Source organism: Halichoerus grypus, chromosome 2, assembly GCF_964656455.1.
Source record: "Halichoerus grypus chromosome 2, mHalGry1.hap1.1, whole genome shotgun sequence".
Taxonomy (NCBI): domain Eukaryota; kingdom Metazoa; phylum Chordata; class Mammalia; order Carnivora; family Phocidae; genus Halichoerus; species Halichoerus grypus.
In genome coordinates this window covers 192103101-192244583 of record NC_135713.1, presented here as the reverse complement: position 1 = coordinate 192244583, position 141483 = coordinate 192103101, and the positions used below count along the sequence as shown (strand labels likewise).

Sequence of the window (141483 nt, the reverse complement as noted above, 5' to 3'; positions counted from 1 at the left end):
GTGAAGTCTCTCTCTGGGGCCTGAACATTGTTAGTCAAGAGCGTGGATGTTTAGGGTTAGATCTAGCTGTGTCAATGCTGATCATTTAAAAGGAAACATGCCTTCCTGATGGTCAGCCCTGTGAGAAATAAATCTTTCCACTGAGCTGAAATCTGCCTGTGTCCACCCTTTCCACCCACTCTCAGCCCCCATGCATCAGGCCACTCAGCAGTTTACCCTCGGAGTGGCCAACCCCTGGGCTTTGGAGCAAAGTGGGTTCATGTTGTAACTGTATGTATAGGTGAAGTATCTGACTACATCTTTATGTTCCAGTGTGATCATGCCTGAGCATTTACACAGAACTTACCCATTATTTTATTACTTTCCTTCAGTTTCTCTTCTATTTAGGGCATTATTATTGATGTTTAAATTTACCACCTTTCTGAATGGATAAACACATTGTGGTACACTCGTATAATGGAATACTACTCAGCAACAAAAAGGAATGACCTACTGGTACACACAACGACATGGGTAAATTTCAAAATAATGCTGAAAGAAGCCAGACCAAAAAGAAAGAGGCATATACTGCATGGTTCCATTTATGAGAAACTCCAGAAAATGTAAACTAATCTAGAATGACAGAAAGCAGATCAGTGTTGCTTGGGGATGGGGGAACAGGAAGGGGCAGAGGGAGGACTAACTGAGGGGCACAAGGAAACTTTTGGGAGTGAGGAGATGTTCACTATCTTGATTACGATGGTGGATTCAGGGGTATATACATATGTCAAAAATTATCAAATCGTACACTATAAATATGTCTTTTAGTATATGTCAATACCTGGGTCGGTATATTACAGTTACACACAATATGATTTTATGAAAAGGGAGTTGTAGGTCTGTCATGGTTGAGAACCCCCAAGTCAGGCCGATGCCGAAGTGGGGAAAAACTCTTGTCATTGTTCTCAGGCCAACTCGCTGTGCAATCTATCCAGTGGCCACTAGAGGCCAGCAGCGGCCCGTATACAGGAAGTGTGGGTTGCTGGGCACCAACAGTTTTAATTTTAATGCTGGGAGGTTAAGTAACTCATCCAAGGTCACAGAACTAGTGGGAGGTAGAGCAAGGATTTGAACCCAGGTTTGACACCAACATGGTGGGTTTAGTTGTTACTCTGTACTGCTCATTTTAACAGCATTGTCTTTCTTTCTCTTTGGGGCTGGGGTCTTATTCAGTTTATGTGTTAAACTGGTTGGTGTTGCTAGCAGGTGGTGGGTATTTCAGCTGAACCTTCTGAAGATAAAGCTCCTGGTGTTTCAAGAGAATTTTCAGCATTGCTGAAGGTCCAGGAAGGAAGGCTTCCCTCTTTTTTTGCTGAGCATTTACACTGTGTGAGGCTCCGTGTTAGGACTGACACTCTCATAGTGATGGTACTTGAAGGGCAAGTGGGCAGAGGCCAGCACCAAGGAATCAAGGGCTAAGTGACCTATCACCATTCAGTGCATGGTCCATTTGTGCCCATGGGACTGTGTCAAGAGGCAGCAGCACCCCACCTCCACTGGAGTCCTCAGCAGATATCCAGACTTAAGAGAACTCACCAGAACGCCCAGTTATCAGAACAAGGTCAAAGCAGCCAGTGAGCAGATAACTCATGCCCATGGTTCATGGGTAAGTGAAGTCCTCCAGAGGTTTCTCTCCTGGAGAAAACATCCCACCTGGGATCACGCAGCTTGATCCTCCGAGGGAGATGGCCTCTTCTGTTCTAGGTTCTGCAGGGGCCAACATCTCTGGGCTTCTGCCCATCCTGCTGATTTTATGCTCCTATGGCCACATGGTGGGGTGGATACGGGTACCAAGGAAAGGCTCCTGGGGCTGCCCATGTGAAGACAAAGCAAAAGGAGGTCAAAGCTAACACTGGGTCCATCGGCTTCATTTCATAGATGGGGAAACTGAGGCCTGGGGAAGTGAAGGGACTCGAATGAGCTAATGGCCGAGCTGGGGCTAAGACTCCCAGCAGTCTCTTCTCCCCACTCCCAGTTGTATTTCATAATAGGTCCCTGCTGCTGGGTGCTTCTCTGTACTTTGTCAATTGTTATTCACATATTATCTCTCTGTGTCTTTCTTAAAACAATGATCCTTTAATATCATAACATATTCATTATTCAAATTTCCAATGTTGTCATGTCAAAAAGCATTTTTTTTATTATTATGTTGTTAATCACCATACATTACATCATTAGTTTTTGATGTACTGTTCCATGATTCATTATTTGTCAAAAAGCATTTTCAACAGTCTGATACAATCAAGATGGAAATAGATGCACTCAGTTGTGATTGGTTGATGTCTCTTAAATCTCTTTTAATCCATAGGTTCCTCTTTCATCTTTCTCTCTTCCCCTGCAACTTATCATTGAAGAAGGCGTCATGTATCCTCTAGATTGTCCCGAGTCTGGATTTTGACAGTTGCAAAGCCATAATGTAGCTTAGTGTATTGCTCTGTTTTCTATATTTCCTGTATTTGAGTCTAGAGGTTTGATCAGATGAAGGTTTGGGTTTTGTTTTGGGTTTTTGTTTTGTTTTGTTTTTCGGGGTTTTTTTTTGGCAAGACTACTTCATAGTAGGTGTTGTGTTCTCCCACAGGAAGGACATAATGTCTAGTTGGCCTCCTTCTTATGACATTGGCAGCTCTTGATGCTCAATGCCTAGACCCGGTAATTCCCTGGGGGTTAAACATGGTGACATTTCATCATCTCTTCTTCATTTATTAGCTGGATTATTTCTATAAAGAGAAACTTCCCTCATTTACTCTCAGTTACCCAGGGGATTATCTCATGAATTCTGCGAGGATTCTGGGTACATGTGATTATCCCCACGGCGATGCGAGCACACTGAAGTCAGACTGGTTAAGGGTGCTGTCACTGGAACTCTCCAGATGAGCTCCGGTCAACTCATGGAATCATAATAAATAAACGGGAGTTGCTTTATGGCCCCAAGTCAGGCAGTAGCCCGTGAGCAGCGAAGCCAGGCTGAAGAGCTCCGGGGCCCTTTCTCCCTTCATAGGAGGACAGACCTGCCCAGAATCTTAAACATCATCCAGTTCAGCCTTGTCACGTTTAGATGGGAAGCTGAGGACCAGAGAAGTGCAGGCTTGCACAGGTAGCCAAGGTCATGGGCATATTCTTAAAGGAAACCCCTGAAAATTCTTGTGATGGGGTCCAGTGCTGCGTCTGATATTCTCATTCTATAGCCTGTGCTTGTACCCGCTGCACCAGGATGGCCTCTCCCCCTCATCTTACTTACTGTTGGGTCCCCAGTGAGTATCTGTTGAATGAATAAATGAAGGTACCATTGTCTTTATATCTCAGGAACTGGCTGCTCCTGGACCTGTCCCCTGGGGAAGGTATTATAGGCATTGGCCCTGCCGTAGCTGTCCAGAGAGTGGCCAGGCTGTCAGGCACAGGGCAGGAGCCAAGGGTCAGGGGATGAGAGGGAAGCAGGGCTCACTCCAAGAAAGCAACTGGAGTGATAGGCTGTCCTCCATCCTGGCAAGAGACAAACCCAGCAACACAAAATCCTGCCGGCAGCATGGATGGGGTGCACCAGCAGGTGGCAGGGTTCAGCCCCTGAGATGGGGTGGGGGGCAGAGCCCCAGTCTGTAGGAGGAGCAAGCCAGGACCCTCATTCTCTCACTGGATGGGAACTCAGGCCAAAGATCAAGTCCGAAGCCCTGAGTGTTAGGACTCAGTTGGGTTGACAGGAATGGAGAGCCCCAAATGTTACTGGTTCAGATAGGGTAGAAGCTCATTTCTCCCTCATGTTAAAGGCCCTGAGGGAGTCCGTTCACAGCCAACAGGGTGCTCCATGGGGCAAAGAAGATGACAGAGAGAGAGAGAGGACCCCAGCTCCCGTCATGTTGCTCTCTTATCCTCAAGCATGTCTTTTGCTCCATGGCACAATATGGCTGCTGGAACTCATCCTCTCCATGTCATATTCCAAGTAGCGGGAAAGAACAGAGGGAAAAGAAGAGCGCTCCTCGTCTTAGGGCAATTCCCAGAATTGCGCAGACTACTTCACTTACATTCTATTGGCCAGAACTGAGTCACGTGATGACATCTAGCTGCAGAGGACAATGGGAAATAATAGTCTTCATCTCACACATCCGTGGGCCCGGCTGAAAACCGGAGAGTCTGTAAGTGAAGACCAGAGAACCCGTGTCCAGTGACTCGGATTATGCTACAAGGCAGAAGTGAGCAGAGGACTCACGGCTTGGGCCCAGGAGGTGCTGGGCTGTAGCTGCTGACCTCCCTGCTGCCCTAGGTCCTGGGACTTGGGCTGTGTGGGGTTGTATAAATCCAGCTGTGGGGAGGGGGCAGCTGTAGCCCCTCGCCATGGGGCCTGATGAGTACCTCCGCCACAGCAAGAGTGGGCATTCTGGAGCTCAGCATGGCACCAGCCCAACGAGACTCAGCAGCAGCAAGAAAACAGATGCGCTCATTGCCAAAGACAGGCGCACACTCAAAGGCCAACCACTGCTTGAGGCTATGAAAAGCATCCTCAAGATGATGAGTCCAGAGCCCCAGACTGCACCTTTCCCCAGGGGACAGGGAAGTAGCTGATGACAATTGCTTTTTTTTATTTCCTTAATTAAATTTCTTTTTTACTATAGAATAACATATGCATAGAAAAAGACGCAAATCATAAACGTACAACGCAACAATTTTCACAGAAGTGACCACACCCAAGTCTTCAGCACCCAGATTAAAAAGTTGAACATTACCACCACCCCAGAAGTCCTAAGTATCCCCTTCCGGTCACGACCTACTTCCCCTGCCCCCAAATCCACCCTTCCCTCCCCACTGCTGACATTTAGAAAATCTTTCCAGGCAATTCCATAGTCAATGCTGAGAATCACTGCTTTTATAACAACATGCTCTGTGGGAAGTATGGTTCTCCCTATCCCTTTGCCCCTCTCCTCGCTTGTGCTCTCTCCCTCTCTCTCCCAAATAAATAAAATTTTATTTATTTGGGAGAGAGAGAGAGAGAAAGAGAGAGAGCATGAGCAGCGGGGAGGAGCAGAGGGAGAGGGAGAAGCAGGCTCCCCGCCGAGCAGGGAGCCCGATGCAGGGCTCAACCCCAGGACCCGGGGGTCATGACCTGAGCCGAAGGCAGACGCTTAACCAACTGAGCCACTCAGGCGCCCTCAAACAAATAAAATCTTTTGAAAATACACAATGGTTATCCAACTTGGCTGCACATTAGAGTCACGTGGGAGAATGTCTGCCTTTTGAAGTAGAAGCCGGGATGGAGACAGCTAACTAAGCAGGCAGTGTGGTACGGGGGAGAAACTTGGGAGCCAGACAGGGCTGCCACTCACCAGCTGTGTGACCTGGCAGGGGTTCCTTCACCTCTCTGAGCTTCACCTGTGGAATGGGAACACTACCACACGCCCTGCAGAGCTGCGGCTGAGAGAGAGAGGATGTAAGCCCAGGCCCATGCAGGGTCAATAAATGGCAGACACTACTGTCATTTTTATTAAAAGTGAGCAACCCCAGGAAGACTGAAAGCCCTTCTTTATGCAGAAGGGACCCAATCTGGGGAGAGGGGACGCAGGTTATATGGAGAAGAGGGTCAAGAGGTAGTGTTGATGAGAAGCCAGGGTCTTTCTGGGGAGCACGGGAAAATTCCAGGGGCGGCAGCGATTCCAAGCCAGAGCTGGTTAAGTGGCGGCTGCCAACAGCACCAGGGACCAGCAGCTGTGGATGGACCTGGATGGGCCCAGTTTGGGCAAAGCCAATCCTTTTCCTTCAGCAGGCATGAGGAAGCTGACCAGCTGCAGGCTCTGACTCTGGGAGCCGCTTATGGAGAAAGAAGCAGACTTGGTTGAGCACCTACCTTGTGCCAGAAATTGCACCTCCATGCCTTTGATCCTGTGAGGTGGGCACACCCTCATCCCATTTCACACTCAAGGGGGCTTAACTCCGGCTGCCTGACTCACAGAGCCCTGGGGTCGCCACAACCCTGGGACCTGCAGTGGCAGCGCCCCCCCCACCCCCCGCCAGGGCGTACTGTATACACACATGACCCAGGAACGCCTCACTTGATGAAGTGCTCATCTCCGTAGTGTTAGTTGTTTTTTTTTTTTCAAAACAAGAAGTAGGGGCGCCTGGGGGGCTCAGTCATTAAGCGTCTGCCTTCGGCTCAGGTCATGATTCCAGGGTCCTGGGATCGAGCCCCGCATCAGGCTCCCTGCTCTGCAGGAAGCCAGCTTCTCCCTCTCCCACTCCCCCTGCTTGTGTTCCCTCTCTCGCTGTGTCTCTCTGTCAAATAAATAAATAAGATCTTTAAAAAAAAAATTAGTCACCATACAATACATGATTGGTTTTTGATGTGGTGATCCACGATCCATTGTTTTCGTATTGTATGGTGACTAACATAACATAATAAAATTTAAAAAAAATTAAAAAAAAAACCAAGACGTATACTTTTTAAGCTGATTATCTTTTTTCATACTTGGTACAAGATACAATGTTCATTGTAAAACACATAGAAAATACAGATAACCAAAAAGAAAAAAAATTAAAATGTCGCATAGCCACATCGTCCTGAGACGAGCACTGTCGATGTTTCGGCATCTCTTGTTCCTCTAGGCGAGGCTGGGATGTGAGCGCGTGGAGAAATGACCAATAAAAATGACCAAAAAGGGGTCATAGGGTAGACTGTTAGATTATGTGCTTTTCTTCCCTCAACGATACAGAGTGGTCATATTTCCATGTCAGTGAATATTCCTCTACAACAGTGGCTCCGCGTTAGAACCCCCTGGAAAAGCTTAACAAATACTGATGTCTGCACTCTGCCCAGACATCAGGGATGCGGCTGGACTAGGGAGGGGACTTGTAGACTCCCCGGGGGTTCCAGTGTGCGGCCAAGTTTGAGAGTCACTGTGCCACAGCATCATTTTTCAACAGGGGCCTGGCATTCTCTTTGCTGAAGGGATGCACTCTAGTAATTTGATCAATCCCCTTTTCTTGGACCTTTAGGTTGCTTCCAATTTTTCATCATTAAGAACCAGGAGGTCACAAGCGTTTCCTGTTAAGGGCCAGATAATGCATGTTCTAGTTTTTGTGGCACCTGAGGTCTCTGTTGCAATGATTTAATCCTTCCATTGTAGTGCAGAAGCAGCCAGGATGCATAAAAGAATTTATTTTTTGTTTGTTTGTTTGTTTAAATAAAACTTTATTACAAAAACAGGGGCCGGCCAAATGTAGCACATGGGCCATAGATGGCTGAGCCCTGGTACAAACAGAGCTGCAGTGAGTCTCCTTGAAGCTAACCCTTCCAGTATGAAATGATCATTTTCTTGGGACAGTGATTTTATACTGTTTATTTTCAGAAGTTGGACCCTTTTTCAAACGAAATTTTAACTAGAACTCATACATATAACAGGTCAGAGAAGCATTTTGTTAGCCAAACATATTTTACAAATGCAAATGTACGTTGCACGTTTAGGAAGTCAAGTGGGGGTTGTAGATGATGGTTACAAATTCTTTTTTTCTAATCAGCCTCAGCACCTGTGGCGTTCAAAGTTTTGCAGAACCAACATAACATCTCTATGGAACCCTGGTGTTCCACAACGGACACAATTTGAAAACCACTGCAATAAGATAAATTCCTGGTGCAAGCGACCAAAAGTCAGCTCGAGGGAGCTTAACTCATAGCTAAGGATTTAATGGCTTATATTACCAAACTGTGGGGAGAGCTCAGGGTCCGACCTGCTGGGACTTTCTCTCATACCCGTGAAGCAGCTGCTCCCTGTTTTCCTTCTGCGAGCCCCTGGCAACCATCAGTCTCACATTCTGTCTCGGTGGGCTTACCTATTCCGGGTATTTCATGTAAACAGAATCGTACAAGGTGTGACTTTTTGTGTCTGGCTTCTTGCACTTAGCGTAACACTTTCGAAGTTCATCCATGTCGTAGCGGGCACCAGTACCTCATTCCTCTGTATGAGTAAGACCCGACTGTATGGAGAGACCACATTCTGCTTGCGCATCCAACTGTTGGTGGATCTTTGGGCTGTTTCCTCCTTGTGGCCATTGTAGACGGTGCTGCTATTAGCATGCGCATACATGTATTTGCATCCGTTTTCCATCCTTTTGGGGAGATGTCTGTGAGTGGAGTGGCTCATCATTACCATTTACCTGGTCAGTTGCAGGCCTCCAAACTGGCCTCCACATGGTTGTAAGGGTGATCATTTTCTTTTCTTTTTCAAAAGCATTATTTTCCTTCGTATACGTGAACATGCTTCATATCAAAGGTATACATGTTCACGGTCAAATTTTGAAAACTACAGAAAACAGTGAGAGTGAGTGTGTGTGTGTGTAATACAGGGGAGTGTAATTGACGTGTATGGCTGACTTTAATAAAGTCTCTGGGGTCCAGGTGCCCGCCCCCTCTTTAGCCTTCTCTCCCGACGGCCCTCTATACTACCACCCCACCCCTGGGTCCCCGCCACCACAGCCCTGCGCTCCTGCGGGCTTCTGAGCCATAGCAGATGCTCTTTCTCTGCGGATTGCCTTTCCTTGCCTGAATTCTCCTATTTACCTTTTCTGACTCAGCTCTCCCTTTCACTACTCCCCCAGCATGTGACACATACCGGAAAGTGGTCGGGATCACTGTGCCCAGGACAGTGGGAAAGGGAAGCTGATCCATGCGGGGGATGCTGTTGGGTCCTCGTGTTTGAGTCTAAAGGGGCACTGATCCCACCTCTCCCCAGTCTGCCTCTGAAATATGCTCCACAGCATCTGAGCTCAGCAGAGAACCCCAGACTCCCCCAAGCCTTGTCGTTAGGGGTTGGCATCTCGCTATGTTCCCCTGTTGTGACAACTGGCAGTGAGGCTGGTGCCCAAATGGACGATCCAGAAGGATCTTTCTCTTCCTTTTTCCTTCCTCCGGGCTTGTTCTTTCAACTCGGGAAGCCAGATGCTTTGGAGTTTAATTACATGCTGCAGTTGGAAACCCAGAATGTCAGCGCTGGAAAGGGAGAATCTTATTATAAATAATAGCTGCCAGCATTTATTGAACATCTACTCTGTGCCAGGCCCGTTTCCAGGCATTACCCCATTCAGCCTTCCCGACAGTTCAGGGGGCAGGTGCTATGGTCACCCCTGTTTTCCAGGGAAGGAAATGAGACTTCAGGGAGCTCACAGGGCATTTCCCAAGCCGTGCTGAGTGGTACATAGTGCAAAAAATATTACTTTGTGTTGGTTAAACCCTGCATCCTGCATCCGCCCCTAGGAAATTCACAATGCACACCAACGTATTAAAGGCCCCGAGAAGTCCTGTATTGATCAGACCTCTTTAGCTCAGTGTCACCTCTGCTGAGCGGTTTGCAGAATCCAGGTATTAATGTGCTCCTTATTTTATGGATGGGATCATGGAGGCCCAGACAGGGCTTTAGGTGCAGACCAGGCACAGATCTTGGGCCCCAGGCTCTCTGAACCCCACAGGAAATGTAAAGCAAAGGTAGACTATGGCCCATCTGGTCCACCACCTGTTTTTGTAAATGTAGATTTATTGAAGAATATCTGATCCAGGTCCCTTGATTTACAGATGAGCCAGTCAAGGCCTAGGGAGGATGGCGACTTGCTCACGGTCACAGTAGCCAATTAGGGGCAGAGGCAGAAACAGATCCTAGATCTCCAAAATCCAGGTTTTCTCTAAAACACAAATCAGACAGGTGGTGGGAGGTGAGGTGGCGGGAGGCGGGCCATGAAGCTCCATGATCCCTGTGATACCTGTCGCGGTTACCTGTTTCGAGGTGCGTACACAGGAACTGCCCCTTTCTACTCCTGCGCAGACACCTCTGTGGAGTCTCTCCTGCTGCTGTGGGTCAAGCTCCCACGGCCTGAGCTGCCTGGGGGCCCTCCACTGCTCTCCACTTGGTGTGCGGGACAAAGGCTGAACCGGGCAACCGTGTTTATTTTAATTCTGTGAGAGATGCAGTAAATCATTATTAACTTCCCCTCTGCCAGTGTGAAACATGAGATCATTCGGATAGGAACCTGGCGGAAGGCAACCTTTGCCCGCTCCAGGGAGAGTTTGCCAAACAAATGAATAGTGTAAACAGGATCCTAGGGGGTTGTTTGAGACCACTTCAGGAAATAAATTACGTCCAAAGGTTCTTAGACTTCTCCCTGAAGTATGTTATACAATGGCCATCCATTTACATTTTTCATCTGTGTGTGTGTGTGTGTGTGTGTGTGTGTGTGTGTGTGTAGTTTGAAGATGCAAAATACAATCATTCTTATCTCATCATTAAAATGGCTCATGCAGGGGGCACCTGGGTGGCTCAGTAGTTTAAGCGTCTGTCTGCCTTCGGCTCAGTTCATGATCTCGGGGGCCCTGGGATCAAGCCCCACGTCAGGCTCCCTGCTCAGTGGGGAGTCTGCTTCTCCCTCTCCTCCCCTCCCCCCCCCCATACTGTCTCTCTCAAATAAACAAAATCCTTAAAAAAAATGGCTCATGCACAGGACACTTTTAAACATTGTTTGAAATGTGAACAATTTAAAATATCTGCAGATTTAAACGTTTTAGTTCAGAAAGGTCCAACTAGTAAGTGATACTAATTAAGGAGGTTTTATTAACCCTTGAATCCAGGCGAGGGAGGCACCTGACTGACCCTGGGCAGCCATGACGTGCCAGAAAGCTAAAGGTTCATCTAGAAACAGCTGCAGGGGACAGCAGGGCATAAACGGTGGCCTCAGGGTAGAGGCTCTTCCTGGGACAGCCAGACTGCCCAGATGGCCTTTCCAGAGCTGGAAGATGCAGACTTGTCACTGAGGTGGAGGGTAAAAATAGTCCTGTGTGGGTGGCAGCTGGGCCCAGAGGCCCTGGCTTCCTTGTCTCTGGAGCAGAGAAGGCAGCTCAGTTGACAGACAACTTCTTAGGCTCCCGAGGCCTCCCCCAAGCTCTGGGGGCTGGGGGGGGTCTTTCCCTAACAATGAAGCCCCCCCAGACCCGTCCACACACCAAGTGCTGCAAAAAGCCGGGGTCAGGTTTTAAGGTAGCAAAGGGCTTACATTCTGGTTGTGTCAGTCACCAACCAGCTCTGTGCCCTCCGGCAAAATCTCTTTCCTTCCTGAGCCTCCATTTTCTCCTCCGTCAAATGGGGCTAATGGTTTCTCTCCCTAAGGTGGCTGTGAAACTTAAATAACAAAGAGAACCAACACATTTTACACTGCAGCCTCACTCTTCTGCCCCTCTCCCTCCTACCAGTTGCTCACCATCCCGGCGCATTCTTCAAGAGTGGCTCCGAGGCAAGCCAACTGCATGTCAGCCCCGTGGAAAGGTCTACATGGACGGGAACTGAGGCCTTGAGACAAGAGCCGTGTCAGGAGCCTTCTCGGGAGCCAATCCTCTACCCCCAGGCAAGCTCTCAGGCGACCGTGGCGCCGGCCACCACCCTGGCTGCAACCTCATGAGACACTCTGAGCTGGAAGTTCCCAGCTAAGCTGCGTCCGGTTTCCTGGCCCCCCCGAAAGCTGTGTGAAGTCATAGATGTTTGCTACATTTGGGGATAAGCTCTGATGCAGCAGTAATAACTAAGATGCTTACCTTTCGGGGCTGTTATAAGAATTAAGAGATGGGGCACCTGGGTGGCACAGTCAGTTAAACGGCTGCCTTTGGCTCAGGTCATGATCTCGGGGTCCTGGGATCGAGCCCTGCATCGGGCTCCCTGCTCAGCGGGGAGTCTGCTTCTCCCTCCCCCACTCCCCCTGCTTGTGTTCCCTCTCTCGCTGTGTCTCTCTCTGTCAAACAAAAAAAAAAGAATTAAGAGTTAATGCACATCAAATAGCAACCAGACGTACCGGGACCGGTGGCTCCAGAAAGGGCAGAAGGGAGAAGCAGAAGGAAGGAGCACGAGATAAGAAGCCTCGGTCCAGGTCCGAGCCAGGAAGGCCCCTTCCAGAACTCTGGCGAGCAGTCTGAGAGACTCAATATAGCCACAGACAATGGCTGCACCATCTGACCCGCTCCCTGCAGCAACAGCTAAGGAGGCGACCCCCTCTCGGGGCAGCCACGAGGCAACCCTTGTAGCCCTCGGCCCAAACACAGCCAAGACTGGACCACTAGCTGACAGCCTCCCTAATTTTGGCCCCATGTCCAATGTAGGACAAACTGGGAAAAGTCCAATATGCTCCCCTAACCAATCACATAGGGTACCCCCCTTCTAGTTAGCACACCTACAGCTTCCCCACGCCGAGAGAGCCTCTGATCAGAACCTGAAGCCTTCCCTTTGTCCCACTATAAAGCTTTCCTAGTCTTCTGCCGGCCTTCAATTCTCTGCCGAACTCAAGTGATTGGTAGCTGACTCCCTTGGGGTAGGGGGCTCGGAAAACAGCCTTTGCGTCTTCTCATTTGGGTGGTCTTTGTTTATTTCCACAAGCCCATGTTCTCTCTCTGCCTTCCCGGCCCCAGGTCAAAGACAACATCTTCCTCTTCCCCCAGGTAGCTACAGAAACCAGCTCAGGGATGATGGAAGGGGGAGGGTAGGAAGAGTTAAGAGCATAGCTTTGGAACAAGACAGATCTGGGCTCAAATTCCGGTTCTGATACTTAACTAGCTGTGTGATCTTGAGTAAGCCAATTAACAACTCTGAGTTTCTTCATCTCAAGAGGACAATCCAGTGGAACCCAAGGGCTGGTGTAAGAATTTAGTGAGGTACAGGGGCACCTGGGTGGCTCAGTCGGTTAAGCGGCTGCCTTCGGCTCGGGTCATGATCCTGGGGTCCTGGGATGGAGCCCGATGTGGGGCTCTCTGGTCCCCACCATTCCTCCTCCCACCCCTGCTTTCTGTACAGCAGGCAGCCCGCCCTGAGCGACATTGAGTCAAGAGCACAGACTCCATGCCCAGGGCATATCAAAGCTCAGGGGCTGGTCTCGGGAGAACGCTGGGCAAAGGACATAACCAAGCACTTCTCTAAAGAAATCCACTGGTCAAAAGCAGAGGACAAAATATCTGGCCAGAAACCTGTTGTCTCCCTGTTCTATCCCGGCTCTCAGGGGTGGTCAGGGCAGGGAGACCCTTGTGCCAGGCGGCTCTCCCAGGACCCGGGAGGGTGAGACAGGTCTTCTTCCCCCAATCTCTCCTGTGTCTGTGTGTGTGTGTGTCAGTTTCTTTGTCTCTAAAATGAGAAATGTAAGAGCTTCCCAGGAGGCACACACACGTGAATTAGTTCTCATCTACCCTGGGGATAGTGGCACTGTTCTCTAAATGAGCAAAGTGGCAGATCACTGTCTTAGCCAACGTTACCTGGCCAAGACAAGACCCAGACTAGGAGCCCCCTGGCCTATGTGCTTGGGTGCTTTCATGGCACGTCCTAAACTGACTCAAAGTCCAGATCCCATGTTTTAGGAGTTTTCCTCACCTCGCTGGACTCCTGCCCTTTCTGTTCACTCTGGACTTCTGTGCTCTCATTGATGTAGTTCTCAGTCTTCCATTGGTCCGTATCCCACTCTGCCTTGGACTCCTTTACTTCTTGCTGCTCACTGAGAAGCTTCATCAGGAGGCCTGTTCTGGAGATGAGCTTGGCACAGGCCAGTTGCACGTGGGTCTCAGAGCAGTCCATTTTCAAAGTCCGGATAACGTGAGAAATGAGCCTTCTCACGTCGTTGTTCGGGATGAGGGACCGTAGCTGCTGGTTTAGCTGGATTTCAAATAGGTCACCTGGGGCTGAGAGCTTCGACACAGTGAAGCCTGTGGCCTTCGGGGGCAATTCAGTGCCCACGTTGTGGTTTATCCCTTGTGATTCATTGATTCATTTAACAGTTGGCATAAAGTTGTCTGTAGTGACCACAGAATAGTCCTTTGAAAGATTTTTATGGTTCCTGAATGCAGGGAGGGTTTGTTCTGGCACAGTCATGTTTCTTGTAGAAATAGGTTTCTCAAAAACATTCTGTGCACTAGTGTTTTCTCCAGTAGTGTTTTCTTTAAAAGGTTCTGAAAGAGGGCGCCTGGGTGGCTCAGTTGGTTAAGCGACTGCCTTCGGCTCAGGTCATGATCCTGGAGTCCCTGAATCGAGTCCCGCATCGGGCTCCCTGCTCGGCAGGGAGCCTGCTTCTCCCTCTGACCCTCCCCCATCTCATGTGCTCTCTCTCTCTCATTCTCTCTGTCTCAAATAAATAAATAAAATCTTTAAAAAAAAAAAAAGGTTCTGAAAGAGTAAATAATTCTGGAAAAGGATTTTCCTGAGAACTCAGTTCTCCTGAAGATGAAAAAGGCTCCCGTGAAGGGGAATTTATGAGGCTCCTGATGGCGGAGAACGGAGGCCTCTTTGCAAGCATCAGCGTATTACTGATAGGACTTTCCTTTCTGAATTTTCGACTCAGCTTGGCCTTGGGTGCTCTGTGGACCACACGCGAGCGAGTTTTATGAAAGAGGTACTTTTTTCTGGAATGTGAGACTGGTTTAGAAGCCTTCATATTCCTAACTCTAGCATTTGCATCCTCTAAAACAAAAATGGTGTCGGTTAAGTCTTTTGGTTTGTTTTTCACCTCAGGTAGGGATTTTGGAGCAGTGGAGGCAGAAGGCCTGCCCAAGATGTACCCTCTCAGGAAAGAAGAGACTGCTGCCTTGTGCTCCTTTGTGAATGACTGCCCCTACTGGGCCTCTGTGCCATGTGAAGCTTCTCCAGCTCCCTTGGGGACGGTGTACTGAGCCTTCTTTCTTTGGCCATATTCTCCACAAATGGCTGGGCATTCTGTTTCCCCCGGTTTCTCTGATGGCGCATTTTTTTGAGGTACCTTTTCCGTAGGCCCTTTGGGCCCTTGATAACCTTCTTTACTCTCAGAAACTTTTTCCCTACACTCTCAGCCTTGGTGAGGCTCTTTTCCTGTGCTTGGGCAGTTTCCAATTTCTTTGGAAAGATTTGGCGTCTGAATTTGGGACCGAAAAAGCCGGAATGTATAAGGATGGCAGTTTTTTCTTTCTTTTCCACCTCATCAATTTTTTCTTGAATTTCTGCATCTAACAAATTTTCTAGAAAATGGAGTTTCCTCAGTTTATTTTTGTAAGTTGACTGGTTGGGTCCAGGTTTAAGAAAAGGGTTCCCTGTGTTGTTTGTCAAGGGACCCATGGGCTTTTCTCCGTCTTGCACATGTGAAAACAGAAGTTTAATGAATGGTAATAACGTTGATTCTACATCTTCTAGATTTCCCTCTGAGAAATAAGGCAATATGTAATTCAGCGCACTAATAACATCACTTTCATCATTTAGTCTAGCTGCTCATTCATAAAGGCTAAACTGAAGCGATTTTTGTCTGAGGATGGCTTCTCTGGCTCAATTATCAGCTCAGTACTGGTGCTCTTCTTCCGGGATTTCAATACCTTCATGAATGATCCTTCTGCATTCCTTATAGATACTTCATCTGTCAACAAAAAAGACACTAGTTTTGATAATGAAAGACTGATAGTACAGCTTTTTGTCAGTCCACAGTCATACATCCCAAATAAAGTAAGAATCAACAAATATTTGAGTACCATTTAGAGAGGAGACAAACTCAAACTTGAATCTATGATTGGCAACAACAAAAGGAGAAAAGGGTATTTTTTGAAAAAGCAGCTATTTACTCAGAACCTTCCATAGTGTGAATAACTGTATTTGGGATTATTCCATGGGTTCCCCAAGGCTCGATTGTGCAGTACTCAAAAAAAGTCAAGGCTGGAAGACACTCAGCTAAACTGTGTGCAGATCTAATGTGACTCCTGGCATTCATATACCCCACCCTGTCCTGCTTCAGATGCTTCCTCCTTCCACTCTTCAGCATGCTTGTGTTCTTGCTGCCATCACAGATGCCCATGACAACACCCACTGTTAGCAGGTCCTCATCTGGACATGCCCTCTCTACCCACCCACCAATTCCTTTGCTTGGTCCCTGCTCCCATATATTGCAGCTCACATAACATATGCTCTATGTTTTGGAGCAGTGGAGGCAGAAGGCCTGCCCAAGATGTACCGTCTCAGGAAAGAATTGTGCTCCTTTATGAATGAAGGCTCCGTACTGGGCCTCTGCGCCATGTGAAGCTGCTCCAGCTCCCTTGGGGACGGTCTACTGAGCCTTCTTTCTTTGGCCATATTCTCCACAAATGGCTGGGCATTCTGTTTCCCCCGGTTTCTCTGATTGCGCATTTGTTGAGTTCAATTACAAAGAGCCCTGTCCCAGGACCCTGAGCCCCAGTCAAGAGTTGGATGTTTAACCAACTGAGCCACCCAGGCACCCCTAATTTCCTCTCTTTTTAAATGCAGTTTTACCTACCATATGGCAGCTGTAAACAACATAAGTTAGTTTTGCCTCTTCTTGAACTCTAAACAGAGCTCTGGGTAACGATTTCTTATCAGTACTTGAAATTATAACTATTTATTATATTTACATATTTGTTTTTATATTATATATTTGTAAACCCCTCAAGAACTGGGATATTTGGTCAATTTTATTCTTGAGCCTCTATCCCAGGCATGTAAAAACAGTTCCTGGTATATAGTAGATGCTCCATAAATATTTGTTGAATGAATTCAAAAAGTGACAGGTATCAATATGCAAACATACTGCCTTTATTTAAAACAAATTATCCATTTATTATCACTGGTGAGGATAAGTACAACTTAATAAACAATAATAATGTCTTTATAATAATAATGATAAATTATAATAATTTATAATCATAATAAATAAATAATAATAAATGTCTTTCTCCACCCCCACCCCTTAATTTGTGACTCAATCTCAATCTTTTGAGACAAGAACCTTTTGAGAATTTCATAAAAGCTATGGACCTTTTCCCTAGAAAACTGCACTTTCTTGAATATGTGCAAAGGTGTGCACGTGATTTCAATTTATGAATCATCCCTTTTGGGCATAGGTCTGTGAGGAGAATGGATTGAATTCGGAGGAGGGCCAAACTTGGGTGGATAATAAAATGATATGTCACATATTTGTTGTAGATATCTCAAAGTATCATTTATTCTCATCACTACCTTGAATTGTTATTATACCTACCACTATATCTTGTTATTTAATGTGTGAACAGAAGCAGGTTTATTGCTATATCGCTAATCTTTTTTAAAAAAATATTTTGAAAACTGTATTTCAATATAATTTCCTTTTACTATATATTTTAAATTATTATACATTTATAAACATTATCCCAAGAACAGTCTTCTGCAGATCATCAAATAGATATATAGAAGAAAAGGTTAAAAATCCTGCCCCAGGGGACCAGTGATCCATAGTTAGGAACCTCTGCCTCAAGCTGAATTAGAAATCTGCAAATCTTACTAGATTCATGTTCTAGTATATAAACTCCCAAACACATGCTTTTTAAAAATTAATTTTTAATTTCTATTTATTTTCTAAAGTATGTTTTATATATATGTATTCACATGGCTCAAAATTCCAAAGGTATATAGTACACAATTCAAAGTTTTTCTGCTACTCCTGTCCCTCAGCCTACCCATCCCCCTCCACTCCCTAAAGAAAAGTAACGTGCCAAATGACTTTCAGTTTTCTTACAAGTGTGGGAAACAAAATCTCCAAGTCAGACACTATCATGGGGAAATACAAACTATAAATAGTATTTAAGAAATTCATAAAATAAAAAAATTTTGCTTGGTTCTAGCATTTCTCCAATAAGAAAACAAACTAAGGGTGGGGGAATCTCCTTTAGTGGGATCATAACCCCTATTTTTAGATTACTATGACTACTATGTCTTTTATTACTAACTCAGAAGTCATTTATGACTTATCTACTCAAGTTGAACTAATGATATGATACACAAGCTGTCATGAAAAATGCCAGTTAGTTGCTTTGAGTGTAATATTTTTTCCAAAATCATTTGTATCTACGTTGACTTTTTCTACAAATCAATTAAAAAAAAGATAACAAAAGGTTGGCAAAGGACAGAAAATTCAGATAAGAAATACAAATGTTCAGTAAACAAAGAGAGACATTTAAATTTACAAGTAATCAGAAAACTTCAAATTCAGATGAGACCCCTTTTATTCACCCATCAGATCAGCCAAGAAATGGAGAATATCCAGTGGTGGAGGGGTGTGAGGAGGTGAATGCTGTCATGGTCTATGGGTTGGGGTGTAAGTCGGCACAACTTTTTTGAGGGCAATTAAAATTGTACATCTACATAGTCTTCATCCCAACAATTCCATTTCTAGATCTCTATTCTACAGAAATCCCTGCCCGTGTACACAAAGATGCATGGATGAGGTGGTTCACTGCAGCAATGCATGTGACAAGAAAACCGGACACAGTCTAAACATCCATCAATAGGGGAATTATTAAATTATAATACATTCATACTACGGAATATTACACAGGAGTTTATGTGAATGGGGTAACCCCCTATGTACTAGAAGAAAAGAAACCTAAGACCTACCATGAAGCAAAAGAATGGAGTTGTAGGATGTTACCATTTATGTAAAAGAAAAAAAAAAAGAAAGAAAATCACACAACAAACCTGTTTTGTTGTCTATAAATATGTATGTAGACAAATGCATGGATAAAGGTCTGGAAGGATATATATGAAATCCAGAGTAGTGGCTATCTCAGCGGTGGGGGATCAGAACACAAGGAGGATGTTCACTATATCACTATATTCTTTCATTTTTATATATTGAGAATATAATCATGTATTCCTTGTATAATAGAATATAAGTTCAGATTGACTCTAATTTTAAAGAGAGCCTGCCAAATTTAATTTTTAAAATAAACACTGAACTGCAATCAATAGAGGTTGAATTGGGATATGGAGGGGGAAATACCTTTCCTCAGAGCTACTGACTTCAAAATTCTGCACCAAGAAGGATCTTAGAATGCAGTTCAGTTTTTTGTATTTGTATTTGGAGAGAATATACTCACAGTTTCTCAGTCCAACGGTATGGCTTCCATGTATTTCCATCAATGTAAGAAATAGAATTTCCTTTGAAATTTCTGTGAAGAAACACAGTTCAGATCCTTGAATAGGTAGGAAAAGAATGAACAGAATAAGTAAAAGAAGCATTGGCAACCTTGTGGGGAATATTCCAATGCAGAAAATACCAGCGTTCTAATTTCCACAGCTATCAGCATCCCAGTTTGCACAATTAATGAAGAGATGATGTGGGACTGCTGTGCGCAAACAAGGCATCTCCCTAGAACCTGAACTTCCTATCTTGGACAGATATTGCCAGTTAATTACTTTGACTATGAGTGTTTTCTCCAAAATCACTTATGTGTCCAAAATGGCTCCTTCGTAAATCAGTGAGAAAATAATAATTCAACAGAAACATGGCCAAAATGTATCACTTATCAGCAAACAAAGGTAAAGAAATCCTAAGCCAGGCAACACCAAAGCTTTGGCTCAGTGCCCTCTGTTGAAACCTCTTCAGCTGTTCGGATAAAGGAAGTTAGAAATTAGAGGAACTAATATGGAGAGATTTCTTAGACGTACTGCACAAGGAAAAGCAACAAATCACTGAGCAAGGAATAGAAAGTATTACCTCATTAGGGGAAAAATTGCAAAGGAAAGCGATGGGAAGGAAGGACACACACCGAAATGGTAACAGGAGTTATCTTACAGGTGGTAGGGAGGGTGGGGTGGGATTTTTACATTTTATCCTATATGCTTGTGCCATTTAAAAACAAACAAACAAAACAAACAAAAAAACCCCCAGTGAGAATGTATCCACGAATTGCATGTGTTTAAAAGAAGCCGCGAAATGCCTGAGACTCCGTTTCATCCACTAACTCTATGTATTTTTACCTTTAGCTTTCCTCAGCAACAACTTACCTATTCAGTTTATATACACATTTTTTCTAGGGGAGTCAGAAACAAGGCAAAACAGGTACCCATCTGCCCATCTGCCTAGTGGCCATTTCCAGGAACCAGAAGCCTTTTGGTTGCTTTATGTTCCCTGAGAAAAGATGCCTAAAACTGAACTTATCTCCCTCAAACTGGCTCTCCTTCCCAACTGCTGTGTTTCCACCTGTTCTTCCGCCATTGTACTGCTCATACAGGACAGAAACTTCAAGAGTCAGGTTTCATTTTTCTCTTTCCTGGACACACCCTACCCGCTACTCTCATCAGTTACTCAGTCTTGCCGCTTCTTCCTTTGTGGTGCTCTCAGGATTTTCTTTCTACTCCTATCACAGCCACTCTGATCCGGCCCCTTGTCATTTTACTGCCAGCTTTTGCTAGAGCGTTCTATCTGGTCTCCCTAGATCAAGCTTTCCTCTCTAGATCGCTCTACATAGGGAATCAAAAACAATCCTCTTGTTTTAATGATATTTATCTCTTGCGGGAAACCTTTCAGTGACTCTCTATATCTCAGAGTGTAACTTTCAAAGCCCTCTAGCTGATAGTTAAGGGTTTTCATAATCATATCTTTCACAGCGTCCTAACCTAATTCTTAATTCCTCATCAGTCTTGCAGCAGTGACTTTGCCTAGACTATACTCCCTAGTTTTGCTCTATTTAACCAATCATAGCCACTCTTGAAGTCTCAGCTAAAGTTTTAGCTTATCCATGCAGCTCTCCCTCACCTCCACACTCTACTGATTACAGATTCTGGTGAATTACAGCACCTATGGTCTGTACTTAATCATAGGTCACCTCCCTTTCTATGCCTGTTTCCTTTCTTCCCACCTATCATTTCATGTTCTAAAGACAATGTCATACTCTCATGGATCCCACAGTACTGAGTCCTGGGCTGGGCACAAAATAGGTGCTATATATAGAAGGCCAGGGAACAAAGATGAGTTCTGAACAGAACTGAGGAGTCAAATAATAATACATAACACTCATATATATGCTAGGCACCAGTGTAAGTGCTTTATATGTATTAACTCATCTAAATCTCACAATAAGCCCACGAGATGGTAACTATCATAATCCCCATTTTACGGAAAAGGAAAAGGAATCAAAAGCTAGTAAGTGACAGACCTCGGTTCAAAGCCAGGCGGTCTAGTTCCAGAATCTCTACTCTTAACCCCTTTGTTGGATCACCACCAACGAGATGGAGAGAAGGGCATGTTGCTATAAAGAGGATGGAGCAAAAGTGGGAGAGTAGAGGTTAAGGAATGAAATGATGGGGATAAAAAACTGGATAAGAAAAAGGAATAAGGACAATTGCAAGTAAAAGATTGGAGAAGGGGGAACAATAGCAAAGAGCAAAACAAAGATAAGGGACAGTTGACGAAGAAAAGGTAAAAACAGAAAGTCAACATGGGTTGGGGAGATGAGGAAGGCCCAGGAAGACCTGGAAGAAAAGGCTGCCGTGGCAAGCAGGAGGCAGAGAACAAATGAGGAAAGGCAATTCTTACAAGGTGGTGAAGGTGCCGTTGTAGGGGTCGGGCTCTGGCACCGGCACTCTGTGGAGCCTCTGCTTTGCGCTGAAACCAGTACACGACAGCGTCTCATCTTTGCAGATACACAGCTCACATAGGTTGATGTTCGCGGTAGCGTTCTCTTCTGGTTGCTCAGTTAAAGTTGCGTAGGCCTTTTCTGGGGTATATTTTACAAGAGGCAGCCCTGAATGCACAGTGGGTCGTTGGGGGAAAAACTGTCTCAGACGACTCTGGTTGCGGACGTACAGTAATTTTCAGGTCCACGGGTGGAACTGTGACTTTAGTCAGCTTTGGATGTTGACTCTGAACCTGTTCTGGATGGGCAAGTGTCACCTCAAGGTCCTTTGGAGGAGGAGCTATAGTCTTCTTCATGGTTGTAGAATGTGTAGGCTCTGTAATAGGTTCTGGAGTAATGCTAAGCCCCAAGCCCACATGATGAAATGTGGTGCTCGGTGATGCCGGATGCTGACCTTGATCCTTACTTGGAGTTGGAGCTGTCGCCTCCTGATGGAACGGATATTGAACTACAACTTCCTTAGGTGGCTCTGGAGGCTGAGTTGGGATCTCTTGCATGGTTGGAGAAGGTTCAACCTCCATATTGGATCCTGCAGTTACAGTAATTTCCAGGTCCATAGGTGGAACCGTGACTTCAGTCAGGTTTGGATGTTGACTCTGAACCTGTTCTGGATGTGCAAGTGTCACCTCAAGGTCCTTTGGAGGAGGAGCTGTAGTCTTCTTCGTGGTTGTAGAATGTGCAGCCTCCATAATAGGTTCTGGAGTAATGGTAAGCCCCAAGCCCACATGATGAAATGTGGTGCTGGGTGACGGTGGATGCTGACCTTGATCCTTACTTGGAGTTGGAGCTGTCACCTCCTGATGGAATGGATATTGAACTACAACCTCCTTAGGTGGCTCTGGAGGCTGAGTTGGGGTCTCTTGCACGGTTGGAGAAGTTTCGGTCTCTGTAGTAGGTTCTGGAGTTATGATAAGCCCCAGGTCCAAAGGTTTAACCGTGACTTTATTTAAGGTTGGATGCTGAACCCGAACCTGCTCTGACTGTGGAAATGTCACCTCAAGGTCCTTTGGAGGAGTTGTAGTCTGCTGCAGGGTTGTAGACTGTTTAACCTCTGTAGTAGATTCTGGAGTTATGGTAAGCTCCAGGTCCAAAGGTTGAACTGTCACATGTGGTGACCACCGATGCTGAGCTTGATCCTGACGTGGTGTTGGAACTGCTGCCTCTTGATATACGGGAGGTTGACATACAAGTTCCTTAGGCGGCTCTGGATGCTGATGTGGGGTCTCATGCATGGCTGGAGAAGGTTCACCCTCGGTAGTAGATTCTGGAGTTATGGTAAGTTCCAGGTCCAAAGGTTTAACTGTGACTTTATTTAAGGTTGGACGGTGAGACTGAACCTGCTCTGAATGTGCAAGTGTCACCTCAAGGTCTTTTGGAGGAGATGTAGTCTTTTTCAGGGGTGTAAAATGTTCAACTTCTGTAGTGGGTTCTGGACTTACAATAAGCTCCAGGTCCAAAGGCTGAACTGTTACCTTGGGTGATGATGGATGCTGAGCTTGATCTTGACCTGGTGTCTGAACAATCTCCTCCTGACATACTGGAGATTGAGCTACAACAACCTCCTTAGGTGGCTCTGGAGGCTGACCTGGGGTCCCCTGCGTAGGTAGAGAAAGTTCAGTCTCCTTAGTAAATTCTGGAGTTATGGTAAGCCCCAGGTCCAAAGGTTGAACTGTGACTTCAGCCAAAGTTGGATGCTGAGTCTGAACCTGCTCTAGGTGTGCAAATGTCACTTCGAGGTCCTTTGGAGGAGCTATAGTTTTCTTCAGGGCTGTAGAATGTTCGACCTCTGTAGTGGGTTCTGGAGTTACGGTAAGCTCCAGGTCTAAAGGTTGAACTGTGACTTCAGTCAAATTTGGTTGCTGAGCCTGAACGTGCTCTGGATGTGGAAGTGTCAGCTCGGGGTCCTCTGGAAGAGATAGTCTGCTGCAGGGCCGTGGAATGCTCAGCCTCTGTAGTAGGTTCTGGAGTTACAGTAAGCTCCAGGTCAACAGGTTTAACAGTGGCACTGGGCAAGTTTGAATGCTGAGCTTGCTCTTGTCCTAGAGGTGGAACTGTCACCTCATTATGGACTGGAGGTTGTGCTACAACCTCCTTAGGTGGTTCTGGAGGCTGAGCTGGAGCCTCCTGCTGGGTTGGAGAAGGTTCTACCTCCTTAAGGGGCTCTAGAGGTAGAGATGGGGCTTCTTGCAGGACTGGAGAGGATCCTACCTTCTCAGGAGACTGTGGAAGCTGAGAATGAGTCTCTTGAGAGACTGGAAAAGGTTCTACTTTGTCAGGGAGTTCTAGAGGCTGAGCTGGGGTTTCCTCAGGCAGATTTTTAAAATAATGACAATAACCAGGATCGGGGGCAATGCCCCCCTTCCCCACAGGGCTGGAGTGTAAACTGGTATATTTCTAATTAATTTTTAAAAGATTTATTTATATATATTTTAGGAGAGAGAACACGCAGGTGCTAGGTGGGGGGGTGGGAGGGGCAGAGGGAGAGGGAGAGAAATCCTCAAGCCAACTCCCCCCCCCCCCCCCCCCCCCCCCCCCCCCGTCAAGAGGGGAGCCCAATGCAGGGCTGGATCCCAGGACCCCTGAGATCATGACCTGAGCCAAAATCAAGAGTTTCATGCTCAACCGACTGAGCCACCCAGGTGTCCCCTAAACTGGTATATTTCTGCAGAACAATTTGATAGGATGTAACCTTTTGATTCTGCAGGTCCATTTTTCAAAATATAAAGGAAACAATTAGACTATGGAAAAGTCTGCACAGCCTTTGTTACAGGGTCTTTACTGTAATATTGCTTTCCACACAAAAAAAGGGGGGACAACTAAAATACCCAAAAATAAACACCTTCCTAAAATAAATTGTGTAGTCTCTACCTTGAAACACCATCCCTTCACTTAAACTGGTATTACAGATCAGTGGTTCTCAAAACAGGACCCCGGAGTAGCACCAAAAGCATCCCCTGGGAATTTGTTAGAAATGCACATCCTGGGGTCTCCATCCCCAACCTACTGCTTCAGAAACTCTGGTCTGGGCCCAGCCATCTGGGTCTTAACAAGTCCTCCAGGATATTCAGAACCACGTTGTAGAAGAATATTTATCACTACTTAAAAATACACAATTGACAAAAGGTTGCAAAACAATAGCTACAAAACAGTAGGTATGAACAGTGAATCGTTATTTGAATATACGTATATATTGAGACACACAAAGAAAAAAGCCCAGAAGATTCTGTACCAAGCTGGTAACGTCGACAACTCTGGGTGGTAGGATTATGAGGTTTTAGATTTTTTTAATTTTGCTAATCCATACTCTCTAGTTTACAATGATGCCGTTTTTTGTAAAAAGGAATGAAGGCGGGGGGAACCCGCAATAAACTTCTTCTTAAATTAAAATTAAAAAAAAAAAAAATCAAGTGAGGCATGGTGGGGGCAGGGTGGGAAGGAGGCAGCACGCCCCGCCGCCACAGCCTGCAGCCCGGGGACAGCGGGGAGGGGCGGGGAGGGCCGTGCGGGAGCGCCCCGCACCCAGCGCCACCGCCGCGGCGGCGAAGAGAGAGGCGAGGGAAGCCAATGCCGGGGGACACGGCTACTCCTGATGTCTCGGAAGATTTACTAGGAGCGGAAGAGCGGAGAAGAGATTTAGGGCAGACTTCAGGAAGAACTTAACGGCGACGAGCACCGAATCCCGGAATGCGTGCCTTGGGGAGACCTTCCACCCCGAAACAGTCCGCCGCTGCCCCCCGGGGCTCGACCTCCGCCGGCCCGAGGGCGGGGCTGCCCGCCTCTCCGACCCCTGCCAGCGCCCGCACTCGGGGGGAGGGAGGGTGAGCGGCGGGGCCTGGGGGAGGGGGGCGGGGCCGTTGCTAGGGGAGGGGCGGCGGGGCGGTCGCGCAGCGCAGCCGGCGACCGAGACGAGCGAGCGGCTCTCCGGCCGCAGCTCCCGCGCCGCCTGTTGCTCGTCACTCCGGGCCGCCGCTTCCCGCCCGGCGCCCAGGGGCAGGGGGCGCGAGGGGTGCCGGCGCGCGGGCGGCCTCCCGCCTTCCCCCCTCCCCGCGCGCAGCCCGACCCCAGTGTCTCCGGGAGGGCGGGCGCCCGCCCGCCTCCCCGTGCGCCCCGGCCCCCGCGCCGAGACCCCCGGCGCCAAACGGCGATGAACGCGACCTTCCTGAACCACAGCGGCCTGGAGGCGGCGGGCGGCTTGGGCGGCAGCGGCGGGGCCGCCCTGGGGAACCGCAGCCACGGGCTGGGCACGTGGCTGGGCTGCTGCCCCGGGGGCGCGCCGCTCGCCGCCAGCGACGGGGTCCCCGCGGGGCTGGCGCCCGACGAGCGCAGCCTGTGGGTGTCGCGCGTGGCGCAGATCGCTGTGCTCTGCGTGCTGTCGCTCACCGTGGTCTTCGGCGTGTTCTTCCTGGGCTGCAACCTGCTCATCAAGTCGGAGAGCATGATCAACTTTCTGGTGCAGGAGCGCCGGCCCTCCAAGGACGTGGGCGCCGCCATCCTGGGGCTGTACTGAGGCCGCCCGGCCCGCGCTCCGCCAGCCCGGCCCGCAAGCGGACGAGAAGGGACACCAGGACCCTCGTGCCCCGCGCGGGCTCTGCCGCCGCCGTCGCCGCGCCGGCCGCGCGAGGGACAGCCACGGACCTCGGGCCCCCTCCCCCCGCCAGGACCCGGACACCGCGGGACTCGAGGCGGCGGCGCGGAGAGGGACTTCCACACCCGGCTGCTCCTGTGTGCGCCTCGGCGTGGCCGGGTGGGAGAGGTCGTGCGAGGCCGCCCGGGGCCGCGGTCACGTGCGTGGGAGTTTGGGGTGTCTGTAGATGGAGCGAGGTGGGGGAAGTCGTTGGAGAATCCGAGTCGCTGAGCCTTGTCGGCCTGATTTTGCTTTTGAAAAGAAACCTTGTAATAAAACTGCAGCCGACGGGCTTCCGGCTGCTTCCCACTGGCACCTCGGCGGGGTGTGTGTGCATGTGTGTTGGGATGTGTGTTGGCTGGGGCAGGGGCGGGAGCACGGTGTGTACCCCTTGGGCCCCCTGGCCGCCTGACTGCGGAGCCGCGGGGGGGGGGGGCAGGTCCGGGGTTCCTGAGACCCCACTCCGCGGAGGCTAAGGAGGCTATAGCTCCGGAGGGGAAAGGGCTGGTCCAGCAGGGAGAGTAAATCTTTGGGAAATTTTAATTTATTCCGTGAGATTAAAAAAAAAAAAATTCAGTGACTTAAGTCCAAAGGGGGCGAACAGCAAAATTAATACCTCAGGACCGTGAACAAATAAAATTTAATGGGGGGGGGTGGCTAGATCTAGTTACATTACAGGGGCAAAAGCCTCCTCTAAGGGCTGGTTTGGACCCCACCCTTGTCGAGTGTGGACGAGTAGTAGTGGGGCGCTGAAAATACGCCCTTGCTGCCTGGGGAGCGGGGAAAGCAAGTTCAGGTGAAGGCTTTGTGGTGCAAAGGACCCAGGATGTTTAAATGCAGAAAAAGGCCTCCAAATGCAGCTGTGTGGAGGGAATTTCGAACTTCCCATTATGAGATGCCCCCTGCTGCCCAGAACCCTGCCACCTCTTGCAGATGCAGAATTAACTCAAAGCAGTGTTAATGCCTAAGAACCTCGGCATTCACTGGCCAAGGGGGAGTGGGTGGCTCTGCTGTCTGGTCTGGGATGGGCTGGGGTGGGTGGGCAGACAGGAGGAAGGAACGTTGGGCTTTGTAGCCTATGTATAGACCCCATTGTCCTAACCCCAGGCCGGCACCTTGGTGCTTGGGGGTGGGGGAGGGGGTTCTAATGGATTTCTCCCTATCCTTTTTGCCGGGCGTGGAAGTGAAGGTGAATGAGAAGGAAGATGGCTGAAGCCTTTCTTGGCTTTGGGAAGAGAAGCAAAGGGAACACAGTCCCCTGTCTTCAGCACCTAGTTCCACACCGGGAGAGGGGACAGTATCTCAACAAAAACATAGATGGTCTTGGACTATGAACAGTCCAGAATCTTGCTGGCTCCTGAGCCCTCCTGGGTCGTCAGAATCCTCATCATTGGGACGTATCACCTGCCCACCCACCTCCCCACCCCAATCTCAGACCTGGGAGAATTCATCCAGTTTGACAGGTCAGGCCAGTAAAGGGGCCAGAGATTACTTGTGAAGTGTCCATGGGGCAAAACCTACAATGTGGAGAACATTGTGTTGATAGCTTGGACAGGCAGGTAGCCCAGTGCCATGTAGGGAGAGCAGCCTTGAATGATGTGGGTAACCTGGGTATCTGGCCTCATGTAGCACAGGTGTCTGGAGCCTAGGCTGACCCAATCCCCGCAGGACGCAGCTCAGACAGCCGCAGGGGTTCCCTTAAAACCCCAAGTGACCCCAAGTGACTGGCAAGTGGGAGTGCCAGGAGGAACAGAGGCTTAGACACTTTCCTGGCTGACCAAGTGAGAGTCAGCACTGTGAGAACTGTCCTCTACTAACATGGACCTGCTACTACCTGTGACCGGGGCAAGAGCAGGGCATTCAAGAGTTGAGTTGCCTGAATTTGTTGAAAAAGGAAAGCCTTAGTGGGGAAGCCTTATTCTCACTGCAAGAAAAAAAAGGCCAATGAAGACATGTCTGTGTCCTCACATGCGTATTGGTGCCCTCTATCCAATGACGAGTACACTCGCGTGTACAAATACACACGGGCACATGTGCATGAGTGTATGTTCACGCATGCACGCACACTCAAAGACAGGCTCCAGCCTCAAGGAGAACAACAGCGAGTTCGAGTGGGGTCCCCCAGTGTTTGCTGAGCTGTCTTATATAAAGCGTGGGGGCAGGGGAGCAGGAAACACAGAGTTACATAAGAGCATATGAGGTCTAGGCTGCCGGGGAAAGGTGAGGCTGGATCAGAATCCTGAGCCTGGAGCTTGGAAGACGGAGGAGGCACCTGCTTCTCCAAAGTCTTTTCCCCAACCCTACTCTCAGGCAGGGGGAGCTCCTCTTACAAGGCCTGCCCAGGATGCTGGGGCCAAATCTCCGAAGGTCCCAGGTTCACAAAAGATGACCTGGGACCCTGGTCTTTGAAATCTTAGCTGCCATGCTTCCTAGCTCTGTGACTCTGGAGAAGTAACTCAACTTCTCTGTGCCTTGGTTTCCTCATCTAGAAAATGGGAAGCAACCGACCCCAGAGCTCCCAGGAAATGATGTGTGTAAAGTAGCCTGACATGTAATAGATAATAACATGATTACCTACGATTATTATGATTATTGTTATTTTGGTTTATTGCATGAACGTTTTCCCCAGCCAAATATATTTGGTTCTCTGAAGTGAGATCCTTGGACAGAAAAATAGTCATTCATATATGCAACGCATTCTGTAGTTTCCAAAGCACTTTCATAAGCAGGACAAAAATAATGTATCATGTTAATAATGTATTAGACAGTGTGCCAAGCACTGAGCTGCACTCCTGTGAGGGGGGGTTTCATTATTACTCCCATTTTGCTGATGAAGAAACTAAGGCTCAGAGAGGTTGCCTGACATCACATAGCCAAGAACGGGCAGAGCTAGGATTCACCCCTGCCTGTGTGACCCCAGACTCGACTCCACGTGGTCCTGTTTGCTCTCCACAACGGCTTAGTGAGTAAGAGCAGATATTCTCCTGTGGGCGAGTTTGTAGGAGAGGCAACTAAAGTTCAGTTAAACAGGCCTGCCCAAGTTCGTTCATTCACCCAGGGTCTCTTGCGAATCCGCTGTGGACCGGACTCTGCACCAGGCACCGGGGTGAGCAAGGGGGTGGCAGAGCTAGAGTCTAGCTCAGCCTGCAGCCCACCAAGCCCCAGATACTCACATCCCTTCTCAAGGCCACTAGCCCTGGGGCTGGGCGCTGGTTCCACCAATATCAAGGACTAAATCAGACCCTCTGCTTCCCTCCCTCTGAGTCAGGGATGCAATTTCTGGGGTCAGGTGCCCTCACAAGCAAGACAGCCCCTGGAAGGGAGGACAGAGGGAGGGCTTATCCGCTCACTTTCCTGCTTGTTTGTTGGAGCCCACTTCACACATGCTCAGCTCGCTGCTGGGAGTCCCCCTCCCTGAACCTCCCCAGACCCCAAGCCAGCAGCAGACCAAGAGCAGCCTGGAGCATTTAGGGAGGTTTCAGAGGCAAAGGGTGACGTGTGATGGTTATGGGTACAAACAAAAATGGTCCACACCGAGCATTCCAATATGGGGGAAAAGACATATGGGTGCACATGCCCGCAGGAACATGCCTGTGCGTGCGCACACACACACACACACACACGTTTTATACAAAAGACTTTAGTAGGATTTCTGAATAGCAGCCCTTGAGTGCAGCTCACGATTCCCTCTTGGTAATCAAGGTCACAAGAGGTATTCGGGATGTCCGGATCCCTGACCCCCAGAGGCCAGCCAAGCTTCTCAGCCCAGAGGCAGCACTTGCTTACTCTTGCAGCCATATGCCTTTAAACTCAAGAATCTGCAATTCTAGTCCATAGATAGAAAGAGCTTAATCCACAAGGAACACTCTAGAATTTTCGGGAGAAACAAATAAAGCAACAGTCAGAAAGCTAGCTCTTATAAGATCAACATCTGGCTTTCTGTGTGTTCTACCATCTTGGAGGAGCCAAAGGCCACATCGGTGGGGCCCGGTAGCCCTCCACACGTGGGCTGACCCAGGCGGACAGGCCAGAGGACACTTCCTGACACAGACACCCCGGCGGGCACTTTGAGTCTTCCTTTGCACCCTTCCTTGTGCTCTATTCCACAAACCAGATTACAATGGTGGTAAACTATCTTTTTTTCTTTTTGAATGGTTGCTTTGCTACTCACTTTCAGGGCATTATCTAAATTCGTCCTCATAGCAATTCTTTAAGGCAGATATTAGCATTATCCCCACTTTCCTTTTTACTGATGATGAATCTGAGGCCCAAAGAGGTTAGGTAGTGGGCTCAAGGTCACAGCGGCACCTAAAGGGTGGCGCAGGTGACATGCAGACCCGGGCCTTATGAGCGTGCCCCCTGGTTCTAGTACAACCAGCTGTGTCCCAGGCGGCTTTCCTGGGGCTGCCGCTGAGAGGTCGCTAAGCTGAAGGCAACTCTGCCCTGAGACGCTGGTAACACAATAATGGAACACCCATCCACATGGGGACTCAGTGGGGCCACCCTCCGTGCCTCCACTGTGGGGGGGTGTAGCCAGCCCGTGGGGTGCGGGCTTCTGGTGGGAGCTTGCAGGCTGGCTGTGAGCCTCGATTTCTTGTGGGGCCTGTGTGGCAATGGAATGCTTGGGCAGAAAGCCCAGGACAGGGGACCTGGAGGTTGATGATGACAAACCAGACAGGCAGAGGCCAACCTCCATCACCGATGGTCATGCTGCATGAGCTGCTGCTTCCCTGTGAGCTGGGCCAGGCTGACAGACCTGTGCTCCAAAGGGGAAGTCCAGCAAGGACTCCAGGGGCTTTGCATGCCACCCTTGCCTTCTTGCTGGGGTGCCGTTCCTGGTCTGGGTCCCGTTCCCGTAGTGACACCGAAAGTGAATGTGGCTGGGCTTCAAAGAAAAAGCAGGTACTTGCCTTGAGGGGGCTTCCCCCCTCCCCAGGCGGACTCTGCCCTCTGCCCACCACCCCAAGCCCAGGCCTCGCTGGGAGGGTGACCTTTCCTCAAAGCTGGGCCCTGGGCTCTGCCCCTCTCTCTGCTTCCCAAAGCTTCACCCTCAGTGCAGGGAGGGAGAGGGGGGGAGCGTGCTGCCATCACCCCCTCCTGCTGAAACCAGCCCGTCTCCCTGCCTTGTTCTGTGTGGGGAAAATGAGAGTGGTGCTCTGGCCGGGGATCAAGGGGGCAAATGGGATCAATTTGGGGTCTTGAGTCCTTTCTAGGAGGGCAGCCGGATTGGCCCCTCCTGGGGTTGGGAAACTTTGGGCCATAAGAAGGCTCTGGAGACCTGGGAAGGGAGAGGAGGGGGAAAGACTCGGGGGCAGGACGAGGGACCCAGAGCAGTAGAGGGCTGGAGGGGGGCCCAGCCGAGGAGGCCCCTGCCATGGCCCAGTCCTGGTGCACCGGAGCAGCTCTGCGGAGAGCCACAGCAAGGGCCAGGCATCAGCAGTGAAGCTTTCAGTGCAAGACCTCCCCTTGGACCCATGATTTCCAAACTTGGCAGCTCATGAGAATTACCTGACTGAGCTTTAAAAGTCCTGCCGCCCACGCTGCACCCCAGACCAATTACAGCAAAATCTCTGCGGGTGGAACCAGGCTTCGGAATTAGAAGACCCTTCCCTGTTCAGTGACTGTCAGGGGCTGCTGGTCACAGGAGAGATGCCCCTGGCATTTCAGGCTTATGCAGGTCCTGCTTGCCACCTGCATCCTCAAGAGCCTCGTGACCATCTGTGCAGGAGCGCTGGTGTCGGGGAGCAGGCGAAGGGAATAGAATGAGTTCAGACTTTACAGAACCAGCTGTGTGTGCAGCAGCAAGTTAATTGCTCTGAGTCACACTCTGCTCATCTGTCGAATGGGGATCATAAAGCCCGCTTCCTGTGTTTGTTGAGAAGGGTCCATGGGATGATGATGGTTGAGGTTGGCACAGGGCTCTGCCCACGGTAGGTGTTGGATAACTGGTTGCGAGTGTCATGAGGATGCTGGTTGACCTTGGAGGGGCTGTCTTACACCTCGGTGCCAGCCCCTTTCCCGGCACTCCTCTCTCTGCTCCGAGGGTCCAGCCCCCAAAGCTCTACTCTGAAAATGCTGCATATCTTTGTACATCTACATAACAACAGCTAATGTTTATTAAGCCCTTCTATGTGTTAGGCTCTGTTCTAACTCTCCTAAGAGGTGCTTCTGCTAACATCCTTACATTTGAGGAAACCGAGGTCCAGCCAAGTTAAGAGACTGGTCTGAGGTTGTATAGCCAGTAAGTGGAGCAGGGATCCAAACCCAGGCAGACTGGTTTCTGAGCTCACCCTCTGAACCACCAGGCACACGGCCAAAGTGTGTGGCATGTGCCTTGCTCTGCCTTGCCGTTATGGGTCCTGGTGTTCATGTCTGTCTCCTTCACTGCATTATCCCTGAGAACTATCTTCCCTGTGTGTGTATTTTCTACAGCACCCAGAATGATGCTTTATTCAGTTTAGGGATATCACAAACCTCTGTTGAATTGAGGACACAGCTCCTGTTTCCAAGGGGCCCCACTCATCGTAGGGATCAAAGATATATAACCAAATCAAACACAAGCAGGAGGGTGGGCACTCTCTTCGGTCAGATGCAAATAAAATTTCGTGGGAATGATTCCCCTTTTAGGTGCTAATAAGCATTTAAAGAATATCTTTCACATGCCAGGAATGGTGTGAAACACTCTTCCTATTTTATCTCATAATCCTTTCTGATTTTTCTATAACCCGTATCTAATCAGTCCTGCAAGGCAGATATTGTTGTCATCTTTGCTTAAGAAGACAAGGCTCAAATTGCTTAGGTCACTCATCTAAGACCGCAGTGAATCATTGGTATGATCAGAGTTCAAATTCAAGTCTATCTGAGTTCAAAGGATATCTGGAAGGTGAATACCTGGTACATTTCACAATTTCAATCGAAATTTTGAAATGAAACCATGCCTTGATTTTTCTGTTTCATTGTTTGGGATGTGGGAGGAATATTTTTTGTGAGCACTTCTCACTTTTCTCTGTTGCAGATGTGATGGTGACTCGTCCATCACGAAATGTACTACTTCTGATGATGAAGATGCTTAGGGTGAGAGAAACAACCCGGCACCATCACTAGACAGACTATAAAGTGAAAGCTGTTATTATAAAAATAAAGAGAGAAAGAGGGGGTTAGGTTAGGATGGTAGACAGAGCACTCCAGCCGGCTCTACATCATTCTAAACATCAGGACGGACAGTAAAGAAAATCCATGGCATTGCAGGAAAACAGACAGAGTGCCCTCAGTGGACTAGAAGTGATGAAGATTTCCCTGAAAATAGATGGCAAATTAGGTCATGTTGAAGAGGGTGCCCAAAGCCCACAGGTCAGGCATGCAAGGTCTGCCACAGAGAGCGGGAACAGTGCCAGGGGTGCCCCCAACTGGGATGCAGGGACAAAGGAAGCAGGAGGAAGCATTCCTGAGTCCCGCAGAGGTTGTAGTCAGAAGGATCAGGCTCCTCCCTATCCCAGCCCTTCTTGCCATCAGAGGCAACTCTGAGGTTTTTTCATGGGTGGGACACCAGGGAGGATACGGAAGAGGAGAAATTATTTATGCCCATGGGGACCTTAAGATGCACTGACCCGTAAAGATTAGGAAAGATTCACAATGGCGGTGAGAAGGCTGAGCGGCCCCAAAGACTGCTCTGGGTCCTTGATGTCACGGCCCCTGTCCACCCTGGAACCTGCCTTGTTACGTTCCCGACTGCAGACTTGGATAATGAGATATGCCACTTCTAAAAATGTGATCATATATTAATTTTTCTGCAGTGTACATATGGGCAGTCACATGTATACTTACCAGGCGGGTGAAAAACCCCAATGAATTGCCATGGAGATGAAACCTGGGATGAGGTTGCCATGGTAACTAAATTGTTTCTAAAAGGCCATACCACCTTGGGGAAGTCAAAAGCTCCCGTCAAGGACTTGAAGTTAGAGGCCAAATCACAGACCTTCCCATCAGGGCCGGGTGCTCTTTCAGTTTCTTTTTACTCCTCTTTTTTTTTTTTATTCCTTTCCTTTCTTTGCCATCCCAAAAGGCAAGAGATTTAGATTTTGGAGATTTAAGCACTGGCTAAGCCCCTAATAAGTCACGGGGACCAGGTATCTGTGGGCCCCGAGGGGGCGTGAGGAGATGGGCTACTGGGCCTCCTCTCTAGCTCTGTCCTGACTTGCCGTGTGACCTTGGACCAGCCATTTATATGTTCCTGGGTTTCCTCCTGTAGCAAGTGAGGGGGGTGGACTAGATCGACTCTAAGATCACTCCAACACTTCTCCCTTTGTCTCCCATGACCCTGCAAAACAGCCTCCCAAGTCCTAGGCCAGCTGAGCTGTCCGTGGTGCTGAACATCTGGCTGCTGGGCTCTTGGGTTCTCAGCTCCGTTCTCAAAAGACCTGGCTGTTCTCAGCACCTTACAGACTTCTAGACTCACCCCCATCAGGAGTCCAGTGCCTGCTTGCAGCTGGAGACGAGACTCCAGAGGGTCTTAGAATTCAGAGAGCCCTGGAGAAGGAATCTGGGGAAGTGGTCCTAGCCTGACTCTGACACAGCTCTCAGTACGATTTTGATGAAGCCACACCTCCCCTGGGGACCTTTGTTTTCTCATCTGTGAACCTGAGGTAGGGACTAAGATGATCTCTAACACCGGATGGGTCCAGAATGGTCCTGGAAGCCTGCCTGGGCTGTGGGGGAGGGGAGAGCCTATAAAGGCAGCCATTCCCCACCTGTCCCAAAGCTCAGGCTACTCTAGTGGTGATGAAGCGTGAGGAACAAAGCACATTTCCTGGTCAGGAACATGTGTTCTTTTGTCTGGAAGAAAAGATAGGCAGTGGCAGATGCAGCATTTACATTTTCTCAAATGACAACTGAACGCTGAGGATGATTAGTGCTTTTTATGAAATGTGTCAAAACTATAATAAAATCTCCAATTTATACCATCCGCCTACTTATTGATCATCTTTCCAGAACCCCTTCACACTTCCATAGTCCAGGATGAAAAAGACAATGAGGGGAAAGCTTGAAGGGCGCTCATGCCAGGGGAGACACAGACATTGTGATTCACTCCAAAACGGTTTGTGTTTTTCAGCCTTCGACTTCCCCGCTTGGCCACATAATGCGATGGTTGGGAGTGTGGAATCCGTATCAAGAAGGGCCCTTGATTCAAGCCGGCTTCTGCTCCTTCTTAGTTGTAAGACATTCTTTCCAAGCCTCAGTTTCTTCATTTGTAAAATCGGTGGGGGGGGGGGCGCGTTCATGATACATATCTCTAAGTATGTTGAAAGGATTAAATAATGGCATTTAGGAAAAGGTTTAGCAGTGTCTGGCACACCTCAGAAGCGACTGTTTTGGTTATCTATAGCTGCATAACAGACTACCTCCAAAACTTTATGGTTTGAAATAACTTTATTGTGTCTCCTGGTTCTGTGGGTTGACTGGGCCACTGTGGGCCAACTGGGCACATCTGGGGGTTGTCTGGAGCCTTGGCGGGGACGGCTGAAGGCAGGGTTCAGCCCTGATGGCTGGGCCACTCTCTTCCTCAGTCTCACGGCTTCTCCTTCTCCAGCTGGTTTCTACAGCAGGATAGCTGTACTTACTACACGATAGCTTTTGTCCCCAAAGTGCAGAAGCACAGTTGCCAGGCCTTCATAAGGCTTAGGCTCAGAATTGGCATATTTTCTTCTCTGCCACATCCTATTTATTAAAATTAGTCACAGGGCCAGTCCAGATGCATTGTGGGAGGGGAGACTACATAAGGCCATGAAGACTGGGAGGCATGGTTCATTGGCAGGTGTCTTTGGAAACCAACTGCTACACTGATCAATACATGAGTTTTATAATTGGAATTCCAAGTATGTTTCCCTCCCCTGTCTCTTTTTTTAGAAATGTCATCTCTTGCTGGGTTTGCACAGAGTTACTGAAAAGTATTTGTTGACTATATAGAGTAATTTAGAGTCATGTGGACACCACCCAAACTACAGTCCCCTGGGATGGGTGTCATGTTTGTTTCTCCCATATCACCCCACCGGCCTAGGAGAGGGCTCTGCATACAGTAGGTATTAATATTAAATAAAAGCTGCACATTTTGTTGGATATTAGTAGTTCTATACCAGCTTTATTTTGGTTAATATTTTCTTTGTGTATCTTTTTAAAAACCTTTTCCTTGTACGTTTTCCCTGTCAATGTTTATGTAGGGCACATAAAATATAGCTGGATTTTAAAAATATCATCTTTTTCCTGGTGCCTTTCATCTGTTTTCATTTCTTGTGATAACTAATATAATTGGATTTGCTCCTACCATCTTATTTGGTGTTTTGTTTTTACCACTTTTTTAGTTGCTTCTTTTTTCCCCCTTCTTTCATGACTTCTACCGATTCAGAAGTTACACATTTTATTTCTGTTCCTCTTAGTGGTCACCTTCAGTTTTTAACAGCATTCTTGACCAGTCTGAAATTAATCAGTATCTCTGCCTTCATCCTGGACAAAACAAAGACTTCAAATGTTCAAACTCTGATGACCTCTCCTATCTACGAAGTTTTCTTATTCCACCTTTAAAAAAAAAAAACTCTCTCCAAAGTGGTCATTATATGTATTTTTATTTTTAAATTTACATTCAGTACAATTCACTTTTTTTTGGGGGGGGGTATACAGTACTAAGAGCCTTGACAAATGCTTAGGGTTGTGTAATCGCCAACATAATCAGGATAGGGTTCTACCAGACCAACAAGCTTCTTCATGCTGCCACTTTGGAGTCACAACCCCCTTCCTTCCCATAGGCCCTGATGAGCACTGATTAGTTCTTTGTCCCTATGGTTTTTTCTTTTCCAGAATGTCAAATAAATGGAATCATATGATAGGTAGGCTTTTTAGTCTGGCTTCTTCCACTTAGCCTCATATACCCACTTGCTGCAAGTGTCCATTGCTGTTATTGCTGAGCAGTATTCCATCATATGGATGTATCACGGGTTTTTTTTTAAGTTAAATTTTTATTTTTATCCGTCTTCAGTTGAAGGACATTTGGGCTGAATCAGGCTTTGGTGATTATGAATAAAGCCAACATAATTATTCACATAGTTTTTGTGTGTATGTGTGAACAAAAGTTTTCATTCTTCTTCGGAAAATACCTAGGAGGAGCACTGCTGAGTCATGCAGAGAGTAGATGTTTAACTCTATAAAAAAACTGCCAAACTGTTTTCCACAGCGGCTATTACAGTTTGCATTCCCACCAGCAAAGTATGAGTGTTCTAGCTGCTCCCCTCCTCACGAGCATTTGGTTTGGTCAGTTGTGGGTGTGTGCGTGTGTTTCATTTGTTTGTATGTGTGCCTTTCTATGTGTGTGTGATGGTATCTCATTGTGGGTTAAATTTGCACTTTCTAGTGAATGATGGCGTTGAACTCTTTTCAGGTGCTTATTTCCCATCTGTGTATCTTCTTTGACGATGTGTCTTTAGCTCATTTTTTAAGTGGGGCTGCTTTCTCATTGTGGAGTTTTGAGAGTTCGTTACGCATTTTAGATACAGTCCTTTGACAGATAGGTGGCTGGCAAATATTTTCTCCCCATCTGTGGCTTGTCTTTCCATTCTCTGAACAGTGTCGCTCACAGAGCTCCACACCTCCCCGATCCACCGCCTTTTCCCTCCTGCTACTGTGTCTGCAGTACCTAGCAAATGTCTGCATAGTAGGTACCCCACAAATGTTTGTTGAATGGATGAAGTCATGAAGGAGTGGAAGAGCTGAGCTTTCTGGTCCCTGAGGAGGTGACTACGTATTGCTCCCCTCAGAACTACTGGCTCCTTGCTATGGTTTCTGGTTTTCAAGTGACCTTCCGAGCTCTATTTTGGCTTCCTTGGTCTCCTGAGTCCCCGAAAGGCCTCCCCGGAATAATGAGCATGAGTAGCCTAGTGACTGAATAGGCAGCCTCCATCCCCCTCCCGTTCTGAGTTTAGGAAGCAGCATTCTAGTGGCTCATCATTGAGCTTGGTCAGTCCTGAGAGGCTGGCCCCCTTCCGAGTGTCCTGACCCCACTGAGCTTTGGGACTCTCCTGAAGCCTGGACCATGGTCATCGCTCTGAATTCCGGGCTGGGAGGTCCTGCCTGAGGATGCGGCCAACCTTCCTCCTGTGGCTTGTCTCTTGTATCTCTCTCTTCCCTGCTCAGTCCAGAAGTGAGAAGAATGGCTTCTGAGGACCTCCAAGGATGGGAGGACTTTCCATTGTTAGGGAGAGTAAAAGGAAGGGAAAAGTTTTGGGGTGGAGAGAGGGATGGCACAGGAGAGAGCCTGGAACAGGAGAAGTGCTCAAGAAATGCTCTAGCTTAATCCCTTCTTACCATACTCGGTGGAAGGGGTTTGCCATCCATGGGCGTTGGTAACAAAGTCTTATATCCAAACGCAGATGAGACCCAGCAGAGCCTTTTTCTTTGCTCTAAAGATAGTCAAATTGCCTCTTTTCTTAGTTTCCAAAGGAAAAATGAAAAACCTCTTCTGTCTCTAGAGTTTTTAATGCAGCCTGAGCTACAGAGGCTGAAAATTAGTCAATGGCTCTGAAGCACTATTGGACAAAGAGAAATAAAGGCAGAATGGGGGTGGGGATGGGGGTGGTGGATTTAGGTTTTTCTAAAAAGAAAGCATTATACTTTTCCCTTTGAGGTAAACTTCTTCTTTAAAAAATTAAAAATTGGGGAGAAAATTAAAAATTAAAAATTGGAGGTTGCATGCTTTGCTGCCTGCCTCTGAGTTCACTCGATCAGTCAGACTGTCTATCTGTCTGCTCGTAGGAAGCAGATGATGCTTCTGCTAAGCCACTCTCTACCCCCACCTTGCCACCATCTTCCTTGTACCCCTCTCTGGTCGCACTCTAGGTTCCTCCTTGCATTCTTGACACTGACTCACTTGTCCTAGGACACGTCTCTGCCTGAGGAGGAGAGTCTTGGGTGCAGCTAATTTATCAGATTGCCCTGCATGGCCCTACAGACATCTCTTATCTTTGGGTTGGACTTTACTTTGGTAAAGCATTTCCCATCTCACTCTACTCACTCAGCCTTGTAATAGTTCTTCAAGGTAGGCTGCACATTTCACTGTGGGGAAGCTGAAGAGCCATTGAGCAAGTCAGAGAGCAGAGGGACTAGAGCTCGGTTCTCCCAACCCATGTCACGTGTGAGATTTTTAAGGATTGGACTCAGTCTTCAGGCAAACTCAAACTCCCCAGAGCCTTTGACTTCCCAGGGAGTTGGGTCCATCTGTTGTCCCCATCCCAAGATCTCTGGAGGCAGGGAGAACTTCTGTCCACCAGAAGTTGGTGGGGGGTGGGGGGGAAAGGTAATGCCCTGATGGCCCAGTCCTCACCCCCCACCTAGCACATCCTCCTGGAGGGTTTCACAGCCAAGCCTCAGACTAGCTCGTCTTTAAGGCTCCTTCCAGCTTCTGGTTCCAATGGTTCTTGGCTTAGTCAGGCTCTGAGACGCCTTGGTTCCTGCCGTCAGCACTTCCTTCAGTTTAAGAATAAAAGGAAGCCATCCTCTGAGTCCCCACGCATGTCTCCCACCCCCAGAGTCTTCTTTGCTAGCTCCTGCTGTTGCAACTGTCAGGAGTGAATTTTTGGGTAATTGTTGCCATGGAGACTCTGCCTTGAGTTATTGTGCAAATGTGTCCCATCTTCTTCCTTATTTGGTGTGTGATATGGATGCTTGCAAAATGGTGAGGTTGAAGGCTCTTCACCTCTCTCCCTTGCCCTCCAAGTTGGTTCACCTGGGCCAAAGCTTCTTGGCAGCCTGCTTCCCATTTCTGCCTTCCCTGAGGCTTTCTGGCCAGTCACTGTCAATGGAAAGAAAGTCCTGCCAGCTGAGGACAAGGAGACCTGCACTATGTGGGTTGAATGGGTGGCCCAGATCCAGTGACATTTGGTGGCAACTGATCTCCAAAGCAGCAGCCCAGATTCCTGGGGCCACCAATCCCTGGATGGGGAACGGAGCTAGAGCTCCCAGCACCTTTCTCCAAGAGACAAAGCCTGTCTACAAGTGGAGGAGTTGCTCACACAGACCTCAACTCCATCCAGCTTCCATAACCATCTTCATGCACACTGATCCCCGGTGCAGAACCCTGGCTTCACGCCTCGCCTCCGTTTCCCCTGAGCATTCATCCTCCCACATGCAGATGATGGGATCATTAGCACTATTTTTTTTTTTAATTTTTTTATTGTTACGTTAATCCCCATACATTACATCATTAGTTTTAGATATAGTGTTCCATGATTCATTGTTTGTGCATAACACCCAGTGCTCCATGCAGAATGTGCCCTCCTCAATATCCATCACCAGGCTAACCCATCCTCCCATCCCCCTCCCCTCTAGAACCCTCAGTTTGTTTTTCAGAGTCCATCGTCTCTCATGGTTCGTCTACCCCTCTGATTTCCCCCCCTTCATTCTTCCCCTCCTGCTACATTCTTCTTCTTTTTTTTCTTTCTTAACATATATTGCATTATTTGTTTCAGAGGTACAGATCTGAGATTCAACAGTCTTGCACAATTCACAGCGTTTACCAGAGCATATACCCTCCCCAGTGTCCATCACCCAGTCACCCCATCCCTCCCACCCCACCCTCCACTCCAGCAACCCTCAGTTTGTTTCCTGAGATTAAGAATTCCTCATATCAGTGAGGTCATATGATACATGTCTTTCTCTGTTTGACTTATTTCGCTCAGCATAATACCCTCCAGTTGCATCCACGTCGTTGCAAATGGCAAGATCTCATTCCTTTTGATGGCTGCATAATATTCCATTGTATATATAGACTACATCTTCTTTATCCATTCATCTGTTGATGGACATCTTGGCTCTTTCCACAGTTTGGCTATTGTGGACATTGCTGCTATAAACATCGGGGTGCACGTACCCTTTCGGATCCCTACTTTTGTATCTTTGGGGTAAATACCCAGTAGTCATTAGCACTATTTTTTAGCATGTCTCTCTCCTATCCAAGATCTGCCCTTGTCTCCCCATTGCTTTTTCTACCAAATACAGACTCAACTTGCATTCAAGGGCTTCCGTCAAATCCCTCCTCTCCCACCAAACCAACCAGCCCTTAATGTCCTCTCTGCCCTTCCCCTCCTCCCTTTTGCTTTCTGCTCTCAGTAGTTCCTTGCAAGTCAGCGCTCCAATGGCAGCCTCACCCACCTCACTCACACTGCCTTTACTCAGGTTATCTGTCCTTCCAGAATGAACAACTTTCCCTGACTCTTTTGGGAATGCATCACCTTCAAGACCCTACCTACGGTAGCATCCTTCCTCTACCCATTGCGCAGCTGCTGTTTAAAACGTTCCGTGTAGGGATGGGGGCAAGGGGCTACAATGGCACTGCAACATGCTGGAGCAGAGCAGGATGGTGGGATCCTGTCCCTCTGGTACTATCAGCTACACAGGTTACTCCAGGGCTGCCATCCAACGGGAGCCATGAGACAGCATACACATGGCCGCCCCCTCAGTGTCTACTCGGATTTGACAAGCTTCCCAATAAAGGATTCATCATTACACAACAGTAGTGGAACAAGGGAAATAGGAAAGCTTGTAAGGCAGAATTCTGGCCTTACGTGGGGACAACATTTCTGTTTATATGACTGCACAGGAGGAGACAGGACCTGAATTAGAATATTGTACGAGTTGCTGAATAATGTATCTGATCCAGGACTAATCTTAGGGGCTGTTAATCAGTTCTTCCCTGAAGGTTAAGATGGATCCTCCTGCTAACTGCTCTTTCCCCCTACTCTGTCCACTCTCCATCTCTACAGGGTTGTAGTCCAGACCATATTTTCTTGTCCTGCTGATGAGATTTCATGAGGTGTGAAGATGATTCTTGATTGTGCAGGTCCTGTTGTGCTGTGAGGAGAGGTAGCACCTGGACCCCCAATCTAACAGAGGAGTTAGAGGCCCTGACCCCAGAATGTGCCTAGTCTGATGGTGGAGACATAGCCCCTGTTCTAAAAAGCTCTTTAGTCGGTTAGCAGGAGGTGGGGTGGGAGGGATGACACACATAAGCTCTGCCCAAATGATACGTCTAACCAAGTACAGCTGGACCAAACTGCTAATGAAAGGAAGTAATCACAAAGGTAGGAAGGATGATGGAGTTAAGACCTGGTTTGGAAGGCTTCCTGGAGGAGGTGAGTGTTGAAGGAATGGTTTGGTGAAGAGAAGGGATTCCACACCATGTACTGCCACCAACGTGTGTTTGGCCTGAGCCGTCTATTAAAGATTGGAAATTCTGTTCCTGATATCAATGAGTCTAGTTCAGATCTCAAGTTTTCAAGCTGTTATTTGACTCAACATTGTTGAGAAAACAATTTGGGGGGCTCAAAGTCTATTCATTGTGTGCCAGCTTTGCATCTAACATCTTATGATGTGGGTAGCTTGGGAGTGGAGAGCAGAGACAAAGACATGGTCTTGGTCTTATGGAGAGTTTTCTTTGGGGCTCCTTCACTGAAAGAGAAACTCAATGTAAACCCACTTAAGTAGAAATGGGATTATTGGCTTCCCAAATTAGGAAGTTCTGAGGCTTCAGGCATGGCTCAATCCAGGTGCTTAACTAATACAGTCTTCTCCTTCTCGCCCTGCACCCCCCCCTCCCCCCACATTAGAGGACTTCATTCTCAGGCAGCCTTTCCACACAGCAGGAGCAAAGACCTCCAGGTGAAGATGTCTTCATCTTTGGTCAGTGATCACTTAGGATTATTGCTAAAAACGGCCATGCCAGCTGAGTTGGTTCCTTTTGAAATTCTTTCCCAGAAGTTCCTCCCAGTAATTTCTCCCCGTATATTATTGACCAGAACTGGGTCTTTCCACTGGACCATTCCTAGTGGAAAGAAAATCTAGAGAGGTAAGTATTTTCAACCGGGCTTCCTGCTGTATTAACAAAACTACGCTTTTGTTAGTGAGAACCAAGGGGAGAATGGACATTGGTCAGGGAACCAGCAGTGTCCATAGGAATACCAGGGAAGATTCTGATTGGCTCTGCATGGTCATGTAGTCATCCCTGAACCAACCACTATGGCCTCCTGATAGAGTCCCCGGATTGACGAGGCCTATTTCTGGTGCTTCCCCCTGTTGGAGGAGGCAGTTCTAGCTGAATCCCACGGAACAGGTCTTACATAGGAAAGAAAGATTCTGTTGCCAGCAGAAGGGCATATGGGCTTGTAGTCCAGAGATGGAATGCTGAGCAGATGAACATCATACACCCACTACAATAATTTTCCAGTACAGAAAATACACCAAAAAATAGCTTCATAAAGAAGAAAAAAGGCCCAGGAATCTCCCCCTCTCCCTGACGCAATATATACAAAGTTATGTTGCAGAAACCAAATATAACCATGCGGAGAGGATGCAGAGAAAAATGGTTTAGAAAGGAAGACTTCCTGGTGGGAGTGCACTTGGAGCTGGGGAGTCAAGGTGGTGATGGTTAGAGGGGGAAGCACCACACAGAGGCCATGAACAGGGCTGGCTGGGAGAGTGAGGGAGGGTGGGATGTACAGACCACCCTGAGTGTTCTCTTGCCCTTCGGCCATGGAGGCTGGGCTTCCTGGGCCCCACAGACTAGAAGATTCCCCCCCTGCCCACCGCCCCCCGGGTTAGCAGCTGCAGCTGGCTTTGGAGAAGCCTTGATTAGCATTATCTTGGTCTGGGAGGTTGGGCAGAGGGGAATGGGGAAGATCTCTACTGCTAAGCTCCAAAGGAGAGGAGGGAGGTGGTTCTGACACAGGAGCAAGAGGGGGCCGCTGGGAGCAAGTTCCTAACCCAATTAAGAAGTGATTATATGGTCATTTTCAAGGGCTATGCCAGTTACCAGGCACCTCCCAGGAGGCCCTAGCTGGCAGCCTGACAATTTACCATTAAACCTGGGATCTGGAGCTCTGCCTGGTGTGGCAGCTGGGCAAGGAGCCCAGGCTCAGGCAGCTGGGGTAGGAATCTTTAAGGATGAAAATGATGGATAAGGAGTTTGCTGTTACCATGGAAACTGACTCTGGGTGGATAAGCTATAGTCTAGTGGATAACGGGGAGAATGCCATCTACCACCAGGCTTCACTATGGTGGCAAGTGGGCACCTCTGGAACCCACCATCCCGGCTGTGGGCATGGGCTCTGTCCACCTCTGTCTTGCATCCTCTTAGGGACATCACGATCTGCAATGTGCCTGCCAGTTCATGGCAATATCTGAGGGGCCTTGGGAGATGCCCCCAAATCAGAAAAGCCTCTGGGGCTGCCACCCTGAGTTAGAAAATAGTACAGTGCCAGGCCATGGGATTGTAGTTGGGGTGAGGGCCACACGCTAGGGCCAGGCCCAGGGGGCATGGTGTGAATGCCCGTGGGCAGCAGGATGCTGGATTGGGAGTAGGTGACCTCCACTCTGATTCCAGATCGATCATTACCAACTGGCTAAATGACCCTTGGCAACTCACTCTCCCCAAGGTCAGCCTTGGTGATCCCTGAGACTCCTTCCACCTCCACTTTTCCTCTCTTCTGGGATTTGGAACCCGGCAGTTTTCATCTCAGCCCCTCGTGCCAGCCCACTGAACTGCCCTGCCAACGCAGACTGCCCCCCCCCCGCCCCGCCCCCAGAGACATGTCCAGGCTCTTCTCAGGCTGCTGTACCGGGTCTGAGACAGGCCTGCTGCAGGGGCAGCCCCTGTTCTGCTGGTCTTTGCTGCTTCGGGCCCTCTTGCTCCTGAGCTCAGGGGGCTCTGAACTCAACCTATAAGCCACTATCCAACTTATTTAAGGTTTTCCAGTGTTACACATAAATCTGCGGATGTGGAACTTTCTGTAACTCCAGAGCAGGCTAAGGAGGTTGAATCTTCTACAGCCCAGCAGGAGGCTCCACCTCAGCCTCTTGAGCACACTGAGGAAGCAGAACCTTCTCCAACCCAGCAAGAGACCTCAGCTAAGCCTCCAGAGGCGGTTGAGCCTTCAAGGGAGCAGCAACCAGCTCAGCCTTCTGAGTCTCCTGAGGGGTTTGAACCTTTTCTAACTCAGCAGGAGACCCCAGCTCAGCCTTCAGAGCCTCCTGAGGAAGCTAAGCCTCCAAGCGTACAGGAACCACCAGCTCTGCTTTCTGAGCCTAGTGAGGAATTTGAACTTTCTCTGACTCAGCAGGAGATCCCAGCTCAGCCCCCAGAGAATCCTGAAGAGGCAGAACATTCTCCAGCTCAGCAGGAGCCCCCAGCTCCGCTTCCAGAGCCTTTTGGAGAAGCTGAACCTTCCTCAACCCAGGAGGAGACCTCAGCTCAGCCTGCAGAGCTCCCTGATGAGGCAGAATCTTCAACCCAGCAGGAGACCCCAGCTCAGTCTCCGGGAGAGATAGAATCTTCAGCAACCCTGCAAGAACAACCAGCTCAGCCCCCAGAGCTGCCTTCTGGGGAGGTGGAACCTTCTCCAACCCAGCAGGAGCACCCAGCTCAACCTCTAGGGCATCATGAGGTGACCGTTTCGCCTCCAGGTCACCATCATGTTCAACATTTAAACCTGCCCAATGTCAGTGTTAAACCTGCGGGTGTGCAGGTTACTATAACACCAGAACCCATTACAGAGGTGGGTGAACCTTTGCCAGTTCAGCAGGAGGCTGCAGCTCAGCCCTCTGTGCCCCTTAATGTGGAACCATTTGCAACCCAGCATGAAGCCCCAACTCTGCCTCCACAGTGCCCTGAGGAAGCTGAACCTTTGCCAGTTCAACAGGAGACTCCGACTGAAGCCCCAGAATCTACCACACAGGAGAAACCTCCAACACAGCAGGAAACCTCAGTTCAGCATCCCGAGTATCCTGGAGAAGTTAAACCTCCCACAACCCAACAGGAGGCCCTGGCTCAGCAATCAGAGGGCCCCGAGGGTGAACCATCTTCAACCCAGGAGGAGGCCCTGGCCAAACCTCCAGAGACCCAGGAAGAGGGTGAACATCTTGCAGCCCAGCAGGAGGCCCCAGCTCAGCTTCCACAGACCCCTGTAGAGGCTGAACCTTCCTCAATACAGGAGGAGAGCCAGGGTCATCATCCACAGACTGCTGAGAAAGTTAAACCTTCAACGCAGCAGGAGGCCCCAGTCCAGCATCCACAAGCCCCTGAGGAAGGAAAACCATCTCCATCCCAGGAGGAGGCTCCAGCTCAATTTCCACAGACCCCTGAGAAGGGTGAATCTTCAACCCAGGAGGAGAGCCAGGGTGAGGATCCACAGACATCTGAGCAGGTTGCACCTTCTCCAACCCAACAAGAAGCCCCAGCTCAGCACCTACAGACCTCTGAGGGGATCAAACCTACAACCCAGGAGGAGTCCCCAGCTCAGCACCCTCAGGTCCCAGAGGAGGGTGAGCCTTTTCCAACCCAACCAGAGACCCCAACTCAGTATCCAGAGTCTCTTGAGGGGATTGAGCCTTCTCCAGCCCAGTCAGAGGCCACAGTTCAGCATCCAAATCCCCTTGGGGAGGTTAAACCTGCAAGCCATCAGGAGGCCCCAAGTCAGCAACTACAGACCTCTGAGGAAGTTAACCCTTCTGCCACCCAGCAGGAAGCCACAGCTCAGCATCCAGAGCCTTCTGGTGAGGTTGAACCTTCTCCAACCCAACAGGAGGAGGTCCCAGCTTCCTCTCCAGAGCATCATATGGTAACAGTTTCTCCTCTAGGTCAGAGTCAAACTCAGCCTCTGCTGTTGCCCAGTGTCACTGTTAAACCTGTGGATCTGGCACTTACCATAACTCCAGAGTCCACTAATGAGGTTGAAACTTTTCTACCCCAACAAGAGGCCTCAGCTCAGTCTGCAGTGTTCCCTGAGCAGTTGGAACCTTCTCCAATCCAGCAGGAGGTCCCAGGTCAGCATCCAGCACCCCCTGAAAATTTTGAACCTTTTCCAGTCCAGCAGGGAGTCCCAATTCAGCCTGAAGATCTTCCTGAGGAAATTGAGCTTCCTCCAAGCCAGCAGTGGAGCCCAGCTCTGTCTCAAGTGCCTGTTGTGGGTGTAGAACCTTCTCTAGTCCAGCATGCGGTCCCAGCTCAACATCCAAAGCCCAATGAGGGGATCGGGCCTTCTCCAGTTCAGTATGGGCACCCAGCTCAGCCTCCAGAGTCCTCTACAGATATTGTATCTCAGGCTCCAGTACATCATGAGGTGACATTCTCACCTCTAGGTCCCGGTCAAGCTCAGCATCCAATGTTGCCCAGTATCACAGTTAAACCTGTAGATCTGGAGGCTTCCATAACTCCAGTGCCAACTAAGGTTGAACATTCTCCAGTGCAGCAGAAGGTCCCTGCTCAGGCTCCAGTTCCCCCTGAGCAGATTGAATTTTCTCCAATCCAGTTCAAGCCTCTTTCCCAGTCTCCAGAGATCCCCAAAGATGAATCTCTTCCAGGCCAACAGGAGCTCATAGCTCAGACTCCAGACCCTCCTAACGAGGTAGAACCTGCTTCAAGCCAACAGGAGGTCCTAGCTGAGCCATCAGAGCCCCCTAAGGAGATTGAACCATCTGCAAGTGAACATGCAGTCTCAGCTCATCCTCCAAAGCCCACTGAGGAGGTCAAACCTCCAACCCATCAGGAGGCTCCAGCTCAGTCTCCTGTCCCCCAGCAGGCCCTAGCTATATCTCCTGAGCCCCCTAAGGAGGTAGAACCTTTTCCCACACAGCCGGAGTCCCCATCTCAGCTTCCAGAGCCCCCTGAGAAGGTAGAACCATCCCCAGTCCAGCAGGAAGCCCCAGCTCAGCCTTTAGAGCCTCCTAATGAGGCAGAATCTTCAACCCAGCAGGAGGCCCTAGCTCAGTCTCCAGTTCACCAACAGGCCCCAGCTATATCTCCTGAGCCCCTAAGGAAGTGGAACCTTCTCCAACCCAGCAGGAGGCCCCAGCTCAGTCCCCTGTCCCCCAGCAGGCCCCAGCTATATCTCCTGAGCCCCCTAAGGAAGTGGAACCTTCTCCCACACAGCCAGAGTCCCCAGCTCAGCCTTCAGAGCCTCCTGAGAAGGTAGTGCCATCTCCAGCCCAGCAGGAAGCCCCAGCTCAGCCTTCAGAGTCCCCTAATGAGGCAGAACCTTTTCCAACCCAGGAGGAGGCCCTAGCTCAGTCTCCAGTTCACCAGCAGGCCCCAGCTATATCTCCTGAGCCCCCTAAGGAGGTAGAACCTTCCACACAGCCGGAGGCCCCAACTCAGCCTTCAGAGCCCCCTGAGAAGGTAAAACCATCTCCAGCCCAGCAGGAAGCCCCAGCTCAGCCTTTAGAGCCCCCTAATGAGGCAGAATCTTCTCCAACCCAGCAGGAGGCCCCAGCTCAGTCCCCTGTCCCCCAGCAGGCCCCAGCTATGTCTCCTGAACCCCCTGAGGAGGTAGAACTTTCTCCCACACAGCAGGAGGCCCCAGCTCAGTCCCCTGTCCCCCAGCAGGCCCCAGCTATATCTCCTGAGCCCCCTAAGGAGGTGGAATCATCTCCCACACAGCCAGAGGCCCCAGCTCAGCCTTCAGAGCCCCCTCAGAAGGTAGAACCATCTCCAGCCCAGCAAGAAACCCCAGCTCAGCCTCTAGAACTCCCTGACAAAGTAGAACCTTTTTCCAGTCTCTCAAGAGACTCATTCTCAGCTTCCACAGTCTCCTGAGAAGGTAGGATCCTCTCCAGTCCTGCAAGAAGCCCCATCTCTACCTCTAGAGCCCCTTAAGGAGGTAGAACCTTCTCCAACCCAGCAGGAGGCTCCAGCTCAGCCTCCAGAACCACCTAAGGAGGTTGTAGCACAACCTCCAGTCCATAATGAGGTGACAGTTCCACCTCTAGGACAAGAGCAAGCTCAGCATTCAAACTTGCCCAGTGCCACTGTTAAACCTGTTGACCTGGAGCTTACTGTAACTCCAGAACCTACTACAGAGGCTGAGCATTCCACGGCCCTGCAGCAGACTCTTATCTCTTCCAGAGGACCCCGAGCTGACACTTCCACATCCAGAGCACGTTCAGGCTCAGCAACCAAATTTGACTGAAGTCACAGTTCAACCTTTAGACCTGGAGCTTACCGTAACTCCAGAACCCACTACAGAGGTCGAACATTCTACAGCCCTGAAGAAAACTATAGCTCCTCCAAAGGACCTCGAAGTGACATTTGCACACCTAGAGCAGGTTCAGACTCAGCATCCAACTTTGGCTGAAGTCACAGTTCAACCTTTGGACCTGGGGCTTACCATAACTCCAGAATTTACTAAGGAGACTGAACTTTCTCTACCTACGCAGGGGACCCCAGGTCAGCCTCCAGAGCCACCTAAGGAGGTTGTTGTAGCTCAATCTCCAGTATGTCAGGAGGAGATTGTTCAGACACCAGGTCAAGATCAAGCTCAGCATCCATCATCACCCAAGGTAACAGTTCAGCCTTTGGACCTGGAGCTTATTGTAAGTCCAGAACCCACTACAGAAGTTGAACATTTTACACCCCTGAAAAAGACTACATCTCCTCCAAAAGACCTTGAGGTGACACTTGCACATTCAGAGCAGGTTCAGTCTCACCGTCCAACCTTAAATAAAGTCACAGTTAAACCTTTGGACCTGGAACTTACCATAACTCCAGAATCTACTACCGAGGGTGAACCTTCTCCAGCCATGCATGAGACCCCACATCAGCATCCAGAGCCGCCTAAGGAACTTGTATGTCAACCTGCCGTATATCAAGAGGCAGCAGTTCCAACACCACGTCAGGATCAAGCTCAGCATCGGTGGTCACCAGATGTGACAGTTCAACCTTTGGACCTGGAGCTTACCATAACTCCAGAATCTACTACAGAGGTTAAACAGTCTACAACCCTGCAGCAGACTACAACTCCTCCAAAGGACCTTGAGGTGACATTTCCACAGTCAGAGCAGGTTCGGGTTCAGCATCCAACCTTAAATAAAGTCACGGTTAAACCTTTGGACCTGGGGCTTATCATAACTCCAGAACCTACTACAGAGACCGAAACTTCTCCAACCGTGCAAGAGACCCCAACTCAGCCTCCAGAGCCACCTAAGGAGGTTGTAGTTCAATATCCATTCCATCAGGAGGTGACAGCTCCAACTCCAAGTAAGGATCAAGGTCAGCATCCAGCGTCACCCAGCACCACATTTCATCATGTGGGCTTGGGGCTTACCATTACTCCAGAACCTATTATGGAGGCTGCACATTCTACAACCACGAAGAAGACTACAGCTCCTCCTCCAAAGGACCTTGAGGTGACACTTGCACATCCAGAACAGGTTCAGAGTCAACATCCAAACCTGACTGAAGTCACGGTTCCACCTATGGACCTGGAAATTACTGTAACTGCAGGATCCAATATGGAGGTTGAACCTTCTCCAACCATGCAAGAGATCCCAACTCAGCCTCCAGAGCCACCTAAGGAAGTTGTAGTTCAATATCCGTTCCATCAGGAGGCGACAGCTCCAACTCCAAGTAAGGATCAAGGTCAGCATCCGGCATCACCGAGCACCACATTTCATCATGTGGGCTTGGGGCTTAGCATTACTCCAGAACCTATTACAGAGCCTACACATTCTACAACCATGAAGAAGACTATAGCTCCTCCTCCAAAGGACCTTGAGGTGACACTTGCCCATCCAGAACAGGTTCAGAGTCAACATCCAAAGCTGACTAAAGTCACAGTTCCACCCGTGGACCTGAAAATTACTGTACGTCCGCAACCAGAGTCGTCTGAGACAGTTTTTCCCCCAACGACCCACTGTGCATTCAGGGCTGCCTCTTGTAAAATATACCCCAGAAAAGGCCTACGCAACTTTAACTGAGCAACCAGAAGAGAACGCTACCGCGAACATCAACCTATGTGAGCTGTGTATCTGCAAAGATGAGACGCTGTCGTGTACTGGTTTCAGCGCAAAGCAGAGGCTCCACAGAGTGCCGGTGCCAGAGCCCGACCCCTACAACGGCACCTTCACCACCTTGTAAGAATTGCCTTTCCTCATTTGTTCTCTGCCTCCTGCTTGCCACGGCAGCCTTTTCTTCCAGGTCTTCCTGGGCCTTCCTCATCTCCCCAACCCATGTTGACTTTCTGTTTTTACCTTTTCTTCGTCAACTGTCCCTTATCTTTGTTTTGCTCTTTGCTATTGTTCCCCCTTCTCCAATCTTTTACTTGCAATTGTCCTTATTCCTTTTTCTTATCCAGTTTTTTATCCCCATCATTTCATTCCTTAACCTCTACTCTCCCACTTTTGCTCCATCCTCTTTATAGCAACATGCCCTTCTCTCCATCTCGTTGGTGGTGATCCAACAAAGGGGTTAAGAGTAGAGATTCTGGAACTAGACCGCCTGGCTTTGAACCGAGGTCTGTCACTTACTAGCTTTTGATTCCTTTTCCTTTTCCGTAAAATGGGGATTATGATAGTTACCATCTCGTGGGCTTATTGTGAGATTTAGATGAGTTAATACATATAAAGCACTTACACTGGTGCCTAGCATATATATGAGTGTTATGTATTATTATTTGACTCCTCAGTTCTGTTCAGAACTCATCTTTGTTCCCTGGCCTTCTATATATAGCACCTATTTTGTGCCCAGCCCAGGACTCAGTACTGTGGGATCCATGAGAGTATGACATTGTCTTTAGAACATGAAATGATAGGTGGGAAGAAAGGAAACAGGCATAGAAAGGGAGGTGACCTATGATTAAGTACAGACCATAGGTGCTGTAATTCACCGGAATCTGTAATCAATAGAGTGTGGAGGTGAGGGAGAGCTGCATGGATAAGCTAAAACTTTAGCTGAGACTTAAAGAGTGGCTATGATTTGTTAAATAGAGCAAAAATAGGGAGTATAGTCTAGGCAAAGTCACTGCTGCAAGACTGATGAGGAATTAAGAATTAGGTTAGGACACTGTGAAAGATATGATTATGAAAACCCTTAACTATCAGCTAGAGGGCTTTGAAAGTTACACTCTGAGATATAGAGAGTCACTGAAAGTTTTCCCGCAAGAGATAAATATCATTAAAACAAGAGGATTGTTTTTGATTCCCTATGTAGAGCGATCTAGAGAGGAAAGCTTGATCTAGGGAGACCAGATAGAACGCTCTAGCAAAAGCTGGCAGTAAAATGACAAGGGGCCGGATCAGAGTGGCTGTGATAGGAGTAGAAAGAAAATCCTGAGAGCACCACAAAGGAAGAAGTGGCAAGACTGAGTAACTGATGAGAGTAGCGGGTAGGGTGTGTTTCCAAAACAGGAAAGAGAAAAATGAAACCTGACTCTTGAAGTTTCTGTCCTGTATGAGCAGTACAATGGCGGAAGAACAGGTGGAAACACAGCAGTTGGGAAGGAGAGCCAGTTTGAGGGAGATAAGTTCAGTTTTAGGCATCTTTTCTCAGGGAACATAAAGCAACCAAAAGGCTTCTGGTTCCTGGAAATGGCCACTAGGCAGATGGGCAGATGGGTACCTGTTTTGCCTTGTTTCTGACTCCCCTAGAAAAAATGTGTATATAAACTGAATAGGTAAGTTGTTGCTGAGGAAAGCTAAAGGTAAAAATACATAGAGTTAGTGGATGAAACGGAGTCTCAGGCATTTCGCGGCTTCTTTTAAACACATGCAATTCGTGGATACATTCTCACTGGGGGTTTTTTTGTTTGTTTTGTTTGTTTGTTTTTAAATGGCACAAGTATATAGGATAAAATGTAAAAATCCCACCCCACCCTCCCTACCACCTGTAAGATAACTCCTGTTACCATTTCGGTGTGTGTCCTTCCTTCCCATCGCTTTCCTTTGCAATTTTTCCCCTAATGAGGTAATACTTTCTATTCCTTGCTCAGTGATTTGTTGCTTTTCCTTGTGCAGTACGTCTAAGAAATCTCTCCATATTAGTTCCTCTAATTTCTAACTTCCTTTATCCGAACAGCTGAAGAGGTTTCAACAGAGGGCACTGAGCCAAAGCTTTGGTGTTGCCTGGCTTAGGATTTCTTTACCTTTGTTTGCTGATAAGTGATACATTTTGGCCATGTTTCTGTTGAATTATTATTTTCTCACTGATTTACGAAGGAGCCATTTTGGACACATAAGTGATTTTGGAGAAAACACTCATAGTCAAAGTAATTAACTGGCAATATCTGTCCAAGATAGGAAGTTCAGGTTCTAGGGAGATGCCTTGTTTGCGCACAGCAGTCCCACATCATCTCTTCATTAATTGTGCAAACTGGGATGCTGATAGCTGTGGAAATTAGAACGCTGGTATTTTCTGCATTGGAATATTCCCCACAAGGTTGCCAATGCTTCTTTTACTTATTCTGTTCATTCTTTTCCTACCTATTCAAGGATCTGAACTGTGTTTCTTCACAGAAATTTCAAAGGAAATTCTATTTCTTACATTGATGAAAATACATGGAAGCCATACCATTGGACTGAGAAACTGTGAGTATATTCTCTCCAAATACAAATACAAAAAACTGAACTGCATTCTAAGATCCTTCTTGGTGCAGAATTTTGAAGTCAGTAGCTCTGAGGAAAGGTATTTCCCCCTCCATATCCCAATTCAACCTCTATTGATTGCAGTTCAGTGTTTATTTTAAAAATTAAATTTGGCAGGCTCTCTTTAAAATTAGAGTCAATCTGAACTTATATTCTATTATACAAGGAATACATGATTATATTCTCAATATATAAAAATGAAAGAATATAGTGATATAGTGAACATCCTCCTTGTGTTCTGATCCCCCACCGCTGAGATAGACACTACTCTGGATTTCATATATATCCTTCCAGACCTTTATCCATCCATTTGTCTACACACATATTTATAGACAACAAAACAGGTTTGTTGTGTGATTTTCTTTCTTTTTTTTTTTTCTTTTACATAAATGGTAACATCCTACAACTCCATTCTCTTGCTTCATGGTAGGTATTAGATTTCTTTTCTTCTAGTACATAGGGGGTTACCCCATTCACATAAACTCCTGTGTAATATTCCGTAGTATGAATGTATTATAATTTAATAATTCCCCTATTGATGGATGTTTAGACTGTGTCCGGTTTTCTTGTCACATGCATTGCTGCACTGAACCACCTCCTCCATGCATCTTTGTGTACACGGGCAGGGATTTCTGTAGAATAGAGATCTAGAAATGGAATTGTTGGGATGAAGACTATGTAGATGTACAATTTTAATTGCCCTCAAAAAAGTTGTGCCGACTTACACCCCAACCCATAGACCATGACAGCATTCACCTCCTCACACCCCTCCACCACTGGATATTCTCCATTTCTTGGCTGATCTGATGGGTGAATAAAAGGGGTCTCATCTGAATTTGAAGTTTTCTGATTACTTGTAAATTTAAATGTCTCTCTTTGTTTACTGAACATTTGTATTTCTTATCTGAATTTTCTGTCCTTGCCAACTTTTTGTTATCTTTTTTTTAATTGATTTGTGGAAAAAGTCAACGTAGATACAAATGATTTTGGAAAAAATATTACACTCAAAGCAACTAACTGGCATTTTTCATGACAGCTTGTGTATCGTATCATTAGTTCAACTTGAGTAGATAAGTCATAAATGACTTCTGAGTTAGTAATAAAAGACATAGTAGTCATAGTAATCTAAAAATAGGGGTTATGATCCCACTAAAGGAGATTCCCCCACCCTTAGTTTGTTTTCTTATTGGAGAAATGCTAGAACCAAGCAAAATTTTTTTATTTTATGAATTTCTTAAATACTATTTATAGTTTGTATTTCCCCATGATAGTGTCTGACTTGGAGATTTTGTTTCCCACACTTGTAAGAAAACTGAAAGTCATTTGGCACGTTACTTTTCTTTAGGGAGTGGAGGGGGATGGGTAGGCTGAGGGACAGGAGTAGCAGAAAAACTTTGAATTGTGTACTATATACCTTTGGAATTTTGAGCCATGTGAATACATATATATAAAACATATTTTTAGAAAATAAATAGAAATTTAAAAATTAATTTTTAAAAAGCATGTGTTTGGGAGTTTATATACTAGAACATGAATCTAGTAAGATTTGCAGATTTCTAATTCAGCTTGAGGCAGAGGTTCCTAACTATGGATCACTGGTCCCCTGGGGCAGGATTTTTTTTTTTTTTTTTTTAAAGATTTTATTTATTTGACAGAGAGACACAGCGAGAGAGGGAACACAAGCAGGGGGAGCGGGAGAGGGAGAAGCAGGCTTCCCGCTGAGCAGGGAGCCTGATGTGGGACTCGATCCCAGGACCCTGGGATCATGACCTGAGCCGAAGGCAGACACTTAATGACTGAGCCACCCAGGCACCCCTGGGGCAGGATTTTTAACCTTTTTTTCTATATATCTATTTGATGATCTGCAGAAGACTGTGTTCTTGGGATAATGTTTATAAATGTATAATAATTTAAAATATATAGTAAAAGGAAATTATATTAAAATACAGTTTTCAAAATATTTTTTAAAAAAGATTAGTGATATAGTAATAAACCTGCTTCTGTTCACACATTAAATAACAAGATATAGTGGTAGGTATAATAACAATTCAAGGTAGTGATGAGAATAAATGATACTTTGAGATATCTACAACAAATATGTGACATATCATTTTATTATCCACCCAAGTTTGGCCCTCCTCCGAATTCAATCCATTCTCCTCACAGACCTGTGCCCAAAAGGGATGATTCATAAATTGAAATCACGTGCACACCTTTGCACATATTCAAGAAAGTGCAGTTTTCTAGGGAAAAGGTCCATAGCTTTTATGAAATTCTCAAAAGGTTCTTGTCTCAAAGGATTGAGATTGAGTCACAAATTAAGGGGTGGGGGTGGAGAAAGACATTTATTATTATTTATTTATTATGATTATAAATTATTATAATTTACCATTATTATTATAAAGACATTATTATTGTTGTTTATTAAGTTGTATTTATCCTCACCAGTGATAATAAATGGATAATTTGTTTTAAATAAAGGCAGTATGTTTGCATATTGATACCTGTCACTTTTTGAATTCATTCAACAAATATTTATAGAGCATCTACTATATACCAGGAACTGTTTTTACATGCCGGGGATAGAGGCTCAAGAATAAAATTGACCAAATATCCCAGTTCTCGAGGGGTTTACAAATATATAATATAAAAACAAATATGTAAATATAATAAACAGATATAATTTCAAGTACTGATAAGAAATCGTTAGCCAGAGCTCTGTTTAGAGTTCAAGAAGAGGCAAAACTAACTTATGTTGTTTACAGCTGCCATATGATAGGTAAAACTACATTTAAAAAGAGAGGAAATTAGGGGTGCCTGGGTGGCTCAGTTGGTTAAGCATCCAACTCTTGACGTGGGCTCAGGGTCCTGGGACAGGGCTCTTTGTAATTGAACTCAAACAAATGCGCAATCAGAGAAACCGGGGGAAACAGAATGCCCAGCCATTTGTGGAGAATATGGCCAAAGAAAGCAGGCTCAGTAGACCGTCCCCAAGGGAGCTGGAGCAGCTTCACATGGCGCAGAGGCCCAGTACGGAGCCTTCATTCATAAAGGAGACAATTCTTTCCTGAGAGGGTACATCTTGGGCAGGCCTTCTGCCTCCACTGTTCCAAAACATAGAGCATATGTTATGTGAGCTGCAATATATGGGAGCAGGGACCAAGCAAAGGAATTGGTGGGTGGGTAGAGAGGGCATGTCCAGATGAGGACCTGCTAACAGTGGGTGTTGTCATGGGCATCTGTGATGGCAGCAAGAACACAAGCATGCTGAAGAGTGGAAGGAGGAAGCATCTGAAGCAGGACAGGGTGGGGTATACGAATGCCAGGAGTCACATTAGATCTGCACACAGTTTAGCTGAGTGTCTTCCAGCCTTGACTCTTTTTGAGTACTGCACAATCGAGCCTTGGGGAACCCATGGAATAATCCCAAATACAGTTATTCACACTATGGAAGGTTCTGAGTAAATAGCTGCTTTTTCAAAAAATACCCTTTTCTCCTTTTGTTGTTGCCAATCATAGATTCGAGTTTGAGTTTGTCTCCTCTCTAAATGGTACTCAAATATTTGTTGATTCTTAATTTATTTGGGATGTATGACTGTGGACTGACAGAAAGCTGTACTATCAGTCTTTCATTATCAAAACTAGTCTCTTTTTTGTTGACAGATGAAGAAGTATCTATATGGAATGCAGAAGGATTGTTCATGAAGGTATTGAAATCCCGGAAGAAGAGCACCAGTACTGAGCTGATAATTGAGCCAGAGAAGCCATCCTCAGACAAAAATCGCTTCAGTTTAGCCTTTATGAATGAGCAGCTAGACTTTAATGATGAAAGTGATGTTATTAGTGCGCTGAATTACATATTGCCTTATTTCTCAGAGGGAAATCTAGAAGATGTAGAATCAACGTTATTACCTTCATTAAACTTCTGTTTTCAAATGTGCAAGACGGAGACAAGCCCATGGGTCCCTTGACAAACAACACAGGGAACCCTTTTCTTAAACCTGGACCCATAAACAATTCAACTTACAAAAATAAACTGAGGAAACTCCATTTTCTAGAAAATTTGTTAGATGCAGAAATTCAAGAAAAAATTGATGAGGTGGAAAAGAAAGAAAAAAACTGCCATGCTTATACATTCCGGCCTTTTCGGTCCCAAATTCAGACGCCAAATCTTTCCAAAGAAATTGGAAACTGCCCAAGCACAGGAAAAGAGCCTCACCAAGGCTGAGAGTGTAGGGAAAAAGTTTCTGAGAGTAAAGAAGGTTATCAAGGGCCCAAAGGGCCTACGGAAAAGGTACCTCAAAAAAATGCGCCATCAGAGAAACCGGGGAAACAGAATGCCCAGCCATTTGTGGAGAATATGGCCAAAGAAAGCAGGCTCAGTAGACCGTCCCCAAGGGAGCTGGAGCAGCTTCACATGGCGCAGAGGCCCAGTACGGAGCCTTCATTCATAAAGGAGACAATTCTTTCCTGAGAGGGTACATCTTGGGCAGGCCTTCTGCCTCCACTGCTCCAAAATCCCTACCTGAGGTGAAAAACAAACCAAAAGACTTAACCGACACCATTTTTGTTTTAGAGGATGCAAATGCTAGAGTTAGGAATATGAAGGCTTCTAAACCAGTCTCACATTCCAGAAAAAAGTACCTCTTTCATAAAACTCGCTCGCGTGTGGTCCACAGAGCACCCAAGGCCAAGCTGAGTCGAAAATTCAGAAAGGAAAGTCCTATCAGTAATAGGCTGATGCTTGCAAAGAGGCCTCCGTTCTCCGCCATCAGGAGCCTCATAAATTCCCCTTCACGGGAGGCTTTTTCATCTTCAGGAGAACTGAGTTCTCAGGAAAATCCTTTTCCAGAATTATTTATTCTTTCAGACCTTTTAAGGAAAACACTACTGGAGAAAACACTACTGCACAGAATGTTTTTGAGAAACCTATTTCTACAAGAAACATGACTGTGCCAGAACAAACCCTCCCTGCATTCAGGAACCATAAAAATCTTTCAAAGGACTATTCTGTGGTCACTACAGACAACTTTATGCCAACTGTTAAATGAATCAATGAAACACGAAGGATAAACCACAGCGTGGGCACTGAATTGCCCCCGAAGCCCACAGGCTTCACTGTGTCGAAGCTCTCAGCCCCAGGTGACCTATTTGAAATCCAGCTAAACCAGCAGCTACGGTCCCTCATCCCGAACAACGACGTGAGAAGGCTCATTTCTCACGTTATCCGGACTTTGAAAATGGACTGCTCTGAGACCCACGTGCAACTGGCCTGTGCCAAGCTCATCTCCAGAACAGGCCTCCTGATGAAGCTTCTCAGTGAGCAGCAAGAAGTAAAGGTGTCCAAGGCAGAGTGGGATACGGACCAATGGAAGACTGAGAACTACATCAATGAGAGCACAGAAGTCCAGAGTGAACAGAAAGGGCAGGAGTCCAGCGAGGTGAGGAAAACTCCTAAAACATGGGATCTGGACTTTGAGTCAGTTTAGGACGTGCCATGAAAGCACCCAAGCACATAGGCCAGGGGGCTCCTAGTCTGGGTCTTGTCTTGGCCAGGTAACGTTGGCTAAGACAGTGATCTGCCACTTTGCTCATTTAGAGAACAGTGCCACTATCCCCAGGGTAGATGAGAACTAATTCACGTGTGTGTGCCTCCTGGGAAGCTCTTACATTTCTCATTTTAGAGACAAAGAAACTGACACACACACACACAGACACAGGAGAGATTGGGGGAAGAAGACCTGTCTCACCCTCCTGGGTCCTGGGAGAGCCGCCTGGCACAAGGGTCTCCCTGCCCTGACCACCCCTGAGAGCCCGGATAGAACTGGAGACAACAGGTTTCTGGCCAGATATTTTGTCCTCTGCTTTTGACCAGTGGATTTCTTTAGAGAAGTGCTTGGTTATGTCCTTTGCCCAGCGTTCTCCCGAGACCAGCCCCTGAGCTTTGATATGCCCTGGGCATGGAGTCTGTGCTCTTGACTCAATGTCGCTCAGGGCGGGCTGCCTGCTGTACAGAAAGCAGGGGTGGGAGGAGGAATGGTGGGGACCAGAGAGCCCCACATCGGGCTCCATCCCAGGACCCCAGGATCATGACCCGAGCCGAAGGCAGCCGCTTAACCGACTGAGCCACCCAGGTGCCCCTGTACCTCACTAAATTCTTACACCAGCCCTTGGGTTCCACTGGACTGTCCTCTTGAGATGAAGAAACTCAGAGTTGTTAATTGGCTTACTCAAGATCACACAGCTAGTTAAGTATCAGAACCGGAATTTGAGCCCAGATCTGTCTTGTTCCAAAGCTATGCTCTTAACTCTTCCTACCCTCCCCCTTCCATCATCCCTGAGCTGGTTTCTGTAGCTACCTGGGGGAAGAGGAAGATGTTGTCTTTGACCTGGGGCCGGGAAGGCAGAGAGAGAACATGGGCTTGTGGAAATAAACAAAGACCACCCAAATGAGAAGACGCAAAGGCTGTTTTCCGAGCCCCCTACCCCAAGGGAGTCAGCTACCAATCACTTGAGTTCGGCAGAGAATTGAAGGCCGGCAGAAGACTAGGAAAGCTTTATAGTGGGACAAAGGGAAGGCTTCAGGTTCTGATCAGAGGCTCTCTCGGCGTGGGGAAGCTGTAGGTGTGCTAACTAGAAGGGGGGTACCCTATGTGATTGGTTAGGGGAGCATATTGGACTTTTCCCAGTTTGTCCTACATTGGACACGGGGCCAAAATTAGGGAGGCTGTCAGCTAGTGGTCCAGTCTTGGCTGTGTTTGGGCCGAGGGCTACAAGGGTTGCCTCGTGGCTGCCCCGAGAGGGGTTCGCCTCCTTAGCTGATGCTGCAGGGAGCGGGTCAGATGGTGCAGCCATTGTCTGTGGCTATATTGAGTCTCTCAGACTGCTCGCCAGAGTTCTGGAAGAGGGGCCTTCCTGGCTCGGACCTGGACCGAGGCTTCTTATCTCGTGCTCCTTCCTTCTGCTTCTCCCTTCTGCCCTTTCTGGAGCCACCGGTCCCGGTACGTCTGGTTGCTATTTGATGTGCATTAACTCTTAATTCTTTTTTTTTTGTTTGACAGAGAGAGACACAGCGAGAGAGGGAACACAAGCAGGGGGAGTGGGGGAGGGAGAAGCAGACTCCCTGCTGAGCAGGGAGCCCGATGCAGGGCTCGATCCCAGGACCCCGAGATCATGACCTGAGCCAAAGGCAGCCGTTTAACTGACTGTGCCACCCAGGTGCCCCATCTCTTAATTCTTATAACAGCCCCGAAAGGTAAGCATCTTAGTTATTACTGCTGCATCAGAGCTTATCCCCAAATGTAGCAAACATCTATGACTTCACACAGCTTTCGGGGGGGCCAGGAAACCGGACGCAGCTTAGCTGGGAACTTCCAGCTCAGAGTGTCTCATGAGGTTGCAGCCAGGGTGGTGGCCGGCGCCACGGTCGCCTGAGAGCTTGCCTGGGGGTAGAGGATTGGCTCCCGAGAAGGCTCCTGACACGGCTCTTGTCTCAAGGCCTCAGTTCCCGTCCATGTAGACCTTTCCACGGGGCTGACATGCAGTTGGCTTGCCTCGGAGCCACTCTTGAAGAATGCGCCGGGATGGTGAGCAACTGGTAGGAGGGAGAGGGGCAGAAGAGTGAGGCTGCAGTGTAAAATGTGTTGGTTCTCTTTGTTATTTAAGTTTCACAGCCACCTTAGGGAGAGAAACCATTAGCCCCATTTGACGGATGAGAAAATGGAGGCTCAGGAAGGAGAGAGATTTTGCCGGAGGGCACAGAGCTGGTTGGTGACTGACACAACCAGAATGTAAGCCCTTTGCTACCTTAAAACCTGACCCCGGCTTTTTGCAGCACTTGGTGTGTGGACGGGTCTGGGGGGGCTTCATTGTTAGGGAAAGACCCCCCCCAGCCCCCAGAGCTTGGGGGAGGCCTCGGGAGCCTAAGAAGTTGTCTGTCAACTGAGCTGCCTTCTCTGCTCCAGAGACAAGGAAGCCAGGGCCTCTGGGCCCAGCTGCCACCCACACAGGACTATTTTTACCCTCCACCTCAGTGACAAGTCTGCATCTTCCAGCTCTGGAAAGGCCGTCTGGGCAGTCTGGCTGTCCCAGGAAGAGCCTCTACCCTGAGGCCACCGTTTATGCCCTGCTGTCCCCTGCAGCTGTTTCTAGATGAACCTTTAGCTTTCTGGCACGTCATGGCTGCCCAGGGTCAGTCAGGTGCCTCCCTCGCCTGGATTCAAGGGTTAATAAAACCTCCTTAATTAGTATCACTTACTAGTTGGACCTTTCTGAACTAAAACGTTTAAATCTGCAGATATTTTAAATTCTTCACATTTCAAACAATGTTTAAAAGTGTCCTGTGCATGAGCCATTTTTTTTAAGGATTTTGTTTATTTGAGAGAGACAGTATGGGGGGGGGGAGGGGAGGAGAGGGAGAAGCAGACTCCCCACTGAGCAGGGAGCCTGACGTGGGGCTTGATCCCAGGGCCCCCGAGATCATGAACTGAGCCGAAGGCAGACAGACGCTTAAACTACTGAGCCACCCAGGTGCCCCCTGCATGAGCCATTTTAATGATGAGATAAGAATGATTGTATTTTGCATCTTCAAACTACACACACACACACACACACACACACACACAGATGAAAAATGTAAATGGATGGCCATTGTATAACATACTTCAGGGGGAAGTCTAAGAACCTTTGGACGTAATTTATTTCCTGAAGTGGTCTCAAACAACCCCCTAGGATCCTGTTTACACTATTCATTTGTTTGGCAAACTCTCCCTGGAGCGGGCAAAGGTTGCCTTCCGCCAGGTTCCTATCCGAATGATCTCGTTTCACACTGGCAGAGGGGAAGTTAATAATGATTTACTGCATCTCTCACAGAATTAAAATAAACACGGTTGCCCGGTTCAGCCTTTGTCCCGCACACCAAGTGGAGAGCAGTGGAGGGCCCCCAGGCAGCTCAGGCCGTGGGAGCTTGACCCACAGCAGCAGGAGAGACTCCGCAGAGGTGTCTGCGCAGGAGTCGAAAGGGGCAGTTCCTGTGTACGCACCTCGAAACAGGTAACCGCGACAGGTATCACAGGGATCATGGAGCTTCATGGCCCGCCTCCCGCCACCTCACCTCCCACCACCTGTCTGATTTGTGTTTTAGAGAAAACCTGGATTTTGGAGATCTAGGATCTGTTTCTGCCTCTGCCCCTAATTGGCTACTGTGACCGTGAGCAAGTCGCCATCCTCCCTAGGCCTTGACTGGCTCATCTGTAAATCAAGGGACCTGGATCAGATATTCTTCAATAAATCTACATTTACAAAAACAGGTGGTGGACCAGATGGGCCATAGTCTACCTTTGCTTTACATTTCCTGTGGGGTTCAGAGAGCCTGGGGCCCAAGATCTGTGCCTGGTCTGCACCTAAAGCCCTGTCTGGGCCTCCATGATCCCATCCATAAAATAAGGAGCACATTAATACCTGGATTCTGCAAACCGCTCAGCAGAGGTGACACTGAGCTAAAGAGGTCTGATCAATACAGGACTTCTCGGGGCCTTTAATACGTTGGTGTGCATTGTGAATTTCCTAGGGGCGGATGCAGGATGCAGGGTTTAACCAACACAAAGTAATATTTTTTGCACTATGTACCACTCAGCACGGCTTGGGAAATGCCCTGTGAGCTCCCTGAAGTCTCATTTCCTTCCCTGGAAAACAGGGGTGACCATAGCACCTGCCCCCTGAACTGTCGGGAAGGCTGAATGGGGTAATGCCTGGAAACGGGCCTGGCACAGAGTAGATGTTCAATAAATGCTGGCAGCTATTATTTATAATAAGATTCTCCCTTTCCAGCGCTGACATTCTGGGTTTCCAACTGCAGCATGTAATTAAACTCCAAAGCATCTGGCTTCCCGAGTTGAAAGAACAAGCCCGGAGGAAGGAAAAAAGAAGAGAAAGATCCTTCTGGATCGTCCATTTGGGCACCAGCCTCACTGCCAGTTGTCACAACAGGGGAACATAGCGAGATGCCAACCCCTAACGACAAGGCTTGGGGGAGTCTGGGGTTCTCTGCTGAGCTCAGATGCTGTGGAGCATATTTCAGAGGCAGACTGGGGAGAGGTGGGATCAGTGCCCCTTTAGACTCAAACACGAGGACCCAACAGCATCCCCCGCATGGATCAGCTTCCCTTTCCCACTGTCCTGGGCACAGTGATCCCGACCACTTTCCAGTATGTGTCACATGCTGGGGGAGTAGTGAAAGGGAGAGCTGAGTCAGAAAAGGTAAATTCAGGCAAGGAAAGGCAATCCGCAGAGAAAGAGCATCTGCTATGACTCAGAAGCCCGCAGGAGCGCAGGGCTGTGGTGGCGGGGACCCAGGGGTGGGGTGGTAGTATAGAGGGCCGTCGGGAGAGAAGGCTAAAGAGGGGGCGGGCACCTGGACCCCAGAGACTTTATTAAAGTCAGCCATACACGTCAATTACACTCCCCTGTATTACACACACACACACTCACTCTCACTGTTTTCTGTAGTTTTCAAAATTTGACCGTGAACATGTATACCTTTGATATGAAGCATGTTCACGTACACGAAGGAAAATAATGCTTTTGAAAAAGAAAAGAAAATGATCACCCTTACAACCATGTGGAGGCCAGTTTGGAGGCCTGCAACTGACCAGGTAAATGGTAATGATGAGCCACTCCACTCACAGACATCTCCCCAAAAGGATGGAAAACGGATGCAAATACATGTATGCGCATGCTAATAGCAGCACCGTCTACAATGGCCACAAGGAGGAAACAGCCCAAAGATCCACCAACAGTTGGATGCGCAAGCAGAATGTGGTCTCTCCATACAGTCGGGTCTTACTCATACAGAGGAATGAGGTACTGGTGCCCGCTACGACATGGATGAACTTCGAAAATGTTACGCTAAGTGCAAGAAGCCAGACACAAAAAGTCACACCTTGTACGATTCTGTTTACATGAAATACCCGGAATAGGTAAGCCCACCGAGACAGAATGTGAGACTGATGGTTGCCAGGGGCTCGCAGAAGGAAAACAGGGAGCAGCTGCTTCACGGGTATGAGAGAAAGTCCCAGCAGGTCGGACCCTGAGCTCTCCCCACAGTTTGGTAATATAAGCCATTAAATCCTTAGCTATGAGTTAAGCTCCCTCGAGCTGACTTTTGGTCGCTTGCACCAGGAATTTATCTTATTGCAGTGGTTTTCAAATTGTGTCCGTTGTGGAACACCAGGGTTCCATAGAGATGTTATGTTGGTTCTGCAAAACTTTGAACGCCACAGGTGCTGAGGCTGATTAGAAAAAAAGAATTTGTAACCATCATCTACAACCCCCACTTGACTTCCTAAACGTGCAACGTACATTTGCATTTGTAAAATATGTTTGGCTAACAAAATGCTTCTCTGACCTGTTATATGTATGAGTTCTAGTTAAAATTTCGTTTGAAAAAGGGTCCAACTTCTGAAAATAAACAGTATAAAATCACTGTCCCAAGAAAATGATCATTTCATACTGGAAGGGTTAGCTTCAAGGAGACTCACTGCAGCTCTGTTTGTACCAGGGCTCAGCCATCTATGGCCCATGTGCTACATTTGGCCGGCCCCTGTTTTTGTAATAAAGTTTTATTTAAACAAACAAACAAACAAAAAATAAATTCTTTTATGCATCCTGGCTGCTTCTGCACTACAATGGAAGGATTAAATCATTGCAACAGAGACCTCAGGTGCCACAAAAACTAGAACATGCATTATCTGGCCCTTAACAGGAAACGCTTGCGACCTCCTGGTTCTTAATGATGAAAAATTGGAAGCAACCTAAAGGTCCAAGAAAAGGGGATTGATCAAATTACTAGAGTGCATCCCTTCAGCAAAGAGAATGCCAGGCCCCTGTTGAAAAATGATGCTGTGGCACAGTGACTCTCAAACTTGGCCGCACACTGGAACCCCCGGGGAGTCTACAAGTCCCCTCCCTAGTCCAGCCGCATCCCTGATGTCTGGGCAGAGTGCAGACATCAGTATTTGTTAAGCTTTTCCAGGGGGTTCTAACGCGGAGCCACTGTTGTAGAGGAATATTCACTGACATGGAAATATGACCACTCTGTATCGTTGAGGGAAGAAAAGCACATAATCTAACAGTCTACCCTATGACCCCTTTTTGGTCATTTTTATTGGTCATTTCTCCACGCGCTCACATCCCAGCCTCGCCTAGAGGAACAAGAGATGCCGAAACATCGACAGTGCTCGTCTCAGGACGATGTGGCTATGCGACATTTTAATTTTTTTTCTTTTTGGTTATCTGTATTTTCTATGTGTTTTACAATGAACATTGTATCTTGTACCAAGTATGAAAAAAGATAATCAGCTTAAAAAGTATACGTCTTGGTTTTTTTTTTAATTTTTTTTAAATTTTATTATGTTATGTTAGTCACCATACAATACGAAAACAATGGATCGTGGATCACCACATCAAAAACCAATCATGTATTGTATGGTGACTAATTTTTTTTTTAAAGATCTTATTTATTTATTTGACAGAGAGACACAGCGAGAGAGGGAACACAAGCAGGGGGAGTGGGAGAGGGAGAAGCTGGCTTCCTGCAGAGCAGGGAGCCTGATGCGGGGCTCGATCCCAGGACCCTGGAATCATGACCTGAGCCGAAGGCAGACGCTTAATGACTGAGCCCCCCAGGCGCCCCTACTTCTTGTTTTGAAAAAAAAAAAACAACTAACACTACGGAGATGAGCACTTCATCAAGTGAGGCGTTCCTGGGTCATGTGTGTATACAGTACGCCCTGGCGGGGGGTGGGGGGGGCGCTGCCACTGCAGGTCCCAGGGTTGTGGCGACCCCAGGGCTCTGTGAGTCAGGCAGCCGGAGTTAAGCCCCCTTGAGTGTGAAATGGGATGAGGGTGTGCCCACCTCACAGGATCAAAGGCATGGAGGTGCAATTTCTGGCACAAGGTAGGTGCTCAACCAAGTCTGCTTCTTTCTCCATAAGCGGCTCCCAGAGTCAGAGCCTGCAGCTGGTCAGCTTCCTCATGCCTGCTGAAGGAAAAGGATTGGCTTTGCCCAAACTGGGCCCATCCAGGTGCATCCACAGCTGCTGGTCCCTGGTGCTGTTGGCAGCCGCCACTTAACCAGCTCTGGCTTGGAATCGCTGCCGCCCCTGGAATTTTCCCGTGCTCCCCAGAAAGACCCTGGCTTCTCATTAACACTACCTCTTGACCCTCTTCTCCATATAACCTGCGTCCCCTCTCCCCAGATTGGGTCCCTTCTGCATAAAGAAGGGCTTTCAGTCTTCCTGGGGTTGCTCACTTTTAATAAAAATGACAGTAGTGTCTACCATTTATTGACCCTGCATGGGCCTGGGCTTACATCCTCTCTCTCTCAGCCGCAGCTCTGCAGGGCGTGTGGTAGTGTTCCCATTCCACAGGTGAAGCTCAGAGAGGTGAAGGAACCCCTGCCAGGTCACACAGCTGGTGAGTGGCAGCCCTGTCTGGCTCCCAAGTTTCTCCCCCGTACCACACTGCCTGCTTAGTTAGCTGTCTCCATCCCGGCTTCTACTTCAAAAGGCAGACATTCTCCCACATGACTCTAATGTGCAGCCAAGTTGGATAACCATTGTGTTTTTTCAAAAGATTTTATTTGTTTGAGGGCGCCTGAGTGGCTCAGTTGGTTAAGCGTCTGCCTTCGGCTCAGGTCATGACCCCCCGGTCCTGGGGTCGAGCCCTGCATCGGGCTCCCTGCTCGGCGGGGAGCCTGCTTCTCCCTCTCCCTCTGCTCCTCCCCGCTGCTCATGCTCTCTCTCTTTCTCTCTCTCTCTCTCCCAAATTTATTTGGGAGAAAGAGGGAGAGAGCACAAGCGAGGGGAGGGGCAAATCTGCTCAGATGTGACTCTAGGTGTACTGCCTACTTGTTCAACACCCTCTTCAATCTGGGCTTCACTCCCTGTGATTGAAATGATGACCTGTCAGACATTCTTTAGTTTGCAAACTATGGTCTGCCTGTTTCTAGCCTGTGAAAAGTTCACATAGCCACTCAGATAGTATAGGTTATGAAACAATTACTTTGTATCAGTTGTAAGAAATGAGGTTTTTGTCTCTCATTGGACATTAAGATCATTTCATAAATTTAGGTTTTGAGATTTAACAGCATAAAGCCCATCACTGAGAGTGATGAAGGAAATGTTCTACAAGTCAATATATAGTTGACAGGAGAGCGTATTCATATTCGATCTCTTTTTTTAATTTAACACAGGACCTTGGGTTACTACCCCTGCTTTCCAAAATTGTTATCCAATTTACTTATGTGTTCTTTTCTACTTTGGCAACTACATATAGTTCCTGGTTGGGTTTGTTGTTGTTGTTGTTTGCCTTTTATAAATACAGGAAAAAGAATAATGGCTTAAATAAAATAAATCAAGGAAAGGCCTAAGGCATTTGAGAGAGTTTTTTTCAGTAGCATGAAGGAAAATGGTTGGCAGCAGGAACTATTTCTCCGACAGAGGGGCTCGGGGCCCTTCTGAAGCTTCCTTCTTATCCAGAACAGCTCCACTATGCCTCGCCATTAGCCTCCCCTGCAGCACTCAACATTTAAAAGTTCATCTTCATTTCTTCTTTCCAGCATGCAGCTTCAGCTGGAGAAAGTAATTTTATTTTCTTATCACCCATTCTTTCATTCGTTCACTCAATCAACAACAGAATGTGCTCGGTTTTAGGAATGAGAAAAGAGTAAGAGATGGTTCCTTCAAGCACTTAAGGAGCTTATAAACTAGTGATAGAGGAAGATGCACGAACAAATCAATAAAGAATTAATAGTGCTGTGACTTCATTTGCATTATTTGAATCTTTATGAATATATTACTATACACACCCTGCTTAAAGTTGAAATAGACATTTAAGACAGGACATGTAATAAATTCACCATAGAGCGTAAGTTAGACTGGAAGTATTTGCATTCTCAAAGAAGCTTATTAATGCAAATGAACCTCTAGTTGTTTAGTTGCTTATAAAATTTTTAGAGGTATGTATATTCCTTGTTCTAACAGGTTAGTAACTTGGGGAGGAGGGTGCTGCAGGTTAAGGTCCTACCTCCACGTCAGGTCCATCTTGTCGGCTCTTCAGGTCATATTCTCAAACGAGCTACAGGATGGGACAACAAAAACAATTTCTTTCCTTTGCTCACCTACATAATTTGCTCCTGGAGGGCTTCCTTAGTGGCTTTCATCATCACTCTCACCACCAGAGGTCAGGGAAATCTTCCAATTCAATCAGGAGCCCTGGAAATGATGCAGAAAAGTACTGTAGCTTAAAAATAATGAATACCATTTATTCAGGGCTTACTATGAGCTCATTGCTTACAATGGTGTTTCCTTTTTAATCTTCACAGCCAGTCTCTGAAATAGGTATTGATCAATCTCAGGTGTATCCAAAATAAGCCTCTGTGGCAGGTTGTGATATTCTTCAGTCTCTCTCTTATGTCTTTCGGTTCGTCTTGGCACCAAACATAAAGCAGTTCAACATCAGGCCCTTGCCCTAAATAGCTCCCAGTGCCAAGAATTGGCAAATTATTACTTTGGTTTCAGTGGATGGTCAAAAGGGATCATCAAGGTAAACTTTATAGATTTTCTTTGGCTAATCAGACTCATTTCAACATTGAAATCCTGGACTTCAGAGAGGAGAGAACTGGGTGTGGGGAGAAGATGTGAGAGGCTTCTAAGTGGAAGGACCTGAGCATCGGCCTGCCACCTAGAATTAATAATACTTTCAATGACTTGGGTAGTGATGTCCATAATTTTCGCCAGTATTTGTAGGGTATAGAGTAAAAAAAACTAGTTGTCTGTATTTAATAATTCGTTTGCAAGTCTTACTTGATTTTGAAGCTATAGGACCTCAACTGTTCGCTGGGTTTACTGGAGTTTAGTTTTTATTTCTAATAACAAAACATCTTGAAGTCTATGTTGAGATCCTAGGAAGGACCTTTAATTTAAAATCCTAACAGCTTCAGGATCTTTCTGACCTCGAAGAAAGAGAAAATGAAGATGCTACGGTACCACTTCAGAAGCAGAGCCTGAAATTCTTCTGTGCTTTAGAGGTGGTGTTGCCATCCTATGAGTGCAGGAGTCCTGGAGTTGGCATGGCCGAGGAGCCTTTGGAGAAGCTGGAAGAAGGTCTGTTTATGGTGGGGGTGGGGCTGGAGTGGAGTGGAGGTAGAATCTCTCTTTATTTCTGAAACTCATCTTTTCAGATATATCATCAAGCCCTCCCCTTGCTAAGCTACTAAAACCCTGGGCAGAGCTTTTCTACCGTACAATACAGGTTTTTATCATACACAATGCCTAAAAGAACTTAGCTTTACAATTCTGAAACTGACTTTCTGCCAAGAAGTTTAGGAAGAGGGAAGTAATGTTTTTCCCATTTTTGGCTAAGAATCTGCCTTGTGCTAAAAAAGAAAAAGAAGAAGAAGAAGAAGAAGAAGAAGAAGAAGAAGAAGAAGAAGAAGAAGAAGAAGAATTTGCCTTGTGCTAAAATAGTGTCTAAAATAGTAGACACTTGCCTTGTTTCTGATATGAAGTATCAGCCATAGTCCAGTGGTCTCTATTCCAGGTTTTAACTTACATTGACCCCTACCTAACGTCTTACTGTTTAATCATAGTATGATTGAACATTTTTGCTTCCACAGTTTTAACTTCCTATGTCATTATTCCTTAGTTCCTATCTCTGAGATCATAAAGTTTTTTTAACCACGTGGTTGATAACTTCATATATATTTTTTCACAGATAGTTATGATAGTGGTGCCTGAGTGGCTTAGTCGGTTAAGCGTCTGCCTTCAGCTCAGGTCATGATCCCAGGGTCCTGGGATGAAGCCCTATGTCGGACTGCTTGCTCAGTGGGGAGTCTGCTTCTCCCTCTCCCTCTGCCCCTCCCCCCTGCTCGTGTTCTCTCTCTCAAATAAATAAATAAAATCTTAAAAAAAACTAGTTACGATAAAAACTGAAGTGTGAGATGAGAAAACTTCTGAGAAAATGCTTTTATTTTCTGCTTTTAGAAATCAAAAGAATGTCTATGGGGCACCAGAGTGGCTCAGTTGGTTAAGGTCTGCCTTCGGCTCAGGTCATGATCCCAGGGTCGTGGGATTGAGCCCCTCCTCAGGCTCCCTGCTCAGCAGGTTGCTTGCTTCTCCCTCACCCTCTCCGGGTTCCCCTGCTTGTGCACTCTCTCTCTCAGATAAATAAATAAAATATTTTTTAAAAATCAAAAGAATGTCTAATTACTAGGTGCTATCCCAGTTATATACAGCAAGTTTTAGAACAAGAAAAATTTTGATACGCTACTTGTTAACTTTATTTCAGAAAGTGGTAAAATAGCTGTGGAATATAGACCCTGTGAAGAGATTACAGATGCCAGAACCGAAGAGGAGCTACAGGATTTAATTCAAGTATGTGGAGATTAGAGCTCGAGGAGTCCACAGCCAGTGTAGCCATAATTTAAAGCAACCGGCAGGATTTGGAAGACTTGGGCACGTACAGGTAGCTCTGTCATCCTTTGGGAAATGGAAAACTCTGAAACTGCTTCTGAGTGCAGAGAATTTCTGGGGCTTTTCCTGAAGTCCTGGCCCTTGGCTCTGACCCCTTATTTAAAATTTGGAGAGCAAATTGCATCAGAATACTCCTACTGTTGTGGCCATAGGAGAGGACACAGCCTTTTAGAGCTCCCCTCAAACAGAATCTCAAGGATTTGGGAACAGAGTAACTCTGGCCTTAAGTGAGATTATGCTACCGTGCTTGAAAACCATTATGCCTTTCAAATAAGGTGTATTACCCAGATGTCAGCATCTCATACATATCTTGTATGAAATATTTTGCCGAAGAACTTTTCTGTAAATCACTTATATCAATGCCCTGAATTAGGGATTAAGTTGCCGAAGTAATTTCTAAAAAAAGATATTAAAATACTGCATATAGAATGTTTAAAAAAAAAAAGGAGAAAAGGATGTGTTTCATGTCATTGAAAACTTAATTTGGGGCTAGATTTCTGATTATTTAACTCACTCCAAAGCTGCAAAGTTTGTTTGTTTTGAAGGGAAGAGTGGAGAAAGGAAAGATGGTTACTTTCTGAAAAAAATATTTGAAGTTTTTTTTTGTGCAAAATAATTATTTTAATTCAATTTAAATCAAGCCAGTCAAGGAAACTTCAGACTTATCCAAGTTTACACTTTAAGAAGTCTAGCTTCCTGTGAAATGTGAAAGAGATTCCGTATTGATGCTAAAGATTTCAGAAACCTGATTGTAACAACAGATCCATTCCCAAATAAGGCCAGTCTTGGAATCCGTTCCATTTAAAAACCATTGCTATGTGCTACACGCTGGGAATAAGATAAAACCCTTCTCTCTTACGGTTTGCGTGCTAGAGCTTGTGCCAGACCATAAACAAGGACTCAAATAAAACAGATTGTAAAAAGGGCTGTGAAGGATGTAAACTGGGTGCTAGTTACAGTATTTCAAGAAAATTGTTTAACATGCTAACTTGAACATCCTAAGTGCCTTCTCCATGTGCACACACAGGGTCAGACCTCTCAAAAGTGGTGGTGTTACTTTTTCTAGACTGACGGCTGTGTTGAATCAAGGTGGGATGGGGGAAGTTTTCCCATGCCAGTGTAACTAAAGGGCTATTCTCTTGGTTTCAGACCCTCATTCCCAGAATGAAATGCTTACCTGCCCCCTCAACCTCCACCCCAAAACCCCTCCTACAGAAATTTTGGAGCCATCACTGATTCAGTGGTAGGTAGCCTCCTAACAGAGTGGCGACTTAATACTCAGACATGCGTATTGAGAATTTAGAGGAAATGGCAACATTTTAGAATAACTAACTGTAAAATGTGTTCCCTTCCCCACTGCCCTGACGGGTGCTTATTCTGCAGGTCAGCTACTTTTCTTGGAAGCAGGATGGCCGAGGGGAGGAAGAATGGCTCTCGGATTTAAGCTTTGAAGAGGCCGAGTTCAAACCGCCAGAATTGGACTAGCATTTTTTAATTTCCCGGGATGCCGGGTCCTGTGGCGTCCTTGGGAAACTGCACCTTGCCCCCTTCCACCCCAGAGCTGCTGGAGTCCGGGGCCATCCTGCCTCGCTGTGAGCCCCAGGAGGTGGTTGTGCCCTTTGTAGGGGGAAGGGAGGCTTGGGCCCCGGTGATTCTGGAAAAAGGGCTCGCTCCGAGGGGCGCGGTGCCCATCCTCGCCGAGCGAATAAAGGTAGTGTAAACAAAAGTGTGGTAAATAAAGGGTGGGACATAGGCGGGGGAGGGGCAGGCAGTTATTAACGGTGCGCGCGTCACGGGGCTGCCATAACGGTTCGGCTCCCGTTCGGGCGCGTGCTGATCCACTAGCATGGGTCGCTGCACCCCAGAGCCTCCGCGTGTCATGTCCCGGCTGCGCCTCTGGGCCCCACTGCTCCTCCGCACGTGGCAATCATTGTGGCTGCTGGTCCAAGCAGCTCAGCCTCCGGAGTGGGCCCTGGACCCTCCCCAGCTGACCTCCGACCTCCTGGGACCCACCGAGCCCTGGTCTTCACACTCCTCTGAATTCCCGCCCGAATCGCCCCAGGCCCTTACACCGCCAGCAGAGGGGTCCTCTGCTCCAGCCCAGATGTTGGCCCTGCCTAAGGAGTTGACTGAGACTTTGGTTCCGTTCCCGGACACGGATTCAGTTGGCAAGCTGCCCCCAGAGGCAGATCAGGATCTGAATGACAGGCTAACCCAGCTTGAAAGGCTCCCAGAGGTGGTTCCAAGGCTAGGTTGGGATCAGAATCCGACCATAGCTCCGCCTCCTCGACTCAAAAGTAAGATTAAAACTGTAGGTCTAGATCAGGCTGAAGATCACCAATCATTTGAAATACTTGTCCCACCTCTGGATAGTCACAGTTCAAAGCCAACAAAGTTTATTGTTTCACCCCCAAACCTGGAGAAAGATCTAGCTCAGCATCAAAGGCTTGCCAAAGTTGTTGGAACTCCAAACCAATTTGCAAATAAAGACCACCTACAACAACAGTTGCAGGATGGTTATTCAGATTCCAGTATGGATATCCTATATCCTGAGGTGAACTTACCAATGGATTTCCCAGGGGGATCGGATCAACCTCCAAAGCTCCCTGAGAAGGTTGAAATTCCTCCACTCCTGCAGGAGACCCCAAATCATCCAGAGTTGCCTGAGGAAGCTGAATTTTTTTTGCCTCAGGTGGAGGCCCAGGCCCAACATTCAGAGCCCCCTGAAGATATAGAAACATCTCCAATTAGGCAGGGGGCTCCATCTCCGCCTCCAGAGATTCTTAAGGAATCTGTAAACCCACAGGAGGCTCTAGCTGAGCCTTCAAGTACCCCTGAAGAAAACTTTCTTCAGTCCAGCAGAAAGCCTCAGCTCAACCGACAGAGGCCCCTGACAAAGTAGAACCTTCAACCCCTCAGGAGGCCTCAGCTCAACCGACAGAGGCCCCTGAGGAAGTAGAACCTTCGACCCCTCAGGAGGCCTCAGCTCAACCGACAGAGGCCCCTGAGGAAGTAGAACCTTCGACCCCTCAGGAGGCCTCAGCTCAACCGACAGAGGCCCCTGAGGAAGTAGAACCTTCGACCCCTCAGGAGGCCTCAGCTCAACCGACAGAGGCCCCTGAGGAAGTAGAACCTTCGACCCCTCAGGAGGCCCCAGCTCAACCTCCAGAGCCATCTAAGGAGATGGTACCTCAACCAATAGCACATGAGGTGAATGTGCCATCTCCAAGTAAGAATGAAGCTCAGTGGCCAAACTTCAATGTCACTGTTAAACCTGTGGATCTGGTACTTACTGTAACTCTAACTCAGCCTCCAGAGCGCACCGAGGAGGCTCAGCCTTCTCCAATCCAGCAGGAGGCCCCAGCTCAGCTTGTAGAGCGCCCCGAGGAGGCTGGGCCCACCCCAGTCCAGCCAGAAGCCCCGGCTCGGCCTGCAGAGCGCCCCGAGGAGGCTGGGCCCACCCCAGTCCAGCTGGAGGCCCCGGCTCGGCCTGCAGAGCGCCCCGAGGAGGCTGGACCTAGTCCAGTCCAACAGGAGGCCCCAACTCTAGTTCCAGAGTTTCCTATGGAGTATCTATTTCAAACTTCAGTAAGTGATGAGGTGATAAGTCAACCTATAAGCCACTATCCAACTTAGAGTTAGAGTTCAAGAAGAGGCAAAACTAACTTATGTTGTTTACAGCTGCCATATGATAGGTAAAACTACATTTAAAAAGAGAGGAAATTAGGGGTGCCTGGGTGGCTCAGTTGGTTAAGCATCCAACTCTTGACTTGGGCTCAGGTCATGATCTCAGGGTCGTGGGACAGGCCTCTTTGTAATTGAACTCTAACTCTATATAAATGGAATCATATTATATGTATTATTTTCTATGTTGCTTCTTTCATTCAACATTATCTTGTAAATTCATTATATTGTTGCATGTAGCTGAGGTTGGTTCATTTCAATGCCTAGTATTGCATGTCTTGCTACATGTGGCTACTGAATACTTGGGAGTAGCTAGTGTGACTGAGGAGCTGAATGTTTAATTTCAATTATTTTAAAATTTAAATTCAAAAACTGATACTCAACAGTTATTAGAAAATGTTTAAATATGTTTGCAACAATGTGGGTATGTGATGTTAGCTTTTCAACTGTAAATTTTATGAAATCTAAATACAGTCAAGTATTTCTGATAAAAAAAAATTAGTAGCCAAATTGAGATTTCAACTCCCCACTCTGTGGAGAGTCTGCTAGAGATTCTCTCTCTCCCTCTCCCTCTGCCCCTCCCTCTCTCTTTCAAATTAATAAATCTTTAAAAAAATAAAAAAAACCGAAAAGCAAGGAAATTGTTATTAAAGTCAGCATAGTGGTTACTTCTGGGGAATCAGAGAGAGGGTTGTGATTGGAAGGGGCACACTGGGGGCTTCTGGGATGCAGGCAGGGCTTTTTCTTGACATGAATGGTGTTACATGGGTATTTGCTTGATAATTATTAAACTGAACATTTATTAATGAACATTGTTTTAGTTCTCAAAAATAGTTTTTAGTCGGGGAGAAAAAAAAACGAACGGCTTTCTCTGCCACACTGCTATAGTTGTGTATGGGGCTTCCGAATAGAATTTGGGAAAAGAGAGGAGGAAATGGCAGTTCTGCCAGGGTTGTTGGCACCCAGAGCTGGGTTCTAGCAGAGACTTTGTGATCCAGAGAGTAGGCATTAAATATGCATTTTGGTGCAAAGAGTAGATAGGGGTGTGTGTGTGTATGACAGAGAGAGAGAGAGAGGGAGAGAGAGATGGAGAGAGATGGACACAAAGGAGTACATGAAAAGAAGGATTTGAATGGAAACAGAGCAGAGATCAGTACTCCTAAATTAAATAAGAATTAGTGTATTTACGGGGCACCATTACCCAAGTTTCCCCTCCCATATGGAAGTCAATCCTAGGTAGTAAATAGTTGTAGTTATTTTGCATTTTGATGCAAAAATAACCTTTTCATTTTTCAGAATTCTCAGTGAAAATAATTTGACCGAATTACATAAGGACTCATTTCAAGGCCTACTATCCCTCCAGTATTTGTAAGTTAATTAATCATTTATTATGACTTTTTAGTTATCTATAAAATAAATATGGGGTTCAAATTAGATAATCGCGACAATTTCTTCTAACAATAAAATTCTACAGTTCTGTAAGTCTGTAGGGCCCCAACCCATCTCTAGCATTAAATGTCTTCTATGCGTTTTCAGTTTTTTTAATTTTATATACAAGATATAGACAGAAAAAGACCCTACAGTTATAGAGCAAAAGGGGTAATGAGGTCTGAGCAATTATGGACACCCATATGTACCTTGTTTCCTACGTGTTCATATACCATCTGCTTACATTTATATTTAGTTTATGGCTCATGGATCAAATCCCGCCCATGGGCTGTCTTTATACAGCCTATGAGTTAAGAATGATTTTTACATTCTTAAAGGGCTATAAAAGAGAAAAGAAGAGGAAGAGAAGAATATGCAACAGAAACGGCATGTGGCCTGCAAAGCCCAAAATATTTACTATCTGGCTTTTACAGAAAAGGTTTTAAAAGTTGGTTTAATAAAATGAGAGGAATTAAAGTTAACCTCAAATTATCACCTACAGGACAAGAAAATATAGAACACTTAGATTAATTTGAATGCCATTAACGCAGAATTTTTTTAAAATTTAAGCTCAATTAAATATTTAAATATTAAATATTTAACTAAGCAGGTAAATTATGTAAGCAGTATGATCAAGTACATATTAAGTTACCAAGAGAACAGATTAAGGATTTCAGTGTGGGAATTCTTATACCAATATTAAAAATAGATGTTTAAAATGATGGTTAAGGGGTGCCTGGCTGGCTCAGTTGGTAGAGCAAGCGACTCTGGATCTCGGGGTTGTAGGTTCAAAACCCACATTGGGTATAGAGATTACTTGAGAAAAATAACCTCTTTTTAAAAAAAAGTAAAATAAGGGGCTCCTGGGTGGCTCAGTCGGTTAAGCATCTGCCTTCGGCTCAGGTCATGATCCCAGGACCCTGAGATCGAGTCCCTATCGAGCTCCTTGCTCAGCGGGGAGCCTGCTTCTCCCTCTGCCTGCCGCTACCTCAGCTTGTGCGTTCATCCATTCTCTCTCTCACAAATAAATAAATAAAATCTTTAAAAATAAAATAAAATGATGGTTAAGTGGTATAGTTAGAAATGTTTACGCTAAAGAAACATATCAGAAATGCCCCTAACTTCACAAATTACAAAATAAAATCTCTCCAGCCTCATTGTAAAGGAGGAAATGCTTGCATGGTATTTCTATGGATTTAGACATACAGGGATACTATATTCTTTGTTACGAAGGTTCAATTTTTATTCTTCTTTTAATTTTTTAAAAAGATTTTATTTATTTGTTTGACAGTGAGAGAGAGAGCATGAGCAGGGGGGAGGAGCAAGGGGAGAGGACTCCCCACTGAGCAGGGAGCCTGATGCGGGACAACGCAATCCCAGGACCTGTTAACTGTACAGATCCCAGGATCTGGTAACTGTGTGTAGGATGGATCATGACCTGAGCCGTAGTCAGACGCTTAACCAACTGAGCCACCCAGATGCCTGGTTCAATTTTTCTTCTTTGTCCATGGCATCCGGAGCTGTGTACGTCATTAATCCTTATTAATGATGCTCTTTAGCAAATAGATTCTTCTTGTAAATGTAGAAGGTTTAAGGGTAGTGGGTAAAAAGAGCCTGATATGATATTAAGAATAGTCTTTTAAATGATCAAACCTTCCAAGTCTTAGGAAACAGCCACTCTTGTATTGGTCTTCTTGGATACCTCTGCCATCTGGACTCCAAACCTTACAAACACAGTTTGGAAAAAAACAAATGAGATAAACTGCTCGATGGATTAGGTCCTTCATTACTTCTACTGTGAAATACTTTGTAAACCAATTACTTCATGTTAGCTGAAGTATTCTCATTCATTTAAAAAAATGTCAATCAAAAGCTAATATGACAGGCACTGTGCCCAGTATCATAGGCTCACAGATGGTTAACACAGGCTTCTGACCCTTGTAGGAACTCATGATCTCACAAGGAAAATAAACAGAAGCTCAAGCCATAATGTGTAAAGCACTAAGCGGACAAGGTGCCGGAGAGGTGCAGAAGAGGGAGCCATAAAGTCATAAAACTACATTTCTTTTAAAACAGTCATTTTGCTTCTGCTACTCATTACCCAGCTATTTGTTTATTTTATAAATATTTGAGTTTATGTCCCTGTGTCAGTTTTAAACATGGTAGGCAATGCAGATGAACACAACTAGTCCATAGTTTCAAGGAGTTTATGCTCAGTGGACATGGGATGCCAAAATAAGTATATTAAAAAGAAATTGGGGTGCCTGCCTGGCTGAGTCGGTAGAGCATGTGACTCTTGATCTAGGGATCATGAGTTCAAGCCCCTGGTTGGGCATGGAGCCTACTTAAAAATTTTTTAAAAAGAAGAAGGAGGAGGAGGAGGAGGAGAAGGAGGAGGAGGAGAAGGAGAAGGAGAAATGGATATGGGCAATGAGAGATAGAAGTTGTTTTTGGAACACAGATGAGGGAAAAAAGACTTCACGTTGGATCAGGGAAGCTACTAGAGCAATGCTGTTAGAACAGGACCTTGAAGAGCTATTGGGTATCATCAGACGGACATCTTGGGAAGAATAAGCTTGCAAAGGAGAATGGGAGAAAGGCCAAATGCAGGAATATCTTGTACCTGTAGAGTAGGAGGTTGGAGCCAGATCTTCTAGGATTTTGAAGGCCATGGATAGCATGCCAAGCTACTGGGTTATCACAGCAGTGCTCCAGGACAGACTTTAGCCTACAGCAGAGTCACCTGAAGGGCTTGTCAGAACACAGTTACTGATTACAGACTACTCAGTCCACAGTAGGGCTGAGAATTTGCATCTTGATTAAGTTCCCAAGTGATGCTGGTATTCGAGAACCACTTCGGGAGAATTAATCTGGTAACTGTGTGTAGGATGGATCAGAAAGGGAGAGACTGGATATGGCAATGGCCATCAGAAGACTAGGTGGAAAGTGAGGAACTAAGCTGGGATGAGTGGAAGTAAGAGGGTCAGCTATAATCAAGAATGGGTGTTTTCAAATAAAAATCCAGTACCATGTGGTTTTTATTGTTGTCTCACTACCTGCAACTGAAGCACTTAATAAATTCATGGACTATTAAGGCAGTGTGTGACCAAACATGAATTTCTATTAATATGATAATATAATTCTGAGTTAGTTCAAAGTTATGTATTGATTAGAGGAGTGATTTCCTTTCAAGTTAAATGAAAGGATATCTTTTATTTCTTCTGCTATTGAATTGGCCTAGAAAAATAGAACTAAACCAAGAAGTTGTGCTAATGTGAGAATATCCCTTTTAATATTAGAAATTATAATTATAGGGGCGCCTGGGTGGCACAATTGGTTGAGCATCTGACTCTTGGTTTCAGCTCAGGTCATGATCTCAGGGTCCCGAAATGGAGCCCCGCATTGGGCTCTGTGCTCAGTGCGGGGTCTGCTTGGGATTCTCTCTCCCTCTCCCTCTGCCCCTCCTACTTGTGCTCTCTCTCGCTCGCTCGCTCACTCTCTTTCTCTGAAATAAATAAATAAATAAATCTTTTGAAAAAAGAATTTATAATTGTATGTGGAGATAAAAACTTTGACCTCATAATCTAGAAATTGATGAGACCACAAAAGATCCTCTAATCAATTCTCCTGCTCTCAGGAGAGATTCCTTCCAAGATCTATCAAGATCTATAGTTGTGGATTTTATTTATGAAGATCTTGAAGGTGAGACTCTTTTAAGAGAGGTGAGGACAGAGTAAGTAGAGTTAGGGGCTCTGGAAGGTTCAAAAAACAATTCCTGAGATTCAGAGTTTAGGCAAAAGCTACTTATTCAATACTATCATCCTACTCATTAGATATCTAATAGATAATTGAGGCAATATTTTCCTTTTACTTTTTCTAGAGATTTATCCTGCAATAAAATACAATTTATTGAAAGACGTACATTTGAAGCACTACCTTTTTTGCAGTTTATGTAAATTACAAATATAATTTCATTATACTTGGAATTTTTGTTAAACTTAATTGTAAGCCTCTTTGTTATAATCATTTTGAAATATGATTGAAATTTTATTAGTAGAAAGCTACTAAAATTATGTAGCAAATCTTTTCTGGCTGTAGCAAAGATTAGTGTGAGAATTTTATATAGATCAGACTGAATCATTCTAGAGCAGTGGTTCTCAACCGGGGTCATTTTGCACCCGGGTGACATTTGGCACTGTCTGGAAACGTTTATGGTTGTCAGACTGTAGATGAACTACTGGCATCTAGTGGGCAGAGGCTGCTAAACACCCCACAGTGCGCAGGACCGCCCCTCCTAACAAAGACGATCCAACCATAGATGTCAATAATGCTGATGTTGTGAAACATTTTTCTAGAGAAATAAAGATTACTTGACACAAGTATTTATAGAACACTGACTGATTTGTATCTAATGCACCACACGTATAAACATGAAAGTATAAATCTTTCGTGCAAGTTTTTTTCAAAAAGTAAGTATCTTCCATAGTGAGATTTCTTCAGTGTATGGAGAGAGTATTGAGGTTATGTTTCATCATATATAAATTGGAATCACTGCCAAAGGATAAATGTTCTGAAAGAATATCTTTTGTTCTTCTTTTGCTTGTGTCTTTTTTTTTTTTTTAGAAATCTTGGTTGCAATTTACTCACGGAACTGAGCTTTGGAACATTTCAGGCCTGGCATGGAATGCAGTTTTTACACAAAGTGTAAGTGAAATAGAAAATGAATACATGTAAAAAACAATAACTATGTGTAAAAACATCATACAGTTATTGGTTCGGTGGGTATAATAAGCCTAGTATGAACTCTGAAAAGTATGTCTTAAAATCTATTCATTTTTTCAAATGAGGAAACTAAGGTACAAAGAGGCCAAGAGACTTGTCTGTCTCATAAATGGCACACTCTGCTTTCTCTAGTACTCAGCTTTGGTGCGGGCAATAAAAGACCCCAAGCAAATAACACCCAAATCAGCATTATCCTGGGACTCCAGGACAATGATGCTTCTCCAATAGGTGCGTGGTCCTTGAAATTCCACTTTTGAATTTAACTTTGATTCCTGCTCATGTGCAAAGTTCCTAACTGCTTCAATACATGCAAAAAAAGCTTCAAAGAACTTAGTTTAGCATAATTTTGCATGTTTTTATTAGACAGGATTTCCCAAAGTAGATGAGGTTCAGGCCCCACAAGATCCTTGATTTACCCCTGGGTTTCAGATAACTATAACTCAGTAACTTCAGATAACTATAACTCAGATTCCTGCTCATGTGCAAAGTTCCTAACTGCTTCAATACATGCAAAAAAAGCTTCAAAGAACTCTAAGTTTAGAGTTCTCCAGGGAGCAAAAGTGTGTGTCCTTCCTCAGCCATCAGCTTCTTTTAAATGGTAAAGCAGAAAGAACTCCTGAAAACTTACCACAGGACACTTCTCTCCCCAGTCACCCGGAGCAAAAAGTATATACCTCTGAAGTAAATGATCTGGGGGCAATAGCAAGGTATGGAAAGGTATGGAGGTATGGAAAAAGATGTGTTTCTGCTAAGTTGGAGTGTGAAAAACGTTCATGAAGAAAATACATTGCTGTAGCCTAATTTCATATGCTTTCTTTCCTGGCTGTTCTTCAGTAAGAAGCGTGTTATTCCCTTTCAGCTGGAAAATTCCGTGATTTCTCTGTGACATAGCAAGTCATAAGTGGGTATGTTCAATGGCCTGAGTGGGATTTTAGACACAAGGTGAAGATCCTCCTCTAACCCTGACTTTGGAAAAGACTATCTTACCTGTCTCGTGGTTCAGAAATACAATTTCACACAGTTTATTTTAGAATAGATGAAGGTGTTGAGGGTGTGTCTGGAGCTGAGTAACTGTTGCCGCCGATGTCCATCTGCAGTGGCCTCCTCTCTCCTCTCATTAATTTGCTGATGCCTCACTTGGGGAAGGAGTCCTCAGGGTCAGTTTTTTGTTTTGCCAGCACACCAGAGAACAGGCTCATTGGGTTTCTCCACCAAGAGGTATACCGTCTCAGACTCACCACCTTTACTAAGCACTCTCTAACACCAAGAGTCTCTTACGAGAGTCTGCATTTCATTATAGTTAGGTGGGCAACATAGGAAAAAATCGGGTGGAATCAGTTGATAAAAATTAATGGAGTCACTGAAAAACATTCACTGAGTGCCATGCCCACCATATGTTGACACTGTACTAAGTACTGGGGGTGCAAAGAAGAACGGGACAGGGACTGCTCCCAAGAAACTTTCATACCAGAAGGAGGAAGATGGGTGTTGAGGGGAAGGCACACGGGAGTCCTGCGGGCATCTGTACAGCAGGGTCCCAAGGTGGGGGGGTGACAAAGTAGGCAATGGGTTGCGGGATAGGAAAGATTCGTAATGGATGAGGCAACAACTTGTTTGTGTTGAGTTTCTGCGTGCATCTTAAATGACAGAAAAAGGTAATTAAAGAACCAGAGCTAGCTGGCGTTGAAAATCAATTCATACACATGTCACATGATTTGAATAGAGCTGCACTACTGAAACTAATTCACGGTTCCTTCCGAAAGAAATCACAGTATAGTAAGTGTGTACTGGGGGCGAGGCTCCTTCTTTGTTTGGAGCCACATTTTTCTAATAGACAAAGCTAGTCTGCTTCGGGAAATGTTTGCCATAGTGAGATATAGACTTTATTGCATCTCTTTTCAAAGGCAAGTTGCCAAGGGAAGGTGCTACCCCTTGAATTAAGTCATGTTATTACCTATGTGACATATTACCGGGGTGTTTATAAGTTGAAACGATACTTTCTCTGGCATTAACTTAGTTTGTAAAACTTAGAGGCCCCAGCTGAGGTGGATTTATCTTGAACTTACGCTTCAGGGCTCCTTGCTTACACAGGCCCCTTCCAAGGTCTTGGGAGAGGGTCCTAGCAATTTTTTGTATTCATAATTTTGCATGTTTTTATTAGACAGGATTTCCCAAAGTAGATGAGGTTCAGGCCCCACAAGATCCTTGATTTACCCCTGGGTTTCAGATAACTATAACTCAGTAAGTTTCCTGCATGAAGCCTCTAAGTTATTGATAAATACAGAGTGAACTAGTTAGCAGCGTGGTAAAGTGTATTTTGAGTGGGCATGGCACTTGGTGAATGTTTTTCAGTGAATCCATTAATTTTTATCAACTGATTCCACCCGATTTCTTCCTACGTTTCCCACCTAACTATAATGAAATTCAGGCTCTCGTAAGAGACTCTTGGTGTTATAGAGTGCTTAGTAAAGGTGGTGAGTTTGAGACGTTATACCTCTTGGTGGAGAAACCCAATGAGCCTGTTCTCTGGTGTGCTGGCAAAACAGAAAACTGAAATCCAGCTCAAAGACATTCCAAGAGCTTATTAATAAGGTACCACTTTCGGGGTTTTTTGTTACATTTTGTTTTAATAAGGTACCACTTTTTGAATGGTAGTAATAATCATATCTCTTTCAGATGAAATCAGGAATGAAATATATTATGGAAAACCAGCAGTGGTTGATAATCCTAAATGTTAAGTATACTTTTTTTTCTGACTTTAAAGTGCTTCTCCTTCATTCACCTACACAGGTCCAAACTGATGGCTTATTTTTTAAAATTCTTTTAGTCACTTCATTGGTTCTAACAATACAAGCTCCATGATTTTAGAAACTGAAGGACTCTGCAATATAGAAGGGTTCTACCTGATCCACATAGAGCACATCCACATGCTGGCTTGTCTGTGGTGCATCAGTGTTGTGCCAAGAACATAAGCACTAAGAGAGAATGAGGAAAATCTAAGCCTTATCCCTACTGAATTATTTACCCCACTATTGAGAATACCATTGAGGTAGTTGTGGCCACACGGTGAAGGCAAATCGAGCTGCAGTCACAGAGACACCCTAATGCTCCCCCGTCATCCAGCATCGGTTTCCTTTAGACGGCTGTGTGCACACACAAGTGTATACACTGCAGGGTATCGTCATCACTTTTTGCTATGTACTGGAAATCCTGGCAGCTTCTTCTCCGATTCAGAAAGGCATAAACATTCAGGATGAAAATAATAACTCGGGTCTGTCCTTTGAGGGAACTTCGGGTGGCTGTTTTATTATTTTCTATTTGTAATAGTTCAAAAGGTTTGAGATAGTCCTACCCAGCAACTACCATACTTTCCTTCTCCCAGCCGCATCCCTTCTTCCCACATATCTAACAACATATCTTCTTTCTCTTGGAAGCAGAGTAGTTCTTCCTCTGCCCCTTAACATTTCTTTATGACCTATCTCTAGTAGGCGCTTACTGTGTTTCAGGCACTAGGCTAGGGACCTTTACGTATTGTACAAGCAAGATAGTGTGCCCAACACTCTCAGATAGTGCCTGGCACATGGAAAATGCTCAATACATGCTCTCTCACACTGTATCTCATTTTCATGTTTCCAACAGCTCTTGCAATGTAGATATCGTTATCCCCACTTTGGGGATGAGGAAATTGAAACTCGGAGACGTTGGGTCACTTGCCTAGGTTCACACTGTTAACAAGTGGCAGAACCGCCTAGGAGCTTTGCAAGTAAGGCAACTCCGCATTCCCTTGGACTAGGAGCTGAATGATGACTATTTGGTGTTTTGTGCATCGTCTCTTGGAGTTGGTTTCTAACTGGAATAGGACCTTTTGGGGAAGAGAGCTCCTTTTCCCCACGACAGTCGCATGCTTCTGGAGCTCCTGGCCATGCCACCTCTGGGCATCCCCAGATTTTCTGCTCACTGCCCAGTGCAAATGTAACATCATTATTACTAGGCACCTACTCTGTGCCCAGCCTTATGTGAGGTGCTTTGCACATGCTCTTTCATTTAATCCTCAAATTGCCTTATGAAGTAAATGGTGCTAAGTGAGACTCAGAGATGTTTGTTACTCCAGTCACTTCACCAGGATGTCACAGCCAGAATTCAAACCTAGGTCTTCCTGATTCCAGAGGCCCTTGCTTCTTCTGCTGTTCCTCACTGCCAGGAACTCTTCTTCAAAGCTATTCTCAGAACTTTGATTAAAATATGGGCCCACAATTTCAGATCCTTTAGACTTCGCCCTCCCCTCCCACCCGAGAAAGGATTTACGTCATGAAATTAGATGTCTTGTATTGAGGAGCTTCACATGGGGAGTCATGTTCTCGTGGCTCATGGACCTATGTAGATGAATAGAGGAAAGGGGTTACTCCATCCCCAAGTACTTCAAACATACTGGAACAGGTTCTAGGTCACTCTGCTTACTTCTTGGACTGCCTTCCTCCAAAGAGCCAGTTTTCCCTGCCTGCCTTGGGATTCTAGCATAGATAGTTTGGAGTTGGTCCTATTTTAAATTTATTTTCACTGCCTGCTTTGGACATTTTTTCAGCTAAACCTGTTAGGATTTCAGTACATTCAGGACAGTGATGACATGCTTCAGTCCTCAATTCTTCTCTGTCTCCTCAGTTAATAGAAAGGAAACGTAGCCCTTCTGTCTGGACCTGTATAGAAGAATTTGGAGAAAAAAAAATAACAGCTAAGAAATGTTCCCTTATTTTGTGAGCTACCTTTAATCTGTCCCGTTGTTCTACAGCAAAAGGCTTTTGCAAAAATACTTGAGTTTTCCTCTTCAAGTAAGGTATATTTTTAAAAATCATTTAGAAGCCCGTGAATATCAAAAAGCTGATGGACTAGGAGTCAGCACACCTTTTATCGGTAAAATGAGGGAATTGAACTGAAAGGGAAATGGTCTCTAGTGTGATGTCCTCAGTGCATCTAAAACCATTCGTTTTGTGATTTGTAGAAAAACGGTTACTGTGGAGTCCCCCACATGTAAACTGTTGAGTCAGTTCTCATTCTGTCCGCCCCCCAGGCACAGCTTTCATGAAGAAAAGACAGCACAAAAGACAGGAGGAGGAAATAGGATAATTTAGAGTGGCCCTATATTTTGGTTTCACTAGGGATAAACGCAGGATGTTAATCTCAGTAGGACAAGGGCTGTCTGGTTAAGAGGAAACACTGAGCTGATGGATACAAGGCCATGGGTGAGCACCCAGGAAAGAGTGGAGGGTTAGAGAACTGAGATAATTTGGGGGGAAGGATAACTAATTGCTAAATTGTTTTGGCTACATAATGCCTTATAGTCATTTTTAAAACAGAGAAAGATGCACAGGTGGAGGAACTCACTTGCACAGAGCCCACCAATGAGCTTATAGATTTTAATGCCAATTTTTTTTTCAAAGCAAAGGACATTCAAAGCCTCAAAGTTGAGGAACTGTGCTTAACCAGACATGTGACACTCACATTCTTCCTCTTTGTAACTAGTGTTACAAATCCAACATGTTAATGGTACTGAAAAAAATCTAGAAGAATGGGCTAGAATAAGAAGAATAGGGGAGTTTCCAAGGCAAGAACAAAAATGCATGGTTCTTCCCACCCCCCACCCCCACCACCCCCCCCCCGCTGCCCCCCGAACCCCCGCCCCCGCCCAGAAAAAGCATGGCTCCCAGCCTCACCATTGGCACCCTCTGACCTCCGTTGTGGAAGAGTCTGAGTCTTTACTCCTCTTTTCTCCACCTACCAACATATTTGGTCTTCTGACAACTGGTGCTCTATTTATCACAATATGGTTCTTTTTTTTAATGGAGATATAATCCACATAATATAATATACAACATTATAAAGTATACAGTCCAATGGTATACTTTGACAGACAATAGTCAGCATTAATGCCAGGGAATTTCCATCAGCCCCAAAAAGAAATACCATACCCATCACCTGTGACTCCCCATTCTCCCTTCCTCCCAGGCCCTGGCAACAACTAATTTACCTTCTGTCCCTGTAGATTTGCCCATTCTGGACATTTCATAGAAATGTGTGTCTAGCTTCTTTCACACAGCATGTTAGCTTCGAGGTTCATCCATGTTGTAGCATGTCTCAGTACTTCATTCATTTTTAAGGCTGAATAATATTCCCTTGTATACATACATCACATTTTGTTCATTCCTCAGTTATGAGACATTTGAATTGTTTCCACTTTTTGGCTATTATCAATAATGCTGCTGTGAGTATTCACATACAAGTTTTTGTGTGGACACATGTTTTTAATTCTCTTGGGTACATACCTAGAAGTGGAATTGCTGGGTGATGTGGTAACTCTATGTTTAACCCTTTTGAGGAACTGCCAAACTGTTTTCCACAGGTGACTACACCATTTTATGTTTCCACCAATGTATGAAGGTTCCAGTTTCTCCATAATCTTGCTACCACTTATCGTTGTCTGTTTGTTTGGTTATAGCCATCTTGGTGAGTGTAAAGTAATATCTCATTATAGCCTTGATTTGTACTTGCCTAATGACTTAAGACATCAAACATCTTTTCATGTGCTTATTGGCCATTTGTGTATTTTCTTTGGAGAAACATCTCTTCAAATCCTTTGCCCATTTAAAAATTTGATTATTTGTCTTTTTATTGAGTTGTAAGAGTTCTTTATATTCTGGATATTCTGAATACTAGACTTTTATCAGACATATGATTTGTAAATGTTCTCTCCCATTCTGTGAGTTGTCTTTCACTTTTGTGATAATGTCCTTTGAAGCACAAAAGTCTGTTTTTTTATAAAGTCCGATTTATTTATTTTGCCTTTGGCTATTTGTGCTTTTGGTGTCATGTCGAAGAAGCTGTTGCTTGATCCAAGGTCAGAAAGATTCCTAGTTTTATAACTTGAGCTCTTGCATTTAGGTAGTTGGTCCATTTCGAGTTAATTTTTATATATGGTATGAAGTGTAAGAATCCAACCACATTATTCTGTATGTGGGTATACAGTTGCCCCAGCACCATTTGGAGAGACCAGTCTTCCCACAATGAATTGTTTTGGCATCCTTGTTGGAAATTAATAGACCATAAATGTGAGTATTTATTCCTGGACAGTCAGTTCTGTTCCATCGATTTATATGTCTATTCTTTTTTTTTTTAAGATTTTATTTATTTATTTGACAGAGAGACACAGCGAGAGAGGGAACACAAGCAGGGGGAGTGGGAGAAGGAGAAGCAGGCTTCCCGCTGAGCAGGGAGCCCGATGCGGGGCTCGATCCCAGGACCCTGGGATCATGACCTGAGCCGAAGGCAGACGCTTAACGACTGAGCCACGCAGGCGCCCCTATGTGTCTATTCTTATGCCAGTATCCCACTATGATTACTGTAGCTTTGAATTGGGTTTTGAAACCAGGGCACATGAGTCTTTCCACTTTGTTCTTCCTTATCAAGATTGTTTGGGCTATTCTGGGTCCCTTGATTTGACGTATGAATTTTAGAATAAACTTGCCAATTTCTGGAAAGAAGTCAGCTGCGATTTGGATAGGGAATGTGCTGAAACCATAGTTCAGTTTGGGGCATAGTGCCATTTTAACAATATTTTCTTCTAATCCATGAACGTGGTGTATCTTTCCATTTATTTTGATGTTCTTTAATTTCTTTCAACAATGTTTTATAGTTTTCAGTGTAGTCTTGTACTTCTTTGGTTAATTTTTTCCTAAGTATTTTATTCTTTTTAATATTGTTATACATGGAATTGTTTTCTTAATTTCATTTTGGACTACTCATTGCTAGTGTATAGAAATACAGCTAATTTTTACACATTGATCTTGTATCCTGCAACCTTGCTGACCCCATGTATTAGTGCTAAGTTTTTTCCTACATTCCTAGGAATATGTCTTGTGGTCTTCTGGTTTCCCAGGAATATGTTGAAGCATTTCAAAGTCTCTGTGGACATCTTATTTCTCAGCTTTTTCCTTTTAAGATTTTTGGTTAAGCTATTTTTTTGTCCCGCCTGTTAATCCATTGCCTCACACGACCACCAGGATAAAACATTTACCTGTAATTGTTTTTTAAAAATGCCCCTTGAGAAGAAGAGGCTTTTAGCATTGTGCAGCTCTCAGTGAGGTCAAAGACAAGCTTTTCAAGCGAGGTTTTCCAGGGAACCCACTATACAGGTAAAACAATGACAGTTCTTTGAAAATGAGGCTTTAAAAGAGCCAAACTGTGGAAAGAGCCGAGACGCCCTTCAACAGATGAATGGATAAAGAAGATGTGGTCCATATATACAATGGAATATTACTCAGCCATCAGAAAAGATGAATACCCAACTTTTACAGCAACATGGATGGGACTGGAGGAGATTATGCTAAGTGAAATAAGTCAAGCAGAGAAAGTCAATTATCATACGGTTTCACTTATTTGTGGAACATAAGGAATAACATGGAGGACATTAGGAGAAGGAAGGGAAAAATGGGGGCGGGGGGGAATTGGAGGGAGAGATGAACCATGAGAGACTATGGACTCTGAGAAACAAACAGGGTTTTAGAGGGGAGGGGGGAGGGGGGATTGGTTAGCCCGGTGATGGGTATTAAGGAGGGCACGTACTGCATGGAGCACTGGGTGTTATACGAAAATGATAGATCGTGGATCACCACATCAAAAACCAATGATGTATTGTATGGTGACTAACATAACATAATAAAATTTAAAAAGAGAAAATGAGGCTTTAAGGAACTCCAGCTCCATTTTGCTCCCCTGGGATGTGGGCTATTTTTCAAGGCGACCATCAGGATAGAGAGCAGAGGTCTAGGACAAGTTAAAACAACAGAGCTCACTGTTCTTACAGAAATTAGTTTTTATTTAATAAATGCTCTCTGGGTTGCTGCAAGCCCATTGGTTAAATTTTCCAAACTTCTAACAAAGTTAATTCTGACCTTTTTTGCCAGTTTTTGTCATTGTTGTTGTTGCTTTCATGAGAGATGAATTTTCAGATGTCCTCACTTTCCCATTTTAGCTGATTTGCCTATAACATGGTTTTTTAAATCTCTAAAGTCTCAATGACCATTGGCTAATTAAACACTTAATCATGTGAGATGATTAGAGAAAAGGAATAAAAATAGAAAATGTATTTCTCAGAGAAGCTCTCCCAGATGGAGAGATGAAGTTCAACAAAGTATTTCTATATTTAGTGCTCTCAAAGTTAAGTTTAAGGTAACAGCTATTTTGAAATCCCCTTTTCTTCATACGAGTTAAACACAGGCGTTGAAGTCAAAACTGATTTCAAATTCCAGCTCTGCTTCTGACTCTCCTGACAATCTAGGACAAATTACATAACCTCTCTGTACCTCAGTTTCCTCATTTGTAAAACGGGGTAATGATCATATCTATCACATAAGGTTATTGTGAGGATTAAATGTGAAATGCTGATCACAGATGCCTTACAGTCCAATAGTATTGGTTGTGATGATTATCTTTCTAATATTTGGCAAAAGTACAGTAATGATTCTTGAGTATAGTCAACCTCAAGGAAGATTTTCTTTTCTTCCTATTTCTTTTACCTTTTTTGTTTTTAAAGCATTGAGAAGAAAATGTATTCAACATTTTGGAATAAAAACTTGTGTCAAAGAATGAAAAAATGTTATTTATTTATTCGACAAACATTCATTAAATAACTAGTAAATAACAAGCACTATGTCAGGCACAGGGACAATGACAATCAAGTATGGTCCCTGCCCTCAAGGAGCCGACAGTCCAGGAGACTGACAAGGAAACAGGTGATTACATGCCATGACAAAGGCTGTGATACAAGGGTACACGGAACATGTGGCGGGATATAGCTTTCACCAGTTCCTCCTACATTTAGCCCCTATTGTTTGGCTCCAAAACTGAGGAATTGGTCCTCTTTTTGTCTTTCACTGCGTGGTTTAAACTGTGGAATTTTTTAAATTTCTAGAGATAAGAGAAAAACACCTTAAATCATGGAGGACACTAGAAATGGTATTTCCTACAGAGCCAGGGCTTCCTACTAGTGTAGTCACTTCTGGGGTTTTCAACCTGAAAAGTTCTTTGGCATAGTTTTTCTTTGCCGTCCACTTAAAAAAAAAGTTTTTTCTCTTTCCCACTTTATCATTCAGAGACCTGGATAGTTCCCAAAGGAAGACTGCTTTACAGATTTATAGGCAAAGGCAGAAAATGATTACTTTTAACCTTCAAGTCCCATACCAAAAAAATGAACATAAACTTTCATGGTAGTTATTGAAAATGCAGATAATTTTAATTCCATTGCATTTTTCAGAATTCTCAATCATAACCCTCTGACAACTGTTGAAGATTCGTATCTTTTTAAATTGCCGGCATTAAAATATTTGTAAGTATTACAACAATCTCATGGCTCATGAGATGATTTCTGCTGTTTTTTAAAGATTAAGTATTTTGCATTTTGGTTAAAAAGTCATAATTTAAATTTTAACTGGGTTATTGAAATAAGAATTATTGGCAAAGAAACAATGTATATGGGCAAGACAGCCTGCAGAGGAAGAAAGCAGTATTGAAGAACACATACAGATATGGAACATGCAGATGTATGCAGAAATATCATTTATCATGTATGTAGAAATATCATTTGTCTCAAAAAGCAAAGTGGAATAAGATGTACATTATTTTAAAAAAAAGATTAATCAAGAGAGGTGGATGCAATTGAGAATGAGAAGTAGGATAATGGTAAAAAGAGATTGTCCTGTTCATCACCAAGGTGATAAATTGGATGATGCACATAAATTTAAATTTCTTCAATAAAAGTTCTCTGAACTTATTGTCCATAGCGAGTTAACTCTTGAGCTGGCTTGACGGAATTTAACTAATCACATGTTGTTAAGTCTCTTTTTAAGTATAGAATTTTTGTCTTTGGTATCATTCATGTTTGGACTTTCTCCTTCAGAGACATGGGAACAACACAGGTGTCACTTCCAACAATTGAGAGCATCCTCATGATGACCCTTGAATTGGAAAAACTGTAAGTTGATTTTTCTTATGTTTATTTTCACTTAGTTGTTTATGTTTGTTTGATTCTTTTCTTAAGTCAGATTTATTGAGGTATAATTTTCATTTAATAAAATTTACTCTTTTTAAGTATACAGTTTGATGAGTTTTGGCAAACATATAGCTACGTAACCACCACCACATTTGAGATCTAGAACATTTTTGTTTGCAGTCAATCCCCTTTTCCCACCATCAGCCCCTGGCAGCCACCAGCCTCATTTTTGTCCCTATACTTTTGCCTTTTCCACCATGTCTTATAAATGAAATCATACAGTATGTAGTCTTTTGTGATTGGCTCCTCTCACTCAGCATAATCCTTTTGAGATTCATCAAGGTTGTTGCATCTATCTGCAATTCATTCCTTTTTATTGCTGAGTAGTATTCCAGTTGTATGGATACACCAGTCTGTTTATGCATTCATCAGTTAATGGACATTTGAGTTCTTAGTTTTTTGTCTATTATGAATAAATCTGCTAAAAGCAGTCACATGCAGGTCTTTGCGTGAGCATATGTTTTCATTTTGGCGGAGGTAAAATACTTAATGGTAGGATTGCTACATCATATGCTAAGTGTATATTTAACTTTTTAAGAAACCGCTTACCTGGGGGCACCTGGGTGGGTCAGTCGGTTAAGTGTTCGACTCTTGATATTGGCTTAGATCATGATCTCAGGGTCGTGAGATCAAGCTCCCAGTTGGGCTCCACGCTGAATGTGGAGCCTGCTTAAGATCCTCTCTCTCCCTATTCCTCTCCCTGCACCTCCCCGCCCCCGGCTCATACGCACCCACGTGTGTGCTCTCTCTAAAAAAAGAAACAAACAAACAAAAAACACACAAAATAACTGCTTACCTGTTTTTAATATGGATGTACCTTTTTGCATTCCAATCAGCAGTGTATGAGATCTTCACCTTGTATTTCAGTTAAAAAAATTTTTTAGGGCGCCTGGGTGGCTCAGTTGGTTAAGCGACTGCCTTCGGCTCAGGTCATGATCCTGGAGTCCCGGGATCGAGTTCCATATCGGGCTCCCTGCTCAGCAGGGGATCTGCTTCTCCCTCTGCCCTCTTCCCTCTCATGCTCTCTGTCTCTCATTCTCTCTCTCTCTCAAATAAATAAATAAAATCTTCAAAAAAAAATTTTTTTTAGACTTTCTTATAGGTATGTATGTAGGCTGTATCTCATTGTGGCTTTAATTTGCATTTCTCTAATAGCTCATGATGTTGAGTGTCTATTCATGTACAGATACCTTTTTTTTTTTTAATTGCAGGAGAACCAGTTTATTTTTTTTTTAAGATTTTTATTTATATATTTGACAGAGAGAGAGAGACAGCGAGAGAGGGAACACAAGCAAGGGGAGTGTGAGAGGGGAAGCAGGCTTCCCGCTGACCAGGGAGCACAATGCGGGGCTCGATCCCAGGATCCTGGGATCATGACCTGAGTCAAAGGCAGCTGCTTTAACCACTGAGCCACCCAGGCACCCCATGTACAGATACCTTTTTAAATGATGTGTCCTTCAAATCCATTTTTTCTTTTCCTTTTCTTTTTTTTTAAGATTTATTTATTTATCTTAGACAAAGAGAGAGAGAGTGAGTGAGTGTGGTTGGGGGAGAGGCTGAAGGAGATAGAGAGAGAGAATCTCAAGCAGACTCCCCGCCAAGCATGGAGCCTGACTCAGGGCTCAATCCCACAAGCCTGAAACCATAACCTGAGCCAAAATCAAGAGTCGGACACTCAACAGACTGAGCCACCCTGGCACCCCCAAATCCATTTTTTAATTGGATACATATTATTGAGTTTTAAGAGTATGTTCTATATTCTGGAAAAAGTCCTTTCTCTCAGATAGGTGTTCAGCAAATTTCTCCCAGGTTGTGGTTTGTCTTCATTCTGTTCTATCTCTGAAGACCAGAAGTTTTTAATTTTTAAATTTTGATGCACTCACCTATTTCACCTATCCTCCCACCCCCTGTCCTCTCTGGTATCCATCAGTTTGTTCCCTATAATTAAGAGTCTGTTCCTTCATTTGTCTCTCTCTTTCTCGATTCGTCTCTCTCTTTCTTGCTCTTTTTTTCCCTTTGCTCATTTTTTTTGTTTCTTAAATTTCACATATGAGTGAAATCATATGGTATTTGACTTTCTCTGACTGACTTACTTCACTTACGTTGTACTCTCTAGCTCCATCCATGTTGTTGCAGATGGCAAGAGTTCATTCTTTTTTATGGCTGAATAATATTCCATAATTTATATATATGAATCTCTTCTTTATCCATTTATCTATCAATGGACACTTAGGTTACTTCCATAATTTGGCTATTATAAATAATGCTGCAATAAACAGAGAGGTGCGTGTATCCCTTTGCATTAGTGTTTTTGTATTCTTTGGTTAAATACCCAGAAGTACAATTACTGGATCATAGAGTAGTTCTATTTTTAATTTTGCAGAGATTTTTTTTTTATTTTTTATTTTTTTTTAAGATTTTATTTATTTGCGAGAGAGAGAATGAGAGACAGAGAGCACGAGAGGGAGGAGGGTCAGAGGGAGAAGCAGACTCCCCGCCGAGCAGGGAGCCCGATGCGGGACTCGATCCCGGGACTCCAGGATCATGACCTGAGCCGAAGGCAGTTGCCTAACCAACTGAGCCACCCAGGCGCCCCTATTTTTAATTTTGTGAGGAACCTCCATACTGTCTTCCTCAGTGGCTGCATCAGTTTGCGTTCCCACCAACAGTGCATAAGGTTCCTATTTCTCCATATCCTCACTAGAATTTGTTGTTTGTGTTTTTTATTTTAGCCATTCTGACAGATGTGAGGTTGATATCTCATTGTGGTTTTGATTTGCATTTTCCTGATGATGAGTGATGTTGAGCATCTTTTCATGTGTCTGTTGGCCCCATCTGTAGGTCTTCTTTTAAAAAGAAAAAGATTTTATTTATTTATTTGGGAGAGAGCACAAGCGGGGGGAGAGGCAGAGGGAGAGGGAGAAGCAGACTCCCCACTGAGCAGGGAGCACTATGTGGGGCTCGATTCCAGGACCCTGAGATCATGACCTGAGCTGAAGGCGGACGTTTAATCGACTGAACCACCCAGGTGCCTCTGTGTGTCCTCTTTGGAGAAATGTCTGTTCATGTCTTCTGCCCATTTTAAATTGGATTATTTGGGGGGGTTTTTTTGGTGTTGAGTTGTATAAATTCTTTATATATTTTGGATACTAAACCTTTATTGAATATGTCACTTGCAAATATCTTCTCCCATTCAGTAGGTTGTCTTTTAGTTTTGTTGATTGTTTCCTCTACTATGCAGAAGCTTTTTATTTTGATGTAGTCCCAATAGTTTACTTTTGCTTTTGTTCCCCTTGCCTCAGGAGACATATTTAGAAAGATGTTGTTAAAGCCAATCCCAGAGAAATTACTGCCTGTGCTCTCTTCTAGGATTTTTATGGTTTTCGGTCTCACATTTAGGTCCTTAATCCATTTTGAGTTTACTTTTGTATATGGTGTAAGAAAGTGGTCCAGTTTCATTCTCTTGCACATAGTTGTCCAGTTTTCCCAACAACATTTTTTGAAGAGACTGTCTTTCTCATTGCATATTCTTGCTTCCTTTGTGGAAGATTAATTGACCATATAATTGTAAGTTTGCTTCTGGGCTTCCTATTCTGTTCCATTGATCTATGTGTCTGTTTTTGTGCCAGTACCATACTGTTTTGATTACTACAGCTACGTAATATAACTTGAATTGTGGAATTGTGACATCTCCAGTTTTGTTTTTCTTTTTCAAGATTGCTTTGGTTATTCAGGGTCTTTTGTGGTTCATACAAATTTTATGATGGTTTGTTCTAGTTCTGTGAAAAATGCTATTGGAATTTTGATAGGGATTGTATTAAATCTGTAGATTGCTTTGGGTAGTACTCATAGATCTGCTTTCTGTTACTAAAAATTAGTTTGCATTTTCTAGAATGTTATATAAATGGAATCATGTGGTAAGTACTCTTTTCTAACTGGCTTCTTTCATTCATCATAATTATTTTGATTCATCCATGTTGTTATGTATATCAATAATTCATTTTTATTGCTGAATAGTATTCCATTATATGGATATGCCACAATTTATCTGCTCACCATTGATGAACATTTGATTTGTTCCAATTTTCGGCTATTAAAAATAGCGCTTCTGTGTGTGTACGTACACGTCTTTGTATGGATACGTACTTCCATTTCTCTTGGGGTAAATACCTGGAAGTGGATGGCTGGTTCATATGGTAAGTGTGTGGTTAAGTTTTTAAAAAATTATTTTCCACAGTGGTTGTACCATTTTACATTCCCACCAGCAATGTATGAGGTTTCCATTTTCTTCACATTTTTGCTAATACTTGCTATAGTAAGTGTTTTTAATTTTAGACAGTTTAATAGGTGTATAGTGGCATCTCTGTGGCTTTTATTTGCATTTCCTTTATAATTAATGATGTCAGATATCTTTTCATATGCTTATTTGTCTTTCGGCTATATTATTATTGAATTTTGAGAGTTCTTTATATATTCTGGAAACAAGTCCTCTATAAATATGTAATTTACTAAGTATTTTCTCCCATTTTGTAGCTCGTATTTTCATTCTCTTAAGAGTGTCTTTTGCAAGATAGAAATTCTTAATTTTGATGGTGTCCAATTTATCCATTTTTTTTTTGTAGGCTATCCTTATGGTGTCATATCTTAAGAAATCTTGCCCAACACAAGGTCTCCTGTGTTTTCTTTGAGACGTTTATAGTTTTAGGTTTTATATTTGGATCTTTGAACCAATTTGAGTTCATTTCTGTATATGGTTTGGATTGATGTTTGCTTTTTTGCATATGGATATCCAGTTGTTCCAGCACCATTTGTTGGAAAGACTATCCTTTCTCCACTCAACTGCCTTGGAACCTGAAAATAAGTTGTTCATATCTCTTTCCTTCTGGACTTTCTATTCTGTTTCTTTGATCTGTTTGTCTAAATTTATACTAATATCACAAAGTCTTGAAAGTGTAGCTTCAGAAGTCTTGTAATCTAGTAGTGTTAGTCCTCCAATTTTGTCTTCTTTTTCAAAGCTGTTTGGCTATTCTAGGAGCTTTACATTTCCATATGAAGTTTAGCATTAGCTTGCCAATTTCTACAGACAAGTCTGGTGGGATTTTTATCTGTAAATCAATTTGGGGAGAATTGACATCTTAACAATATTGAATCTTCTGATCCATGAACACTTTATGTCTCTTCATTTATTTAGGTGTTCTTTAATTTTTCCCAGGAATATTTTATAGTTTTCAGTGTGTAAGCCTTTTACATCTTTTCAGACTTTTCTAAGTGTTTTATACTTTTGATGCTATTATAAGTAATATTTTTTAAAATTTCAATTTCTAATTGTTTATTGCTAGGTATTAGAGATAAATTAATTTTTTGTATATTGATCTTTTTCCTGCAAACTTGATAAACTCATTTATTAGTTCTAGTAACCTTTTTATAGATTCCATCAGGTTTTCTCCATAGATAATCATTTTATCTGCAAATAAAGATAGTTTGGCTTCTTCCTTTCCATTTTGAATACCTTTTATTTCTTTTTCTTGCTGTATTGCACTGACTGGAACCTTCAGTGCACTATCAAATAGAAGTAATGAGAGAAGACTTCCTTTCCTTTGTCCTGATCTTGGAGAGAAAGCATTTGTCTTTCACTATTAAATACGATGTTCGGGTTTTTTCTGTAGAAGTCTCTTATCAAGATGAAGTTTCCTTCCATCCCAGTTTGCCAAGGGCTTCTTTTTTTTTTAATTTGTAATCAGGAATGGATGTTAGATTTGTCAGATACTTTTTCTCCGTCTATTACAATGATTGTATAATTTTTTTAGTTTATTAACTTGGGTAAATTACATTGATTTTCAAATATTAAACCAATCTTGCAATCCTGAGATAAACCCCACTTCATAATGTAGCTAGCATCTTTTCATATATTGTTGGATTTGATATAGTAAAATTTTGTTTAGAATTTTGCATCTGTGCTCATGAGAGATATTGGTCTGTTGTTTTCTTTTCTTGTAATGTCTTTGTCTAGTTTTCATAAAGCAAAAGTTGGCCTTAAAAATGAGTTGGGAAGTTTTCCCTTCTCTTCAATTCTCTGGTAGAGTTTGTGTAGAATTGGCATTATTTCTTCCTTAAATGTTTGGTAGAATTCACCAGTGAAGCATGTGGGTTTGAAGCTTTCTATGTGGGAAGGTTGTAAACTACACACTCTATTTCTTTAATAGTGCTATTTAAGTTACATATTTATTTTTGAGTAGTTTATGTCTTTAAGGACTCTGTCCATTTCATTTTGAATTGATTGACATGAATTAGTTTATAATATTCCCTTATTATCCTTTTAATATATGTAGAATTTGTATTGATGTCACCCCTCTCGTTTCTGTTATTGATAATTTGTGTCTTCTCTTGTCTTTTCTTGATCAATATGGCTAGAGGTATATCAATTTTATTTACCTTCTCTAAAAACTGTCTTTTCATTTCACTGACCTCTCTATTTTTCTGTTTTCCATTTTATTTCTGCCTTGATCTTTATTATGCTATTTCTTCTCCTTACTCAGTGATTAATTTTCTTTTTCTAGTTTCTTAAAAGTGGACGCTGGGGAAGCTGAACACTGTGTTAGCAACATCCCACATGTTGACATGTTTTCAATTTCAGTCAGTAAAAAAAATAGTTCTTAATTTCCCTTTTGCTTTATTTTACCCACAGGGTTACTTAGAAATGTATTGTTTAGTTTCCAAATATTTGGAGATTTTTCAAATCTGTTAATTTCTAATTGAATTCCATTGTGGTCACAGAACATCTGTTGAATAACTGAAATCCTTTTAAATGTATTGAGTCTTGTTTTATATCCATGTATTCTGGTAATAGATGAGAATATGGTCTATTTTGGTAAATATTATGTGTCTACTTGAAAAAAACGTGTATTCTGATTTTGGGTGGAGTGATCTATAAATATCAATTAGATCAAGTAGGTTGCTAGTGTTCAAGTCTGCTATATCTTTACTGATTTTTTATATTTTTTTTTCTGTCAATTATTGAGACAGGGGTATTGAAATCTCCAACTATAATTGTGTATGTATTTGTTTCTCTTTGCCATTCTCCTTAATATATTTTGAAGTTCTTTTATCAGATGCATAAATATTTAGGTTATATCTTTTTTATTAGTTGACATTTCTATCATGATGGAATAACCTCCTTTATCCTTGGTAATATTCTTTGCTGAAATTGACTTTGTGTTATAGTAATATAACCACTCAAGGTCTATTTTGATTAGTGTTAGCATAGCATAATTTTTTCCATACTTTTCACCTACTTGTATCTTTCTGTTGAAGATCATTCTTGTAGACAGCATGTAGTTTTGGCTTGTGCTTTTTTATCTGGTGTGACAACTCTATCTTTTAATTAGGGTGATTATACCATTTATATTTAATGTAATTATTTATATGATTACATTTAAAGCTACTGTCTAATATTTTCTATGTGTCCCATCTGTTCTTTGTTTCGTTTTTTTCCTTCTTTTTCTTCCTGCTTTTGGATTGACTGAGTACATTTTATTATTTTATTTGTTGACTAGTTACAACTCAGATTTCGTTATTTTAGTAGTTGCTTAATGGTTTGTAGTGTTCATCTTTAACTTATCACAGTCTATCTTCAAATTATATTATATGATTTCGTGATTGGTATAAGAACCTTACAATACATAGTATACTTCCATTTTTCCCCTCCTGGCCTTTGTGCTATTGTTTTCATACATTTTACTTTTTTTTTTTTTTAATAAAGATTTTATTTATTTATTTGATAGAGAGAGACAGCCAGAGAGGGAACACAAGCAGGGGAAGTGGGAGAGGGAGAAGCAGGCTTCCCGCTGAGCAGGGAGCCCGACGCGGGGCTTGATCCCAGGTCCCTGGGATCATGACCTGAGCCGAAGGCAGACGCTTAACGACTGAGCCACCCAGGCGCCCCTACTTTTACTTATAAACATCACACCATATTATGTTTTTTGTTTAACCAATAAGTTAACTCTCTTATTGAAGTATAGTTGATGTAATATTAAATTAGTTTCAGATGTACAACATAGTGATTCAACAATTATATACATTTTGAAATGCTCACCACGATAAGTGTATTACAGTATTATTGACTGTATTCCCTACATTATACTTTTCATCCGGTGACTGATTTATTTTATAACTGGAAGTTTGTACCTCTTAATCCTTTTCACCTATTTTGACCATATCCCCACCCTCTCTGCTTTAGCAACCACCAGTTTGTTCTCCATATTTATGAGTGTGTTTCTCTCTTTTTTGTTGTTGTTGTTTGTTCATTTGTCTTCTTTTAAAGATTCTACATATAAGTGAAATCACATTGTATTTGGATATTTAAATAGTAAGAAAAATCTTATATATTTACCTATGTAGTTACCAGTTCTACTGTTCCTCAATATTTTATGTGGATCCACATTTCCATCTGGTATCATTTTCCTTCCGCTTAAAAATATTTCCTTTAGCATTTCTACGGTGTAAGTCTACTAGTGATGAATTCTTTCAGCTTTTGCATGTCTCAGATAGTCTTTGTTTTGCTTTTGTTTTTGAAAGATCTGAATATAGAATATTAGCTTGATAGTTGTTGGGTCCCCTCTGCTCTTCACTGCTTTAAAGACTGAGTTCCATTATTTCCAACAAGAAATATGTTGTCATTATTATCTTTGTTTCTCTATATGTTGTGTGTTTTTTTTTTCCTTTGGCTGCTTTTAAGATGTTCTCTTTATTGATGGTTTTGAGCAGTTTGATTATGATGTGCCTTCATGTAGTTTTGTCCATGTTTCTTTTTTTTTTTTTTAAGATTTTTATTTATTTATTTGATGGAGAGAGACACAGCGAGAGAGGGAACACAAGCAGGGGGAGTGGGAAAGGGAGAAGCAGGCTTCCCGCCAAACAGGGAGCCCGATGCGGGGCTCGATCCCAGGACCCTGGGATCATGACCTGAGCCGAAGGCAGATGCTTAACGACTGAGCCACCTAGGCGCCCTCATTGTCCATGTTTCTTGTGCTTAGAGTTTATTGACCTTCTCGGATTTGTGGGTTTATTGGGTTTTCCTGTTTGGAAAATTTTAGGCTATTATTTTTTCAAAATTTCTTATATTTCCTCTCCTTCATTCACTCTAAGTACACATATATTAGGCCACTTGAAGTTGTTGTACAACTCACTGAGTTAAGTAGAGGCATGGGTTTCTTAGTCTGGGTTTTTTTAACATATGAAATACAGTTATAACTTTTTTTAAAAGATTTATTTATTTGAGAGAGAGAGAGCATGAGCGGGTGGGGCAGAGGGAGAGGGAGAGAGGATCTCAAGCAGACTCCACGCTGAGCTAGGAGCCCAGTGTGGGGCTTGATCTCATGACCCTGAGATCATGACCTGAGCTGAAACCAAGAGTCAGATGTTTAAATGATTGCGCCACCCAGGCACCCCAGTTACAGCAACTTTTTAAATGTCCTTGTCTGCTAATTGTAATATCTGTGTAGATTATGGGTCAGTTTTGATTGATTGCTTTCTATCTTCAGTATGGGTCATATTTCAGACTTATTCAGACTCTTCTTAGAAATCTACCCTCTCCCTGTGTGCTCTCAACCCAAAGTGAGACTTTTGGGTTGGAAGGAGATACTTCTGAACTAAACTACAGATCAGTGTCACCCAGTTCTCATCTTTATCTTATTCTAGGCATACCATACCCCCTACCATCCTTACCTTTCTGTTGGACACCTCTGTCCTTGTATTTATTTACAATATTCAAGAGCAGCAATTGGCCAACTGGTCCCTACCCAAACATCCAGGCCATATGCCTCAAGAATTCCTTTTTGCACAGCCCTGTGATGCCCTTGGCATGCCTACTCAAGTAACTCCTTTAGCACTAATTTAATTCTCTGTTTTTCCATTTATAGGATTTTACCTAGCCATATGGCCTGCTGTCTCTGCCAATTCAAAAATAATATTGAGGTTGTCTGCAAGACAGTCAAGCTGCATTGTGACAGTGAATGTCTGACAAATGCCACACATTGTGGTGAGTCTGAATTGCCTCATGATAAATTTTTTAATTTTTCTTTTATTTATGTTTTTTTATTTTTAAGCAACAATGATAAAATTTTTAACTAATGATGTCATTGCATTATTTTTATTCATTCAGAGTCAAATCCCTAAATCTCTCTTTTTTAAAAAAAGATTTATTTATTTATTTGAGAGAGAGAGAGCACGTGAGTCGAGGGAGGGGCAGAGGGAGAGAATCTCAAGCAGACTCCCCGCTGAGTGTGGAGCCCAACACGGGGCTCGATCCCATGACCTTGAGATCATGACCTGAGCCAAAACCAAGAGTTGTATGCTTGAGCCACCCAAACACTCCTCAAATCTCTAAATTTCTAAGAACTATTCCTTTGTTAAAAGTCAGATTCTCAGTCATGTTATTAAATTAATTACCCCCAAATGAAAACTTGTTCATATAGTGCATCACAGTTTGTAAACTGATTTTTTAAAATATTTTATTTATTTATTTAATTGACAGAGAGAGAGAGAGAGACAGCGTGAGGGGGAACACAAGTAGGGGGAGTGGGAGAGGGAGAAGCAGGCTTCCGGCTGAGCAGGGAGCCTGATGCGGGGCTCGATCCCAGGACCCCAGGATCATGACCTGAGCCGAAGGCAGTCGCTTAACCAACCGAGCCACCCAGACGCCCCTGTAAACTGATTTTATATGCCTTAGATCTCAGGTGCCCTTTGTCTTATAGGACAGGTAAAGGTACATTTTTGTTTATTTTGTTTATTTTTACAAGTAATATATTATAAGAGTAAAAGTAATGCTGATTTATAAAAAAGTTTTATTCAGAGGCTGAGACTTTCTGTTCCCTAACCAGAAGCTGCTACCTTCTAATGGATAGAGAGGGCTCTTCTATTCTTGGATTGTCCAACTCTGAACTTGTTCTGAATCTTAAGCTTTTCTGTCCAAAAACACTCAGGTGCTTTTAAGTATTTTTCTGTATACTGTGTTTTATTGGCACTAACTTGATGACTTCCAAAATGTGCTTTTGCACTTGGATAGATGGAATACGGGTCCTTATCAATGATCTAGGGTACATCAGAAATAATACTTTGCTACTTCTGTAAGTACAGTGTTGCTTATTTTTCAAAACAATTTTTTACCAATTATATTACTCGCTTCTCCCTTAGAGGTGGACAGAATAGGCATGTTGAATCTCCTTTTACAGGTGAGGAAAACTGTGATCAGAGGTGTTAAGTGCTGTAGCCTAGCACTCCAAGTGTCTCATTTTGCACTCTCTGCAAGCCTGTTGCTCCTCCTTTCTCGTGACCTCCTCTGACCCTCACCACCACCACTAAAGATACTTCCAATTCTTCTGGAAAAGAAACCCAGCAGCACAATGCTGTGCAGTCTACACAAGCTGTACACTTGACCTTCAGGTGGTTGGAAGCTCTGGACAGTTCCCTAAATAAAGCTGGAAATACTAGAAATGAAAGTGAAGTAGGCATCTGGCAAAAGATTCTTTATCCCTTGTGCATTTTAAAACCTCAAGTATCATTCCATTGATTTATTGAACATTCCACATTGACATATCTCTCACACCTGGGACATCTCTTAACCTAGACCCCAGATCCCTGCCCAAATTTAAGCAAAGAGCCAGGGTGGACATAGTGGGTTTTTTTCTGTTTAGAGCTTATGTTATGTGAGCTGCAATATATGGGAGCAGGGACCAAGCAAAGGAATTGGTGGGTGGGTAGAGAGGGCATGTCCAGATGAGGACCTGCTAACAGTGGGTGTTGTCATGGGCATCTGTGATGGCAGCAAGAACACAAGCATGCTGAAGAGTGGAAGGAGGAAGCATCTGAAGCAGGACAGGGTGGGGTATACGAATGCCAGGAGTCACATTAGATCTGCACACAGTTTAGCTGAGTGTCTTCCAGCCTTGACTCTTTTTGAGTACTGCACAATCGAGCCTTGGGGAACCCATGGAATAATCCCAAATACAGTTATTCACACTATGGAAGGTTCTGAGTAAATAGCTGCTTTTTCAAAAAATACCCTTTTCTCCTTTTGTTGTTCAAGTTTGAGTTTGTCTCCTCTCTAAATGGTACCCAAATATTTGTTGATTCTTAATTTATTTGGGATGTATGACTGTGGACTGACAAAAAGCTGTACTATCAGTCTTTCATTATCGAAACTAGTCTCTTTTTTGTTGACAGATGAAGTATCTATAAATAATGCAGAAGGATCATTCATGAAGGTATTGAAATCCCGGAAGAAGAGCACCAGTACTGAGCTGATAATTGAGCCAGAGAAGCCATCCTCAGACAAAAATCGCTTCAGTTTAGCCTTTATGAATGAGCAGCTAGACTTTAATGATGAAAGTGATGTTATTAGTGCGCTGAATTACATATTGCCTTATTTCTCAGAGGGAAATCTAGAAGATGTAGAATCAACGTTATTACCTACATTAAACTTGTTTTCAAATGTGCAAGACGGAGACAAGCCCATAGGTCCCTTGACAAACAACACAGGGAACCCTTTTCTTAAACCCGGACCCAACAATTCAACTTACAAAAATAAACTGAGGAAACTCCATTTTCTAGAAAATTTGTTAGATGCAGAAATTCAAGAAAAAATTGATGAGGTGGAAAAGAAAGAAAAAACTGCCATGCTTATACATTCCGGCCTTTTCAGTCCCAAATTCAGACGCCAAATCTTTCCAAAGAAATTGGAAACTGCCCAAGCACAGGAAAAGAGCCTCACCAAGGCTGAGAGTGTAGGGAAAAAGTTTCTGAGAGTAAAGAAGGTTATCAAGGGCCCAAAGGGCCTACGAAAAAGGTACCTCAAAAAAATGCGCCATCAGAGAAACCGGGGGAAACAGAATGCCCAGCCATTTGTGGAGAATATGGCCAAAGAAAGAAGGCTCAGTAGACCGTCCCCAAGGGAGCTGGAGCAGCTTCACATGGCGCAGAGGCCCAGTACGGAGCCTTCATTCATAAAGGAGACAATTCTTTCCTGAGACGGTACATCTTGGGCAGGCCTTCTGCCTCCACTGCTCCAAAACATAGAGCATATGTTATGTGAGCTGCAATATATGGGAGCAGGGACCAAGCAAAGGAATTGGTGGGTGGGTAGAGAGGGCATGTCCAGATGAGGACCTGCTAACAGTGGGTGTTGTCATGGGCATCTGTGATGGCAGCAAGAACACAAGCATGCTGAAGAGTGGAAGGAGGAAGCATCTGAAGCAGGACAGGGTGGGGTATACGAATGCCAGGAGTCACATTAGATCTGCACACAGTTTAGCTGAGTGTCTTCCAGCCTTGACTCTTTTTGAGTACTGCACAATCGAGCCTTGGGGAACCCATGGAATAATCCCAAATACAGTTATTCACACTATGGAAGGTTCTGAGTAAATAGCTGCTTTTTCAAAAAATACCCTTTTCTCCTTTTGTTGTTCAAGTTTGAGTTTGTCTCCTCTCTAAATGGTACCCAAATATTTGTTGATTCTTAATTTATTTGGGATGTATGACTGTGGACTGACAAAAAGCTGTACTATCAGTCTTTCATTATCGAAACTAGTCTCTTTTTTGTTGACAGATGAAGTATCTATAAATAATGCAGAAGGATCATTCATGAAGGTATTGAAATCCCGAAAGAAGAGCACCAGTACTGAGCTGATAATTGAGCCAGAGAAGCTATCCTCAGACAAAAATCGCTTCAGTTTAGCCTTTATGAATGAGCAGCTAGACTTTAATGATGAAAGTGATGTTATTAGTGCGCTGAATTACATATTGCCTTATTTCTCAGAGGGAAATCTAGAAGATGTAGAATCAACGTTATTACCTTCATTAAACTTCTGTTTTCAAATGTGCAAGACGGAGACAAGCCCATGGGTCCCTTGACAAACAACACAGGGAACCCTTTTCTTAAACCTGGACCCATAAACAATTCAACTTACAAAAATAAACTGAGGAAACTCCATTTTCTAGAAAATTTGTTAGATGCAGAAATTCAAGAAAAAATTGATGAGGTGGAAAAGAAAGAAAAAATGCCATGCTTATACATTCCGGCCTTTTCGGTCCCAAATTCAAACGCCCAATCTTTCCAAAGAAATTGGAAACTGCCCAAGCACAGGAAAAGAGCCTCACCAAGGCTGAGAGTGTAGGGAAAAAGTTTCTGAGAGTAAAGAAGGTTATCAAGGGCCCAAAGGGCCTACAGAAAAGGTACCTCAAAAAAATGCGCCATCAGAGAAACCGGGGGAAACAGAATGCCCAGCCGTTTGTGGAGAATATGGCCAAAGAAAGAAGGCTCAGTAGACCGTCCCCAAGGGAGCTGGAGCAGCTTCACATGGCACAGAGGGAGGGGCCGTCATTCACAAAGGAGCACAAGGCAGCAGTCTCTTCTTTCCTGAGAGGGTACATCTTGGGCAGGCCTTCTGCCTCCACTGCTCCAGAATCCCTACCTGAGGTGAAAAACAAACCAAAAGACTTAACCGACACCATTTTTGTTTTAGAGGATGCAAATGCTAGAGTTAGGAATATGAAGGCTTCTAAACCAGTCTCACATTCCAGAAAAAAGTACCTCTTTCATAAAACTCGCTCGCGTGTGGTCCACAGAGCACCCAAGGCCAAGCTGAGTCGAAAATTCAGAAAGGAAAGTCCTATCAGTAATAGGCTGATGCTTGCAAAGAGGCCTCCGTTCTCCGCCATCAGGAGCCTCATAAATTCCCCTTCACGGGAGGCTTTTTCATCTTCAGGAGAACTGAGTTCTCAGGAAAATCCTTTTCCAGAATTATTTATTCTTTCAGACCTTTTAAGGAAAACACTACTGGAGAAAACACTACTGCACAGAATGTTTTTGAGAAACCTATTTCTACAAGAAACATGACTGTGCCAGAACAAACCCTCCCTGCATTCAGGAACCATAAAAATCTTTCAAAGGACTATTCTGTGGTCACTACAGACAACTTTATGCCAACTGTTAAATGAATCAATGAAACACGAAGGATAAACCACAGCGTGGGCACTGAATTGCCCCCGAAGCCCACAGGCTTCACTGTGTCGAAGCTCTCAGCCCCAGGTGACCTATTTGAAATCCAGCTAAACCAGCAGCTACGGTCCCTCATCCCGAACAACGACGTGAGAAGGCTCATTTCTCACGTTATCCGGACTTTGAAAATGGACTGCTCTGAGACCCACGTGCAACTGGCCTGTGCCAAACTCATCTCCAGAACAGGCCTCCTGATGAAGCTTCTCAGTGAGCAGCAAGAAGTAAAGGTGTCCAAGGCAGAGTGGGATACGGACCAATGGAAGACTGAGAACTACATCAATGAGAGCACAGAAGTCCAGAGTGAACAGAAAGGGCAGGAGTCCAGCGAGGTGAGGAAAACTCCTAAAACATGGGATCTGGACTTTGAGTCAGTTTAGGACGTGCCATGAAAGCACCCAAGCACATAGGCCAGGGGGCTCCTAGTCTGGGTCTTGTCTTGGCCAGGTAACGTTGGCTAAGACAGTGATCTGCCACTTTGCTCATTTAGAGAACAGTGCCACTATCCCCAGGGTAGATGAGAAGAGGACCTAACATACAAGATAAATAAAATTTTGAAGAAAATGCTAATGATAAGATTACATAACACATTAGATTTGGTGTGTTCCTTAAGAACCTGTAAGCCACTCATCTGAAAGAATGGGGTCTATTTTAGAGTAGCTGAAGAATAGTTAGCTTTCATCTTGTCTCTTTGTTTTCTAAAAAAAATTGTTCTTTATTTTTTTAGCTCACAAAAGAAGTTCCAGGTTATGGCTATAACAACAAACTCATCTTGGCAATATCTGTGACTGTAGTAGTGATGGTTTTGATTATAGTTTTCTGTCTCATTGAGGTAAGGACAACTGTTAATTTAGATTTCCAGAGTATCTTCTATCTTTATAATAGATTCAGAACCCACAAACTGAAAATCAAAGCCACTTTCCCACCTACTACTACTTGATGTTCCTCTTCAGTCTGGAGGACTGAGATATGCTTTGTTCTCTTTTTGCAAAGTATATTCCAGGGAATTTTAAAGGAACCCCACTGACAGGAGATCTGTGGATTGTAACCAAGGCAACAAGCCATTAGACTGTTCTGAGACATTCAGTTTAAGAAGGCCAGAGTTGACATGATAGTAACATTTCTTCAACTCAAAATTATGTTGATTAGATGTACTCACCGGTGACTCTCAGACAACCACTGATTTCTTTCCTTGGCTGAAATGATGAGAGAGAGAGTCTCCACCCTCCCGGAGCTATCAGTCATCCTAGAAGAAAGGACATGGCTTACAGATAAAAATGTCATCTTGTTGATTAATTAGATTTACTTAGCAGCTTTCTCCTCCACTGCGAAAGGTGTTATGTGACTAGGTTCAGTTAAAACACTGCAGCTAAAATCCTGCATCAGACTCCTCCAAAGCATGTCATATTTATAGTCGCCTGTTCCTGGAGCTCGTCTGTTTACCTTTTCTTCAATCCTATAATGACTTCTTACTTTTCCCAACAGGCAGGTGCTAACATTTTTAAAAGAATGATTTAACAAGTTGACAGTCTTGACTCTATCCTACCAAACCAACCTAATTTACCTTATCTACCTTTTCTACTGCTGTGGCAGGCCTCCATTCTAACCAAAGCAGCCCCTCACCACACCCTAGTCACCCCATGCCCATTCCTGTTTCTGTCGGTGACTTTGCCCATCTGAAATTCCCTTAATTTGCTCTGCCTGTGGAAGTACCAGGAATCTCTCAAAAGCCAACTGAAGTTCATCTTTCTCCATAAAGCCTTCCCTGAATACTCCAGCGCTCGTGGTCCTAGTCCTTCTGTGAGATTTGTCACCATTTCTTAGGGTCTACAGTGATTCATTCCCCTCCCCTGATAACAAAAATAAGGTAAACAATTTTTTAAAAGGCAGTTCCCCAAGAGAGAAACACCAAGGTCAACACATGGAGCAGAGCAGAGATATGTAAGGATCAAGTGGCTTCCTGGTTTATCAGACTTGAGTAAAACCTGACTGGATATATTAACTGCTAAAGAGAAACATGTCTGTCTTCAGGAAGGTTGGTCAGTAGTAAAAACATAGAAATGGTGAAGAAGAGCCCAACATGGGCAGTGCCCGTCCTAGGCTTGCCCAAGAGTAGGGACGGCACCTCAGGCAGCAGATGAAAGTCAGGCCCACTAGTGAGGCTGTGCCTGTGGGGGAGATGGATGGATCTGGCTACTTCAGTCCTTTCTGGGAAACACTGGATTCAGCTGGTTACTTTCCTTCTAATTTCCCTTCTCACCAAATAGCCTTCTGATTGTACTTCAGCGTGCCACGGAGGCCTGTGTCCACGGGAGGTAATTCCCAATCATGTAGACACAGATGCCCTATCTGTGGAACAGATATGTTTCTCCTTGTCAAGTCATAACCTGGCATTCTGATTTTGATCAATCCTGGGGCATTGATAAAGTGAGATTGCCTCTGTAGGAAGAAGTGAGTTCGCTTTTGATGAGGACAGAGTCTGATTTCTGAGCCCAGGAGGGTAGGAACTGGCGTGGAGTCAGCTTACCAAGGTCTCTGGGAAGATAAATCATTGGCCATTGTCCAGATAGTACCCTCTGCATCTCCAGGTGGCATGTGGCCTTTGGTTTTTAGCGAAGTTCTATAAATTCTTATGGCTGTTTTTAATTTCTTAACCTTGTGTTTGTATTTATGTGGTTTCATTATTTTGCCTCCCTACTTTGATGATAAGCTTTTTGAGGACAGAGACCATGCAGTGTTTTTCCTTTAGTAGACAATAATAGTGTTCATAGGAAGAGAGATGAGGCATTATGTCAATTTCACAATGAGGAATAAGGCAGCCTAATATTTATTTGAAGTAGCATACAGAGTCCAGCAATAGACAGACCCATGTGTTACTAGGACTTCTGAAATGTTACCTTTTAGTATTCAAACCAGCGGAAGAAAATAAATAAATGGTAATAGAACAACTGCTTCATTATTTGGGAGGAAAATAACAGCAGATACCTATTCCTCACCTTAAAACAAACATATTTCAGTAAATGTAAGAAGAGAAAAGAACCCATAAAACTATTAGAAGAAAACAGAAGCAATATTTTTATCATCTGGTGGTGGGAAAGAGCTTTCTGACCCGACACCACAGGCAGAAACCTTTGATAGATTTGATCATCCATCCAATGGTGTCTGTGATACCATTAGCAAACTTGGCACTGGTTTATGCCAAGCATAGGAAGAAGAATTTCCCATATCTGATTTAATCCCCACAATCCTGTGATGACGATATTACCATCCCTCTCTGATAACTAAAAGAGGATGAGCTTAAGGTCCCAGTGGCAAAACCCAAAGCAGAACCCCGTTCTGCCTGACTGCAGACCCTGTGCTCCGGTTCCACGTGTTCTGTCTCCTTAAAGATGAAAACACTGGCAAATATTTGAAACATTGAAATTCAATGAAAGCCCCTGAAAGGATTAATGGATTTACTATGAAGACAGTTTTATAAATCAATAGGAAGACCAACAATCCAGGGAGGGGGAAGGGGGCAAGGACTATGAATGATGGGCAAGGACCTATCTGCCAGTCCTCTCCTCACGCCTTCTGGGATGTGGGTCTTGTTAACGAGGCCTTTGTTGACTCTATACTGTTTTCTTCTATGCTTTTATAACATTTGTTGTTATTTATAGTTTTTAATATGTATAGAATCTGTTTTGTTTTTTGGTATGGTTGAGGTAAGGGATCTAACTTTTTTTTCTCCCTACGTAAAGATCCAGTTACTTTAAAATCTTTTATTGAATGGTTCATTCATTCTTCACTGATCTAAAATACTATTTTTATCTGGACTCTATCAATCCAGTTTTCTTTCCCTGTACCAGTATCACACTATGTACTTAATTCCAGTTGCCTTATAATAACATATTTTGATGTCTGGTAGGGTAAGCTCCTGCTCTTTGGTCTTCTTTTTCATACATTTCGTAGCTAGGCTTGCATATTTTCTCCACCAAATGTCAGCTGGCCAGTTTTTGTTAAAAAACAAAACAACTATCTTGAGATTTGAATAGGATTGTTTTGAATTTGTAGGTTAATCTGAGGAGAACTGACATCTTTGCAATATTCCAGGAACATGGTATCTCACATCATGTATTCATTTCTTCTTACTGTCCTTCAGAAGAGTTTTAATATTTTCATCTCGTAAGTCTTACCCATTCTTTGCTATAAGTTTATTCCTAGGTACTTTATGCCTTTTATTGATATTGTAAATGAGATCATTCTTCCATTTGTTGATTAGTTATTTGTGGAATGTAGGAAAGCTATTGTGGTTTGCATGTTGAGCTCTTGATTTTGTATCTAGCCATCTTACTGACTTCTCATACTTCAGTAAAATTTTAGTTGATTCTCTTGGGCCTTTTAGGTTGTCCATAATTTCATATGCAAATATGTTTTGCTTCTTCCTTTCCAATACTTCATTTTTCCTATTGCACTGATTAGGACCTCGTCAACAATGATGAATAATAGCAGGAATAATAGGCATCCCACTCTTGTCCTTGACTTTAAACAATGCTGCTGCTTAGGTTTCTAGTAGATACTTATATTTTCTTTTCCTACCTCTAAGAATTTTTATTAGGAATTACCTGTTGAATGTCATCTAAAACCGTCAATAAGATGTATTGCCAACTACACACAAGATCCATCCCAAGTTAGGTACAGTGGAAGAGTCAAAGGACTATTAAGCAAACCGAATTCCTGTCCTCAAAAAAGTTATCGTCTCACTGGCTAGATAAGACTTAAAATACAAAGGAATGAATAAAGATTTGGAGGCAGTGGTCATCAAGATGGGTAACTGTGATCACGTTTTCTTCCAAAACAGATTTATTCTCACAGAGCAGCAGCCAAGAAAGCTAAAGAAGGAAGCTCAAGGTAAATATGAGTCTGGCAATTGTTAAAGTAGAATTTTAGAACTCCTCTCTATTTCAATCCCCTTGTTTTACGCCCAGGACACCACCAAAGGCAGAAAGAATACTTATTTGGCCTAATGCTCTGCCTGGATCCAGCAAAATTAGCTCCCCAGCCAAACCTGAGTTAGAATGAGACTGGCAGAGAGCATCTGCTGTCACCAGTCCTTTAAAGAAAGAGGGTGGAGGTGGGGAGGTGTTGGTTCCTGCTGGTAGTGAGCATCAGGCCTGGCTGGAGGCCTTCTCGGAGGTTCTGGGGAAAGGATAGGGAGGGCCACAAAGTCTTGGGCTAAGAGGGCTAGTCTTCAAGGCTGATGGAAGGCAGGTTATATGACTCCTTCCTGTAAAGTGGCAGGAAAACTTTTCCCTCCTCCTCCTCCTGGTTTTCGAGCCCCCACTCTCCATTCCCTTTGTCCAGATCCCATAGAACTGTAACTGGGAGAGGCCTTAGATAACAGTTGGTCTTTTCCTTTTATAATAAGGAAATGGAGAAGAAGAGAGGGAAGGTAAATTGCCCCATGGTCATACTGCTAGTGAGTGTCACAAGATGGTTCCTTTCCAGTTGGGCACTCCTCCTCTGATTACACTGTTCTTGGGCTGCAGGCTACATTTTATGTCACAATTCAGTACACACATACCGTAGAGACATAAGCAGTTTCTAAGACAAACTTCCTATACACTCTTTCTCTATATTGTTTGTATTCAAAAAGAATATTTTGTATTTTAGTGCTGGTTGTGACCTTTAAGCTGATTTCACGACTCACTCACTCATCAGTGACAGGCTGCAGTGTGAAAGTCAGTGAGCTAGATATCTTTGCTGGTTGGACTCAGGCATTTTCTTGGTGCAATTCAACTTGCAGGATAAAGCAGCTAGGAAAATAGAAGCACCTCTCCTTCCCCCTCCCCAGCAAATGATGCCTATGAGACTAAGTGCATAGGAGACCAATGTAAAATACTTCCGGAGAGTAAGGTGCTTCTGCCGTGCGGTTGCACGGTTTGTTCACTGCACTTGGCCAAGGGCCCAGGTGAGCAGGATGAAAATCCTGCCTATACTCCGAGCTACGTACAAACATCTCCGACATTGTGGGGCCATTACAGACAGACATGGGAAAATTCTGGAAGCCCAGCATGCATGGGATTATTTTCAAGATCCCAGGTCTGTGGGGATTTTGCTTCCTGTGATTATGGACAGAGGTGTCCTAATAAGACCAGAGATGCACATTGTGAGAGGCAAAGGAAATGGCACGAATCACTAATTGTCTGCGTGTGTGTTTCCTCCAAGGGGCTTCTTTCAATCTCTGCTGCGGAAGAGATGCTCAACAGAAAGTGAGAGTCAGGTAAATCTGAGCAGGGTAAAGTCCTGTGGCTGGAGAGTGCAGGGGAAATGCAGAATTAACATCGTCCTTTCTGTTTTCTAGGAGGGCTTTTTCTGGAGGAGGCGGCCACTTTGGCTTCAGGACATGTACAGACCTCTCAATGCCACACGCAAGAAAAACATGGCACAGAAGCTGCATGACAGGGATTCTCCTGATGAGGATGAGATTTAACAAGGAACGAGGGTACCTGATTTACAATTCTTACCTCAAATGAGTAAATTATGAAAAGTTGAATTGTTCCTCTGCAGAGTAAAAGCCTTTGGTATTCTTTTCGCAGAGAGAAAAGTGAAGACCTGGCAGAGAAGGCTCAGTTCACAGATTCCACCGGTGAAGAGCTGGGTGACGAGAGCGAGACTGTCCCCGAGATCGTCATTGAGTGAGCCCATCCTGCCTCCGGTCGCCTACAAAGTTTATTTTCTGATATTGGCTTCTCAGCATTGCTTGTAAAATCCTGATTTTTCTCATATTAAAATGTATAAATTCATAACCAATTCTAGCCATGTGGTAAGGAATTAAAATGGAACTAGTTAAACATGTCTATCCAGGGAACAGGGGCCACAGGCGTGCGGAGCAGGACTGAAGCTAGAATCCCTTGTGGGAGCCAGCGTACTTCCACAAGAGCAGTGTGGGCAAAGGAGGATGAGTAGGGGCATCTTTCCCTCGTTTCCCTGATCAAATCAGTCTCTGGAAACTGGAAAACATATATTCAGGGGATGTAGACTCTTAAATCAATTAGCAGTTTATTCTGGTGCTCTCTCCCCTGGCTCACCAAGGACCAGCTATTCACAACACGCTTGACCTCCTGCCCAGAGAGGACCATCTATTTCTGGCCCCTCTCGTAAGGTCTTCGGCATTGCCAGAATATTTGGATCACTGAGCCTAGCTCCACTGTAGAGCTAAGCCCTGTCTTTCTTCCCAAGTGCTCAAACTCATGCACAAAATGTGTGCCCTGTCTTGGCAAGTAGAGGGTTCTTCACCCTTACAAGCCGTGGATAATTCACATTGGGGTGTTTTGGGTTTGTTTTCTTAAAAAAAAAAAAATCCCAACCCTTGGGTAGCTAGCAGGGAGGGAGGGGCTGAGGTCTAGGGTAAAGAAGAATGTGTGAGAGCAGTAATTACCCAAGACTGCCCTCCTCAGGCCTTTATTTCAGAAAACATACTGGTGGGGTCATTTACCCGTTCGCATGCATGTACCGCCCTAGCCTCTCCTGACCCCACTGAGGGTCAGACGTGTGCGGCCTGGCTCTCGCCAGCGCAGCCCAGCACCAAACCTACCACCACCTTCCTCACCCAACACAGATCATGGCCGCGTGATCCCAAGGGATAATGCGGCGCAATCTGCGGAAAAGGCACAAATTCCTCCACTCCTGCGGCGCCTGGGTGGTTAGGTTGGTTAAACATTCAACTCTTGGTTTCAGCTCAGGTCATGACGGATGTCCGTAAACGTACTTGGTGCTCATCACTGGGGGGCTAGCGGTGGTGAACGTCGGGGGCGGGGGGGATCGCATCACTAGCTTTCAGGTTACAGCTGCTTTCCGAAGATTCAAAGCTGCTGCCACCACTCAACAGACTGCTGAGGTCACGGCAGCCCCCCAACAGTCCCAAGCCCAGTGACTAGTGGGGGAATATGGAGTCCAGCGTGCAGCCTGCGTGTCTGCTCTGCAGAGGAGGAGAGAGTGGCTTCCACCTTCCAGATTTCACCCAGGTACATTTTATTGGCAGAACTCTGCTGTCAAGGGAATCTGTGAAATGTGGTTCGTGGGCTTCCAGCACCTGCAAAGAAAGGGATAGAAGTGGGTGTCAAAAGCCAACCAACACTATCCAACAAATGGGTGGGTGTTCAAGTCTTTCTAAAAGGGGGGTGGTGTCTACCAGGAGTAACATGGTGGAGAGCTAGCTAAGTCAGAAACCTAGAAAGGTGTCATTCTAGCTGGGCAGCAGGTGAGGTACCAGATACTGGATACTGATGACATGCAGTCATCCCCAGAGGTGACTGGAGAAGCACCTGGAGTTGATTCTTAGTTTGGTCTCTGGAGTGTTCTCACTGGAATGAGAGCTGAATGGACTATGGGCAATGAGGTATCTGAGGAAACACAGCCCTCATTCAAAAGGGCTGCCAGAGAAAAGGTATCCATAGGGAAACACAATTTCTCAAAATACGGTCTTTGAACCTCGAAACTCAAACATCCCCGAGATGCTTATTTAAAAGACTGACCCTGAAAAATAAACAGATTAATTAAATTTAAAAGGCCGATCCTGTGCATCTCCCCTGTTGAAAATAAACCAAACCAGACACCACTGAAAGTGGTCCAGACAGATCTCAATCAGTAATAAAGGACTGCTGTAGTACATGCAATATGGGACTGCTGTAGTACAGGGAATACGGGACTCAGTAGTAAGGGGAATACGCGACTGCAGTAGTACGGGGAATACGGGACTGCTGTAGTACAGGGAATATGGGACTGCAGTAGTACGGGGAATACGGGACTGCTGTAGTACAGGGAATATGGGACTGCAGTAGTACAGGGAATACGGGACTGCTGTAGTACAGGGAATATGGGACTGCAGTAGTACAGGGAATATGGGACTGCTGTAGTACGGGGAATACGGGACTGCTGTAGTACAGGGAATACGGGAAGGCTGTAGTACAGGGAATACGGGACTGCAGTAGTACAGGGAATACGGGAAGGCTGTAGTACAGGGACTATGGGACTGCTGTAGTACAGGGAATACGGGAAAGCTGTAGTACAGGGAATACGGGACTGCAGTAGTACAGGGGATATGGGACTGCAGTAGTACGGGGAATACGGGACTGCTGTAGTACAGGGAATACGGGACTGCAGTAGTACAGGGAATATGGGACTGCTGCAGTAGTACGGGGAATACGGGACTGCTGTAGTACAGGGAATACGGGACTGCAGTAGTACAGGGATTAAGGGAATGCTGTAGTACAGGGAATATGGGACTGCTGTAGTACAGGGAAAAGGGCTCATCGTGACCGGAACTTAACTGGGGCTAGTACAGAGGTGACTGGGTATTTCACAGGGAGACTGAGGGAATGACTGGGGACTCTATAACCAGAAGTGAAAAACTACAAAAAGCAGGACGGTGGGTTGGCCCATATGAAACCATCTGGGCTTGCTAACTGGCACTTATCAAAGTTAGGCTCTTACCCTCTCCCGGAAGCTGGATACAAGGGCCCTATCCTCAGGTGTTGGCTGGAATAAGCAGCAAATTCTTCAGACAGCCTTGAGCTTTTGAGGCAGGCACTTTAACGGAGGCTTGGGTTCTACTCGGGATGCGGCCATGAGCTGCTCGAAACTATGTTAGTGTTTGTTCAAGTCTTCAAGGGCCAAGCAAGGTTGAATGAAGAAGAGGGCTCAGAGGAGCCTGGCTAGCATTTAGAGAAAGAGAGAATCTGTCGCCCTCGAAACCCACATGCCCACCCCTCCTGAGCTGGTCTCCGAAACAGAGGGACCATTCTAACAAGGCTTTTTTTTAAGATTGATTGATTGATTGATTGATTGATTTGAGAGAGACAATGAGAGAGAGCATGAGAGGGGAGAGGGTCAGAGGGAGAAGCAGACTCCCTGCCAAGCAGGGAGCCCGATGCAGGACTCCATCCTGGGACTCCAGGATCATGACCTGAGCCGAAGGCAGTCGCTTAACCAACTGAGCCACCCAGGCGCCCCTCTAACAAGCCTTCTTATGCTCACCAAACTACTGAAGTAGGGCAAAGAGAGCCGGGAGGCGGTGGAGCAGAGGTTCTCTGGCTTCTTCAGGACTGGAGGTCAACAGGGATTGGAGGGTGGGAGAGGCAGGGCAGAGCCGACTGAAGATGACCAGAAGGCACCACTGGATTCTTACCCTTGGAGTCCCGAAGGCTCATGCCGGCTGGCAGCCGCCCCCATGGAAGTCAGGGCCTCTCAGTCCTGGGGAGTGCCAGGCACGACCAGCTCCGGCTCCTGAGGTCCTAGTGGGGAGGAGATGTTGTTGAGACCTGGGGGATGGGGGGGGAGGAGCACACTCATTCAAGAGTTAAAGTCCTAGAGGCCTGAAGCAGAAGCGGGAATGGTGCTTCAAGGTGGAGCTTTGTGTGTTCAAGGGTAGTGTTGGAGAAGGTTTGGCGCCACGCTGTGGAGGGTTCCAGCTTGCAGGGCCAAGGGAAATTAAGACCTCAACCTGTGAACAGCATAAAGACCTCACGTGGATGAGGGCGACACCCCAGAATGGTGGAGCCGTCAAATAGAAGGCGCCTGGCTCCCTGACATGTGAACCACCAAACCAGCCCTGGACTACAGTCCTTAACCAGATGATTATATCAGAGATCAATAAGCTTCTTTTTTATCTACCACACTGTTGTGTTGGGTCTCTACTGCGACTGAACCTATAGCCTAATGAAGGAGTGAGTACGTGCACTGGTTATCCTTCGCTACGACAATGCTAACTGATAAACCATCCCCAAACTCAGCGGACTGGAACACCGATTCTCGCAGGATGGCCGGTACAGCTGTACTCGAATGCTCTGCCGGCTGGGTCAGTGCTGGTCTGCAGATCGGCGGGGCTAGCTCTTTTCCACCTGTGTTGGTTCTGGGGCCCCCCAGCTGCAGAGGCTACCGGAAGGAAGCATAATAAGAGGCGAAGCAGAAACTTCATTGGACCTCTTCAAGCCCAGACACAGAACGATCACACTTTCATTTCTGCCCATTCCATGGGCCAAAGCAAGTCACATGGTCAAGCCCCGGGCCAGGGGACAGGAAGTACACTCTGCCCACAGGGAGACAAAGCAAGAGTGTGGATGTAGGGAGAGCCAATAATTCTCTCTATCCCGGGATGGGACCGAGCCCTGGTTTAGAGGTTATGTACAAGGCCCCGCTCTTTTAGGTGTCCCCTGTAAATGGAGCAGAGGGAAAGATAGTCCATCAATGTGAAAGCCCCACCGCAGTTCTCTGTTAGGGCAGGAACCCTGACAAGGCAAGAATCACATCTCCTTCCTCTCCCCAATACCTAGTACCAGGCCCTGCCCGCAGCGATGACTCAGGAATCTTACTGGGTGGATTTTAAACCATTTCTTCATTCTCCACATATGATTTCCTTTTGAAATACAGACTGACCTCCTAAAGGTCAGCACATAGTGCTGAGGTTGCCCCAGAAGCTGCAAAGGGACTATGCCATTAGGAGCTGGGATTTGTACCTAGATCTGTCTACACTGAATCCTATATCCACTGCTTCCCATAGGAACCTCCAGAAGAAAGGGCTTCTACAAGTTAAACATCAAACCAGGGTAATGAGGGGCACCTGGGTGGCTCAATTGGTTCCGCGACCCACTCTTGGTTGTGGCTGAGGTCATGATCTCAAGGTCCTGGGATCAGCCTGTGTGGGGCTCCACACTCAGCAGGGAGTCTGCTTGAGGATTCTCTCTCTCCCTGTGCCCCTCCCCTGCCCAAATAAATAAATCTTAAAAAAAAAGAAAAAAGAAAAAAGGTAGTGAAATTTCTTTGTCTTGAGGCCTTTTGAAACTAGAAAGATTCTCATTGCCTGAAATGTCCTAAGAGGGAGGCTGTCTAAAGGCACGACCCTAGTCAGGGATCTGCATGGACTTCGGACAATTTGAAGAACAGTGAGATTCACCATCAGAGCCCCCAAGGCTCCACAAGGCCTCCGGCCCCTGTCATCATCTCTTTTGCCAGCTTTCAGGGCAAAAGCAGAACCGGCCCCAGATGCTCTACCTTAATTGCTGCCTTTCCCCACATACTTTGCACTCCAAAGGAGTACCACTTGAAGAGGGCCAGGATTAACCCTAGAGAATGCCACCGTCACCACCGAATTCCAGGCACGGGGCATGTGGGTGGAAAGTATATTTTAGGGCAGTGACTCATGGTAAGTTGCTTCCTCCAGTCCCTAAATGGGACTATTCAATGTCAAGCTATCTCAGGCTCGGGCTGACAAAAGCAGAGGGATAGGGAACCTAGTGTTGCTGTAAGCTGTTGGTCAGGATACATGAATATATACACTGCTTGTATAACTTGACCAAGTTCACAAAGACAAATATATCAGTCGCTGTTCTTTATGCTCCAAGTGAAAGAAATCCAACTAAAATATGCTTGAACCAAAAATGTCATACAGTGGATCAGCTCACATACCCGGGAAGCCTAAGTGCTTAAAGCTGGCTGCATCTAGGGCTCAAACAGCGTCATCCTTTCCCCATCTGTTCCTCAACTGTGCTTTCCTCTGGCTTCAGGCTCTGAAGGATGCAAGCCCCAAGGCTGCAAAGATGGTCATTAGGAATTCCAGCTCTACACCGGTGTACAGGAAAACCCATCCTCAAAATGCCTCTGGTTGGTCTGCTTGGACGCTACCTCTGGGAAGAGGAGATTTCTGATTGGCCAGCCATGGTCACGTGCACATGCGAGGTCAGGCCTTAAACCAGTACTTAAGTTCGGTTAAAGCACAGGGACTGAGTTGAAAGTTAAGAGGGAGGTTGTCTTACCGCAAGATAAGGAGGTGAGGTGGCAAATGGAGGATGAGAGACTGAAGCTAGATTGAACAAACCCTTAAGCCTAAACTTGGAACAGGCTTTCAGCCGCCCCCATTCATAGATGCTATTGTGGTTAAGTAAAACACAAACTCACTTAGGAGCAGGAGTGCCTCCATGATAATTTTGGGTCCTTGTGTATTTTTTTCCCCAATTCGTAGCTACTAAAGGTATAATTACTATCATGAGCAGGTCCCAAGACCATTCTGTTCTTTAATATTCGATAGGGATTCTTAACTGCGGATGAGCTCCAGCAGAGAGAGAGAGTAAAGAAAGCAGGAAGAGAAGGGAGCCAGGAAAAGGCCAACCCAGGAAGCAGTGAGGGAAGGTTCCAGGGTGGCAGCTGTGGGACAGGTGGAGGAGGTAGCTGGAGGGCACGGGAAGGCTAAGTACCAGCCAGAGCACTGGAGGGGACCAGAGGAGTGCTAATGGCAGGTAGCACAGAAGGAGGAGAAGAACGGAAACGTTCTGGGGGTCAGGGATGGAAACGATCACAATCAGAGTACATGAGGAAGCTCGGCAGTGAACAATATTTACACAGTCACAATTCTGTAAACACTATCAGTTACCTTGAAAGAGTGACATAACTAAACCCCAAGAATGGACTGGGTTGTTAAAGAGCTAACTCCTTGTCTGTGGTATTAGGAAGTCAGTAGACAGTGTCTAAAATGGATAAATCAAGAGCTAGAAGCGCAAGATAGGTGGAGATAAGCACCAGAAGATTCAGCTAGAAGTAACCAGCCCCAGTGAGCTGGCTCAGGAGGGTGGGGATGGGGGGGGGGGCAAGAAAATGCTGTGGGTCATTAGGTTTCCTCACCATTTCATTTCATACTATTTAAACTGTAAGCTATGTGTATAACAACATTTGGGGGTTTTAAAAATTCATTATTTTGTCAAAGCTTTATTTTTGTCCAGCTTTATTGAGGTATAATTGACAAATCAATAATTAAAAACCCTTTAAATCCATTTTTTAAAAGAGAGTGGGGAGAACCAGCGTTCCTATAACAGAACCCAGGAGAACATTAGCTATTCCAGTTTTGAGAGAAAGGGCTGCATTAGTACTAGTTTGATGATTTCAGTCAGCTGCCAAATAGGGATACATCTGGGGTTCAAACAAGAAAGGCTCTCAAAAAAAAAAAAAAAAAGAGAGAAAAGAAAAAAGAAAGGCCCTCACTCCAGTGCTCAGAGAGAAGTTAAAAACAGATCTGACTGGATTGGGAAGGGAGAATTAGCCCAAACTATAATAATATAGCCAGTCATCTTTTCTTTTTCTTTTTAAGATTTTATTCATCCAGGGGCGCCTAAGATTTCCTGGCTCCAAACCCCACTTGCTCCACCACCGAACTATGCCAGCCCTCCAACTAGAATTAGAGCTGGGTGAGAGTCCTCCCTCTACCATTTATTAGTTGTGTGGCCAAGTTACTCAACTTCTCTCTTAAGCCTCTCTTCTTATCTGTGCTTTGGAGGTAACAATGGCAACCTACCTTCCCAGTGGTTGGTAAGGACAAATCACAATCCATTGGCGGTGAGGGCTGGGCACAGGAGAGGTGGTCAAGCCGAAATTCTGGGACCCCATGCCAGAGTGACTCTCCAGGGTAGGGGTGGGGTTCAGGAATCTACACGTTGGACCTGTCCCCAGGGAATTCAGACACCCACAGTTCTCCTACCTGACTTTTTGCATAACTCTGCATAGTGCTTGAAATCTAAGCTGACAGACCAGTGGCCTGTAAGGGGCCTTTGGGAATGTTTCACCCCTTCCTGCACTGGCCTCCAACTGTGTCCATGCATCCTCCCTTTCCCCCTCACCCAATCTGTCTTTATCACCCCTCCTATCCGAACCCCCTCCCCTTCCTCTGTTCTTACCTCCTAGCTTCCTCTCCACCTCTCGCTGCACCCTCCCCTGAGCTCAGCCTGCATTCCTACTCAACAGCCATTTCTCTTCAGTCTCTTCACCTGCAATGCTCTTTCCTCTATCCATCTGGAAGGCTCAGATACAAGTTGCCTCCTCCAGGATAACCTTCAAGCCCTCTTCTCTGGCACCGTGGCACTTTGCATGTGCCTTTATTACTGTTCAAATGACATGGTAGTGTGAGATTTTTTTCTGCCTGGAGACTACCTGGTGGACTCACGGCCCATGAATGGTGGAAGTCACACCAGAGCAAGATGAAGAGAGGAAGACAAGCCCATAGACTTTGCAGAGGGGCCAAGAGGCATGGGAAGTAAGAGAAGATCATGAGATGGGGGCTCCTGAAAAGGCAGACAAGAGATTACTATGTGGGGGTTCCCACGGTTTTTGCAGACAGGGGCTGTGCAAAAATTCATTGGAAGAACTGAGGACTGTTGCTTGCTCCATTTAGGGGAGGGCATGCTTGTGTCAAGACACTGATGCTCTTGCTGTGCTAATTATGACGAGAAGCACTATCCTTTTGCCTGGGAAACGGGATTTCCCTAGTAAATCCCTTACTTTCCACCTTGTTTAACACCAAGAGAATACTTTGCCTCTATGTCTTTATTTCTAACTTCCTCCTCAATGATTAACCATACTGAATGCATTCAGGCTCATCTAGTCTAAAACCAGGAAGACGTGGTTCTCACTCCTGGAGAGAGAATTACTGAAGGGGCAGCCCCCACGCGCTCAAGTGCCACACCTCCAACAGCTGGTTTTATAAATGGAAACAGGCACTGGGACCTGGACCTTCCCAGAAAGGCCAATGAAGCCCCTGACCCAGATCAGTGGAGCTTGCTTCCAAGAACTGTCCTGTTCCTAGACCAGCCCTGTAGATACCCCCTAAGTTCCCCTGGACCTGCAGGTAGCGATACCTCTCCACCCCAGCACTCACCCCACACTCAGGCCCTAAGCTCCCATTTGACCAAAGCCTTCAGGTGTGAAATAGCGGAAGCAAAGACATCCCCCCAAAAAACACACACTTTTGACCTTTTGTTCTGAGTGCATCTGAAAGAGAAATACCAACTCTACCAAGGAAAGCAAACAAACAACTACCTGGCTGGATGAGAATAACCGGGCCCTTGATCTTCGCGCCTCCGGGCTGATGGGCAGGTTACGGGAGAAAGCCCAGGGGACCTAAAGGCGCTCCCCTGGTATAAGGTGTGGCCCAAACACGTATGCTTTTCCCCAGAGCCGCAAGGCGGGAAGCACCACCTGCGCTGATGCCCTCAGGGAGGCAAAAATACGGTAGGCTATTGGTCCGATTTTACAAGTGGGAGCCTTCCCCGCAGGAGGCCAAGAGACAGTCCCAATGTTACACAGGCGGTGCTGTGGCCCGGCGAGGTCATGAACCCAAAAGCCAGGATCTAGTCTGACACAGACACTGCTAGAGGCGGGCAGGAGGACACGTTCCGCCCGACGCTGGTGGCCTCGCCTAGTGACCTCACCTCTTCGCGCGCACCTGGGCGGGGTAGAGTCGGGAGCCTCCCAGATCACTCACCTGCTCGCGGTTTGGCAATTTGGGCGTGCGGAAGCGCGGGCCCCGCCCCACGGCTCCTCCAGCCCTGCGATTGGCTTCGGGGGCCGGGGGCGGGGCCGGGCGCTGAACCGACGTGATGGCGTCAGGCGCCGCGAGCGCCGTTTCCTGTTGTCAGTGGGGGAGAGGCCGCAGCTTCGGGTCGGAGGTTTAGAGGCTGCAGCGGCCACGAGTGCCCCTCGCCCCGTCGCCGCTCCCTCTGGTGAGTTAGGGGTCGGGGGCGAGGAGGGCGAGAAGGGGCGGCGGGGCCGAGACGCGAACGGGCGGTGGGCCACCAGCCCTGTCCATGCTCCCAAACCCCTGGTTGCCTTGACACTGTCCTGCTTTAGAGCCCTTTCCCTTCCCCGCCTGAGCCCCGCACCCCACCCCACTCGGACCCGAGCCTTCAGCCCGCACAGCCACTGCTGACCCGTCCCCTCCATCTTCTCCCGCCCGGGACCCGAGCCAAGCCCCTACCCCCCACCCCCTCACCACTGGTGCTGCGTAAATGCAGCCACACTTTTGACCCCACGGTAGCCCAGTTCCATCCCCCAGCGCAGCCACATCCCTCGGCCTCCCTCTAACGCATCTCCTCCTCACCCCTCAACCCCTTGGGCAACTCCAGTGTTCCACGCCAGCCTCCTCTGATCCCCACCATTCTGGTTTTCCCCTATTCTGGCTCACCTTTCTTATCCCAGCCCCCCAGCCCCCAAGGTCTGCTCAGCCGTAACACCCCACCTCCACCCAGCCTCATTTAATACCTACCACCAAAGCAGACGCTCTGTTGAGCTCACCCCCTCTTCTTAATAACTCTGATCTCAGCCCTATCCTAAGTCTTATTACATGTATCTTCTTGTCCTCACAGACTCAACCCCTAACTTCCGAGCCCACCACATAATTTCTTATCACCTCCAGCCGGCCCGAGGACACTTCATCCCTAAGTCTTTGCTAAACTGCCCCCAACTCTTGCTGCCCCAGTTCCTACCACCCCTCCCCAGTCTTATTAAAATGAGGTCTCCATGTCCCCATTTCTTCACCCCAACTCTGCACCCATTCTTCCCTTGACGTGGTCCCCGTTTGATCTGAGAACTTAGTACAGCCCCCTGCCAACCCCACCTGCTTCCCCTCAACAGCCAAGTCAAGGTGCTTCCTCAGAGCCAGGCAGTTGCTGAGCAGCTCGATGGGTACAGGGCCTCAGATGGTAAATAAGTGTGGAGGAGTAGAGCTCCATCTCCTGTGGTTCAAGGGTTTTTCCTGGATGTCTGGTCCCCTGTACCTGTTGTCCCCAAGGATTGTGTTTCTAGCGTTCATCTTACATTACTTGTGTTGTCTGCTGGAATGGTAGGTATCATCCAAATACCTGGAAGGTGAGGGATGGCTACTCATTGAGCCTGGGACAGTGGAAACTTATCACTTCCTTTTGGATGGTAATCTGTAGAAACTCAGAGGGTCCTACCATGTGGGGTTGGCTGTGGTCACAGAGCCATGTCCAAAAGTGTTGTCCTGGCACTTAGAAAGGACCCTCACCCAGTGCTCCCCCCAGCCAGAGCTGATTGCAGATTAGTCCCAATACCGAACACAGGGAAACACAGTACCAGAGGTGATGTTACATGTTGTGAAGAGTATAGGTGAGTGGTCCTGGGGAGGCTGAGGCCTAGGTGGATTCAGAGGCTGTTGAATTGCTTCCTCTTTTTGCAGGTACTGGATCATTGAGTTTTGACCATTTTGATGACCCATGAACTCAGAGAGCCAAGTTATCTCAGAGTAGCTAGACCTTCTTGAGGCATCCAGGCCCCATTGTTAATATTTATAATCTCCTGGGCTTGTTGGGTGCACATCCCCTCTTAGTTCTGGTGACCAGGCTCCAAAGGATTGGCCATTTCACAGCAATTGTAAAGGGCCCCAAAGAGGACCCATTGTCTTTGCTTGCCATTTAGAGTCTCACTTCTTTGAAAATTGAATGCTCTTCTACCTTCAATATCCCCCTACCCCCCCCCCCCACTAAGGTGTGATATATCTAAAGGGTTTTCAGCCAGTTGGTAGCTTGGTGTAATGGAAGGAATTCCACAGTGGCCCTATCACTGAAAAGTTGTATACCTCAACTTCTCCCTGAGCCTTTTTATTTTACTCATCTGTTCATTCAGCAAGTATATTTTGAGCACCACTGTGTGCCATGCAGTGTTCTAGGCACTAGAAATGCAATGGTGAATGAGTTGGGCAAAGTTTCTGCTTTCATTCCTTCAGAGTTTGGTCCTTGCTGGAATCCTAAGGGATGTGGGACAAGAATATGGGGGAGAGGGTGCCTGGGTGGCTCAGTCCTTAAGCGTCTGCCTTCGGCTCAGGTCGTGATCCCAGGGTCCTGGGTTCGAGCCCCACATCAGGCTCCCTGCTCAATGGGAAGCCTGCTTCTCCCTCTCCCACTCCCCCTGCTCGTGCTCCCTCTCTCGCTGTCTTTCTCTCTGTCAAATAAATAAATAAAAATATTAAAAAAAAAAAAAAAAGAATATGGGGGAGATGCAGGGCGCCTGGGTAGCTCAGTCAGTTGAGTGTCTGACTCTTGGTTTCAGCTCAGGACATGATCTCATGGATTGTGAGATCGAGCCCCGCACTGGGCTCCATGCTGGCCATGGAGCCTGCTTAAGATTCTCTCTCTCTCCCCCTGCCCCTCCTCCCACTCATGTGCATTCTCTCTCTCTCAAAAATAAATAAATCTTAAAAAAAAAAAAGAATGTGGGGGAGATGGGTGTTGTTGGGTAGGAGGAGGGAGGGAGTAAAGAAAGATACCCAATGTTCATAGACTTCACATTTCTGGCCTCACCCACTAGCCTTTAGACTGAGAATCACAAGCTAGAAGTTTCTTGCCCTCCAGCTGGGATTCAGTTGCTTCAAAGGCCTAGTTGCCTTCACCCCCATACACACACACACACCCATCCCACCCCTCACAGGACCCTTGTCCAGAACTCCAACTTTCTTCAGGTGGAAGGAGGTGCTGTTTACTCACTCAGCACTCACATGTCTGAAGGATCAGCTGCCTTTCTGAATCAGAAGATAACTTTGTCATTTGTTTCCAACTGAAAACCCTGACTCATCACCTGGTACAGCAGCTGGAGGGCTTAAACACCGGCCTGTTGTTCTGCATAGCCAGGTGCAGGATCGGATTCAGGCTGTGGAGACTGAGGCTGTCACGGATGGCGGGGAAGTCTCCAAGAAGAGGAGATTGCTGTTTACTGATGAATGGAGTGTTTCGAAAGCGGTGAAGCCAGGTCATCCATTTCTTCTTTTAATGTAAGTCTCATCTGGGCCTTTCTCCTCTTTTCATTCTTCCTTAGTCTCTGGAGGAAGTGAAATTGGAAGTATATAGAAGGGCGTATAATAAAGAAAATCAACCAGAATGTCTCCTTCCTGTGTGTAGGAACATTTAAGAAAGGACAGTTCTGAAACCTAGCTACCGTGGAAAGAATCTGTGCTCCGAGGATACTTTGGGAGTATCTACAGGGCTGGCCTGGGAACAGGACAGTTCTTGGAAGCAAGCTCCGCTGATCTGGGCCAGGGGCTCCACGGGCCTTTCTGGGAAGATCAGGGTCCCAGTGCCTGTTTCCATTTATAAAACCAGCTGTTGGAGATGGGGCACCTGAGTGTGTGGGCCTGCCCCTTTGTTATGCTACAGATCTGACGGGCAAGATTGTTTCTTGTTGGTTTTAGGCCTTCTTTAATGAAATGGAGCTTCTGAGTGCCCCTAAACGGTCTCTGAGTAATAAGTTTGCCTGCAGCTCTTTGAACCAAGGACTTGAGACAGTTTGATCTGGTGAAAGGCACAGGACTTGGAATGAGGAAACCAAAGAATTCTGTCCTTTACCTGAGACCTGTTTCTACTGAGCCTCCGTTTTCTCCTCTATGAAATGGGAGATAATCATCCTCCTTTCACAGGATTGTTTTAAGAATTAAATGAGATTAGAGAATGAGATCCTGTGCCAGGGTGAATCAATGCTGAGGGACGGAAGTAGACTTAGGATGGGTTGGAGTTTCCTAAAGGCAGACGCCACTCACCTTTTCTGCTCAACTGCACTTGTGATGTTTGAAACTCTCTATTTGCTCTCCTCAGCCTGGGTGTCCCGAAGAGACACCCCTCTTTGGTTTGGTTCTTGGTGTCAGTGAAGACTGTTCTGAGGATAGGAAGTGAAGCCAGTCCCATAGGACGGTAGATTGGGGGTCTGGGCCCCCCAGGAGCCCTGCTGACCTAGCAGTCAGGAGACCCAGACCCCAGAGATCTCATAGACTGTCACGTTCCTGCCTCTGAGCTGGTTTCTTGCCTCCCTGAGGTGTTAGGGAACAGACAAGCCTCGGTAGGGTGCTCTGGCTTCTTGCAAAGAAAGATGTGCCCTTAACTTTGGCCTGACCCCAGAGTCTCATCCTATTTTGTGAATTGTCAAGTGGCTCTTCTGGATTTCTCTGCGCTGTTGTCATTTTGTGGCTTTTCTGACTCTTCACTTTGTTTTAGGCCACAGTTGTCTCCTATCTGCCCCTGCTCTGATCTCTCAGTATCCGTTGACTTTGTTTTTTTTAGCAGACCCTGACTTGGCCAGAGCACCCACTCACTGAGAAGCCTCCCTCCCTCCCTCCGTGAATACTCTATTATTTTTGGTTAATTAATTAATGAGGCCTTAATGGACCTACCATTCAAATTGTTGAGGTCCAAGTCATAAGGCTGCCTGAGGGAAGGGCAGTTTTGGAGCTTGAGGCTCTGTTGGGAAGGACCGGACTGAAGGCAGGCCTTAGGCCTCTGGAATTGCTGAAAGGGATTGGATGCCAGGGTCTTGGAGCCAGAGAACCTGGACTTGACCTGCAGGGCTGTAAAGGGTAACCTTGAAGGAACCTCGCCTCCAGGATCAGGCACAATTTCAGGAGGGACTCTGACTGCAGCCTTTTCCAGTCGTCCTGGTGGCCAGAGCATGGAGCTGGTCTGCAGAGGAGGGTCCTGAGAACTCCAGGCGGGTAGGAGCCAGGAACATGGTGAGGGAGAGGCAGTCAGACAGGGGCTGTGGCCAGGGGCCGGCGCGCTCTTCCTGCCAGTCTGTCATGGGCTGACCAGAGCTGGTGCTGCAGGGGCCATTCCCCACACACACCTACCTCCCTCTGCATGCCCTTCCTTAGGAAGGTTGGCTCTGGGTCCTGTTTACCCTTGGCCAGCTCCAGAGGCCAGGGCTTGAATCAGAGCATCTAACATCATTTCGGGCCACCCTGCTGTTCTCCATGCTCCGCTGTTCTCTGTAAATCTTTCCCACCAGCCTGACCTTGATGTTCCCTTGCACCCCCTCAGCTGGGCCCCCAGCTGGAGAGCCCTCCTCCCAGACCCCCCTACTCCCTCCCTACCCATCCCTTAGCCCTGGCTCACATTCGCCTCTTCCAGAAGGGTTGACCTCGTCCTAGAGGGAGGTGGTGGAGTCTGCCACTATCAGCCCTGGAATCTTGGGAAGTTCCTTGACCTGGGTCAGCTTCTATTTCTTATCTGTTAGATCAGGATAATAAAACAGCTCTCCTAGGGTGACTAGGAGGAATGCAAGAAGCAATATATGTAAAGAGTACAAAATCCATTTAGCATGCCTTGGCTTTATTAACTTCTTTGGACAATGACCTATTTTTTGGTGTCTCCTCCTGCTCAGGCTGTGTGGTCACTAGAAATCTGTTCAGATGGGACGGTGCCTGCCTGGGAGGGGAGACTACATAAGGCCATGAAGACTGGGAGGCATGGTTCATTGGCAGGTGTCTTTGGAAACCAACTGCTACACTGATCAATACATGAGTTTTATAATTGGAATTCCAAGTATGTTTCCCTCCCCTGTCTCTTTTTTTAGAAATGTCATCTCTTGCTGGGTTTGCACAGAGTTACTGAAAAGTATTTGTTGACTATATAGAGTAATTTAGAGTCATGTGGACACCACCCAAACTACAGTCCCCTGGGATGGGTGTCATGTTTGTTTCTCCCATATCACCCCACCGGCCTAGGAGAGGGCTCTGCATACAGTAGGTATTAATATTAAATAAAAGCTGCACATTTTGTTGGATATTAGTAGTTCTATACCAGCTTTATTTTGGTTAATATTTTCTTTGTGTATCTTTTTAAAAACCTTTTCCTTGTACGTTTTCCCTGTCAATGTTTATGTAAGGCACATAAAATATAGCTGGATTTTAAAAATATCATCTTTTTCCTGGTGCCTTTCATCTGTTTTCATTTCTTGTGATAACTAATATAATTGGATTTGCTCCTACCATCTTATTTGGTGTTTTGTTTTTACCACTTTTTTAGTTGCTTCTTTTTTCCCCCCTTCTTTCATGACTTCTACCGATTCAGAAGTTACACATTTTATTTCTGTTCCTCTTAGTGGTCACCTTCAGTTTTTAACAGCATTCTTGACCAGTCTGAAATTAATCAGTATCTCTGCCTTCATCCTGGACAAAACAAAGACTTCAAATGTTCAAACTCTGATGACCTCTCCTATCTACGAAGTTTTCTTATTCCACCTTTAAAAAAAAAAACTCTCTCCAAAGTGGTCATTATATGTATTTTTATTTTTAAATTTACATTCAGTACAATTCACTTTTTTTTGGGGGGGGGTATACAGTACTAAGAGCCTTGACAAATGCTTAGGGTTGTGTAATCGCCAACATAATCAGGATAGGGTTCTATCAGACCAACAAGCTTCTTCATGCTGCCACTTTGGAGTCACAACCCCCTTCCTTCCCATAGGCCCTGATGAGCACTGATTAGTTCTTTGTCCCTATGGTTTTTTCTTTTCCAGAATGTCAAATAAATGGAATCATATGATAGGTAGGCTTTTCAGTCTGGCTTCTTCCACTTAGCCTCATATACCCACTTGCTGCAAGTGTCCATTGCTGTTATTGCTGAGCAGTATTCCATCATATGGATGTATCACGGGTTTTTTTTTTAAGTTAAATTTTTATTTTTATCCATCTTCAGTTGAAGGACATTTGGGCTGAATCAGGCTTTGGTGATTATGAATAAAGCCAACATAATTATTCACATAGTTTTTGTGTGTATGTGTGAACAAAAGTTTTCATTCTTCTTCGGAAAATACCTAGGAGGAGCACTGCTGAGTCATGCAGAGAGTAGATGTTTAACTCTATAAAAAAACTGCCAAACTGTTTTCCACAGCGGCTATTACAGTTTGCATTCCCACCAGCAAAGTATGAGTGTTCTAGCTGCTCCCCTCCTCACGAGCATTTGGTTTGGTCAGTTGTGGGTGTGTGCGTGTGTTTCATTTGTTTGTATGTGTGCCTTTCTGTGTGTGTGTGATGGTATCTCATTGTGGGTTAAATTTGCACTTTCTAGTGAATGATGGCGTTGAACTCTTTTCAGGTGCTTATTTCCCATCTGTGTATCTTCTTTGACGATGTGTCTTTAGCTCATTTTTTAAGTGGGGCTGCTTTCTCATTGTGGAGTTTTGAGAGTTCGTTACGCATTTTAGATACAGTCCTTTGACAGATAGGTGGCTGGCAAATATTTTCTCCCCATCTGTGGCTTGTCTTTCCATTCTCTGAACAGTGTCGCTCACAGAGCTCCACACCTCCCCGATCCACCGCCTTTTCCCTCCTGCTACTGTGTCTGCAGTACCTAGCAAATGTCTGCATAGTAGGTACCCCACAAATGTTTGTTGAATGGATGAAGTCATGAAGGAGTGGAAGAGCTGAGCTTTCTGGTCCCTGAGGAGGTGACTACGTATTGCTCCCCTCAGAACTACTGGCTCCTTGCTATGGTTTCTGTTTTTCAAGTGACCTTCCGAGCTCTAATTTGGCTTCCTTGGTCTCCTGAGTCCCCGAAAGGCCTCCCCGGAATAATGAGCATGAGTAGCCTAGTGACTGAATAGGCAGCCTTCATCCCCCTCCCGTTCTGAGTTTAGGAAGCAGCATTCTAGTGGCTCATCATTGAGCTTGGTCAGTCCTGAGAGGCTGGCCCCCTTCCGAGTGTCCTGACCCCACTGAGCTTTGGGACTCTCCTGAAGCCTGGACCATGGTGATCGCTCTGAATTCCGGGCTGGGAGGTCCTGCCTGAGGATGCAGCCAACCTTCCTCCTGTGGCTTGTCTCTTGTATCTCTCTCTTCCCTGCTCAGTCCAGAAGTGAGAAGAATGGCTTCTGAGGACCTCCAAGGATGGGAGGACTTTCCATTGTTAGGGAGAGTAAAAGGAAGGGAAAAGTTTTGGGGTGGAGAGAGGGATGGCACAGGAGAGAGCCTGGAACAGGAAAAATGCTCAAGAAATGCTCTAGCTTAATCCCTTCTTACCATACTCGGTGGAAGGGGTTTGCCATCCATGGGCGTTGGTAACAAAGTCTTACTTCCAAACGCAGATGAGACCCAGCAGAGCCTTTTTCTTTGCTCTAGTCAAATTGCCTCTTTTCTTAGTTTCCAAAGGAAAAATGAAAAACCTCTTCTGTCTCTAGAGTTTTTAATGCAGCCTGAGCTACAGAGGCTGAAAATTAGTCAATGGCTCTGAAGCACTATTGGACAAAGAGAAATAAAGGCAGAATGGGGGTGGGGAGGGGTGGTGGATTTAGGTTTTTCTAAAAAGAAAGCATTATACTTTTCCCTTTGAGGTAAACTTCTTCTTTAAAAAATTAAAAATTGGGGAAAAAATTAAAAATTAAAAATTGGAGGTTGCATGCTTTGCTGCCTGCCTCTGAGTTCACTCGATCAGTCAGACTGTCTATCTGTCTGCTGGTAGGAAGCAGATGATACTTCTGCTAAGCCACTCTCTACCCCCACCTTCCCACCATCTTCGTTGTACCCCTCTCTGGTCGCACTCTAGGTTCCTCCTTGCATTCTTGACACTGACTCACTTGTCCTAGGACACGTCTCTGCCTGAGGAGGAGAGTCTTGGGTGCAGCTAATTTATCAGATTGCCCTGCATGGCCCTACAGACATCTCTTATCTTTGGGTTGGACTTTACTTTGGTAAAGCATTTCCCATCTCACTCTACTCACTCAGCCTTGTAATAGTTCTTCAAGGTAGGCTGCACATTTCACTGTGGGGAAGCTGAAGAGCCATTGAGCAAGTCAGAGAGCAGAGGGACTAGAGCTCGGTTCTCCCAACCCATGTCACGTGTGAGATTTTTAAGGATTGGACTCAGTCTTCAGGCAAACTCAAACTCCCCAGAGCCTTTGACTTCCCAGGAAGTTGGGTCCATCTGTTGTCCCCATCCCAAGATCTCTGGAGGCAGGGAGAACTTCTGTCCACCAGAAGTTGGTGGGGGGTGGGGGGGAAAGGTAATGCCCTGATGGCCCAGTCCTCACCCCCCACCTAGCACATCCTCCTGGAGGGTTTCACAGCCAAGCCTCAGACTAGCTCGTCTTTAAGGCTCCTTCCAGCTTCTGGTTCCAATGGTTCTTGGCTTAGTCAGGCTCTGAGACGCCTTGGTTCCTGCCGTCAGCACTTCCTTCAGTTTAAGAATAAAAGGAAGCCATCCCCTGAGTCCCCACGCATGTCTCCCACCCCCAGAGTCTTCTTTGCTAGCTCCTGCTGTTGCAACTGTCAGGAGTGAATTTTTGGGTAATTGTTGCCATGGAGACTCTGCCTTGAGTTATTGTGCAAATGTGTCCCATCTTCTTCCTTATTTGGTGTGTGATATGGATGCTTGCAAAATGGTGAGGTTGAAGGCTCTTCACCTCTCTCCCTTGCCCTCCAAGTTGGTTCACCTGGGCCAAAGCTTCTTGGCAGCCTGCTTCCCATTTCTGCCTTCCCTGAGGCTTTCTGGCCAGTCACTGTCAATGGAAAGAAAGTCCTGCCAGCTGAGGACAAGGAGACCTGCACTATGTGGGTTGAATGGGTGGCCCAGATCCAGTGACATTTGGTGGCAACTGATCTCCAAAGCAGCAGCCCAGATTCCTGGGGCCACCAATCCCTGGATGGGGAACGGAGCTAGAGCTCCCAGCACCTTTCTCCAAGAGACAAAGCCTGTCTACAAGTGGAGGAGTTGCTCACACAGACCTCAACTCCATCCAGCTTCCATAACCATCTTCATGCACACTGATCCCCGGTGCAGAACCCTGGCTTCACGCCTCGCCTCCGTTTCCCCTGAGCATTCATCCTCCCACATGCAGATGATGGGATCATTAGCACTATTTTTTTTTTTTAATTTTTTTATTGATACGTTAATCCCCATACATTACATCATTAGTTTTAGATATAGTGTTCCATGATTCATTGTTTGTGCATAACACCCAGTGCTCCATGCAGAATGTGCCCTCCTCAATATCCATCACCAGGCTAACCCATCCTCCCATCCCCCTCCCCTCTAGAACCCTCAGTTTGTTTTTCAGAGTCCATCGTCTCTCATGGTTCGTCTACCCCTCTGATTTCCCCCCCTTCATTCTTCCCCTCCTGCTACATTCTTCTTCTTTTTTTTCTTTCTTAACATATATTGCATTATTTGTTTCAGAGGTACAGATCTGAGATTCAACAGTCTTGCACAATTCACAGCGTTTACCAGAGCATATACCCTCCCCAGTGTCCATCACCCAGTCACCCCATCCCTCCCACCCCACCCTCCACTCCAGCAACCCTCAGTTTGTTTCCTGAGATTAAGAATTCCTCATATCAGTGAGGTCATATGATACATGTCTTTCTCTGTTTGACTTATTTCGCTCAGCATAATACCCTCCAGTTGCATCCACGTCGTTGCAAATGGCAAGATCTCATTCCTTTTGATGGCTGCATAATATTCCATTGTATATATAGACCACATCTTCTTTATCCATTCATCTGTTGATGGACATCTTGGCTCTTTCCACAGTTTGGCTATTGTGGACATTGCTGCTATAAACATCGGGGTGCACGTACCCTTTCGGATCCCTACTTTTGTATCTTTGGGGTAAATACCCAGTAGTCATTAGCACTATTTTTTAGCATGTCTCTCTCCTATCCAAGATCTGCCCTTGTCTCCCCATTGCTTTTTCTACCAAATACAGACTCAACTTGCATTCAAGGGCTTCCGTCAAATCCCTCCTCTCCCACCAAACCAACCAGCCCTTAATGTCCTCTCTGCCCTTCCCCTCCTCCCTTTTGCTTTCTGCTCTCAGTAGTTCCTTGCAAGTCAGCGCTCCAATGGCAGCCTCACCCACCTCACTCACACTGCCTTTACTCAGGTTATCTGTCCTTCCAGAATGAACAACTTTCCCTGACTCTTTTGGGAATGCATCACCTTCAAGACCCTACCTACGGTAGCATCGTTCCTCTACCCATTGCGCAGCTGCTGTTTAAAACGTTCTGTGTAGGGATGGGGGCAAGGGGCTACAATGGCACTGCAACATGCTGGAGCAGAGCAGGATGGTGGGATCCTGTCCCTCTGGTACTATCAGCTACGCAGGTTACTCCAGGGCTGCCATCCAACGGGAGCCATGAGACAGCATACACATGGCCGCCCCCTCAGTGTCTACTCGGATTTGACAAGCTTCCCAATAAAGGATTCATCATTACACAACAGTAGTGGAACAAGGGAAATAGGAAAGCTTGTAAGGCAGAATTCTGGCCTTACGTGGGGACAAGATTTCTGTTTATATGACTGCACAGGAGGAGACAGGACCTGAATTAGAATATTGTACGAGTTGCTGAATAACGTATCTGATCCAGGACTAATCTTAGGGGCTGTTAATCAGTTCTTCCCTGAAGGTTAAGATGGATCCTCCTGCTAACTGCTCTTTCCCCCTACTCTATCCACTCTCCATCTCTACAGGGTTGTAGTCCAGACCATATTTTCTTGTCCTGCTGATGAGATTTCATGAGGTGTGAAGATGATTCTTGATTGTGCAGGTCCTGTTGTGCTGTGAGGACAGGTAGCACCTGGACCCCCAATCTAACAGAGGAGTTAGAGGCCTTGACCCCAGAATGTGCCTAGTCTGATGGTGGAGACATAGCCCCTGTTCTAAAAAGCTCTTTAGTCGGTTAGCAGGAGGTGGGGTGGGAGGGATGACACACATAAGCTCTGCCCAAATGGTACGTCTAACCAAGTACAGCTGGACCAAACTGCTAATGAAAGGAAGTAATCACAAAGGTAGGAAGGATGATGGAGTTAAGACCTGGTTTGGAAGGCTTCCTGGAGGAGGTGAGTGTTGAAGGAATGGTTTGGTGAAGAGAAGGGATTCCACACCATGTACTGCCACCAACGTGTGTTTGGCCTGAGCCGTCTATTAAAGATTGGAAATTCTGTTCCTGATATCAATGAGTCTAGTTCAGATCTCAAGTTTTCAAGCTGTTATTTGACTCAACATTGTTGAGAAAACAATTTGGGGGGCTCAAAGTCTATTCATTGTGTGCCAGCTTTGCATCTAACATCTTATGATGTGGGTAGCTTGGGAGTGGAGAGCAGAGACAAAGACATGGTCTTGGTCTTATGGAGAGTTTTCTTTGGGGCTCCTTCACTGAAAGAGAAACTCAATGTAAACCCACTTAAGTAGAAATGGGATTATTGGCTTCCCAAATTAGGAAGTTCTGAGGCTTCAGGCATGGCTCAATCCAGGTGCTTAACTAATACAGTCTTCTCCTTCTCGCCCTGCACCCCCCCCCTCCCCCCACATTAGAGGACTTCATTCTCAGGCAGCCTTTCCACACAGCAGGAGCAAAGACCTCCAGGTGAAGATGTCTTCATCTTTGGTCAGTGATCACTTAGGATTATTGCTAAAAACGGCCATGCCAGCTGAGTTGGTTCCTTTTGAAATTCTTTCCCAGAAGTTCCTCCCAGTAATTTCTCCCCGTATATTATTGACCAGAACTGGGTCTTTCCACTGGACCATTCCTAGTGGAAAGAAAATCTAGAGAGGTAAGTATTTTCAACCGGGCTTCCTGCTGTATTAACAAATCTACGCTTTTGTTAGTGAGAACCAAGGGGAGAATGGACATTGGTCAGGGAACCAGCAGTGTCCATAGGAATACCAGGGAAGATTCTGATTGGCTCTGCATGGTCATGTAGTCATCCCTGAACCAACCACTATGGCCTCCTGATAGAGTCCCCGGATTGACGAGGCCTATTTCTGGTGCTTCCCCCTGTTGGAGGAGGCAGTTCTAGCTGAATCCCACGGAACAGGTCTTACATAGGAAAGAAAGATTATGTTGCCAGCAGAAGGGCATATGGGCTTGTAGTCCAGAGATGGAATGCTGAGCAGATGAACATCATACACCCACTACAATAATTTTCCAGTACAGAAAATACACCAAAAAATAGCTTCATAAAGAAGAAAAAATGCCCAGGAATATCCCCCTCTCCCTGACGCAATATATACAAAGTTATGTTGCAGAAACCAAATATAACCATGCGGAGAGGATGCAGAGAAAAATGGTTTAGAAAGGAAGACTTCCTGGTGGGAGTGCACTTGGAGCTGGGGAGTCAAGGTGGTGATGGTTAGAGGGGGAAGCACCACACAGAGGCCATGAACAGGGCTGGCTGGGAGAGTGAGGGAGGGTGGGATGTACAGACCACCCTGAGTGTTCTCTTGCCCTTCGGCCATGGAGGCTGGGCTTCCTGGGCCCCACAGACTAGAAGATTCCCCCCCTGCCCACCGCCCCCCGGGTTAGCAGCTGCAGCTGGCTTTGGAGAAGGCTTGATTAGCATTATCTTGGTCTGGGAGGTTGGGCAGAGGGGAATGGGGAAGATCTCTACTGCTAAGCTCCAAAGGAGAGGAGGGAGGTGGTTCTGACACAGGAGCAAGAGGGGGCCGCTGGGAGCAAGTTCCTAACCCAATTAAGAAGTGATTATATGGTCATTTTCAAGGGCTATGCCAGTTACCAGGCACCTCCCAGGAGGCCCTAGCTGGCAGCCTGACAATTTACCATTAAACCTGGGATCTGGAGCTCTGCCTGGTGTGGCAGCTGGGCAAGGAGCCCAGGCTCAGGCAGCTGGGGTAGGAATCTTTAAGGATGAAAATGATGGGTAAGGAGTTTGCTGTTACCATGGAAACTGACTCTGGGTGGATAAGCTATAGTCTAGTGGATAATGGGGAGAATGCCATCTACCACCAGGCTTCACTATGGTGGCAAGTGGGCACCTCTGGAACCCACCAAATCGGCTGTGGGCATGGGCTCTGTCCACCTCTGTCTTGCATCCTCTTAGGGACATCACGATCTGCAATGTGCCTGCCAGTTCATGGCAATATCTGAGGGGCCTTGGGAGATGCCCCCAAATCAGAAAAGCCTCTGGGGCTGCCACCCTGAGTTAGAAAATAGTACAGTGCCAGGCCATGGGATTGTAGTTGGGGTGAGGGCCACACGCTAGGGCCAGGCCCAGGGGGCATGGTGTGAATGCCCGTGGGCAGCAGGATGCTGGATTGGGAGTAGGTGACCTCCACTCTGATTCCAGATCGATCATTACCAACTGGCTAAATGACCCTTGGCAACTCACTCTCCCCAAGGTCAGCCTTGGTGATCCCCGAGACTCCTTCCACCTCCACTTTTCCTCTCTTCTGGGATTTGGAACCCGGCAGTTTTCATCTCAGCCCCTCGTGCCAGCCCACTGAACTACCCTGCCAACGCAGAGTGCCCCCCCCCCCGCCCCGCCCCCAGAGACATGTCCAGGCTCTTCTCAGGCTGCTGTACCGGGTCTGAGACAGGCCTGCTGCTGGGGCAGCCCCTGTTCTGCTGGTCTTTGCTGCTTCGGGCCCTCTTGCTCCTGAGCTCAGGGGGCTCTGAACTCAACCTATAAGCCACTATCCAACTTATTTAAGGTTTTCCAGTGTTACACATAAATCTGCGGATGTGGAACTTTCTGTTAACTCCAGAGCAGGCTAAGGAGGTTGAATCTTCTACAGCCCAGCAGGAGGCTCCACCTCAGCCTCTTGAGCACACTGAGGAAGCAGAACCTTCTCCAACCCAGCAAGAGACCTCAGCTAAGCCTCCAGAGGCGGTTGAGCCTTCAAGGGAGCAGCAACCAGCTCAGCCTTCTGAGTCTCCTGAGGGGTTTGAACCTTTTCTAACTCAGCAGGAGACCCCAGCTCAGCCTTCAGAGCCTCCTGAGGAAGCTAAGCCTCCAAGCGTACAGGAACCACCAGCTCTGCTTTCTGAGCCTAGTGAGGAATTTGAACTTTCTCTGACTCAGCAGGAGATCCCAGCTCAGCCCCCAGAGAATCCTGAAGAGGCAGAACATTCTCCAGCTCAGCAGGAGCCCCCAGCTCCGCTTCCAGAGCCTTTTGGAGAAGCTGAACCTTCCTCAACCCAGGAGGAGACCTCAGCTCAGCCTGCAGAGCTCCCTAATGAGGCAGAATCTTCAACCCAGCAGGAGACCCCAGCTCAGTCTCCGGGAGAGATAGAATCTTCAGCAACCCTGCAAGAACAACCAGCTCAGCCCCCAGAGCTGCCTTCTGGGGAGGTGGAACCTTCTCCAACCCAGCAGGAGCACCCAGCTCAACCTCTAGGGCATCATGAGGTGACCGTTTCGCCTCCAGGTCACCATCATGTTCAACATTTAAACCTGCCCAATGTCAGTGTTAAACCTGCAGGTGTGCAGGTTACTATAACACCAGAACCCATTACAGAGGTGGGTGAACCTTTGCCAGTTCAGCAGGAGGCTGCAGCTCAGCCCTCTGTGCCCCTTAATGTGGAACCATTTGCAACCCAGCATGAAGCCCCAACTCTGCCTCCACAGTGCCCTGAGGAAGCTGAACCTTTGCCAGTTCAACAGGAGACTCCGACTGAATCCCCAGAATCTACCACACAGGAGAAACCTCCAACACAGCAGGAAACGTCAGTTCAGCATCCCGAGTATCCTGGAGAAGTTAAACCTCCCACAACCCAACAGGAGGCCCTGGCTCAGCAATCACAGGGCCCCGAGGGTGAACCATCTTCAACCCAGGAGGAGGCCCTGGCCAAACCTCCAGAGACCCAGGAAGAGGGTGAACATCTTGCAGCCCAGCAGGAGGCCCCAGCTCAGCTTCCACAGACCCCTGTAGAGGCTGAACCTTCCTCAATACAGGAGGAGAGCCAGGGTCATCATCCACAGACTGCTGAGAAAGTTAAACCTTCAACGCAGCAGGAGGCCCCAGTCCAGCATCCACAAGCCCCTGAGGAAGGAAAACCATCTCCATCCCAGGAGGAGGCTCCAGCTCAATTTCCACAGACCCCTGAGAAGGGTGAATCTTCAACCCAGGAGGAGAGCCAGGGTGAGGATCCACAGACATCTGAGCAGGTTGCACCTTCTCCAACCCAACAAGAAGCCCCAGCTCAGCACCTACAGACCTCTGAGGGGATCAAACCTACAACCCAGGAGGAGTCCCCAGCTCAGCACCCTCAGGTCCCAGAGGAGGGTGAGCCTTTTCCAACCCAACCAGAGACCCCAACTCAGTATCCAGAGTCTCTTGAGGGGATTGAGCCTTCTGCAGCCCAGTCAGAGGCCACAGTTCAGCATCCAAATCCCCTTGGGGAGGTTACACCAGCAAGCCATCAGGAGGCCCCAAGTCAGCAACTACAGACCTCTGAGGAAGTTAACCCTTCTGCCACCCAGCAGGAAGCCACAGCTCAGCATCCAGAGCCTTCTGGTGAGGTTGAACCTTCTCCAACCCAACAGGAGGAGGTCCCAGCTTCCTCTCCAGAGCATCATATGGTAACAGTTTCTCCTCTAGGTCAGAGTCAAACTCAGCTTCTGCTGTTGCCCAGTGTCACTGTTAAACCTGTGGATCTGGCACTTACCATAACTCCAGAGTCTACTAATGAGGTTGAAACTTTTCTACCCCAACAAGAGGCCTCAGCTCAGTCTGCAGTGTTCCCTGAGCAGTTGGAACCTTCTCCAATCCAGCAGGAGGTCCCAGGTCAGCATCCAGCACCCCCTGAAAATTTTGAACCTTTTCCAGTCCAGCAGGGAGTCCCAATTCAGCCTGAAGATCTTCCTGAGGAAATTGAGCTTCCTCCAAGCCAGCAGTGGAGCCCAGCTCTGTCTCAAGTGCCTGTTGTGGGTGTAGAACCTTCTCTAGTCCAGCATGCGGTCCCAGCTCAACATCCAAAGCCCAATGAGGGGATCGGGCCTTCTCCAGTTCAGTATGGGCACCCAGCTCAGCCTCCAGAGTCCTCTACAGATATTGTATCTCAGGCTCCAGTACATCATGAGGTGACATTCTCACCTCTAGGTCCCGGTCAAGCTCAGCATCCAATGTTGCCCAGTATCACAGTTAAACCTGTAGATCTGGAGGCTTCCATAACTCCAGTGCCAACTAAGGTTGAACATTCTCCAGTGCAGCAGAAGGTCCCTGCTCAGGCTCCAGTTCCCCCTGAGCAGATTGAATTTTCTCCAATCCAGTTCAAGCCTCTTTCCCAGTCTCCAGAGATCCCCAAAGATGAATCTCTTCCAGGCCAACAGGAGCTCATAGCTCAGACTCCAGACCCTCCTAACGAGGTAGAACCTGCTTCAAGCCAACAGGAGGTCCTAGCTGAGCCATCAGAGCCCCCTAAGGAGATTGAACCATCTGCAAGTGAACATGCAGTCTCAGCTCATCCTCCAAAGCCCACTGAGGAGGTCAAACCTCCAACCCAGCAGGAGGCTCCAGCTCAGTCTCCTGTCCCCCAGCAGGCCCTAGCTATATCTCCTGAGCCCCCTAAGGAGGTAGAACCTTTTCCCACACAGCCGGAGTCCCCATCTCAGCTTCCAGAGCCCCCTGAGAAGGTAGAACCATCCCCAGTCCAGCAGGAAGCCCCAGCTCAGCCCTTAGAGCCTCCTAATGAGGCAGAATCTTCAACCCAGCAGGAGGCCCTAGCTCAGTCTCCAGTTCACCAACAGGCCCCAGCTATATCTCCTGAGCCCCTAAGGAAGTGGAACCTTCTCCAACCCAGCAGGAGGCCCCAGCTCAGTCCCCTGTCCCCCAGCAGGCCCCAGCTATATCTCCTGAGCCCCCTAAGGAAGTGGAACCTTCTCCCACACAGCCGGAGTCCCCAGCTCAGCCTTCAGAGCCTCCTGAGAAGGTAGTGCCATCTCCAGCCCAGCAGGAAGCCCCAGCTCAGCCTTCAGAGTCCCCTAATGAGGCAGAACCTTTTCCAACCCAGGAGGAGGCCCTAGCTCAGTCTCCAGTTCACCAGCAGGCCCCAGCTATATCTCCTGAGCCCCCTAAGGAGGTAGAACCTTCCAC

General features: G+C 45.7%; 5 protein-coding genes, 2 long non-coding RNA genes and 3 pseudogenes across 13 annotated transcripts; 7 read left to right on the top strand and 3 right to left on the bottom strand.

Annotated features, from left to right (window-relative positions):
* Positions 1-10593: 10593 nt before the first annotated feature.
* Positions 10594-16160, bottom strand: LOC144381047 (leucine-rich repeat-containing protein 37A3-like; annotated as a pseudogene). The gene is made up of 4 exons (XR_013445452.1): positions 16034-16160; positions 14177-14983; positions 13401-13962; positions 10594-11781 (listed from the first exon to the last, which is right to left on the bottom strand). The product of XR_013445452.1 is annotated as a leucine-rich repeat-containing protein 37A3-like (transcript).
* On the bottom strand, positions 15258-23505 carry LOC118554249 (uncharacterized). Its single transcript, XM_036121629.2, has 4 exons — positions 23501-23505; positions 21343-23362; positions 18902-18973; positions 15258-15399 (listed from the first exon to the last, which is right to left on the bottom strand). Exons 1-2 carry the CDS (start codon positions 23503-23505, stop codon positions 21499-21501), a joined length of 1869 nt encoding a protein of 622 aa, XP_035977522.2. The 3' UTR covers positions 15258-15399; positions 18902-18973; positions 21343-21498.
* Positions 23506-25304: 1799 nt separating this feature from the next.
* On the top strand, positions 25305-26381 carry RPRML (reprimo like). Its single transcript, XM_036121740.2, has one exon. It carries the CDS (start codon positions 25587-25589, stop codon positions 25947-25949), a length of 363 nt encoding a protein of 120 aa, XP_035977633.1. The 5' UTR covers positions 25305-25586; the 3' UTR covers positions 25950-26381.
* A 26649-nt stretch (positions 26382-53030) lies between these two features.
* Positions 53031-59245, top strand: LOC144380871 (leucine-rich repeat-containing protein 37A3 pseudogene; annotated as a pseudogene). Its single transcript, XR_013445140.1, has 2 exons — positions 53031-53450; positions 57171-59245. The product of XR_013445140.1 is annotated as a leucine-rich repeat-containing protein 37A3 pseudogene (transcript).
* Positions 59246-64208: 4963 nt separating this feature from the next.
* LOC144380928 (RAD52 motif-containing protein 1-like) lies at positions 64209-72523 on the top strand. The gene is made up of 5 exons (XM_078066387.1): positions 64209-64449; positions 68968-69110; positions 69502-69670; positions 70854-70939; positions 72422-72523. The coding sequence occupies exons 1-5, from the start codon at positions 64209-64211 to the stop codon at positions 72521-72523; spliced, it is 741 nt and encodes a 246-aa protein (XP_077922513.1).
* Positions 72524-72547: 24 nt separating this feature from the next.
* On the top strand, positions 72548-73940 carry LOC144380927 (leucine-rich repeat-containing protein 37B-like). The gene has a single exon (XM_078066386.1). The coding sequence runs from the start codon at positions 72885-72887 to the stop codon at positions 73938-73940; it is 1056 nt and encodes a 351-aa protein (XP_077922512.1). The 5' UTR covers positions 72548-72884.
* A 281-nt stretch (positions 73941-74221) lies between these two features.
* On the top strand, positions 74222-105259 carry LOC144380926 (leucine-rich repeat-containing protein 37A-like). The gene is made up of 9 exons (XM_078066385.1): positions 74222-74626; positions 74720-74733; positions 76019-76090; positions 80031-80102; positions 80774-80854; positions 91236-91307; positions 91878-91952; positions 101948-102066; positions 104250-105259. Exons 1-9 carry the CDS (start codon positions 74222-74224, stop codon positions 105050-105052), a joined length of 1713 nt encoding a protein of 570 aa, XP_077922511.1. The 3' UTR covers positions 105053-105259.
* A 324-nt stretch (positions 105260-105583) lies between these two features.
* On the top strand, positions 105584-113555 carry LOC144380870 (leucine-rich repeat-containing protein 37A2-like; annotated as a pseudogene). The gene is made up of 5 exons (XR_013445139.1): positions 105584-107411; positions 107807-107911; positions 111920-111969; positions 113287-113341; positions 113423-113555. The product of XR_013445139.1 is annotated as a leucine-rich repeat-containing protein 37A2-like (transcript).
* Positions 113556-114495: 940 nt separating this feature from the next.
* On the bottom strand, positions 114496-123450 carry LOC144380872 (uncharacterized). 3 transcript variants are annotated; one of them, XR_013445141.1, is made up of 3 exons: positions 123362-123450; positions 117097-117353; positions 114496-115153 (listed from the first exon to the last, which is right to left on the bottom strand). It is a non-coding gene; the product is annotated as an uncharacterized LOC144380872 (long non-coding RNA). The 3 variants fall into 3 exon arrangements; XR_013445142.1 differs by having other exon boundaries at positions 117097-117380; positions 123362-123442; XR_013445143.1 differs by lacking the exon at positions 123362-123450 and adding an exon at positions 122917-123302 and having other exon boundaries at positions 117097-117380.
* Positions 123451-123463: 13 nt separating this feature from the next.
* On the top strand, positions 123464-129645 carry LOC118542703 (uncharacterized). 2 transcript variants are annotated; one of them, XR_013445137.1, is made up of 3 exons: positions 123464-123599; positions 126518-126661; positions 129037-129645. It is a non-coding gene; the product is annotated as an uncharacterized LOC118542703 (long non-coding RNA). The 2 variants fall into 2 exon arrangements; XR_004920728.2 differs by lacking the exon at positions 129037-129645 and adding an exon at positions 126789-129027.
* Positions 129646-141483: the final 11838 nt, after the last annotated feature.

Bases quoted from the DNA above. Each gene is read 5' to 3' on its own strand.
- RPRML (XM_036121740.2), top strand. From the start codon at position 25,587: ATGAACGCGACCTTCCTGAACCACAGCGGCCTGGAGGCGGCGGGCGGC.
- LOC144380928 (XM_078066387.1), top strand. From the start codon at position 64,209: ATGGAAAACGGATGCAAATACATGTATGCGCATGCTAATAGCAGCACC. The intron at 69,111-69,501 runs GTAAACTTTATA...AAATCCTAACAG, and splicing joins GGTCAAAAGGGATCATCAAG to CTTCAGGATCTTTCTGACCT. The intron at 70,940-72,421 runs GTATGTGGAGAT...CTTATTCTGCAG, and splicing joins AGCTACAGGATTTAATTCAA to GTCAGCTACTTTTCTTGGAA.
- LOC144380927 (XM_078066386.1), top strand. From the start codon at position 72,885: ATGGGTCGCTGCACCCCAGAGCCTCCGCGTGTCATGTCCCGGCTGCGC.
- LOC144380926 (XM_078066385.1), top strand. From the start codon at position 74,222: ATGGTACCTCAACCAATAGCACATGAGGTGAATGTGCCATCTCCAAGT. The intron at 80,103-80,773 runs GTAAATTACAAA...TTTTTTTTTTAG, and splicing joins CTACCTTTTTTGCAGTTTAT to AAATCTTGGTTGCAATTTAC. The intron at 91,953-101,947 runs GTAAGTTGATTT...TTCCATTTATAG, and splicing joins ACCCTTGAATTGGAAAAACT to GATTTTACCTAGCCATATGG.